The sequence below is a fragment of the Sciurus vulgaris genome, assembly GCF_902686455.1.
Source record: "Sciurus vulgaris genome assembly, chromosome: 14".
NCBI lineage: Eukaryota > Metazoa > Chordata > Mammalia > Rodentia > Sciuridae > Sciurus > Sciurus vulgaris.
In genome coordinates, this window is record NC_136475.1 from 26,642,390 (window position 1) to 26,786,568 (window position 144,179).

Genomic DNA, 144,179 nt, shown 5'->3' on the forward strand with positions numbered 1-144,179 from the left:
TAAAAAATTTTAATTGTAGATAGACACAATACCTTTTCTTAAACTTTTTCTTATGTGGTGCTGAGAATCGAACCCAGTGCTTCACACATGCAAGGCAAGTGCTCTCCCACTGAACCCCAACCCGTGATTTTACTTCTGAGTGTCAATTGACTAGGGTGTAGAAATTTTGATAGGTAATCTTTATTTGTACATAGTTTGTAATTATAGATGGATTGTTTATTTGACCCCGTTAGAACCTCCAGTACATGCTGAATAGAAGTGGTAAGAGTCGACATCCACCACTTCCCTCTCTCTTGGTCAATGTTATATACTTCCTTTTGTTATTGTTGTAGCTAGTTAAATACAGATAATCCACTTATAATTTGTCATACCATTTTTAAAGGATGTAAATTGTATATTGGGGGGGATCATCTTTAAGGTTTTTTGTTTCAAAGCCGATGGTTTTATGAAAAAAGTTGTATACATATTTTGAAATATGCCTTTTATCCTATGTAAATATTTTAAATAGCCATTCAAGGAAATACCCTAATTATAGACCAAAAGCTTTTGAGGGTGTTTATGACCTTGTGAAGTTCAACTCAGCAACCATAGCACTGGATTTGGATGCTTAATATGCTAGTTTGTGCCAGAGTTAAGCCATTTGCAATTTCTTTCCAGGATGGAAATAACCCAGGATACACCTGAATATATATTGAGGGAGTAAGGCTTGGATGTGACCATAATTAAACCCTGTATAGTGCTGCCAATCATATTCAGTTGAAAGGTGTTTACATCCACAGATCTTTAAGTGAGTGGAAGAAGGTCACAGAATATTGGGGATGTATTTCTGATTCAGTTTAGATAACAGTACGTCAAAATGTAGAGGATCGGGAGAGGAAAATAAAAATCTGTTTTCATTGTCGGGAAGTATCACACATCAGGTCCCCAAGATCAGAGTGTGTTTGCTTGTGTGTGTGTATGTAGTTGACCCCATGGAAACTTCCAGGTTTTGGGTGATGGATGTTGATTGTTAATGTGTTCTGATCATCAGAGGTTCAATTTGCTCAATTTGCAAATAGTTTTCTAAATATTTCCTCTGTGGGAACCTAGAGGGATTGAGCTCTCATTTTACAGTGATCATCAGTTCAGTAAGATGCTGAGCATTGGCTTTCTTTATTCTTTGTCTCGCTCTTCTTGGACCTCACTTCTGCTTCCTGTGATTGCCTCCAAAATAAATCATCTGTCCCCAAATTCTCAGACCCTGCCTTTGGGGAAACTCAAATTTAAAAGTAGGCAAATTTTTAAGTTTTTCATTATGGAAATGACATAATGACATGATGCTGGGTCACTTGTATACTTGTTGTACTGCTTATTTTCAATCGTAAATAGATGCCCTGTTTCAACTGCTATATTGTAATTCACATCATTGCCTGTGGCCTCTCGAGATTAGAATTCATAGAAACCAAACACAAGAAGGGAATCATGAAGACTAAAGGCTTAGGAGAAAACCCTTTCATCTTTTCCCTCTTCTCTCTGTGTACAAATGTCTCGTCTCATAAGTAACTCACAGGGCTCGGGCCCCGAACATGTCCAGAAGGAAGGTTTCTGGGGTGTGGACTCTATTTCATAGAGATATGAAAACAGTCAACTTTCTCCAATGAGTCGCTCCCCCACCCTTTTCTTGTTTGTTTTAATGAAAAGTAGAATGGGTAAAGGGTTTAACAATTCCTGATGCATACACCTAGGTCATCGTAGAATTCTTGGGAAGTCATTCACTAGTCAGAATTTAGCATGTATTTTTGCTTAGAAGCAGAGTTTCTCTTAGGAACCAGGGAGGTTTGAAAAGATCTATGTGACCTTTGAGGTGTCCAACTTTTGCAGCCAACACCAAGTCCCAATAATGTGACCCCCACAAAACCCAGTGATTGCTTTCACATGGCCTCCCCTGCCTCTAGAGACCTGTGTTGACCCAAAGCCCAATATATCCCCTTTTGTCTTCTGACAAAATGTTATTGCTTTACCTGCCATGCCTCAGGCTTAGGAATCGATACTTGGGCTACAGAGATGCTCAGGACAGAGTCTTGACCTTGAGGAGCTCATTACTTGGGCATAGGATGGCTGGGAGGAACTACTCAGGGAGGAAGAGCAGTCCAGCCCAGGAGATGAGTATTCTAATGGAAGTGTGTGTGAAGTGCTCTGGGCGCCTTGGGGAAGAGGGGTTATCTCCTCAGGAAGTCTGTGGGAAGGCTTCAGGAAGTGAGGCACGAGCTGTGGAGGAACAGAAGTTCGCTTGGGCAAAGAAGTAGGAAAAAACCATTCCTGGAAAGAGAACTGGAGGCACAGAGACCCAAGAGGGCCTGGCAGAGCCTGGGGGCCAACAGCTCAGAAGTGGAGGTTGTTAGTGGATGGCGACCTGCGGACAGATTTTTCTGGGGCTACAGAGCAGTTTGTTAATTTGAGTCACATTTATAAATGAAGATATTTTATGAAAAAGTTCAGACTTCCAACTTCTTTTGGGGGAAATTTTTTTTTTTTTTGCAAATTTGGCCCTTATACTGAATATCCAGCATAAAGGGAAGTGACCTTCCCCTTTAGAAGGATCTGTGCCCTGCTGCTGATTGCCACGTCCACTCCCAACCTGAGATTCAGACCCACACATGAGGTTTGTTAAACAGATGGCTCACTTTACTCCTAGAGGCGACCTCTGGTGAAACATCACTGGAAATCAAAGAGCAGGGAGGGGAAGATTGGTAGCGTCAGACTGGCAACTGTGGGAAGTCATTACCACTCCAAGGACTGGAGCAGAGGTGGAGGGAGTGGGCACTGGGGAGCATGGGCCATTGTGAGGTCATAGTTACTTCCAGAAACACAGCATTGGAGCAGGGAAGGAATGAGGATCTTATACACCATACCACATGTCTCTGTTCCTACTGGTTGAACTGGAAGCCAGAGGGCAAGAGAGCCCTAGGGAGGCAGTCCACAGGGGCCGGCCTCCTGCACAGAGAATGGGGAGAATGAATCTGAGAGGAGCAAATAATTAGCACATCTTAGCACCTGGGGAGTGGGGAAAGCCAGAAAAAGCCCTCTCCTGCTAGTCCTTTAAGCTATATGGGGACCCTCCTCAGGATGGTTAAGCCACAGACTCAAGTATTAACAGAAGGCAAGAAAGAAGGTTGGATAGGGCCTGATATCTCTCCACCACTGCAAATCCTGTGATCTCCTTCCATTTGGAGGCTACAGGATGCACATGACAGGAGGTGGATAGAGGTTCAAATGTGGGTTCAAGAGACTATTCCAGAAGGGCATTGTGGGAGGTAGAGGCTTGGAGTTGGTGGAGCCCCTATGGGTCTAGTACACCAGGGGACTCCTCTCCTGGCAGTCACCTGCCTTTGCTTGATTACTTCAGTGTTCAGGAATAAACCAGCCCAGAGGGTTGCTAAGGCCAGGAGAGGGATCTGACAATGAAAAGTAACTTCTACTGAACAGAAATCAACCTCTATCTCCTAACCCTGCACCTTGAAGTCGGACTGGACACTTCTTTAGTCTGGGGACAGTTTTCCTCACTCTTCTGGGTCATTAAACACTTTTATAGGTGGTAGTCTAGGTTCATCATCCTCTGGGTGTGGCCCCACTTGCCACTGGCTCATGGAAACACTTCTGACATCCCTCCCCATGCCTTGTCCTTTGAACTGAAGGTCTTTGGAGGACAGGGGACCTAGGCCTCCCTTGGGTTGGACAATATATTAATGGCATTTAGGATCACACTGAATCTTTTTATCCCTAGAATCAGGCTGTGCATGTTTGTTTTATCTTGAGTCCCTGAGCTAATAGGCTGGAAATAAGTAGGCACTAGAGGCTCAGAAAGAACAGTAACACCCCAGGGTAACAGCTGGCAAGAAGTAGGGCTGCATCCATACCCTAGGCTTGGCCTCCAGGCCTCCTCCTCCAACAGGCACCCAGGAGCCCTGCACTCTGGCTAGTCTTTTAAAAAGTCTGGCAGGAGAGTCATGCTGCAGGGGAGGGGCACGGCTGCTCTCTCTGTCCTGGTAGGACAGAGCTTCTGTGCTTCTGGATCCTCACTGCACCATTCTCCCAGGATGTCGCATGCCCAGATCCCTGCCTTGTGCAGGACAGACTAACAGCTGCAGCCCAGGCCCGAGGTGGTGGAGCAGTCTCTTGAGCAATTCCATTTCCCTTCCTCCTAAGGGGCTCCCCTGCAGGATTCAAGATGGAGGTTCTCGTGGTGGCAGGAGTGCCTTTGGTCCCAGGGCACCCATGCAGCTGTGCACCAGGTCTGCTGCTTCCTTTGGAACCAATGTTCCTGCAAAGAACCACCCCCTCCCTGCATTTCTCTTTCGGCATAAACACTCATTCTTATTCCCAAGTGCAAAATCTGGCTCCTGGAAAGCCATGTGTGGTTCACTTGTGCATGGCATGGCCTCGAGAACCAGCTGTGTGGCACTCCTTACAGGACCCTGTTTTAATTAATTATTTTCTTTTCTTTTCACTTCTCTGCCTTAGATGAGTCTACCTGAAAGGAGGCTCCAGCCTCCTTTAACCAGGGCTAACATCTGCTGGTTTTAAATATTCTGCTGGGCTTGGTGACACACACCCATAATCCCATGACTCGGAAGGCTGAGGCAGGAGGATTGCAAGTTCAAAGCCAGCCTCAGTGCCTTAGGGAGATCCTATCTCAAAATTTTAAAAAAGGGCTGGGGTGGATGTGATTCAGCACCCCTGGGTTCAATCCCTGGTACAAAAAGTTTTTTAAAAATATAATATCCTTAAGATTAGACTAAGATGGGTACCAGGCACTCTTAAGTATTAGGCATAATGCCTCTTCCATGCCACCTGCTCTCTGGGGTTTGGTGCATCCTAGAGGGCAGCAGGGATTAGATTAGAATCACCTGGAGAGGTTTTTAAACAATGCAGAGTCCACCCCATATATTCACATTTCTTACTGATCTGGGAAAAGATATATCATTGTAGCAGAACAGACATCACTAAACCCATCTTCTATGACAATGGGAAAGTTACTCCCTATTTCTTGGGGTAAAGACTATGGCAGAGACCTTGGAGCTTGTTCCAAATAGCAAGTCCTACAGGCAGCAAGTGTAGAGGGGGCGGTGCTTTTCAGGAGACAGGAGAAAGAGCACTGGTGTTGGAATTCCAGGTGGCTGCAGGGCAGAGAGCTCTGAGCTACAGTGGAGACCAGGCTACAGTCAGACACAAATGCCCCAACACTGGTCAGGCAGGAGTTAGGGCACAGAGACCAGGAAAAACAGGAGTCTAAACGTTGAGCTGGCTGGATCCCAAATAGTCCAGAACATGGATATTTTAGTCAGCTTTTTCATTTCTGACCAAAAGACCCGACAAGAACAATTTTAGAGTAGGAAAAGCTTATTTGGGGCTCTGGTTTCAGAGGACTTAGTCTATAGATGACTGGCTCCATTGCTTTGGGCCTGAGATGGGGCAGAACATCATGGTGGAAGTGTGGGGAGGAGGAAAGCAGCTCAGGACATGACACCCGGAAAGCAGAGGGAGAGAGCTCTGCTTGCCAGGGATGAAACATACACCCCCAAAGCACACGCCCAGTGATCTTCCTCATTCAGTCACCCTACCTGCCTGCAGTTACCACCCAGTGAATCCATTCAAATGGATCAATGGACTGATTAGGTTAAGGCTATTATAACCAAATCATTTCACCTCTAAACTTTCTTGCCTGGTCTTATACATAAGCTTTTTGGAGAGATCTCATATCTAACCATAATCGTGGATTTTTTCAGATTGTCTAATGCAAGTCACCTGAATAAATGAGGAAAGGTCTGGCTTTCCTCAAGTCAAACGTGCTCAAAGTTCATAGGTACTTTGATGGGTCTTCCTTACCCCAGGCAGATCGGTGTACCTGCGTAGGACAGGTGCCAGACATGGACACAGGGTTCAGCAGGCAGGCAGCCTCAGCAGGAGGAATATTTAGAAACTGAGCAGAAGCAAATGTGGGGACTAGCGGAGAATTCCTCAGGTTAGAAACAAAGTCTTCAGGTGTCCTTGAAGGCTGGGATCATGAGAGGAAGATCAAGTAAAGGTAGCTGGTCTCTCTTCTCTTAGGAGGTGGTAAAGGCTTCATTGAGGGACAGAGGCAGACCAAGGAACTTGAGTTGAAGAGTTAGGCTGATACTTAATCCTCTGGGTCTGTAAAATGGACTTCACATGTTCATCCCTCACTACAAAGAGCCTGAAACTTCTTTTGGGACCAAGACTTCATGCCATTCATCAACTACTTCACCCTCAGCTGCTTCTCCCTGAGTAGCCCATCTATTGGACATACGAGGCCCACGTGTGGGTGAGGAGTGCACAGTATTCATCATGGGCTTCCAGGAACTGGGCTAACAGCTTTAGAATATTTCCTCAGTCAGATACTGGGCAGTGGGAATATGATGGGAGACAGGCAGGCCTGTCGGGTCCCTCTTCTAGGTAGAGCAGAGATCCCAATAAATACAGTTGTCACTTTATAATGGTTATTACACTTGAACCATGAGTGATAAACTGTTTCACTGTCTCTGCAAAGTTTTTTTTTTTTTTTTTTTCCTAAAAACATAGCCCTACTCTAAACTTCGTTCTTTCACTGAGTCCTCCAGCTTAGGTACTCAAATTTGGGCATGTATAAGAATCACCTGGAGGACAGACGGATTGGGACACCCCTAGAGTTTAGTAGGTCTGCTCTGTGACCTGAAGATTTGCTTTCCTAACAAGCTCCTGGGCAACCCTGCTGATCTGGGATCATACTTTGAGAATCATAGCTGTTAACACATACACTCTACCTTGAAATTTCATGATTTATTTGAATTTTGTCAAATATTCCAGAATTATTTCCTTCATGTTAGTCAGTCTTCCCACTCAGAACTCAAATCCTTTGTGACATGGGTTGTATGTCATCTATTTTCCTACACATCAATTAGCACTGTTGGCTACACTTTAAATTATTTCTATATTAGGAAGAACTTCAGAAAATTTTCTTTAGGCAGACAGGGTTCAACTATAGTGAATTTCAGAATTCCTACATTTTAAAAAACATATTTACTTTTTTTTTTCCTCCTCAATATCCTAATCGTGTTAAAGAAAAACTCCAGTCTTGATTTAGGAAAAAAAAGTGTTCATTCCTTCATCCTTCCAAACAAGGTACAGTACAACTGAACAACAATGCATATTCCTGAAAAAACACAACTGTATCTTCTATTGCTCACTACTCTTTATAATTCAGATATTAAGGAAAAGAGCTGCTAATCACATTAACACATTACAGGAATCAAAATTAACTTACCACACAAAATAAATTAAAACATTAAATATTAACCTTTTCAGTGCAACATATACAGAAGTCAGAGTAATAAGTTCTAAAAAAAAAAAAAGCATCAGTTTTGTTGTAATGAAAAGTTGAACATTTCAGTAAATTATTACACTGGGAAGAGGGGTTGCTTTTCAGTACTCTGTGTGTGTGTGTGTGTGTGTGTGTGTGTGTGTGTGTGTATACATACACAATACTAAGTCTTTTCAGTAAGCCTGGTAAGATCAATGGCTAGAGAGAACAGGTCTTAAGTTAGAACATTTAAAACAAACGTGTGTGTGTATTTGCTTCTGTGATGTTCCCCTTGGTTCTGAGCTTGTTGATCATTCTCCCTCCTTGGCATGTGGGGGGAGAGAAAATCCCAGAACCTATTAAGAGGGTGGGCCTCCTGAGCAGTGTTGGAGCATCATTAGCCCTGCCAATTTACCTGGAAAAAGCAACCAGTGGTTCACAAGCCCTGGAAAATCTGGCTGGGAGACACCAGACAGTTTTCTATACTTGCTAACAACATCCTGCCCTCCCAAGAAGCTCCAGAACCACAAATTCTCCTCCCTCACCAACATAGGTAGATGAATGTCAATCCCTCCTCTTTTTCCTTGCTCAGGAAAAAAACACCTTAGGGTCATTGTGCCCACCTCTTCTGCTGGGACACATGGCCAACATCCCTTGCTTAGTTCCACATGTGTCTAGCTGGAGCCCTGTCTTCCAGATATGAACTGGCTGCTGTGTATCTTTCCAAGTAGAAAATGTTTCCTGCCAGTATAGTTAATGTCACAGTCTGTAAAACAAAGGGAAAGTCCAGGTTTTGTAAAAGGTTTGCAGGTCTTTAAAAAACATTTAATGGGGGCTTTTCATGGTCTCCTGAGTCACTGGAAACAGCTATGTTCCCCGCTGTTAGATGTGAGACTGCTTACCAGGTCAGGTCTCTGGGATGGTCACCTATCTGAACATTTGGCCTTCTGAAGGGCAAGGAAACAGAGATGCAGAGATGGCATGTGAGACACATTTTTACGCTAAGAGGAGAGCCTTTTTATAGCTAATCAAGGGACTACCATTGCCCTGAAATGGCACAGGAATCCAATATTTGTCATTGTTTGACTTCTAAAAGAGAACTTGGCAAAGAAGCGAGGCCATGCATATCCTGGGGAGTGGACAATGGTCCACCAGGCCTGCCTCAACCCAACTGCAGCTTCTCACCCTTTTCAGACCTGCTGGTTTATGAAGGACTGATACAGAAGGCACTTCTGAGGGGCACATGCATTTGAACCCCATTACTGCATGAGTGGACAGGCACAAGGAAGGGGGTGCTGGTGGCTGTGACTGGCGGGACCTGAGAACTGGAACGTTCACAGATCAATCCGAGGTCTTTGTGGGGAACCTCTGCCTCTGCCAGCTATCCACCCTCATTGTCTCATACCTTTGCAAAGTCTCTCGGATGCCAATCACGGATCATGTCTTTAGGCTTGATATTGGTCCTTCTATCCATTAGGTGAAAAAAGCCCAAGAAAACATTTTCATGTGAATTCATACTCTTTAAGAGCAGTCAGACTTCCAAGAGTCTCTATTAGACCAGAAAAGATTGTCTTAAAGTAAAAGTGAGACTCTTTACTTTTATTAGCCTCTCTAAGCCAGGATCTCAGAATTTCAGGAGGGTCTGATGAGAAAGTTGAGTGCCAATGGTACCTTAAAACAAAATAAAAACAGTGTCAGTTGATTGGTCTCTGAGCAGGAGGCTACAGTCAGGCCTTGGCCCACGTGTCTGCAGCTGTAGGGACTGACCCAATGAAAGCACTTTGAACCTATCATCTTTAACAGTGAAAAAAAGTGGAGTTGTGTCAATGACACTGTTGGGGCATGCTCTGAACAGACCCAATTTCAGCATTCAGGGCTCGTGGGTGACCATTAAATAACCAAAGTTAAGACATAGGTCAGGTCTTTGCCTTACTTATTAAAAAAAAAAAAATCAGACTAAGGAAGAAGAATGGGGGGAGGACAAAGTTTTCTAATAGAAACCTCAAGCCAACTTGACATGTTAAAAGTCCCTTTGATGATGTGACAAGATGGTGCACTGAAGAGTTAATAGTGGGAGTCTTTTACTTTTCAAATATTGAGTTTCCTTGCACCGGAGTTTATTATTTCATGGTTATTCTGTTTCCAATTTTGTCAGTTTGAAGAGACCCACTGCTTCCCACAGGCAGGACCAGTGGGTCAGAATGTCATCAAGTCTCGGGAGAACAATTTTGCCTCCTCTTGAGTGGAAAATGAGAGACTTGTTAGTATTTTGCTTAATAAAACTGGCATCCTGAATGGAAGGGAAAGGAAAAACCCGTGGGATACTTCTCTGAATGCTTGAAAATAAATAGGAAAGTTAAATTTCTTCTTTTAAACATAAAGCAACAAACCAACCAAGCACAACATGGAAAATAAAGGACTGGTCCCCTTTCATGGATTCAGCCTGAAATGCCCATGGCGTGTTAATGCCCAAGCTGGGCTCATGAGGAAGTTGATCCATTATCACCAAACAGTATGTATGGTGTTTACTCTGTGTGCACACACAGAACCTCTTATCCTCTCTCCACAACAGAGGACACAGGTCCTTGTTGCTAGGTTTGCTAACTTTTCTACCAGAATGTATCTGGGGGCATTTACCTGTTTTGTGTCTTTAGATATCATGACCTCTGAGCCCCAATTTTTGCTCCTGTCAGAACCCTATTCTCTGGTTCCATCTCCACAGCTCCTGAGAGGCTTTCCCCAAGACTTAGCTGTCTCAAAGAGGCCAGACATTTCTAGTAAGTCTAACTTATCAGTCAGCAACACATACATCATTAATTCCTCTGGGAGTTCCTCTGAAGGGGTTTATGCTCTTTACATTGACTTAAGAAATTAAAAATAAAACAAGTATCCATCTAATAAATATGAAATTATCTTCAAGGGTGGCAACAGTATAGGAAGGTCTTCAGCATCATGTGTCCATGGCAGGTGTCGGGCTAATTGAGGGCTTCGTGGGCAGAGGACATGACTTCTCTTAAATTCGTCTTCATGTAACAATAAGCCATTTCCCCTTCACCACCTTCAATGCCAATAAGCAGATGTGAGAAAATAGTAACAACTATAGAATCTCCAGTATTGGGCAGGATTCTGTTGAGGGGAGGTAGCCCATTAAGAAGAAATACAGCCTGGAATCCATGACTGGTGGGAGACCACACCTGGAGTCAGTGACTGATGTCCACGTCTGATGGAGGTAAACAGGAAGGCCACCCCTTTGCAGTGATCACTTAACCAGTCTTTAATTGTGGTCCACTGATTTCTTCTCTAGAGCATACCAAATCCAAGCAGACAGAGTTCTCAATAGAGTTTTGAAGGCCCACAGAAGATGAAAGTCTGCGTAGGTGATCACAGGCAAAGTTGGAAAGGTCCTCCTGCAAGTCCCAGGAATCCCTGGAGCTGCTGACCTAAAGGAGGCCTCTCTCCATCAGGCTGCCACAGTCCACCTGGCCAAATGCCTCTTCCAGGCTCTTCAGACCACTGGCAGGAGAGAAAAACAGGTTAACAGTGTAGGCCAGAGCCAAGCCAAGCTGGGATGGAGACTTGGAGATGGCATTAGCTAATGTCACCAGGTTCTCTTGAGAAGTTAGGCAGAATCCCAATCCTGCTGTCTCAGCCTCAGGGGAGCAACTTCTGAAATTGTGCTTTCAATGCCAAAGGAAGTCAGAAGGGTGACAAACTGAAATGAGTTGTAGCAGAAGAGAAGGGAGGTACCCTGTCACTCAATTCAACCCAGCTTGTAGCTAGTTTCTCTGTGAATGGTGGTTTGATGGGCAGTCCATAGGGCTTAGGGGTAGAATGACTTCTCCCTAAGGTCACACGAAAATGGACCCATCATTTTTCAGTAGATGCTCCCTAAGGGTCTCCTCTGTGGTTGACATAGTCCTCAGCTCCTGAATCCAGCTCAGCTTGGTTATCTACCTGCCCGGGTTTGTCTGGTGGAACCTCTAGATGTGTGGAGGGAAGTGCCCTGGCTCGGGGTGAATCACTTCTCCAACAGGGCTCATGTGTAAGTACCCCTCCCCACCCACCATTCATCCACCCCTCAGGCCCAGCAGGCCTGATGGTGCATGAGGTCATGGGGACATGCGCCATTTCAGAGAGAGGGCTTCACCCTCAGTGGTCATCTCTGAAAGGCTAGACCTACTCGTGGCTCAAAGCTAACATTTCAAATGTGGGTAGAAAAGTGACATGAAGAAGGAACTTATTCTATACCATATGACTACTGAGAATTAGACAAATGCTATAAAATCATGTTTTATTAAAATAGTTAAACATTTTTGTAACGGTGTTACAAGAAAAGAATATCCACCTTCATTAGCTCCATGGATGGATGGTCCCTCCAGGTAGTGGAAGAGAGTTATGAGTGGGGACTCCAGAGGCCCTGGCCCTCACCCTCAATTTTTCACTGACTCAGGAGGCCCAATTTAGCCATTGCACTCAGGAATCATTATCCTCTTAAGGACATTCTAAGGATTAATGGATGTATGTCCTCAACAGCTGTAGTCCTCCTAAATCTTAACTACTTCTCTTCCAGTTACTAAGGTTGCTGAAATAAAAACTAGGCAAACAATGCCACTGGTCCTCCAGCCCCCTCCATGCCAGATTACCATGCAGTTTAATGAACACATGAGTGTCTGCCTTTTAGTCACCTTTCCCCCACCCTGTCTGTGCAACCTGGAGCGTCTGAAATGCCAACTGCTTCCTAGACATCCCTGGTGGATTGGCCTCCACTGATTGTCTCCTGGCCCCCTAATTCTTCAAAAGGAATTTTAATATGATGGACTTGGACAAAAGAGCATCTCAAGATAACTTGTTGATGTCGGTGAGACTTTTCAGAGTGTCTGGATAAACTTTTGACTCCAGGAGACCAGAGCCAGTAATGCTCAGATTCGAGTTCCTGAGCTACCCTTTGGCCCCACGTCCAGACATCCAATCTTCATGGATGTCGATGAAAACATAAAACAAGGTTAAACTTAAGAGCATTAGATCTAAGAGTGTGAAGGTCCTTAGAGAACTTCCACTGGCCAATGGGAAAGGGGAAGAGAGTGAATATTGGAGTGTCTACAATTTGGAATATACTAATTATGTGTTTTGTGTCAGTACTCATCTGATTTATACGACATCTTTTTAAGACACGAACAGGTTCTGTGATATTGACCTGTCAAAGGTCACAGAGTCACCAGTAAGGATAAGAGCTCCATGCTAAGTCAGACACCTTGGAATAAACCAAACGTGACAGTAGAATTAAATAGCCTCCTGCTTTCTCCCCTCTTCCTGCTTGAACTTCTGCCCCAACTTGGAGAAGATGGTCATTTTTTCCACCTGGGCGTGCCTCTCGAGGTCCCCCAAACAGCCCTTTACCTGTTTCTGAGTGGCAGCAAGCAGTCCTTCCCTTCAGGAGGGCGCTGGGCTTTTCATGCTGGCAGACGAGGGTGCGGCACCACTCACAGTGTTTTCGGACCTGGCAACAGCTGTGGAGGAGGAGAGGAGACGGTCTGAACTGGAGCTCAGCAGGAGGCCTGGCTGGGCGGCTCTGGGTCTCAACTAGCCTCCACTAGGGTCCTCTAGAGGTTCGGGCAGCAGAAGGAGCAAAGAGCCCTCGAAGTTGGTGGCCTTTATGGCACAGGCTGGCCAACAACCAAAGTACCTGTTGGCTGCCCCCAAGTACCAGTACCCTTTCTTAAGCTCTGCTCTGGACTTACTGGGCTATATGACTTCAGCTTCCCTGGGGGTCAGAGGAGACTGACCAGCCACCCAGCAACTTTGTCCATAAAGAACCAGCGGAGAAATCCCATCAATGTAGTAGAATGAACATTAGAATTGGGACCGGTCACCACCCTCAGGCTGGCAGGGCTGTGAGATTCAGGGGCGGTCATTCATCAGGCATCGCCAGGAGTGAAGCAGGAAACTTGGATGGGCTGAGTTGACCCACGGAAAGAAAGAGTGAGTCATGGATCCCAATGGCTTTGAATCCTTCTCTGAGGACCAAAATTCTCTCGTTTTGGAAAATCCAAGTTTTCTGTAAACCTATGTTATCTGGGGTCTGGAAGCATAAGGGTTAAGAAAGCTCCTGTCTCCCTCTATGGGCAGGAATGAGCAGTTTTCAGAGTTAGTGTGCCAAAAGAACTGGGGAGCCCCAAACAGGAGCCGGGAGGAAAGCACCAAGGCACACCTTGCAGCCCTGGGTTCTATCCCCAGCACCATGGGTCTGAGTCTGTGACTCAGACTTCAGGTTCCTTCCAGGTAATAATAAAAATAATGACCTGAGATGTTGAGAGCTGTTTACCTTGGGCTAATACTAGGAAGGGCTCCATTGCCACTCATTCTAACCTTAATGTATATATAATCTATGCACACGAGCTGCGGGAAGTTTCCATGCTGACATGAGCCCAAAAGCAGTGGTGAAACAAGCCAGTGGCTGTGCCTCTCTTACTGCCAGGTGGCATTTCATGAACCCCACTCCAGCCTCCCTCTCTCTGCCCTGCCCTGGAATACGAAGCTGGGAAAATTACTAAGCCCTTGAATCTTTGGGCAGTAGTGCTGAGAAGGGCCCCTGAGACCTTTCTGCCTAAGCTGCCTCGGTCACAGATGGAAAATGAGAGATGAGTGCAGTCTGGGGCACGAGGCCCTCCCGAGTTGCAGAGTCTGGGCTGCAACCAGCTCCTTCCATCCTGGAAGGTGCTAAAGGCCTTGATTCTAGGCCCCTCAGGGATACTTTCTTGCAGACTTGCCCTGGTCATTTATTTCCTAGCTAGGGTGTCCCAGGACAATGGGATCGAAGCATTTAGAGCCCTCTAGCATGGGAGGAGCTGGTCCCGACCTGAACTGACTCAGCAGTGCCCTGACTGTGTTCCTGGCAACCAGCAGCTTGAGGAAGGGGAAAGTTTAATCTCCAGTAGGGGTAGGGACAGCAAATAGGTGGGACTAGTCACTTCCCTGGGAATAGATGTTATCCAGGTATCCAGATTGTTCCTTTTCACAGAGAATCTGGAAAAAATCAGCTTTTAAGTCCCTCTGGGGTGTTCCACATGGGTTCTTAGTCTTGTTCATAAGGGTAAGAATCCTCTTGGTTCTGGAAACAGGGTTATGGAAGCTCACTGGCCATGAGAAGTGAGGCCAGCAGCACAGCAGGTGACTCCTCTTTCCCTGGAAGGGTCCCTGAGTGTCAGAGGCTGCGCTGTGCCCCACCTAAGTCAATGCTTGTCCACTCCCACAAATGTGCTTTCCCAGGATGCCAGTGAGGGGAATGGATTTTGCCTAGGGAGGAAGGAAAGGCCACCCCAGTGCAGACGCCATCCCTCCTCACTTAGGGCTGACTTGGTCCAGGGTAAAGGCCACAAGCTGGGGCTCTAAGAGGCACCTCATTTGTTGTCAGAACCAGGGGCATGAGCTTCAGATGCCCAGATAGCATCGGACCAACAAATCAACAGGGCAAAGTCTTTTTGTCTGTGTGAAACCTAGGCAACCTCAGAGGGCTGAAGTCTGGCTTCCTGCATTAACATGTGGCTGTACACTCCAGCCTTGCCACAGAGGCCCGTCCACTGGCTGTCTCCATTATGAGTCAACTGGCACTACGCTGCCTGGCAGCCTGTGACTGACCTGAGAACTCTTTCTGCATAGCCTCTGAGTTCTTGCTCCTTAACTCAGACTTCAGATACTTCCAGGTAATAAATCTGGCCTAGTGCTGGGAACACAGCAGAGAGTATCCTCAGGGTCTCTGACTCCAGAGAGCAGTTTACTTGGTGGAGCCAGCAAATGAGGCTAAGATACTTGTCAAAAGAGTTTCTCCGGGTCTAGGGCTCAGAATAGCAGGCACAGAAACTGGATTTTGGAGGATGAAGGAGGAGTGGCGGGACAAGGGGGAGGCTGTGCTGGTCATTGGCACGTAGGAATGGCAATAGCGGCCTTTGATGTGACTTTGGAATTGGCAAAGTGCCTTCTGCAGAGAGAAAGTGCTTCTTCTACTGCCCAAAGGAGTCTGGAAGTTGTTTCTGGTTCTCTCTGGAGCACCTGTCCATTCCATCACTGTCCTGAAGGCTCGGCCCTCAGTGGAGAGGGAGTGTGCCTCTGGTTTGACATTGGCTTTGGGTAACAGACCCACCACAGGAGACCTGCCCAGGATGCTCCAGGCCCTTACTCAGCTTGGCTGTCACTCTGTGCCAAGAGTCATAGTTCCTCTTATCTTTGCTTATGTCACTCACAGTTCACAACAATCAGCTGTGCTGAGGTGGCCCTGTTAAGTGGCCAGGCAGCAGAGGTCCCTGGTAGGGCACGGGACCTGACTTGGGGACAGCAAATACTCACTGTATCAGCACACATGCAATGATGAGGACAGCCAGGGCCACGATGGAGACCACTACCAAGGCGGTGATGGCCTGCTTCTTCTGGCTGGCGGCCACCACGGCCAGGAGGTCTGCATGCTCACAGCGCGCACCCACGTACCCAGAATGGCAGCTGTGGAAGAAAGGAATATCAGCGAACTCCTAACGGAAGGTCTTGTTCCCTGGTGTTCAGGGAGGGCTGGTCTGAAGCCACCTAAAACCCATAGGAAAAGCAGAGAGGGGCTTCCAGCCTTTGCTCCAGGACAATGGTGTCCCTGCCACAGGCTGTGTGTGCTAGGAGGAGGGGAAACTAATTCCCCTTCTTCCTGAGCAGAAGAGGTGCTTGAGCAAGAGCACTTCATAATTGTTACTATGCTAAATCTTGGAATAAACGCAGCAAATGTGTTTATGACAAGAACTTCATTTTGGCAGTTCATAAAAATCCAGGTTATTTTTAAACCAAATGTTTATTCAGAATTTCGGATGAGAGAAAGAAAATACGTTCAACGAGTTGGAGACACAGGCTGTGCTTAGCCTTTTTAAGTTTAATCAGTCCTGCAAGTACTTGCTGGGTGGCCCAGTGCACAGGGACTATCCTGAAGGAATGAGCAGGGGGATCCTAGCACCACCCCCTGGTCACTGTGGAACTGAAGTCACCAGTCTCGTGGGAGCCCTGGTGTCCTCATGTCCAACAATACCCGACCTACCTCCACTATAGGATTAGGGCACAAGGGAGGTCATGTGTGAGCATGCTGGTGAGCTCATCACCAACACGTGTGTGGGGTTGCTACTCCTGAGTCTCTCTGGCTTTGATCCTGACAATAGCCTCCTGCCCTGCACAAGTGGTTCTCATCTCACCAATGGTTCTCTAGAATGTGCTCTAGCCACAAGGAAATCTTGGTCATCTTCCTTTACAGGCATCCTGCCCTCCCCCAGCATGTGATTCTTCTTAATAGAAGACTTAGCTCACACACGCTAGTCCCTTTTTATTGTCAATGAAAATATCTGAACCACCTTCTTAGCGGGTGGAAGCTTCCTTTCCATAGGGACTTTTTTGAGGGGCAGTCCCACATCACATGTTGGATATAAAGTTTGTTTTGTTCCCCACCCAGACACGGCAATAATAGCTAAACCTTCTTTTAAAGTCTGCTTTTTTTGATTAGCCTGTAACCTTTCCTTGTTCCTTTGAAGAACAAGGAAAACTAAAAGGGGATTAACAGTCTTGGGGCACCTGCCATTGTGCCAGGCTGGCCCCAGGGCCATTACTCTTGTGATCCCCTTACTTTCATGTCAGAAAGCTTGGAGTCAAAGGATAAACATGATGCGTTTCCCTGGAACACAGATTTTGGTCCAATGTTAACAAAAACTGAAGTATCTTAATGTTGAAAGAACGGGTAGAATATGAGGTATGTTATATGGGAAACAGAGGATGTTGAAAAAGTTGCTACCTGGGATGCCAGGGCATAATAAAGCTTTCTGTAACTTATTTAAAGGTAGTTGTTGATTTAGATTTAGGTATTTGTTCACTTTTGTTTGCATATTTAATTCTGTATTTGCCTTTTTTGCGCCTGTACCCAGGTTCATGGACTGGAGTTGGGTGCTTTCCTGCACTGTGCAGCTTTGCCGATAAAAGATTGGGGTGGCAATGTCAGAGTAAGCTCTTTAACAGAGTTGGCTTTTGGTCTAGCCTTTAATCTTGAAAAGGTAAAAGGTTTTAATTTAGCAAGGAGCAAAGGGTCTGCAGTTTTGGGTGAAGAAGGATGCTGAGGAGGGCCCCCTAGGATGGGAAATGGCCGGTAGGGTTCCCTAAAGACTAGCGGGGAGAGAGCAGACCTGGATGGTGAAGAATCTCTGTCAAGCTTCTCTTGGAAAAGGGTTGGGGTCACTGAAATCTAATTAAGAATACGCTTAGGGCTTGAGGTAGTGCATCAGGGGTGAGTTTTGTTTGGTTTGATTTTAACAAAACCATGCGAAGGCAGAAGTGGAAAAATGGGGTACTGGCCCTTTTCCACAAGGGGGAAAGTGAAAGCGAGCTAGCCTCGAGGCTGGGAGGTGACTGGCTCAGGCAGTGCCAACATCTAAGATGTGTCTAAAGAAAACTGGGCAAAGGTTCCCTCCTGTGCCCACCTGTCTGCCAACCTTCCAGAGAGGCCATCTGAGTTGTGGGCTTCCTCTATGTGATGTTTGGTGCCCCATCCCTGCAGGGTCCTAATCCACCCCACACCATCCAGGTTCCAGTCAATCCACGTTGTCTCCCAGCAGCCCCACTGGCCCCTGTTAAATACACGCCTGCACCCAGCAAAGTGATTGGCACCTGGGCACTCAGGATGCAGCTGCAGAATGAATGAAGGGCTGCTATTTGCTGGTGCTAACTCCTGTCTTCCTGGCCTGGAATATTCTTCCTCAGACTCCAATTCAAAGTTCACATTCTCCAAAAACATTTAATTTACATACATTCATTTCCCCAGTCACTCATCTGTCCATTTTCCCACCCCTCCTTCAATGGCGCGCCCTCTTCTCCTTTGAACCCCTGCAGGACCACGCCCACTTCTCTTCTCCCAACCTCCTTGCTCCTGCGGGGCAGGCCTGGCACTACGAAGTACCCTCTTCTCAGTTTCTCTCTGGGGTGGGGGGAGTAAGAAAAAAGGCTTGGTGACATTTTTTAAAAATAATTTTTTTCAAGCTGCTTCTAATATTAGACTTAATTATGCTGATGATTTTAGGCACAGGTCACACTAGGAAGGAGAGTCACTTCACCTGGCTGTAAATGACTCATGCTTGACTCAGCTGCTGTCCTCTCCTTTACCCCAGGCAGGCACTGGTTCCCACCTGGCTGCCCATGAGAATCATCTGGGAAGCTCTGGAAAGCCAGGGCCAAGGCCACACCCCCGGAGACACTCATCCAATTGGTGTGGGCACCAAGGGGATTCTAGAGTGCAGCCAGGCCTGAGAACCATTGAGGTTGAACTACCATTTAAAAGCATGGAATCAAGACCAACAAGTTCATCTGCCATTTCTCTCTTCCTCTGAGCATTTTCCTAGGGTGGTAGCCCCCTCCTATCAGATGCTGGAGAAACAGGAGCTGTTGCACCCCCATTTAAGAAAAGAATCTGATCAAAACAGGAGTTATTTGATGAGCAAGGTGAATGGGAGATGTGTGATCGACCATTTTCTTACACCATCTTTCCTGTCTCAAGTAGGCTGGTCATTTGTCAAACACAAAGTTCTGGAATGCTAGTTTGTCTTCATAATTCTGAAAAAGAGGCTCCAGAACCACATTCAGGATGCTTCCCCATAATAAGAGGAAAAATGAAATGAGATGCTAGAGAAAGAAAGAACACAACTGAGGGGGGTTGAGGAGCACGTCTGAGCAGCAAGAGGATCCAACAGGACTGGGACAACAGGGTTCTGGGACAGCAGGCGGGTGCCTGAGGCTTTCTGTTTCTGATCCAGTTCGAAGGTTGCTTTGGTGCTTTTTGTAAGGAGCACACATTGTGGCTGTAGGCCTATTTGAATATGAACAATTAAAGCAATATATTTTTTCCCCTCTGCTAAGCTCTTTTAAAACATTGAGATTTGAAAATGCACGTAGAACTGTGTTCTTAAAAGATTTAAATTTTCTCCAACTAGAAAAGGAATATTTCCAAGCAAATCAGAAAACCCATAAACTATAACAAAGCAGAAAGAAGAGCCCACACTGATGCAGCCCTCACCCCACATGGCTGCCCAATTGACAAGTTTCCTTTTATCTTATTTATATATTGTTTTAAGCATAAATTTCTCATTTAACAATCCCTGTACCATTTTACTGTCATTACCAAACTCTGCAAAAATTATTTAAAAATGGCAGTTTGGTAATCTATACACTGTAGTTTGCTTCTCCAAACTCTAATCATTGAGACAATAACCAACTGTGCTACCATAACTAATGCCAAGTAATTATCTTTGTGCACACATCTTGTTTGCATTTGAGATTATGTCCTCAGGACAGAATCCCAAAGGTAGGTACAACATGGCACAGACTCTGCAGCTAAATTGTATGGGTTCAAAGCCCTTTTCCCACTTCTTGCTTGTGTGACCTTGAACAAGTTACTTAACTTCTCTGGGTCAGATTCTGCATCTTTAAATTGCAAAAGTAATAAGACCTAGTTCAAAGAGCTATGAAAATTAAATGAGTTAGTATCTTGTAAAGTGCAATAAACAGTGCCCAATAAAAAGGAAGGGCTATATAAGTGCTAAAAAGGTAAATAAAAGGATGGGAACATTTTTAGGGCTCTTGAGATATGTTATCTTCCTAAGCAGTGATGTAGTCTTTGGTGAGAGGCTAGTACCCTGATTACTAGCCAACTCTTTTGGCATAGGTCCCAAGATAAAGTCTTGGATGAGATGGTCCAAAACCAAGCTGAAATGGTTTAGAAATAGGTTTTACACTAATTTGCCTTTAATAGAGAAATCCCACAGGGCAGGGGGAGGAGCAGGTATGCTAGGTCCAGTGGCACCTGTACTAGGATTGCCAAGTCCTGTCTCTCCATTCCAGGGCTGGGAGGATGGTGGATCAGCCTTTGCAGCTCTGATCCAAGGGTCCTGTGGGATGCCTACCTATCTCCCACTCCTTTGAGCATGACCTTACAATGTCTCTGATACGTGATGATCCCTACAGCACCTGATAGCTAACACTTGAGCTCTTATGCTGTGCTAGGAAGGGCTTGTCTGGTCCCCTGTACTGTCCTCTAGATCTGTTGTGATGATGACAGAAATGTGTCTATCCAGGGAGTCTAATGCAGTAAGCCACTGAGTGCTTCAAATGTGGCTAGTGTGACTGAGAAACTAAATTCTAATTAAGCCAATTAGTTTAAATAGCTCCACATGTCTAGTGGCTCTTGTCTTGGACAGCAGTTGCTTTCTATAATTATTGTCACTGAGTCCTCATTACAAACCTGTGAAGTATTAGCAACCCATTTTGTACACAAAGAAATTCAGGCTTAATAGGGCTAAATCACTTGTGGGAGAACTGATTACTAGCCTGCTGGATTTTAACTCGGGAGTGTCTGATCTCTGAATCCATTCCCTTGATGTCATTATTGTGCCTGGTGTGACCCTACCTGGTGCGGGTGGAGGTGGGGAAAGAAGGGGAAAAGTGCTTTCTCCAGATCTGTGGATGAGAGGGGCACCACACTGAAAAGATGGGAGACCTACATCAAGCAGCTCATGATGGACTGACAGGCAGACTGTCCCCATCTCCTGGGAGGTGGGCTGTTGGTCATGGGCAGCCTTCTGTGTGCATCAAGGGCCATCGTGTCTCTGGATGCTCGACTATTCAGATTCCACTGGGATGTGCTGTGGCCAGGGCGATGTGGAATGTTTTCCTTGGCTGGCAGCGATTTGTTTTCACACTTTGCTGTGGGAAAGTTGTCAGGGAGTTCGGTCACTGGAGCATTTTGTACAGGTGAGAAACTTCCAACGAGGTGCCTCTGGTTGCCGAAACTAGAGCCCTTCAAGCTTGCCACTGGGGTGACTTCCGTCAACTGTTTTCTTTTGTTTGAAGGCTTTTGCAGGCAGCAGCCCAACAGTTTGAGGAATCCGCCTTAGGGAGAAGTGGTGCCTAACCGCCCATTTCTATAGCTTCCCTGTCTTTGCACATTCTCTGGAGTCATAAATGTACAGACGAACAATCCAGGGCTCCCGTGGAGCATAAATGTTTGAGGATGATTTTTCACTACCTTTGGCCATGTCTGACTAGTTACCTAACATTTTTTGTTGTTGTTGTTTCCTCATCTTACAGTACAAGTTGTCATTTTTAGGTTTTCTGGAAACTTAAGACTTATTCTTATTGGAAGATGAAACTGTATTTCAGAATGAGCTCTCTCTTTTGAACCATCCTCTTGGCTTGCTGTGGGTTCTTTATAACACCATGACAGATGGGGCCATACCTCAGGGTATGTCAGTTTTATTGACCAGAATGTCGTGTGTGTCAGCTTCCCAAAGCTGGGGCGGTTCTTAGAAGCAGAGACAGAATGTTCTGGCTTTCTCTGCATGGACATGGAGTTTCTGGTCTAGTGGGAATTAAGTAGTTAGAACATTCTTCTGGGGACTGTAAATATAAAAAGGTATAAGGTGTGGTCCTGTCCTCCAGAGCTTACGAGACAGCAGGGCAGGAAGGAGGCAAAGGGAGCCCCATGCCACAGCTAAGGGTGTGGTTTCCTGGGTTGGGTGCCCTCAGCATGCTGTGCAGGTGGGAGGGCACATCCCTCTTCTCCTGCTGTGCTCTGCTGGGTCAGAGCCAGAGGGGCCTGATTTCATGTCCTGCCTAGGGGCTGAAGGGTGACCGAGGGTAGTGCAGTAGGCTCATGGAAGCAAAAGCTAAGGACTGCCATTGTGCTTTGGTGTTGGGGTTTATCAGAGAGAGGTGGGGATGGGAACTGCAGAGGGCAGGCCCTATCTGGGGTGGTGGGTACATCCAGTCCCAGCCCAGCACTGCCTGCCTTCTTCAAGAGAAACTGGGCATCTGCAGGGAAATGTGGAACCTAACTTCTAAATCACTGCCAATCAATTACCACCAAAAAACAGAGTGGAGCATCACCTACTGCCACATCGTCCTTGAGGGCTGAATACTGCCCCCGGGCTGCCAAGATCCAGAAGGAAACTGAGGCAAAGCAGTGGTAACAGTTGGCACAGCCATGCTTCACCAGATGGCCAGAGTTTCTAAAATGCCAGGTGTCTTGGCTATTTCTCGTTCTTAGGAAGAATTTGTTAAAAGTCTGGTCAGCAGACAGCTTGGGAATGACCCTGACCTCTCTCTGGAGGAAGCTTTATCTGTAAGGGAAGAAGTCAACACATTCCTTGGAAACAAAAATAGTGTAGTGATTTGGGGTGGATTTTGTGAGCTGAGGTAGGGTGTCCTGTGGGCAGTAGCTGGGAGTGTGGGTTTTGGAGCTGGAATAATCGAACTGAATTCCATCTCCGCCCTACCAGCTCTGGGCAAGCTGCTTACCTTCTCTGAGCTTCAGCTTCCCCCTTCTGCAGTAACATCTGGGGACAAGGATGCTGTGAGGAATCTATGAGAGACTGTGTGGAGGGCTGGGTAACTTCTCTGACCTAAGCTCCAGCTTTTATTGAGAGCTTACTACTATTAGTAGAAATACTTATCACATGATTGTTTAGCAAAATGTCATGGTATGTGAGTGGGATGGACGGTCACCTTCCTTGAGCCAAAAACTGGACTTGAGACCCAGACTAGGGAGAGCAGCCCCACAACCCCTGCTCTCAGAAACGTTAGCCACAGATAAGTTACTGCTTGGCTGGTTGGTGGCCAAGGCTCCACGTTGCCGCTCTTTGGAAGTTTGCTCTAGCCTCTGATCTGGTGGGAAGGGCACCTGAGGAGCAAACCTGAGCTTCTGACCCACTTCTGATCTGAACTTGGTGGAGACTGGCCCTTTGTCTCCAAAGAGGATCCTCCCAACTCAGCCTGGGGCACAGGGAGGCCCCATGCTGGGCTCTGGGCTTCTGCCTGTTGTAGAGACAGGCTTCCAGAGATGTGGCCAAACTCCCTTCAGGGCCAGTGTTTTTCCAGTGACCTGATTACTGATGAAAACAATCCCACAGTCCCCCAGGGGCCCCTAATGTGCATTTTAATAAGAATAATAATCACGAGTAATGACAGTGCCTACCATCTACCTCATCATGCTTCATGTTTGCCGTGTTTGCCGGTGGGGAGAGCTCTCCTCTGGGGGAGTTTCTTAGAGCTAAAAACATTCCCAGCAGAAAGGCGGCCAGCTACCTTTCTTCCTCTCCAGGTGAGGCTCAGAAGGGCCTGTCCGGGTGGACAGGGTTGAGCCTCAGGATGAGGCTCTCCTGGCCCTGGCCCTCCCTCCCAGGCTAGTGCAGCTCAGACCCTTAAGCATCATGCCAAAGAACTCAGTTTTAGGAACCTAAAGTCTAAGCTCTGCTGTGTGGCTGGGGCACTGTGCCTCCCTCATGGAGACCTCATGAGGATTCCATGAGTTAACCATGGATCGTGCTTCAAACAGTGCCTGGTCTAAAGCAATCACTTAATCAATGCTAGTTTTTAATTAAATTTTTGCATCATTTATGGTACCATATGAAACTGCTGGCTCTTGGCCATTTTTGACCTATAAATACATCCATTTCATATGGAGAACTACTCATTAGCTGGGGAGTGATTTTTGTCCCCCCAGGGACATTTGGCAATGTCTGGAGGGATACCACTGAGGTGGGTAGTGCTGCCAGCATCCAGTGAGAAGCTGCAAACGTCCTTCAAGGTACAGTTCAGCCCCCAAACAACGAATTATCTGGCTCCAAATGTCAACAGAGCCAAGGTTAAGTATAGGTTCACCTGCTAGTATTTAACTGCGGAGTCTTAAAACATCTCTTTTCAAAACTGACATGGCTCCCCCTGCCTGGAGGACCAAGGCTCACTTCCAACAGGCTCTGGCCTCCAGCCTTGCCTCCTCACATCTCGTCTGTGGATTGTAGTATTGGACCTGTAATAGCAGGGGCCACTCCCCTGACAGTCCAGGCCCGGAGCAGCCTCTGCTTGTCCCACCCGTCCAACCTGACCCTTGCCCAGGGAAGCTTTCCTCCAGTCCCTTTCTTCCCCCACCTGGCTGACCACAGCCATCACTGGTGGCTCCTAACGAAGGTGCTTCCTGGGTTTCACTCCTGGGGATTCTGATGCAGGAAGTTGGGATGGGACTCAGCCATCTTTAGGAAGCCCCAGGAGGTGGAGGGTGGCAAGGTGTGGAAGCCGCGATGAGTCTTTATTCTGTGAGCCCTTTGCGTGCACTTCCGGCTTGTTTCATTAGCGGGACTGAAAAGACACTGCAGTGCAGAGTCCTCTTCGTCACACCTCTGGCTAATCAAAGGTACCCATCCCAGGGTCTTGCCCTCCAGGAAGGAATGTGAGTGGACTCAACTCTAATTCAGGAATTTTCTCAACATCGCTGAATCAAAAAGTCATCTGAGATGCTCATTAAACATGCAGATCCCGGGCTCAAACCTCCTTTCTGCCTCAGTGGCTCTGAAACCTGGGTCTTAGCCACCTGGTTTAGAAGCAGGTGTCCTTGGGCCCATGGCTCTGATTCTCCAATGAGCCCAAGGTTAGAGTGCAGGACCACCTGAGGGCCTAGGGATACTTACACACATGCTGGTTTATCCTCCTGCACCAAAAACCTGCAGGTTCCATGAAAGCAGAACTGAGTGTGGGAATCTGGGCATTCATTAAAATGCGACACCACTGCTGCGGCCACAGGCGGATCTGCTGGGGAGAGAAGACACACGGGGCTCAGATCTGGGCACCGAGGGCACTTGCAACCCTGTGGCCCCACCCCACCAGTCAAGGAAAGTGGAGACCCTGAATGCTGTTCCACCCCTGGGGAGCCCCCTCCAAAATTCACATTTTAAAATGTGCACTCTATAACTAGTACCCAGTGCAGGACCACAGTGCCTCCACTTGGTGCCTTCTGCCTTTCCTTTTCAACAATAAAACAGTCTCCCCAAAAGATCTGGTATAATTCAAAGACACCAGAACAATTCTATTATTTCAACCTAAGAGCTACTCATTTCCCTTCTGCAAAGTGAGTGATCAATTTTTTTTTTTTTTAATGATAGATTTTGCTGTGTGTGGTGGTTCATACTCGTAATCCCAACAACTCGGGAGCCCGAGACAGGATTGCCAAGTTTGAGGCCAGCCTCCGCAACTCAGCAAGGCCCTAAGCAACTCTCAAAAAATAAAAAGGGCTGGGGATGTGGCTCAATAGAAAAGTGTCCCTGGGTTCAATCCCCCATATGTAAATAAGTGTTAGCTTTTCTAAAAAAAGAAAATCTGTTTTCAAAGCAAAACACCAGAAGAAAGATACAAAGGAGCCTGTGACCATTAGAATAGTTAATGATACAAAAAGATGTTCACGATCTATTATAAATGAAGTCAGTGTGTTGGAATATGGTCTGTATGGTGTGATTTGACTGAAAGAACACAAAAGAAATTGAGACCTGCAGGAGTCTGGGGAGGATACGCTAAGCTGGTAGCAGGTCTTCTCTTGGTGCTGAGGTGAGGAGAGAGGCAACTGGGTGATTAAAGCAAAGGGGTGCCAGGAGAGCAGCCACCCCCTTTGGGAAGGCAGGATCAGGCCTTCCCCACAGTCCTGGCCCCACCCTGCTCAGGAGCTGGGCTGCCTTCCCTGGCTTTCAGGCAGGGAGAAGACTAGCTAGCCAGGTCAGACCTCTGTCAGGCATGACACACCAACAGGCCTGCTTGCTGACCAGCACCTGAGGTTGATTTTGCTTTGGTTGACTTTACTCCACAGTGGCCTCATTCTGTCCAGGTGGCACTTAGGGCACCATTGGTAGATCCTTCACTATGGCAGGTGGGTTTCCACCGTGTCTGGGGGGAGAGACTTTTCCACTTATTTTTTTTCCACAAAACACATGATTTTGGAGCTCTTGCTCTCTGAGAAAGGCCAGAATCTTTCACACTGTGAGGCTTAAGACCATTACAAGTGTCAAACTCATGTTCTCTATTTGTGAATTGCCTCTAGAAGTGTCACAATTTAAAAAAATCCCATAACTCCACTGGAAAAAAAGCACAGGTTGAAGACATGATGGAATCCTTGACGTGGATGGCAAGAGCGTGTGTGGTGGCTAAAAGCAAGCACTTTGGAACCAGGGGGCCGGGGTTTGATTGTGCGTCTGCCACCTGGAGGGCATGCTTAGCCTCTCCTAGCTGGCTTCTGCATCCAAAGATGGGGGTTGGCATACCTCCTAGGTGGCTCTGAGGTCTAACCAGGTAACGCTTAGGTCTTGTGCCTGATGAACTGTCTGCTACAGACCACTGAGCTGTCAGTCCGATTATCCTCACTCACAGTCCCAAGATAATGAATCCCTGCATGGGGTACGGCCCCCTCTTCACTGCCCTAGATGTGGAGACACGTAACTAGCAGACCAAATATTCCCTCTAGCCCTAGAAACGGTTACGGTCATAGGTGGAGATGTCAGCGCCAGGCCCCTGGCTGCAGGATTCTGTGGTCCAGCAGCCTCAGCTGTCTGCAGTCAGCCGCCTGGGGGCTGAGGAACAGCGCAAGTCACTCCTAACAGTGGACTCGGGGATGCTGAGTCGAGCAGGGAGGGTGGCTACGGTCTACATCACTAGCTTCTCTGTGCAAACATGGAGAGAAAGGAGCTAGAGACCAGAGGATCTAATTTGATTAAGATATTGAAAAGGCTTTTGATAAGCTCCACAAAAGGCCATTTAAACGTTCAACCACCTCCTATTGGCTAGAGGAAGTCCCTTGTCAGCGCTTTGAGCCCAGCTCCTCCAAGCATAGTCTGTGGACTGGCCAAGGGCTTCATTCACATCCTGGAAGCTTGTTAGAAAATCAAGGTCACAAGCCCCACCCCAGACCTACTGAATCAGGATCTTTGAGGTGGGACCCAGGAATTTGTGTGATAAGCTTTCCCTGTGAATTTTTTAGAAGTCGGGTTTGAGTTAGGACTGTTATGTAGTAACATTTGCCCTGCAGAAGGTTCTGATGCTGCGCTAATGTCTGAGACAAACAGGCTCTCAGAAAAGTGATGGGGATCCTTTTTGGATCTGGCCATCTTCCAGGTTTTCAAACTCCTCTGTGTCACTAGTGCCTTAAATCTGCTCAACTGTGGTTGAGTGTATTTTCATCAAGTTGACACTCTAAGAAATCCCTGGTTCTGTCTTTTGGGAACACTACTCTCCAAAACTGCCTGGTGAGCAGTGGACTCTGCCAAGGTGTCCTTTACCCTCTACTGATGGGTACTTTGCCTCTTATCATAAATGACTTGAGAGGTCTTATAAAACAGGTACTGCAGAGCATACCTATAATCTCAGAGACTTGAGAGGCTGAAGCAGGAGGATCCCAAGTTTGAGGCCGGCCTCAGCATCTTAGCAAGATTATCTCAAAATAAAAAGGGCTGGGGATGCAGCTCAGGAGTTAAGTATTCCTGGGTTCATTCCCCTACCCCACCAGCAAAAAACAGGCACCACAAGTAGGGGATGCAACTGAGAAGGAGGTGTGTGGGCGAGAAGAGAGGGAGGGAAGAGACAGAGCCAGTGTGAGGGAAGGAGAGCTCATGGTAAAAGGAAAATAAAGGTAGGGGGAGCAAAAAGCAAATTCATCAGGCATCAGGTTACTCTACACAGCACACAACAGAAGGTCATGTGCACGTGCTATAACTGAGTGACGAATATAGCTCTTTGCCACCTAGCAGTCTAAGTGACGATGCACATGGTTCATTAGATGGAAAAACACCAGTCATGGGCTCGCAGGACAGGCCCAGCTTTCTCTAATTCTGTGGTCATTGAACAACTTCTTTCTCCATAGGTGTTTACAAAGGCAATGTCATGGGTGATGGAGGACTACGTTAACAATATCCCAAAACACACGTGGAAGGATCTGCCAATGGACACTGTCTCCTTCACTCAATCGAGAAGCCCAGAGTCCAAGCTACGAAGAAACTCTATGCAAAACTCAGTGACAGCCAGTAACACGTGGTGGTCTTGCTCCGTGCATTCAGAGACCAGCATGAAAGCAAGGAGTCTGATGTTTACTGTGCAGGCTCCCAGTGCCCTGTGATTCTACCTGTCTGCCTCAAACCCAAGGCCAGAGAGGACAAGGGCAGCTCCATGCTAGTTGATCATCACGGTCATTAGGAAAAATAGTTTTAATTACAAGAGTAATATTTTTGAAATGCTCCAAAAATACCAATGCATAATAAAGCCCACCTCTAATCCACTGCTGAGCAAGAAGCATATTAAGTCCACACTGTGTACGAACACACACACGAGCTTATGGTTTCTACTTTGTTGCATGTGGGTAGGGTTGTAGTGTGTCCTAGGTTTTTAAATAGGGGAGGAGAAGCAAGTGGACGGAGAGGAGCAGGCCACACCCCAGTGCCAGGGCAAGCTGCTCTGGGGCCACTCTGCTCTCACTGCAGCCTCAGGGTGAGAGAGTAATCTGGGGATACGGAAAAGGAAAGATGGTCTCAGAAGTGCCCACGAATCACGGCAACTCCCGAGCAAGCTGGCCTGTGCCCTTGACATGCTGGTGGAACTTGGGTGCCATGGCCAAGTGCAGGGAAAGCCAGAGTAAAATTATGAAGCCCCACCCATCAGGCCCCTAGCAACCACCCCGCTATAAATGACAGCCCACGTCAAGGGGTTGCTGTCCCTGCCTCTGGAGATGGCCTGCACTCTCCCTTGCCTGTGCCTCTGCTTCCCTAAATAAACCTCTATGTTTCTTACTTGTGTGCTGAAATTCTTTCCCATCACACGTGCTAAGAACCCTGCTGGTCCTGAATTGAGGTCCCCTCTCTGGGAACTCCCTGGACCTCCTGTGCCAAGGGTGTGTCAACAGAGGGGTACAGTGGGCTCGGGGTTGCTGTGCAAGTTTGTGAGCTAATGTACTTATGCCCCTTTGCTATGGTTTGGATGTGGCTCGTGTGTCCCCCAAAGGTATGTGTGCAGGAGTCTTGGGCCCCAGTGGGGAGGTGGTGGGACCTTTAAGAGGTGGGGCCTGGTGGAAGGTGATTAGGTCATCAGGAAGGGATTAATGTAGTTCTGGTCCCACAGGAGCGGTTGCAATAAAAGGAGCAATCCTGGCCCCTGGATCTCTTTGGCTTCCTGTCCTGCCATGCAATCTTTCTCTCTTGTATGTTCCCACCATGATGCCATGTAACCATATTTTAATGTAACCAGAAAGCCCTCACCAGAGCTGAGCAGAGTTTGAGTGCAGGGTCAGCACCATGCACTCAAACTGCCAGATATGTGAGCTAAGTAAAAACCTCTTTTCTTTACAAAACACCCAGCCTCAGGAATTTTGTTATAGCAACAAAAATGGACTAATATACCTGTGCAAAGAGTGAGGCATGCTGTGAGGGGGAGAAATTGTTAATCAGGGCCCTGTAAAGATATTTTAGATACCACAGTACAATCTGATGTCCAGAAGAAAAGCAGCTTTGGGGAAGGTGGGGAGGGTAGGGGTGGGCTGCCCTCACTGAGCATTCACAGTATGCCAGGTGTCTGCCTTACCTCATCTCAGGCACCGAGGTTGGGCAGGTGACCCACCAGAGGGAGGAGTTGCCATCATTTTCTCATTGTGGGGTACAACTGCCTCTGGTTACTTTATAAAAAAAAAGTCTTACAAGGAAACACCCAAATTCCAACATCTTCCACAGAAGGAGTCAAAGTTGCTTTTTCCTTCTTTCCCTACTTTCTTTCCCTCTTTTTTTCTTCTGAAAACTCAACAAAATATCAAGCAATGGAAGGAAAGGCCTAGGGACAGAAAATGATAACACAATCAGGTAGAAAGGCCACCAGGGAATGTGCAAAGAAGGCCTCCCCTTCAGGTACCAGTGGAGGGTGGGGCATGGCCGCCAGAGCCCGGGGCCATCTCCTGCAGGCACTGCGTCTGATTAGCGTGCTGCTGATAGGAAAAGCAAATGTTCCGGTTTTTGGAACTGCCCTCCTCTGCAAGCTCCCAGCAGCTGGACTTTCAAAGTCGCTCAGTTCCTGATGTCATGAAATTTACGAGAGACCCCTCCGACACGGGAACCAAATGCACATCTTGCAGACACCACTGTTCTCTGGGGACCTGTGAAAACTTTGCCCGGAGACCAGAGACCCACTAATAGGGCCTGGAGCGCAGCTCCACTCACAAGAAGAGGGTCTGGAAGAGCAATCAAGGGGCAAGGAAATCCCAGATTCAATTCACGGAGGGGTTTCTCCAGTTCAGAAGAGCCAGGGAGACACCGTCTGGACAACCCCTTCCGACAGCCCTGCTCCTGGGGGAGGAGCAGCCACACCACGGGGTGCGATCCCTGCCCCCCGACTCCCACCCCAACCAAGCCTAATTGCACTTTGTGCTGAGCTGGTGGGTGAGCTGGCTGAGGCAGGGGCTCTTCACTCGCTCCCCCAGATGTCAAAAGCCATGAACGCATCTGCCGGTTGCAAAGCTTACATCATTTACAGCCATTTCATTACTTCCTCAAATATCACGGTCAACTTTCTGTTTCATAATGATGTCTGGCTTTTCGGTGGGAATATGAGCCAAGGGTTGTGACCTGAGACCAAATATTTTCAGACACTGCAATAGCAGAACCGGCAAAACCGAGGGATGCCTCTTGACTATCTGGGAGAAAAGGCAGGAGGTTCACGCAATGAGGAGGGAGCCAGCCAGCAGCACCAGTGATGTGAGGGAGGGCACCACTTGGCTGCACACGTGGGTGCCTGCAGTGCCCATGCCCGTATTTCCCCCTAAGGCCAGGCTGGAGCCACCTGCAGGGGCGGGCTCCCTTCTGGGAAGGTGAGGCTCACTTTGAGGCCGCAGCAGGCCCAGTGTATGCGGAGGATCTCCGAGCTCTGGAGGCAGTGCAGGACCTGAAGGAGAATCTGGGTCAGAGGTTCCTGCCTGGGTGGCAGAAATGCTGCATCAGGTCATAGAGAGGGAAACAGTCTAGAACCAAAATCTGTTCACTAGACCTTGGTGAGCAACAGCCCTGTTGCTCCTCGGCATTTGGAAATGGTAGAAACCATCTTTAGAATTTTCTAAATGGTCCTAAAGAGGAAGGGCTCTATCAGTCTGTAGTGTGGCAATGCTACTGACTTTTACCAGAGATGGGAATGTCCCTTCCAGAAAGATAATCACTAAGGGCAACTACAGGGTGGTTTTCACATGAGCAGTGAAGTCAGCAGAGTACAGTGACCCAAGGAGGAGACATCCGCAAGGGCTACTGACTGACAGGGAACTCAATTTTGCTGTTCGGAGAAGCAGACACGGTGGTGGAGAGGGGACAAATAAAATCACACAGCTCGTTCACTACTAAAGCCAGTAACAGTGAGCATCTTTTAAGTCACTGCTAAAACAGTGAAGACATTAGCTTCGTGGCCCCATCATGTGAGAGAGAAGGGGCATTCACATTAGTTCAGCAACAAAAGAGAAAAATCACTTTATACTTAAAATTAACTGACACCGACTACTGCAATTCTTCTTGTAGTTCCATTTGGTGAGTGGGGTGGGGAAGGAGAGTCATTTCTGTCCCTGCCATCCCCCAACCTCAAGATTCTCAATTTAAGAGAGAACTCCTAGACTTTAAAAAAACAGATGTTTTCCCCCTGAAACACAATCTCTAAACACAGATTTACCAAGTCTTCAGCAACCCTTTCCAATACCAATTAATTTTGACCCAGTTTGATTTTGACCTATCCCTGATCCTAAATGGCTTTACGCCCTGCCCACCTCTCTCACTTAAGGACAGGGGCCAACCTCAAGACCACCCTAAAGGTTAACATTAGACTCCAGCTTTTAAGATGGGGAATTTAAGCTTACATAACCTTGCCAACAGCACTTGGCTAGAAAGTACTAGAACTGGAATCTTATCAGTTTTCTCTGATTTCGTGAAAATGAAGAACTGTAGAAAGTTAGGAGGTTACTGACATCTGGAAAGATGTGCTGAGAAGGCACATGACTGACATACACAAATCATGCTGGCAGGAAGGGGACACTTGTTAAGTAGTTTCTAGTAATCAGACAGGGACATTTTCAGGAGCAACAAGAGGAAGTATTGCTTTATTTGGGGAGGAATGGGGAACCATACATATGGAACTTATTAATCCCACAAGGGAGCAGTGGCTGGAAAATATAAACAGATGCAAAAGACATTTCTATATGTCCATGAAATGCTGCTTAGTTAACTGAGGGGGTTGGCGGCTGGTGCATGTCTTTTTCTCTAAGCACACTCCCATCACAGCCTGAACCTCAGGGCTGTATGACACTCATGACCAAGAGACCAGGGGCTTCTGGCTCAGGGAAGGGCCAAGATGGACTCCTGAATTGCTTTTGCAGCTTTAAACAACATGCTTAGGGGGAAACCTGAGGAAACATCTGAGCCAATTGAATTCCCTGTCATCAATTCCCACTTGGGACAAAAGCCAAGGAATGTGATGGAACCAGATTCAAAGAAGGTAGTAGTAGAGAAGCAGACACCCTATTTTCTACTTTCCTGTAAAGACACTGGTTAATAACAGCACCTGTGCGCGCGCGTGCGCGCGTGTGTGTATGTGTATGTGTTGGGAAAACAAATACATGGAAATTCACCAGCGGTACTGGACTGCAGTTGAGTTCATCCTGCTGTGCATATGTTGAAGACAAAGGCAGAGTTTACATCATTTTTGTGTGTTTTCTACTCCAATGGGAAGAAAATCAGAAAACATGAACACAGAAATACTTTGCCAGGATCTATTCCTCCTCGGTACTGTCTAGAATTTTAACCTAACGTGGATCTTCTGGGGTCAGATTATGATGATGACTATTATTAATAGTAGCTACTATTAATAGATCGTCTGCTAATGCAGGCACCGTGCTTAGCATTTACAGAGAGAATACCGCTTAATCTTGTGAGGAGGTTATTACCATCCCAGCCCTGTGGATGAGGAAAGTGAGGTGCAGGGTAATCGAGTGTGTCCCATGTAATTTTGGCAATAAATGGCAGAGCTGGGATCCGATCTGCTCTAACTCATCATGCTGTCGCTTCAGAGTGTGTATGAGTAAAGGGGTAAGAAATCCTTAACGTACTTCCACAGTCCAGACATCTCTTCGATTTGGAGAATAAACAAATCAAGGATTACCATGAAATCCTCAGGGGTATTTTAGAATTAAAAGGGCTAAGAGTCCCAAGGCAAATGACTGTAATTAGCAAAAAGGCTTTAGGAGCCGAAAGTAAAACCTCAGTGCAATCATGTGACACAGAGACTGAAACCGGTCTGTATGGATCCATCTAGAGATGCACCTATTTCAACTTGGCCTCTTACCTACACCCCAGCTTCTGCCAGGAACACCATCTCCCCCTCCAAAAGGCGTGCAGAGTGGACAGGTTGGGGGAAGGTTCCTCAAGTTGCTGTCGACTTGCATTCCAGATTATGGATTAAAGCGAGACTGACACAGAGGGGTGTGCATTGGACAGATTGCTCCGTCCCTGCTGATCTCTTATTCCTCGTGACCCTGATCTCCAGTTCCTAGGCTGCTGTTTCTATCCCTACCTTGGCTTTGGTAATTTTAAGTCAAAAAGATAAAGAAAATTGCAGGTCACGGTTTTGCTTTGAAGACTGAAGCTAAACCTTGCCCCTCTTTTAATCATTCGATTTCAAAGAGACAGGTCATTTTCACATCTTCAAGCCAGAAAGCCCCTTATTCTAATCATATCCTCTTGGGTGTCGACCAGCATTGTGAAAATATTTCACTTCCAAGTTCCATTCACAAAGTCAATGTGGATTTACCTAGTGTGGCTCTCACTGGCTGGCTTTGAATCAGACCATGAAGGGCTCTGGGAGCAACAGCGAGTCCTGCTGGATGTGGGATTCTGTCTTGGCTTTGTTGGAGGAACGGCTGTGTTGGAGCCCAGGGCTATCTGCCTTTGCTGTCTGTGTGTCTCTGTTCTCTTTATAAATATGAAAATTGTTAGGAAACATAGTTGGCAGGAAACCCTCAATCTACCCTAAGGAAAAATGCTTCCTCTTGAGTCTTTGAACCATAATCCCTTCAAACCCTCCTCAGTGAGTACCATAAACACTACAGGATGACTGTTTTTCTAGAAGGTTTCATATCTTCAGAACTTGTGACAGGCACATTTTTCACTGGTGGTGTACAGATGCTGTCTTGGTGGATGGAGGATTTCCCTCATTCTAAGGGAGGAGACAGAGTGCAGAGGAAAATTTAGGGCAAAATTCAGCAACCTTAAAAATGTAGGTGAGTCAGACTTTGTCCTGTGACAAAAATGTAGCCTGTTCTTGTCTCATTTGAGTTTTATACTGATTATTTTTGGTTGCCTTTAGATAAAGGTCCTTCTATCAAGATGATAGTTCAGTATTATGGATAATTATTTTTTTCTGACTTCCCAAGCTTCACAAAAAAGAATTTGAGAGTTTGTAAATACAATATTTAAATTTCAAATTCCATGTGATCATAAATACTATTAAAGTTTAATTTCTATTTTTAATATTTGACTTACAGAATTGTAGTGTCTTAGTACATTGGATTTTAGGAGTCTGGATTTGAGTCTACACAAGGAAAATCATGTTACTGTCTCTTATTCTATCATTAAAAGGGAATAAGGAGGAGGAAGACTCAAAATGCAGTCATCTCTTAATATTCCTTAGGGATTGGTTTTAGAAGCCACAGATACCAAAATCCTCAGATGCCCAAGTCCCTTACATAAAATGGTAAGAGTATTTGTGTATAACCTACGCACATCCTCCCACATACTTTAGATCATCTCTACTTATAATACCCAATACAATATAAATGCTGTATAAATAATTGTTACATTGTATCATTTAGGGAACAATGACAAAAAAATCTGTATATGTTCAGTACAGGTATAATTTTTTTTCAATTCTCTTCAACCTAAGGTGGGTTGAATCTGAGGATGTGGAACCCACAGATGGGGCAGACAGATTGTAATTACTTAGAGAAGACAGAAGATGCTGATGAAAGATGTCTGAGAGTTGACCTCAGGCTTGACCTCTAGGGGTAGAAACCTTACATACTCCCACTAGAAATAACAAACCCCTAAAAGAAGGCAGCCTATTTGATCCAGTCCCTGTCCAACCACTACACTTAATGATATTTTTTAATTGAAAGAGCTCAGCCCAGAAATTGCCATCTGGAAGAAACAAGTGACAGGAAAAGGATAAAGTCTGGGCCAGAGAGTTCACGAGTTTGGCTAAACCTGGTTCATCCTCCTCCTGAGCCCACAGACTACATTTCCCAGCTTCCCTTGTGGTTAGGTGTGATCATGTGATCAGGTTATGGCTGATGGATTTGAGCACAAGTGATGGCTCCCTTGTCTCCTAAAGGACTGGTTGCTGGAACAGGGTAAGATAATTCCGATTGGCACATTTATTGGCAGAAATTTTGTATAGCTTCTCTTACCAATGAGTTTAGAAATAGTTTCATATTCCACTGATATTGTATTAAGTGTCCAAGAGCAGATTTGGGCAGTTAATGTGGAAAGTTCTAGTCTTCATTTTCTTCTAGATATTTTCTATATTAGTTTGGCCAACCTAACAGTGCCACATCAGCCCCAGAGACCATGACAAGGTTTCTCCAGGAGGCTATTTGAAAGTGAGTGCGCACTCAGTTCTGATGGGAATCCCCAGTCCAGTGTCAGCACATCCTCTCACAAGAGGGTTCTGGTTTCCACGATGGCTGCCTGAGCTTTGTGGGCCAGTATCCCCCAGAGCTGCAACCTCATTCCTTCTTCACCGTCTGCCAGGATTCCTAGTGAGAAAAACTCAGAGCCAACACACCCCTTCCGTGACCTAAAGCCTCTGCCTCATAAAAAATGTTGGGAATTCCTGATTTAACAGACTTCCTCTCTCTCCCCCAGGCTAAGTGTAAACCAACCACCTTGGAACTTTGTTCTTAAAAGGAAAAATGTTAGGGGAACCCAGAAACACCAGCATCATTTTACCTCTTAATAGTTTCTCCAAGTCAGACTAGTTCCGAAACAAAAGACCTCATGTTCTGATAAAAAAAAAAAAGTTTCTTTTCCATTCAAGGTAGAAGAAATGAAGCCCTTAAGTGTCTTCTTCCCTAAACCGGAAATGAACTGTCTATAAGAGATGGAGGTGCTTACCTCAGATCTTCCTGGTCAGCCCAGAGTCCTGCTCATGGTGTCCTGGGGGACTCTTCAAGGACGCAGGAGCTGACCACCTCCGAGGGAGCACTTTCTACTTGGGCCAGCTTATTTTTAGGAGATCCTGCTTTAGACCATGATGACATCTGCCTTCCTGAAGCCTCTTCCTATTGGCTTGAATTCTGTCCTTGGAAGTCACATAGAACCACATAACAGTCAGCCCCTACGTCTGAGTTTGTGTGGTCCTAAACTTCCTGTGAGACCCAGCACCCAAGACAGCATCCAGTGATCCCCCAAGAACCCAGAGCCTTGTCAAGTCCACTTCCTCCCTGTCTCAAGGTTGATCTGTGGACCAAAAGAATGTGGAGATTCTTCACATTGCGACTTCAGAGATGGGGTCATAAGAGGCACTGTAGCACTCACTCTGGGGATGGCCAGTTGCAGGCTCATGGGGACACTCAATGAGCACCCTTGTAGCTGTGTGAGGGGGCCGTGCTCCAGCCTCAGTCAGGCCTTCGAGGATGCAGCCTCCCTCCATACCTCAGTGAGAGACCTCAAGCCAGAACCTCCTAGCTAAGCTGCTTCTGAATTCTTCTTAGAACCCATGTGAGATAATAAAGGTTTAATTTAAGCTGCTAAGTTTGAGGGTATTTTGTTACATAGCAATAGGTAAGTAATATACATTGAGTTCCTATAAATGTTTTTTAAATGAGAAGGTCTGTAAGCTTTTTATCTCAGGACAGAGTGCCTTTTTTCTTAAGTGCCCTTCTTAAAATAGTCCAGCCCAGAGTAACAATGACAACAGCAGCAACAGCAACCAAGACATTTACCAAATGCCTGGGGTGTTGTCCTCTGGGTTGAGTTTTACACCTACCATTGAACTTAACTCTTATAAAAGCTTTGTGACATAGGTTCTGTTATTCTACCCATTTTACAGATGAGTAATACAAGTTGAGAGAGGTTTAGGGCCTTGCCTGAAGGTACACAGCTAGAAGAGTTAGGGAGGAAATCTAGAAATAGACCTCATGACCCTAGAGCTCTTGCTCTAAAGATCTGGGATGTAGGAACAGAGTCCAGTAGGAAGATCATTTCCCATGGTCTGATTTCTATGCTAATGTTAACTTAAGTCTCCATCATCTTTGCTAGCAGTTCTAGAATGCTATTGGATTATATGAACTTGGGATCAACTAAAGCCTCTAGCTCTTTCTCTACTTAAACAGCCATTAAACTTGGACTTATTCATCCTTCCTAATTAAATTGTTATTCTTAACCTAAATACTGTTAAATTTGTCGCTGTTCAAATTAACCTAGTTGGCTGGCTTTGATTCATTAATCAAGCTCAATCCCCTCTCTCCTCTCTCTCTCTCTCTCTCTCTCTCTCTCTCTCACACACACACACACACACACACACACACACACACATACATACACATCTTTGTTCTATCATAGAATCCAAAACTAGCTATCATTCTGGGCATTATGTCACCTCTGAATTTGATAAATTTGCCGTATGTGTCTTCCTTTAATTCGTTCTTAAAATTCTCAACAGGAAAGGAGGATAGATCTCACTATCATACTTTGGAGGCCACCTTTCAGGTCAAAATCATACATCAGTGAATGTTTTCTGAGAATGCCCTGTTTAAAAATTTCCTACCTTTCCCCAGAGCCCAAGGGTGACCCCATGTGCGGTGCGCCCTGGGATCCACTCATTTAAGTTCACTGGCACTGATCTGCCTCACCTCATACCTCCCCTGTGAATTCTTTTAACTCCTATTTCTCCTCTTGGTTCAATTGGATAATTTTATTTTGTCAAGTGCCTTGCTGAAATCGCACTGCATTATCTTGACAGCATGTTCCTGGTGGTATTTCTCTCACCAGTCCTACTCCACTAAAAAAGGAACTTAAGTTAGTCCTGCTGACTCTCTAGAAGGATTCATTCACGGACTCAGGTTTTTCTATCTTCTAAAATATTTTGGACTAGAATTTCCCTAGGTGCATCAAGTTTTATCCTCTCTAAAGAATCTTGAGGCATTTTTACATATTTAAAATCAGAAACATATTTGTCTTTTTCTACCCTCTGAGCCATTTTTACATTTGCCACTGTTTCTCATGAATCACTAACAAGGATGGATCTGTTGGAGCTTCAAGTTTTCTCATACACTGAGGTAAGGTTCATCTGTACTTGTCCAGTAAATTCACTCATGGCATTAGATGGTCTTTCACTAAATCACTACTGCTCAGCTTTCTATTTCTTATTTACTATATTTGTTTTATCTTTGTCTTGAAAGAAAATATGAAAGTCAAATTATAATCACTAGTAGTCTTTTCCTGGTCCTGCACTAATCTTATTCTACCTACTCCAAAGAATGAACTTCTTTCCTTTTTTACCTATCAGTTTCCAACTACTGCTTTAGAAAGTTCTCCGTGTGGCCAACAGGACGCGTGGACAGGCCTTAGTTCCTTCTGTCCTCAAGCTCCCTGGCATCCTCACGGACACCTGTCAGCACCCAGAGGAACACCTGCTACCTAGGAGGCACAGCATTCCCTCAACAAAGTGCCCTTCCCTACCTCTCTGCGTCACCTCTTGGGACACGTCCTTCTCTTGATCTCTGCAAAACTTTAATTACCAGAGAATTCCTTCTGCAGATGCTCTGGGGTTCTTTGTGTCTCTCCCCCTACACTTTCTCACATACCCTCAAACTATCAACTCAGAGCCCTCAGGCACCACCCAAGCTCCCCAGGTCACGTTCCCTTTTCAAATCCTATATATGGGATCACATCTGATTCTTCTCTGAATTTTTGGAGGCTCTGCTTTCTTGACCTATGCCCGGTGCTTCCTTCTTTCACAGCTACAAACTCCAATTAGCATATTCAGACACCAACTCGTTCATCTTCTTAGTTGAGACTGTGTTCAAAGAAGCAGGTGTCCCTGCTGCCTCTTCCACCTTCTGGGTAACACCACAACCAACAGGTATGTGAAGAATTTTTCAGGTGCTTAATCTGTGGCATGCTGAGATTTCCAGAAAACGTACCAATCTGAAGTTTGCTGTCAAACCACATTCTATCCTTATGACTACTTTGTAATCAGGATCCAAATAGTATTCATTACTTGGCAAAACCATCAGTCCATACACTTGATCTATGATGATATTAGTTTTTGAAATTCATTTTTTTAATGCTACAGTCCACATCTCCATTGAGGACATTTGTTGACTTGGGGCTGCCCAGCAAATATTCCTCCACTTTCTAATAGCGCCCACCTTTCTTTCAGGCCATTACCTCTTCCCCCACAGGTTTGCAATGGCTGAGCATCATGGTCAGTTGCCCTGTGTCCCTTATATTCTTTCTCTCTAGTATATGAATGTTGAGAAGAAAGACAAAGATAATGCCGTTGGCGTCCCATGCATTACAATGGTGGCAGGTTTCTGTGATGGAATTCCTGGCTCCATGGAACCACCTGGGTTACCATTTATTTCCAAATGCAATTCTCCAGCTTTCCTGCTGCTTGTGCAGGCTCCCCAAAGCCAACAAGGTTGCTTTTGCTGAGTGACCCAACCAAAGAACCCTCACTGATGGGTCTACAGTACAGGGTCTATTCTTCCCAGGATATATTACAATGCTGTTTCTTCTCAATAAATCCCTAGGGCCGAGAGGACCCAGAAGATTGTGGAATCACTCATTCAAGTCACTGAACCATTCATTTACTGTAGCTTCTCCAACACATTTCCTTAACAAGCCTATGATGCAGAAGCTGGAGTAAAATTTCAAGTTTAAACTCTTCACTGTGCCCTAAGTCTAGAGTTACCCAAGGCCTCAAGTATAGTTCATCATGAGCTGGTGTTCTGTGTTATTACTGCTCTTCATTCTTAAATTAAGCTCACCCTTCCACGATTGATAAAGCATACCCTCATGGCCTCCTTTAATGTTTTGCAAAATTAAAAAATAAACCCAAAATGAGGACTGAGAATCCAAAGGGACTGAATGTTGCTTAAATTTCAAACTATACCTGCCATTCTCTCCATTATATCTGTTGTTACAGTTTTGAGTTCATCTTCTCTCCCTCAAATTGCTGTTTAAGGACACATTGATCAGCTTGGTAGCTCTTTAGCCAACATGTACTTACTTCCTTATCTTTGAATGCTACAGTCCATCTCTTGCTGGAATCCTTATGGGTTATGGTCATATTTATATATTAGGTTTATATAGGAAACAAGTCCATTTTGGTGGCTCTGTGATGACCATTCTGCATTGTGCCTCAGAAGAGCCATCAAGAAAGACTGGGTACCTACCAGTGACATCACTGCCAACACTGAACCCTTCAACAGAAGTCACAATTCACAACCATATTGCCAAGTTATGGAATTGAAGACTTGGGATTGTCTATCCTCCCAGGTGTCAAGGTCATGGTATTTGAAAGGCAAAAGCTTACATAGTAATTATCTTAATTGATGTGTCCTAAATGTGTTTTTCCTAGCCTGCCAAGTCACAAAGTCATTGCTCTCTGCTGCTCACTGGAGTGAATCTTTCCTATGTGTACCCACTCATGTGAGAGGCCCTGTTTATGGAGAAGTCTAGATTTTGCTTCCAGCCAATGCAGCAAAAATACCCTTTGTAGACCTAGATGGTGAAACAGTGAACATTCTGATGGATTCTACAGTGGTCCTTAAGGAAAGGAAGGCTCAGGGAACAAAGGCAGAGTATTTTGCCTCCTTGGATCCTTGTCTGGGCACCTTTAGGTGACACTCCTCTTAGGGGTACTAGACCCCAACCCAACATCCAAGAAAATTCTACCTGCATTCTTAACAACCATATTTCCCTGCCTTTATTTAATTCTTGTTTATGATAAATTTTGAAATTGCAAAAGCAACATATGTTCAAGGCAGAAAGTTGAGAGAAAAGCACAAAGGAAAACAAAACAAAACAAAAAAATCACCTGAAAGGTCATCATTCACAGATAACCACTTCAGAATATAACTTTGGTCTTGATTCTGTGCCTATGTGTCCCTAACAGGGAAGAAAATACTATTGTGAGCATTTTTCCCACTCTGTAAATACTATACCTCAAGGTAATTGTTGAGGTTTACTACCAATGTATTTATTACTCTCTTCTTCTTAGTCTTTGCAGAAGCTTCCAGGATCTCGTTGGACACTATATGGAACATCTATAAAGATTTTTGTTCATGCACATTTATGATTATCTTCGTAGGAGCAGAATTAGTGTGATAAAGGGATACTCATTTCTAAGATTTCTCAGACCTACTGTCAGGCTGCAATCCAGGATGTGTGCAAGAAGACACACTTCCCTAAGTGTTTCCTCATATCCCTTCCAACACTGGGTCTCACCTTTCATTCCTCTTTGCCAATTTTATGGAGGTATATGTGAATCCCTTATATTAACACACTTTCTTGATGTGTGATGCAGAATGTTGTTTATATGATTATTAGTATTTTCATTTCAACTTTGGTTAATTAGCTATGCCTATCTTTTGTCTTATTTTATTTTTTGGTACTGGGGATTGAACCCAGGGGCACTTTGCCACTGAGCCATATACCCAGTCCATTTTTATATTTTATTTAAAGACAGGGTCTTTCTGAGTTGCTCAGGGCCTCACTATATTGATGATGCTGGCCTTGAACTTGTAAACCTTCTGCCTCAGCCTCCCAAGTTGCTGGGATACAGGTGTATATCACTGTACTCAATTCTTTTATCTATTATCTACAGATGTTATTTCTTGTTTATTTGTAAGCACTCTTTAAAATATAATAACAACTCTTTATCCTGTTATATATATTACAAGTAATATGTGGTTTATGTCTTCTTTATGTTTATGCAGAAGTCATACTGACCTTATAATTAGAGGCCTTAAGAGTATATAAATATTTACCTGTTTCCTTCTACCTTTTGTTTATATTTAATTCTAAACCATCTAAAATTTTAGCATGTCAATTATTTTCTAGAACAAAACAACACCTTTTCTTGAATAGTTCATAATTTTCTTATTATTTGAAATAATAAGATATTATTTGAAACAATAAGATATAATCAGCATACATTAAGTACTTGCTTTCTGGTTTTCCTATTTAGTTCCACTGAGATTCTATCTGCACCAGTATCAAGCCACTTACTTATAACTTTGTAATATGATTCAATCACAGTTAAAATTCGTCCTCCTCCCTGGCCACTGCCACTCATTTTTTGAGAACAGGTTGAATGTTCTCACCTGGTTTTTTTCCAGATGAATTTCAGAATCATTTCTAAGTTCCCTCCCTCCCCCATTTCCAAATCTTTTGGGAACTGACATAAAGTAGAGATAACTAGTCTACTTATAATATGGAGTTGTCCTAGTCACAAAAATGTGCTCTGCTTCTCCCTTTATGTGTATTTCTGCTGTGGGCCTGCAATAAAGTTCCACCAAAGTTCTGCACACAGCCATTACCGGATTTATTATTTTTGTGCTTGGACAGACTCTGAAGAGGCCTCCAGATAGCATCTGCCAGGCTGCGATACTGTGAGCCAGAGGCTGCAAGGGTGTACCAGGGAGAGAGGAATGGGGAGCTGGCCCTTAGCTCCAGGTCCCAGAGTGGGTTTGGACTGGCTGCCATGCAGAGCTCTGCAGGGCAGCGAGATGTGTCTGACGCTCAGAGACGGCTGCTCCCTGGGCAGAGGTTCCTCAGCAGGTGAGTGCCTTCTCCCACCAGCTGTTGGGAGAGGTGGGCGTTGGAATGCTGCTCCTGGGCACCTTGGCCTCACTCAACCTGCCATTTCACACACCCATTCCTTAACCTCATTCTCTGCCCATTTCATTCCTCTTCCCACGCAGTGTTTACTAAAATCTCCCCTCCCCGCTGGACGAAGCACGAGACCTGGGTTTCCTGGGCTGTCTGGGGAATGTTCCCACAACCAGTGAGCCACTGGGCAGAGAACCACTGGGCAGCCACCCTGCACCACCTACTCCAGGCAGAAGGATCCCATCCTCCACTTTGGGGGTCACAGATGTTCTTAGGAACAAGAAAACCAGGCAATCTCTGAGTAAGAATGACTTTTCCTCTGGGGCTTACAAGTGAAAAAACAAAAACATCTTACAGGAAAGGAAGATAAAGGATCCTGTAGCTTCACTGTTTGTTTATAAAGCAGGGGACAGCAGTCAAGGGACAAGCCAGAACCTGTGTGGCATTTTTATAATCACTGTGTCTAGAAGCCAGTGTCTAGTTACACGTTTTCTTCTGTAGACTAAGAGCTTGCTGTTCATGGTGTGGTCCATGAATGAGCAGACTTGGTGTAGCCCAGGGGCCGGCTAGAAATGCAGAATGCCAGACTCCACCCCTGGAGCCCTGAACCCAAATCTGCACTTTAACCAGCCCCAGGAGAATGCTACGCATGCTGCAATTTGAGATGTGCTGCTTTGGCACACTGCTTCTCAATCCTGGTTGCACACTGGAGTCACCTTGGAAAAGTACCAGTGCCTGGGCCCACCCCCACCCCACAGGTAATCAGATAATGATTTAATTGTTCTGGGGTGCATCCAAGACAATGGGTTAAAAAAAAACAAACTCCATGGGTGAGTCTCACATGCAGCAAAGTTTGAGAACCACTGTCTAGTACGCACATCATGGAATTAAAAGAAAACAAGAGAGAAATTCCTTCCTGCACATAAATGGAATTATAGAAAGCTTTGCAAACAATTACAGCAAAATTCATGGAGAATAAATGGAATAGATCACTGATGTGATATGTCTTTACCATACAGTGTAAATAAACAATGTGCTTAAGAAAAATAAAAACATTCAGTTGTACTCTTCAGTGGAATTAAAAGATAACACTTCCATTCTTCTATCCTCTTCTCACTTTGTGATTCAAACCCAAACCCAAACCAAAAAGCCTCTTCATCTGACGCTTTTCAGACCGTGGCAAATGGGAACATTTCTGTATTCTGGTTTTCTTAGCATGATTTCATTTTTGCATTGCAAATTTTGGTCTGATAATGTGCTGTGCAGTAGGGTGTCATAAGTATAGTGGAAGCTCTTGTGTTCCCTTGTAGAATACAGAGTTTCCTTTTACTCACACACTTCTTTAATGTAGTTGGACATCAATCTTTCTAGCTTAGAAAGGAGGTTTTATTTCATTGCCAGGGGATAGAACTTCCAAAAAACACAAATGTCTTTCAGCATCATGTTGAGTAAATAATCAAGGGTCTATGAATTGGTCTCTCTCTAACTTCCTGCTTTATTTTGCTTTCAACTCATAGGTGAGTTATGAAAGGACATCTGCGCTAACGTTCCTGCCACCTAGGCAGGATATCAGCCCTGATGACAAGTCTCAGCCTCCAGAGCTTCCTAGGCTTTGCCCATTTATCTACTGGAGTTTGCCAACAAAAAGCAATGTGGGCATATGTCTGTGGGCCAGTTAGTGCCCTTCCTTTGAATTCAAGCCATCAGAAAATCAACTCAGGAGAATATACAGTGACTCCTGGTTCAAGTCTCCGAAGCCATATCAGATTTTATATATGATATGACCACATGCAATGGAAACTGTCAGCAGAAAAACTGTTGATGTCCTGTCCAGGTTCAGGGACAGCACAGAGCTCGCATCCCCACTTAACCCATCTTTGACCCCTAAAAAGGCATTGTGAGCTGCCATGGCTGCCAGAGGAACCCAGCAAGTTCACTGAGAATCGGACGGGGCTGAGGACAGTGACCTAAGACTCTGGGTGGTACTTCTTCCAGGTCTGTCAACAGCCAGGAATGCAATGTCAGGGATGGGTCAGAATGGAATCCTCAGCACAGACTCATGCTGAGGTGAGGAAGGACTGGTGAGGTCTTGGGAGCTTGGCCAGGACTGGTAGCTTTCAGTTCAGTAGAGGGAGGAGGCCCCAAAACTGTCCCAATCCAAACCAAACTTTCCAGTGTGGTCCAGTGCAGGAGACAGGAGATAGTACCCACACCATGCCTGTGCAAAGGAAACCCACTCCATTCAAGATGGCTCTGCCTAGGTCTACCAAGTCTCCTTGGATTAGATTGTGAACTGACCTATATAAAGCTTAGTATTTTAAAATACTATTTTTAAAAATGTTCATTCCTTTATCTTCCTGAAAATTCACAAAGGATAAACATATACTGCTACAAGTCTCCCTCTCACTCTGTCCCCAGCTAGCCTGGCCCCCCTCCCTGGGGACAGTGGCACAAAGGGTCTCATGCACGTGACTTCCTGGCACTTCCCTTCTTGTAAGAAAGTTTCTCTAATGGATGAAGGGCACCTCTTTGCTCTCCTCTGGCTCACGTACATCCATGTAGAAAATTCCAGTCTCTGTCAGTGTCCTACTTTTATTCCTTGGGAAGCCCCAGGACGCCATTCCACATGGCACAGAGAAAAGAGAGTGAAAAGCTGCGCATCTCCAGCACCTGGCAGGTGGCACACTTCTACACTGTTTTCTCCCACCAAAGACTGACTGAGTTCTTTTTCTGTGCAGACTTGCTAGATGCTGCAGAAGAGGAAGCCACGAAGGAGCACGTCAGCTCTCCTCTCACAGGGTCTTAGACCAGGGTGAGGTTGGGATCCACCCTCCAGTGGATGGTGATACAAGTAAGAGCAAACACAGGGATCAAGAGGATCCCTGTGAAGATGAGGAGGAGACAAGACTATAGATGACATCTTGAGACCTGATGCAGCAAGGGACTGGGAAGGGAAGGAGAGCGTGAGCTTGTTCCATATGGATTTGAGCCACTTTACGGTTCTACCATTACACCCTCACAGGTACTTGAAGGTGGCATTTCCTTCTCCACACCTGGCCAAGGTGGGGCCGAGGGAAGAGGATTCAAGAGGAGGATTTAATGGGCCCTGTCTTGGATCACGGTCAGTTGAGGATGGCCCTGGAATCTTCTCTGCTGGACTGTGCATCCCTTGAGGTCAGGTGTGGACAAGTGGCTGCATGTTTCAGTCGTCACCCTGTTTCTCACCATCACCAGACAAACAGGTATTATTTTCCCATTTCTGAGACAAGGAAACAGAATCAGAGAGGTTAAGTAACTTGTCCAAGGTTGCTCTGCGGGCTGGAGTCAGAGCTAGCTGGATCAGGAACCCAGGGCCGTCTGGTTATTCCAGCTCAGACCTCTATTCCCCCGCTAGGCTTTGTTCACCTCAATACTCCTTGATATCCCTTTTGATTACTGAATTGAATTTGTGTAAATTAGGGGTTTTCCATAGCCCCAACTTTAACTTCAAAACCCAGGCCCATTTCACAGCCTTTTACATGTTAGGACAGCAAGTCATAACTGTGCCCCCTTGCATGTTTCTTCATCACTGATGGTGCTTCAAGTGCACTCAGAAAAAACAAAGGTGTCTTTCATGTTATTTCCTGCTGAAACTCTGCATCTGGCGTTGCTAAACTCTAGAGCAATTTGTCCCAGTGGTGATAAGATCGATTTTATTCTCATTTTAAAATTGAGTTTTTATAGGCATACCAATGGGAAAACGACATGTACGTGTTTATCTTTAATACATTCAAACTCATATTATAATGACTATTGATTATGCTTCTTGTGCTTCTATGGAGAGGAGAGCACATACATGACCGTTTACTAAGTTCTTAAACATGCCATACATGCTGGCATCCAGTGATAACTCTTAGTGTTAGAATTTCCATTTCCTTCAGCAACATTTACTGTGGTTTTCTGTGAGCCAGAGAGAAAAATGGAATAAGGCCCACATTTCCTTCTGGGCAAGTGGCTTGTAAAGACCTGGGCCATTCCACTGTATGACCTTGGTGTGTTATTAGAGCCCCAAACTTCTCTTTCTGTATGTGTAAACTTTGTAATGATTTGGAGTGGAAGTCTGAGTAGGAAAAGTCTTCTAGGAAATACTTGTAGAAAGATCTACAACCAGTATGGGAAACTGAGACCTACAGGTACACTTTGGCAACTATCTGTGTGGTTCTGAGGCTTCTAACCTCTGCAGGTGCCTTCGCTTGCCTCCAGAGCACTCAATGAAACATTTCAGGATCTTCCACAGAAGAACACACCACTCACTTAAGCACACCCCCGCCAAAGGAAAATGCTAACAATAGTGCAGCCAGCTTCCAAGACAAACTAAAATCTACTCACAGCCTCACCTATACTTATCAGTGTCAAAGCAATGATGCATCTAGTGATGGTAAACACAGGTTTAAGGAAGAACAGATCTTCAGAGCAAGGAGGGAAACTCAGGGATGATGAAAAGCAGGTAGAGAGGTGATTTCTTAAGACAGTGACTAGAATCCAGGTCTCTGAGCTTCTCACCAGGACCAACTAATGTGTGACTATAGCTTAAGTTCAAATTTGATTCTTCTCCTTTTTCTAATGTATTAGTTTCCTATTGCTGCTGAAACAAATTCTGTGACTTAAAACCACAGCAATGAGCCATCTTACTGTTCTGGAGGTCAGAAGTATGAAATGAGTCTCAAGGGGCTAGAACCAGGTGGCATTACTATCAGGGATGGTTCTTTCTGGAGACTGTAGGGGAGAATATGCTTCTTGACTTTTCTGGCTTCTAGGCTACCTGAATTCTTTAGCCTGAATTCTTAAACTTCTGCTTCCCTCACACAGCTCCTATTCTGATTTTGAGTCTCTTGTCTTCCTCTTAATAAGGGTCCTCGTGATTAAAATGGGCTGACCCATTCAGGGTGATCTCATTTCCAAAGTCCTTAACTTAATCATACCTGCCAAGTCCCTTTTGATGTGTAAGGTAAAACATTCACAATTTCTGGGGATCAGGAGGTGTACATCTCTGGGGGATAATTATTCAGCCTACTACTCCCCTCCCCCCACCCCCACCCCCCCAAAAAAAAATCCCTTTGTGTTAAGTCGACAAAAAACATTCTCCCCCTTTGATGGCTCTCCTAAAATGCAAAGCTGGGCGGAGAAGAAGGAAGAGGAAAGTTAATGCTTTCTGTTTGAATGATCATGATCCACAGTCTGACAGAAGTCAGGAACTGAAGCACATGACTATGTCCACTAGTATCACGCTAGTTCTACACTACCCTAGTATTACACACAGGTGTGCGATGGCAAATTTGACCTCAAATTCAAAAGTAACTAGAAAGATAAAAGCCTGAAGAACTTCCAGAACAATGGAAAGGACAAAATACCCAAACAAGAAACCACCTACCACGTCACTGCCCTTTATATGTAGGCCTCATTCAACCCTCAGCCAGGGACTTGAGCCTGAAATTTTCCATGTGGTCCTGGGACATGGACTCAGGCCCTGCCCGTCCACTCCAAGGCAGTTTGAAACCTTTCTTAGGATCTCTTATTATCTCAGCACATGGAGTTTTCTTGATAAATATCTTGTTGCAATGAACATTATCACAAGTACATCTTGACACAAATACACGCATGCTTATTTCCCTAGGATAAATTCTTAGAAGTGGTATTTCGGGATCAACTGGCAAACAGGGCTTTATTTTATAGCCTTATGATGAGGATTAGCAACTGGCTCTCATAAAAGTTGCAACAGTTTACACACCCAACAAGTCTCTGGTCTTATCTGCTTTATACATGGACACTTATTTTTATCTTGGTTAATTTTATCAGTAGAAGTGATCTCTCATTAATTTGCATTACTTTGAAGACTAGACCGGGGAGACCTCTTTTCTGTATTCATTGGCCATGTGCAGTTGTTCTTTTATGACTTGCCTATTAATTTGCTCATTCTCTCACTGGAAGTTAAAATTTTGTGGTTCATTTGTATGAAGGATCTGCATCCTCTTTAGGATTCAAATATGGACAAATATTGCCTCTAGATTTTTTTCTATAGTGGTTTTTGGTGTTTCTCATAAATTTATCATTTATATGTATCATTTTCCTTTATGATTTTTGCCTTCAATGTTCTGATTAGTTTTCCTTTTCCTAATTATATAATCATTTACGTCATCTTAGAGAACTTTTGTTAAATAGTTCAATCAGCTTGAACTTATTTTAGAATGTCATTGTCTTCTCCAATAAAATATGTTTCTCTTTAAGTGTCTAGCTTGCCCTCTCAGAATCATCTATGACATGATCCTCTTTTTCCCCAGGGATGTGAACTGCCCTTTTACTACATGTTCACTTGTTATGTGCAGTTGGGTCTCTCTTGGATTTTTCCATGCTGGTCCGTGAATATATCTTTTCTTTTTTTGAAAATTATTTTTTTATTTTTAAATTGTTTACAGACTGCATTTTGATTCATTGTACACATCCCCCAAAAATAAAGGCCGAATGTTTTCCCTGATAAGTGGATGATAATATGTAGTGGGTGTGTTGAGGGTGGGGAGTGAGAGAAGACTGGAGGAACTTTAAATTATGTAGAAGGAAATGAGGAGGGGGGTATGAAAAATGGAGGAATGAGACAGACACCATAACCCTATGTACATGTATGATTACACGAATGGTATGAATATATCTTTTCTTATGCCCGTGTCAATGTTTTAATCATTTTAGCTCTATTACATTATTAATATTTGATGGCAAAAATGCCACCACACTTTGAATCAACATTTTCTTGTGCCTTATTCTTAAAGGAGAACTTAGAATCATTTAGTAAAATTCTCCCTTACTCATCCTGAGCCACTGACAGAATCAATAGAACTGTTTTAGATATATATATATATATTTTTTTGGTACTGGGGATTGAACTCAGGGGCACTCAATCATTGAGCTACATCCCCAGCCCTGTTTTATATCTTATTTAGAGACAGGGTCTCACTGAGTTGCTTAGTGCCTTGCTTTTGCGAAGGCCAGCTTTGAACTTGTGATCCTCCTGCCTCAGCCTCCCAGCCTCTGGGATTACAGGTGTGCGCCATTGTGCCTGACTGCTTTAGATTTTGAAAGTAACCATAGGGAGAACAATTTTATCCCAAGTGCTTTCCCACTGAGGAACAGGTTTCTATCAAATAAATTACCTTAAATGGAAAGAAAAATCTATGGTATTCTTCAAATAGATTCTGAATGCATCTTTTACAGATTATTCCTATGCAGTCTATGTCTTAAAACTATTTGAAACTGATCTTCTTTGTATATTTACTGTTACTATGATTGTTTTATTTGGGGAATTTTTTTCCCTCTTAAATTTTTAAGTATACAGTGTGGTATTATTTACAGCAGACGGCGAGAACTTTTTCATCTCACATCACTGGAATTTTACAGCCATGGAAGAGTAATTCCCCACTCCTCACATGCACCTAACATATTTTTAGTTGGTTATAGATGATTTATAGGAAAACTATGGTGCATTTTCTTACTTGCTCCCTACTGGATACTCTTAATATTCCTAACGGGCATTTGGTGGGGTGCCTGTATTTTGCTGGTATATAATTTGTAAAAACAGTGAGTCATCTCCTTTCCAACCAGAGTTTACTGAGGGCTGAGCAGGCTGCCCAGATCTCAGCAATGCTGCAGAGTTGCCGCTGCACCCCACGTGTGGACCTTGAAGTTCTTGCACCTAGAGGAAGGCGGTGTTGGGACCAGACCATCACGGTTGCCCCCGCTTTCCAACTGCTACCATACTTATTTTTATTGTTCTCTAGTAAATCCATAATCCTCATGTTCAAATAGCTCTCTGTAGCTCCTTCCAAAATATGCTTCTACTGGAACCCTTCCTTGTTACCACCAAGTTCTTTTGCAAAAAACAATGAGAAAACACCTATTTCAAAGGTCACAGATAAAAACATTTTGAGCCGTAGGAAAACAAAACAAAATACTTCCTATCAATATACCTATGAAGATATAGAAAAAAGGCAAAAACTTAAGAGTGAACCATAACCTCAGACTTGATTCTGGCACAAACTTTTGCCTATCTGAGATCAAATCTTGGCTCTCTGTCACTTTAATTCTGTCCCTCGGCAAATCACTGAAACCCTTTGGGCTGTGGTTTCCCCATGCAACAGAGAACTTATAAAGTTGCAGTGGACTTGGTATGAAGCTTAGCATTTCTTCCTTCCTTCACTTATTCAACAAAATATTGTATGTCTTCTGTGTGTCCTACACTGTGCTAAGCATTGGGGATGAAAGACAAGGTTGCTGTGGTCAAGGAACTTAAATCTAACGGGAAGGGTGGCAAATGGTAAGCAGATGAATGAAATCATTACAGCACTAAGGGCTAGGAAGTAAAGGCACAGAGGTGTGATGGACAGTTACTGCAGGAGGCCACTGGCACGAGGGCTTCTTTGAGATGGAGAAGCACAATGGAGACCCAAAAGACACAAGTGAGTCAGTTGTGGGGAAAACTGGGGAAAGAGCAGAGAGCAAGCACTAAAGCCTAGAGGTTAGGAAAAGGTCTGACACATCTGGGAACAGGTAGGCCGGCCAGGGAGCTGGAGCACAGAAAGAGGAGAGAGGCGTGCAGGCTGTAGCTGGAGAGGGAGGCGGCTGCCCGCGGAGGGGCTCTCAGAGCAAGAGCGCCTGGGCTCTACCAAGAGCATGCTCCTATGGCAGTTGTTTTGGTTTCTGATACCAGGGATTAAAGCCAGGGGCTCTTTACCGCCGAGCCACATCCCCAGCCCCTTTTAAAATTTTTTATTTAGAGACAAATCTCACTAAGTTGCTTAGGGCCTTGCTATGTTGCTGAGGCTGGCTTTGAACTCGTGGTCCTCCTGCCTCAGACTCCTGAGCTGCTGGGATTACAGGTGGGCTCGTAGTTGTTGTTTTAGTTGACACTGACATGAGAGATACTGCCGTGGGTTTGCCATTTAAGCCCGAAGTTTGCATACACATTCAACTATCTCAGGCTCATTTTAAGACTATGGAGCATTTCTCTTCAAGTTCAATGTCATTGTGTATACCAGACCTAACACAGTGCACAGAGCAATGGAAAGTATCTACTGCACTTATTATGTGGGATGCACAGAGATTAGGAAAAGCTGCTCCTATGGACCCTTGCCCACAGAAGCTGAGCTCCTTGGGTATATTTCCTTTGGGCACATTATGTTCCAGCCCTGCCAACTTCTGATTAAGAGTTAACTATGGAAGGGAGGCTCAGGTGGTGGGCAGGAGGAGAGAAAGTGGTCACTCATTAGCTTTTGGAAAGGCTGTAGTGACCTGTAATCTGATACCTGAGATAAAACCTCCACTGCCAAGAACCTTGGCTCTATCAGCCCAGCCAGTAAGAATCATTTTGAAGGCTCTATGTTACAGCTGTCCAGGTGAAGGGATGGGAAGCATCATTTTTTAAAGTCCTTCGTATCAACTATGCTAATATGTATTTTCACAAATGATGTTGCGTTTATTTACTGTAAGGTACGCTTGTACTGTTCTGCCTTGAACATTATTAGACATGAAAAGAAGTATAATTAAAAACGGCTTAGTCTAGCATTAATTTTTAACTTTGCCAGTGGAAGAAAGCCAATGTGGCATTTTTATAACCGGAGAAAACTGATATTGGGGACAATTTCTAGCTTACAGAGCAGCAGTGTCCCAAGAGCCTATCTGCAAATTAGTTGATTACATCTCATGACCCACAGAAAACTGAAGATCATCAAGAACGGGTGAGAGGGCTGCGAGCTTCTGTGAGCTGATCTCGCCTTCTGCCCACCTGACCTCACTGCTGCAGAACTTGACCTTCCTCATCACAGGACTATGGTCATCGTGCTGGCAACACGGATTTCCTATGTAGGTTGACGCACTGTCAAATCGGCACAGGGCTCCTCCCAGGCCAGGGCATTTGCTGCCTTTCCTGCTATAGTCCTGGGGTGTCAGTTGAGTAGGCTGTAGGGGAGCAGAGGTTTTTAGGCACAAGTTCAAGTTGAACAGGGTTTGGGAAAGAGGATGACAGAATAAAAGCCTCAGGTTAGTTTGGGAACAGACTGGGGAGAGGAAAATCAAGAGGATCTCCCCACTAATCTTTCTCTTTTTTATCACCAAGATCAGTGGAGAGAAGGAGAGGGAGAAGGGGCCACCCACTTCCCGGTGATAAAGAGAGGCAGGTGAAGGAATTGGAGGACTGCCCCACCTCCCCTGGCTTGGTTGGGGGAAGAAGTCCTGTACGTGAGCCTGCACAGATCTAGCCTGGATGCAAGTCCACAGCTGCCAGGACATAATGGCTGGCATTTGTTCAATAATGTAGCTGACAGGTCCTTTGACATTCATTGGATCTTCAATGCCATGGACAGTTATGCAAATTAAGACTCAAGTCCTTATCAGAGGATTCCAGGGTCCATGCACTTCCCCCCACACACCTGTGGTTTTCCACTCTGACTGCATATGAGAATCCCCTGTGGAGATTTAAAACATACTGTCGCCTGGACCCCATCCCTAGAGCCTGTGAATCAGAATCTCTGCGGGGAAACCAATTTAGTAACATCTTAACCCAATATAGTCAAAATAGTGTCATTTCAATAAATGACCAATATGAACATTTATTCATCAGACACTCATTTTTAAAAGACTGCAAATCTTTGAAATCCAGTGTATATTACATATTGTCAACATGTCTCAGTTTGGATTAGCCAGATGTCTAGTGCTCCATAGCCACATGTGGCTGCTGTATCGAACAGCGCACTTCTACGACAAGCTGCTGGAGGCTTCTAGAGGCTTCCTCTTCTCAAGGAGGATATGAATGCAAGTAACCTGAGCAATCAGGAACTCTTTCACTTAAAACATTCACTGAACATCCCTCCTGGGCGAGATTCTTAATTATGTCAGCCTTTGAAAACGCACACATACACACACACACACCAGTATTTTCAAATATTTGCTCAAATAATATCCTGGTTCAGGGGATATAGTCACTCAAAATTTTGCTACTTAAGCCAAGTTTTAAAAAGTAACTCAATGTGCAGGTAATGTAAGGGCAAAAATGAGCTTTGGAAAATTCCTTTGGCTTAATCAGTCAGTACTAGTCTTTACAAGAGTGACTCTTTGAATATCCCTGTAATACCAACACTCTTAACCAAGGTTGATCAGTTTAATTTGAAATGTGACCGGTAGGGAAGAAATCTGCTCAGCTTACCTCCTCCCTCTCACAGGCTGCCTGGTGCTGCCTTGGCTGTCTCCTGAGTCTGAGTCCTAAGTCTCTGCCAGAGAGCTGTGGGCATTTCTGCTACTCAGTTATGTGAGCTCCCTATCTAGGGACTCACTTCATAGATTTCCATGTAACAACTTAGCAAGGATATGGTTTGCAAATACTTTTTCCAATTCTGTAGGTTGTCTCTTCGCTCTGTGGGTTGTTTCCTTGACTATACAGAAGCTTTTTAGTTTGATGTAACCCTGTTTGTCTACTTTTGCTTTTGTGCTTTTGGGGTCATATCTAAATAATAATCATCGCCTAGGCCAATGTCCCACAGATTTTCACCTAATAGTTTTATAGTTTCAGATCTTACATTTAAAATTTTTTCATTCATTTGTAGTTGATTTTTGTATAGAATGTGAGCTGAGGGTCTTAAGTATGTGAGATAATGCATATGTCATTTAGCTTGATTTAGCCATTCCACAATGTATGCACACGTTACAATTTCATGCTCTACATCATAAACAATTTTTATACATCAATTTTAAAATATTCAAAAGTACGATTTTTTTTTAAAAAATTGCTCCTCTGGGGAGCCTTCTGTCCCCTCAGGCAGAGGACAATCTGCACCCAGCCCCTCCTAACACAGATTTGTTCACAACTCCTGCATTTAATTCAGGAAATGTTTTGCAGTTCCAGTCCTCATGTCTGCCACTTAAAAGATCCTGAGGGCGAGAGCTGTCCCTTGTCTATCTCTGAAACCCAGCACAACCTTCTGTAATAAGCCCTCGCATTTAGTCACAAAAATATTTAAAGAGAGAAAAAAGGTCTACTTAAATTGGGCCAAAAAGCTCTTCAGTATAATAATCTCCTCTTTCCCTAGGATATCAAAGAGTTTTTTTCTGTTTTGAAAAAAACATTTTGTCCCCCGAATGGTTAAGAATTTAATCCCCATAATTCTAGTTCCTCAATTAGACACACTCTCCATTTAGCAATCTAATTATTTTCCCATCTTCCTACCTTTCTATCTTGTACTCCCACTTCATGTTTTATAGCCTTAGCATCAAAAGGGAAATGAAGATGAGCTTTTCTCACATAAATTGCTATAAATAGTCCCCACTGTGATCTTCAACATCTCCCTCACACAAGTGAGAGTGACCTGCATGTCTTTCAAACACCCAGGGAGAGGGCTTGAGAGTGCGACCTGCTCGACCAGGTGGTCCTGCAGCCTTTACCTCCCTGCATGGGTGACATATGCTCAGCACCTGCGGGAGGCTGAGCCCTGCCTGTCTTGTCTTCTGCCCCCTGTGCCTTGCCTCTCTGGACCTCCAGCCTCTCCACATGGCTTCCCTGGGGCTTCTTTCCGATCTTTCTTTTTCCTCATGATCTTGTTGCTCAGAGTAGGACGCAGCATTCCACAGCCTTCATGATTGCCACCAATGGAGCAGACCACATTTCCTCTGCCTGGGGTACTACAGTTCTAAAACTAAAGTTCAGTTTTTGGCATCTACTGGAATAGCAGGCTCCATACACCACTTGCCAAGAGGCACAGTGGGCTACTCTGTTCTAGTCTTCAGGCATCAAGGGGTCGCTCTTTAGCATGGACTATGTGATTTACCCCACTCTAATCTCGTCTCTGCCACCAAGGGGTTCCAGCCATTTTGCTCTATCTGGTGTCACCTCTGATATACATGTTATTGCTTTTCCACTTTTTACTTCTATATAAATGAAAAGATTTACATAACAAGTACATGGGATTTACTAAACACTTGACATACATCTCATTTAATTCTCAGAACAACCTGATGAGATGGGTTCTGAATTTTCCACTTCACAGAGGGGGAAACCAAGGCACAGAGTGGTTAAGTAAGTAACCCAGGGCCATGGTCACCAAGGGGCACAGTTAAGACTTGGACCCAGGCTGCCTAGCTCCAGTCTCTACCACTGTGCCGTCAAATACTTGTGGCTTTTATGTATGAACCCCTTTCCATCAAACCAAAGTTAAATGATGAAGGTGTAATTTGCCACCTGCTAATGAGAAGTGGGAATGAGGTGAAGTAAGCTCTGACCTAGAGACCACCTCCACTGCCTGTCCACAAGGCACCTACCAAATGGGGACACTGTGCACAGGCAAGCTCAAGACGGGGAGGACTGTGTCTTTGTCCCCACTGACTTTGTGATTTCTATACATTCTGTAAGTTCTACAGGTTCCATGAGTTCTCTGTATTCACCCTCGTGTTTCTAAGTCCCAACACGGCTGTCTTAGATCAATAAGGAGATTCAGGTAGGAAGCACCTATTTGTGACCAGACTTGTGCAAAAAAACACAGGAAGAATCCTGACACCTCAGGGTCAAAGTCCACTGTACAGTGTCCACTGAATGAAAGAATAAGCACATAAAGGAACACTGCATAGTTTTGTGATAAAATAAAATTAAATAAAGATTTCGACATACACACATGCACTCAAGAATTATCCACAAGTGCACATGCATATCCACACACATGTGCATGGACACACTTCATTATATACACACATACACATTGCTTGAAGATGAACTTCCTCATTTTTAGTGAAATGAAAGATTAAAAATCCAAGAAAATAGTTCCTGATCTATCTTAGAGAAGGGAAAAAAAAAGGGAGTCATACAGTTATTTAAAGGAAAATGTTTGCAAATCTTCCCTTAAATACTATATGTGATCTGAATGAGATATGCATCTCTGTGTGTATTTTTAAAGCATATGGTGACGTGCTTAGAACTTTGCAGCCAGTTACCTAGGCTTGAATCCCACTTCTGTCACTTTCTAGCTATATGACCTTGGGCACATGTGCCTCAGTTTTGTCAATGGCAAAATGGGGTTAATAACTACCTTCTCCGAGTTGCTGTAGAAACAATATATATATATAGACCAGTGCCCAGCACATAGTGAAGGTTCTAAGTTAAGTCATATTATTATGTAAATTATATTGTAATTGATGAAATACAAAAAATTTTTTTTTTGTATTGAGGATTGAACCCAGGGGCATTTAACTCCTGACCACATCCCCCATCCTTTTTTGTATTTTATTTAGAGATAGGGCCTTGCTGAGTTGCTTAGGGTCTCACTAAGTTCTGAGACTGTCTTTGAATTTGAGATCCTCCTGCCTTAGCCTCCCAAGCTACGGGATTACAGGCAGGTGCTATGGTGCCTGGCAGAAATACAGATGGATTTTAAAGTGTCCCTAAGTTCTCAGAGCAGGTTTGGCCATTAATGTATATTAATTAATATAACAACACTAAAGGCACAACTACTATTTGTGGGGCCTCAGATACTTTTGGTGTTAAAAGTGGGTCTTTATTCTGAAAAAGGTGAGAATCACTGACCAGGGTTAAACTGGAAAACTTCCCACAATGCCAAGCACAACCTGGTTACCATTTGGTCAGGTGTGCATTTGGGATCCCAGAGCCCTCCACTGTTTATTTAATAGGCTTTTATTTAATAGGCTATGAGTTGGAAATAGTGCTAGAAATGGGATTTTACAGAAAATGACAAAGTTTTATAGAGGCATGCCATTGCTGTCATAGAGCATCTGGAAGACGCATTTGTGGCAGATTTATGGAAAACCTGATATCTTCCACTTTTGAGCTCTCAGAAATACCATCCTAGATCTACTCTGCAAGGTGGGGATGTTCATCATGTTCTAAGCCCCTGCAAATTCAGGATGAGAAAAGGCCCACTAAAAGTGATTCCTTACAAACTGCTACGTGACAACTGGGAAGGAAAAGATGCTGCTTCTGAGGCCCAGGCTGCATGGGACTCATGTGTGGGGAGAACATTTTGGTCAACGCAGCCTGGTGATAAAATGACCAGATGTGCAAAATCACCTTCCGTTACACATTCTGATAAGGGAATTGGGCCATGACTTCTAAGACAGGAGGCTAAAGCCAGCAGTTGCAGAACCTGCCAAGGGGACCTCTGAGCCCCTTCACTAGCACATAGCCAGATGCTCTAGGCAGATCCCAAGCTCAGAAGCTGGGGGTTGGGTTTAGGCTCCCAGGACACAAAACTGATGTCTTTTTCCAGACTGTGTTCTTGGTGCCATCCCAGTGAGGGCAAAGAGAAGGGATGCTTTGAGGTGAGGGCCCGAGTCCTGAACCTTTTGACTTCTCTCTCCCAAGCTCCTGGATGGGTGCTAAAAAGCTAGTTGTGAAACATCGCTGAATCTGGCTGAAGAGGAACAAGAGCCCCAGGGATGGGGAAATGTCACCTGAAGGTAACAGGACATGTACCACTCAGCCTCATCTTCCCCCTGAGCTCTAGCAAAATGTGGTTGAGGACTACCAATACAGATTTCTAGGCTGAATGCTGATGGGCCCAGGAATCCTCATTTTAACACAGCGTTTTAGTGCACTGAGGGGTGAGAACCACCACCCTAGGGCTCTGCTCTGAGAGACAAGGAGCGCCAGAAAGCTACAGTCTTGCCTCAGAGCATAAGCATCACTGGCAATGAGGAGAGGCGCAGAGACAGAGCAGAAGCAGCCAATGCTTGGAGTAGCTGCTGCGTTCAGGTGTTTCATACCTAATAAGCCCTAATCCTCACAACAACCCTACAAGTAGGAACTATTATCATTCTCATTTTACAGACAAGGAAGCTGAGGCTCAGAGAGGTTAAATAGCCTGGCCAAGATTTTACAGTCAGTTAGTGGCAGAGGTAGAATTTAATTTCAACATGCCTAGTTCCACAGTCTTCACATTTGAGACACTGATCTTTGGGCTGAGAGCCCAGGAAGGCCCAACACCCCTGTTAAAACCTAGGGATACAAAGTACAGATGCTCCTGGCACTTACCATGGGGTTACCTCCTGACAAATCATTAATTGATAATATCATAAGTTGAAATGCATGTAATGCACCAAACTATTGCACTTCATGCTTTGGCCGGTCTACCCTAAATGCGCTCAGAGTGCTGACAATAGCCTACGGTTGGGCAAAATCATCGAACATAAAGCCTGTCTTAGAACAAAGGACCAAATATCTCATGCAATGTATTAAATACAGTACTGAAAGCAAAAACCAGGATGGCCTAAGAGTGCTTCCGCACCATCATAAAGTTGAAAACTCGTAGCTTGAACCACCATAAGTTGAGGCTTATATGTATTTAAAATTTCTGCAAAGTGCATCAAGATTTAGGAGGCACAGGACTGCTGAAGAATTTAAATGAGCCTCCTGAAAGGTAAGTTGACAACAGTTGGGGCCAACCTTGCATGACAGTGAGGCCCTGGGACAGCTGCTGGGTTGAGGAGCAAGGCCTAGGTACAAAGCCACAGGAAATAGGGTGGCCTTCATGCAAGGTCAGTGTAGCAAGTCCCTGTGCCCAGAAACAGCAGTATGGGTGTAAGCTTCCCTGACAGCTTCTGCTGCTGGGCAGCAAGGCCCAGGCAGCCTGTACTCAACACGAGCTGGATGACAGACCTCTGCTTTCTTTTTAAAGACACTGTGGAAAAATAGGAAAGTCTAAGGAAATAAAAGCCACCTTTTTTTTTTTTTTTTGGTACCAGGGATTGAACTCAGGGGAACTCGACCACTGAGCCACATCCCCAGCCCTATTTTTATTTTATTTTAGTGATGGGTCTCACTGAGTTGCTTTGTGCCTTGCTTTTGCTGAGGTTTCTTTGAACTGGCAATCCTCCTGCCTCAGCTGCAAAAACCACTACATTCTGATTAACTAGAGATAATTAATGTTAACACTATCTTGTTTGGTCTTTATTTTTGCACCTCTGTATTTGAGTTATTATATCAATCTTATGTACTTTTTCTATATGTTTATCATGTTCATTTTCCTATATCATTAAACATTCTTTATCTGCACTTTAAAGGGGTATCAAGTAGCCCATCTACCAATTCCATAATTATTTGCCTCTTGCTGACATTTAAATTTTCTGCTTTCTACTATAATGGATAATAACCTTATATCTCTTACTATTGTTTTAAAATAGGTCCCTAAAAATGCAATCATTGGGTCATATGACATGTACAACGTTAAAGCTCTTGCTTAATAATACTAAGTGACTAAGTTCACCATTAATGATAAGTTTTGTCAATAACCATACCTGTTAGCAACATATGTAGCCATCTCATATCACACACACTAGTGTTAAATATTGCCATTCTCAAAAAATGTGCCCATTTGACAGACTAAAACATAATATCCATCTTTCCCAGGGGAGTATTAAAGTCTTTGAGAACAGGGTCTCCCTTCTGATTAGGGTCTGGCACACAGTAAATGCTCACGAATATTTTTTGACTGAATGATGTAAAGGATCAATCTGGCTGACGGATGCAGCTCTTCAGAAGCAGCCCCCTTCACCCAGGCCATCTGGCCATAGTCTGTTCTTACAACATGGGTGAGCTTCACAGATAACAGCCACACCCCAGAAGAATGACAATCAGATGAAAAAGCAGCCCAGCAAAGGGAGAGGCAATTTAATATAGAGAATAAGTGTGCAGCATTGAACTTTTATTTTAAAATGGTAAGTCTGAATGTAAACAAGTGCTGCTTTTTTGTTTGTTTGTTTTGTTTTTTAAATCCATCATGGAGCTGGGTGCAGTGGCACATGCCTTCTAAACCCAGCAGCTAGGGAGGAGGAGGCAGGAGGATCATGAGTTCAAAGCCAGCTTTGGCAAAAACGAGGTGCTACGCAACTCAGTGAGACTGTTTCTCTAAATAAAATGCAAAATAGGGCTGGGGATGTGGCTCAGTGGTCAAGTGTCCCTGAGTTCAATCCCTGGTACAAAAAAAAAAAAAAAAAAAAAACAAAGAAAAATCCATCATGGTAAATCATGGCTTTGTGTTTATAATTTGTCTTTCAGATGTCAAAGTCGATAACATTAACTGCCTGCCCTGGAAACCCTGGTGGCAGAGCTCAAGTTGAATTCTTATGTGAGACAGTACGTTTTTTCCCCCCTGTAGCACTGGGGATTGAATCCAGGGGTGCTCTCTCATTGAGTTACATCCCTTGTTCTTCTTATTTTGTTTTGAGATAGGGTCTCCCTAAGTTGTCCAGTCTGACCTTGAATTTGTAATCCTGCCTCAGCCTCAGGTAGCTGGGATTACAGGCATGTACCACTGTACCTGGGTCTGGGGCAGTACTTAATAAATGCATGCTAATTAAATGTTGAAGACTAAAAGGTAGAAGAACAGTATATCTTCAATAGGCCTGGACTTAAAAAAAATCCACCAGTTTTGTCACTTGCATTGCTTCTTTCAAAGATGGTAGATGCTTTCTTAACTAAACTCTACTTAAACCAAGCCCTTGATTTACCTAATCCCATACTCTCCATTCTTTTGTTAAACCATCTAGATCAATGCCCTTGGCATATGAAAACTCATTAGTTGGCTACTCTGGTTGATCAGTCTATTTCTGTTCCTACGAGATAGGTTATGTTTACCAAGGGGTCATTTGTGTTTGTTCTCAAACCTGTTTGTGTCAGTTGTACTCATTATTATATTTGCATAATTATATATTGCATAAATTAATGAAGTATCTGTGCATAAGGAAAGAGCTGTTGTTTCTATAAGTGGAGTGTTTTGGAAAGACTTGATGAAGAGGAATACATTAAAAGAACTTCTGTCAAATTAGGGTGGATGAGACAACTATAAAAGACCATGGGGGAGGAGAAATGTACAGGGCTAGAAAGATTTACGCACTTACTCTGCAAGCGTGTAAGTTCTTAGATATCAAATCTGGAAATCATAGAGGATGGAATACAGGTGCAATTCATGCAAGTCAAGTGATGCCAAAGGCTGGATGTGATATGGGAATCTATTAATAATTAGAGCAAAGGTATCGTGAAACAGTTCCCACCCCATCTTCCATACTCATTCCGCTCTGCATATTATCTCTGCTCTAAGCAATTCAATTGATTTTTTAAATATGTTGGTTGTGCCCCAGTGATTTTGTAACTCGCAGTTTGGAAAGACACTGACCTAATGCTATTCCTTCATTTTAAGGATGAGGAATCAAGTTTCAGGAAGATTTAAGGGCGCTATTAGGACTCTCAGCCAGTGAGTCAGAATTATGACCTTCTTTCTGTATTCTGTGTTCTGTGTTCTTCCACCTTTGCTCAAAAAAGCAACTAACCCAGTCCAATTTCTTTTGCAAAACATCGTGGATGACCAGGAGACATGCTGGACAGGCAAGGAAGCCTCTCATGTCATCCTGCCGCTCTGCCGAGCAGTAGCTAAATCAAGTGCACAGGTATGTGTGGCTTATCCCCAAACTAAGACATGCTGCGTCTCTTGTGTTACAGACACATATTTGGAACAGGTGAACCATGTACCTGGGTTGGACACGTGAGCCTTCTAATTTTAGAATGACTTCAGTTCCACGTGAGAAAACTCTAGACAATGAAACGGGGAAGCAGTTTGCAGTTCTGAAAAGCTTTTGTTAGATGAGATGAGCAATAGCAGATCCTTCGCTTGCTGGCTGACCCACGTTCTACCTGTTTTCCAAACAGGTAGAGCCTTTAACAACTCTTCCCTTTAAGTTGATTTGCCCTCGCTCTATGCACCCCCAGCCCAAACTCACCATTTCGACATTTAAGCCCTGGATCCCCAGCAAGATCGAACCACCGTCTCCCCGCATGAGCTAACGGTGGTGACATCCCCCAAGAATAACCCCACTGAATTTTCCATGTTCTTTCATCACTTCTGAAAAGCCTCCCTAAATTAGGCAAGCCTTCAAACATGTCCCGATTAGACTCAGGCAAGAGGAAGGTGTGCAAGTCTAGAGAGCTGTCGCAAGTATGCAGATCTTGCCAGACAGATGGCAGTGGGCAGCTGGAAGCCTGGCTCCTGGGCGCCTTAGCAAGGCCCTCACCACACCTCCTCCGTCATCGGAGTGAGTCTCATGAAAATATGAGAACCAGATGGGCAGCTTGGGAACGGTACAACATTTCTGAGGGTTAAGCAAGCAAGCAGCCACCCAGCAACTTCTTAAACGGGGTGCATTCTGTCCCTTTTAAGGGGCATTAAAAAGCACCTTTTGAAGATAGGCCGTAACTCCTTCCTTGGGAAGGCGTGACAGATGTTCTAAGCCGTGGGTGCTGCCCCCCTTGCCTGCCTCCAGCAAATGTTTCTCTCTCTGCTCTGCAAGCTGACAACCAACTAGATAAAAATGTTCTGTCCCAAACTCCAGACTATTGATTTAACTCCCACAGCAAGTATTTTCTAAATCACACACTAAGTGGTCAGCAAGATTGCCCGTGCCATAAAGATGCTCTTGTTATGAGTTCCCTTGCACTCCATTCACTAGTTGGGTGGGCTCCTGGAGAGAAGGCCTGCTTCTTTGCACATGGTTCTAGCCACTACAGTGCTAAAATTTGAATGTACAGCAGCTTCCAGTTCCAAAAGAATCAAATAGTCACTAGTTGATATCCCCAGGGAACTGATTCCAGCACACTCCCTGACCCTGTGGACACCAAAATCCACAGATGCTCAAGTCTCTTATATAAAATGGCATAGTATTTGCATACAACCTATGCACATCTCCTGTAGACTTTAAGAATCATCTCTAGATTGCTGATCATGGTTCACATGATGTTAATGCTAGGTAAATAGTTGTTTAATAGTTTTGGGAATAGTGACATTAAAAAGCCTGGACATGTTCAGTAGAGATGCAGTTTTTTTCCCCCAGATATTTTTGACCTGTGGTTGGTTGATGATGTGGAACCTGTGGACACGGGGCCAACTGTACATGGCAGTCACATTACCACTTCTCTACTCTGCGTCCAGGGCAGACATCTCCAATTGATCCCTGGAGGACTTCCTGAAAACCTAAAGGCAGCCTTATAGTCCCTCCCAACCCCGCTCTCCAAGTCCTCTCCACCAATCCATCAGTGTCCTGTGAACAATCTTAAAGGCCAATCCTGAGTCAAATCCAACAGTTGAGGAAACAAATCCAAACAGCAGCCTGATGAATAATGACTTGCCTAGGGACCTAAAAAGACTGGAACCATGTGAACCCACACCAAGTTCAGGGCCTCCAAGCTCAGGCCCCATTGCCTTCCACTGTCCTAGCAAAAGTACACGTCTGAGAAGAATTTGCTGATGATGACCCAGTTTCTTATGCCTCTGGTATCATTTCCCCTCTATATTTGGGAACCTCAAAGGCAAGAAAAATGGAAATCTCAAAGAGAAAGACCCAGGGCAACTGTCAAGTAAAAACATCATCGATTTTTTTCCCCCTAAAATGCACAAGAAAGGTATATGAGCCCAGTCCCCTGTTTTCTTTGAGCCCCATGACCACCCTCGATTGGCACACAAAGCTTGCAGTTTTCTCTTCACATGGCTCCTCTAATGGCTGGGCGTCCCCCTGAGTACTCCTATGGTCCTCTGGCTCCAGAGCTAGGGGTCAAGAATGTATCAAAAGCTAGCTTATATCCATTATGGCTTCTCATTCCAGTCCACTAATCCCATCTTTGTACCTAATGGATGGTACTGGGATTCATAAATGAACCCACCAATATCCAGGGCACAGGGTTAGGGGGACACAGATGGGAAACTCACTCAGTATGTAAATGAATACATTTTACATAAATTGTGCTCACCAGAAAAGAAAGTCACCTAGGAAAACGTTAAAGTAAATGCAAATTAAAATCAAGAAGTACAAAATTAAATACAGTCGCATCTATCCTCCATATTAAGGATCTGATAAAAAGGAATTAGTGTTGCTTCTGTGGGCATGGGAATGAAACTATAGTTTTATGCTTCAAAGTTCTTATCTGGCAGGATCCACATGGAAGTGTTCACAAGTGAAATGGGCTTTGCTTTAAAATATCCAAATTTCCAAAGGGAAAAATAAACGAAGGTAGGTAGGTAGAGGAATGCTTGACGTTGAAGCCAGGTGACAATACTTATCTTCCTCTGTGAATGAAGCTGTGTATAATACAATGCTAATAGTTTCACTTCTTAAATTAGCCAAGAGTGAAACACACATGCACGTACACACACAGGTACACTCCAGTGCCAGGTAGCTTTAAGTGCAGCTGGTGGATGTTGGTCCCCAAAGTTTGAGCTTCACCCACACAGGACTTCAGCCTCGTCCAGTGAGGTCAGAGCGGGGTGGGATGGGGGGAGTAAGATCCACCAGGCCTAACATAAGAGACAGTAAAGCAAACAAGTCCAATTTAGTCACCAAACCCTGCCTTTGGAGGGGTGAGGATGACGTAGTCATCATCCATTTGGATTTGTCTCTTGATCCAGCCCCCTCTGGACTCATGGCTGGGTCCCACAGTGCAAGGCAGAAAGCAGAACTGGAGAGAGCCATTTCATTGATCTCTCAGACCCGGGGATGCCAGTCCTGTAGATAGGTGCCCATCCAACAGAGAGTGGCCCAGAAGCCGGACAGGCAGCTCCTCCTCTGTGCACAGACAAGGAGCCAGCTCTGGGGGCTCAAGGGTCTGTGGACTTGGATGCACCTGCTTCTGGCTTCATCTGCCACTCCAGGCCTGAGGGGCACTCTGCCCATTACTGGGTCACATGCAGCCTTGCAGGGGCTCGACTGCTGTTTTCTGGCTGACATCACAATGGGAAGAAAAAACCTCAGACTTGCTGATGTCAGACACATTCTCAGGAGGAAGTCCAGAGAGGAAAGGTGGAGCAGGGGTCGGTCACCCCTGCAGCGAGGATGGTCGTCTTCTGGATAAATGTATCAGGTGTCCCCAGAAGGGCCTCGGAAACCCAAAAGAGCCTAGGCAGAAGCAATGCCAGGCCCTGAAGGAACAGGCTCAAATCTGACATTGCTCAGGCCCTTCTTGTCTGGATGAATGGGTGGAGAATTGGAGGAAGGGGTAACGACCAAGAGCTACCCTTCCCCATGGACGGCAGCACTGGCATTTGCCATCATTCTTCTGTCACCTGAAAGTAACTCAGTAGAGAACCTGGCTCTTGGCCTACCAGGTCCCACAGTGAGGACCAGAAGGGGTTGCAGAGAGAGCTGGGGAACCAGGGATGGAGGCACAGGCTCTATCCAACCCATCTGGCCCAAACTCAAGGCCTTTATGCCTCACTTCAACCCTTTAAGGCAAATAAGTGTTTAGGAAGAACATAGAAAACACAGGAAGCATCTCAGCCCATCCAGAAACCTTGAGATAAGTGTCAAGTATCAGAATTGGTGCTAACCTCTACTTGGCTCCACGTCCAAGTTCTCTCAAGTGATATCCAGAATGTAAGTGGTGCTGCCATATCAGCACCAGTGTTTGGGCAGGTGACCAGAGGTCTATCTGTAGGAGGGGCTGATGCCCTTGGAGTAAATGCATCCCAGGATGGAGTATGTGCATCCCAGGATGAGGGTTGAGGCAATTCTGAGCAGTGGAGTCACTAAGTTATCATCCCTTTCCCTCATATGTTCACATTGGGGCACTTCCTGGAGTGGGAGGTAATTTGAAAGTCAAAGAAATAGCCAGGCACGGTGGCACGTCCCTGTAATCCCAGCGGCTGGGGAGGCTGAGGCACGAGGATTGTGAGTTCAAAGCCAGCCTCAGAAAAAGTGAAGCGCTAAGCAACTCAGTGAGACCCTGTCTCTAAATAAAAATACAAAATGTGCCTCAGTGGTTGAGTATCCCCGAGTTCAATCCCTGGTACCCCCTACCAAAAAACAAAAACAAATAAACAAAAGTCAAAGAATGCTTCATGGAAATTCTGATAGACCCTGGAGTCCATAAGCAAGGCTTTGGAATGGACACACTCAGGCTCTTCCACCATCTCCAGCTTGAACAAAGCACGACATAGAAGAAGAGAGGCATTTCCTTCTGCGTCAGCATGGGTCACTGAGGGGCTCAAGTACCCTAAGGGTTCAAATGCATCAAGGATAACAGTGCCAGAGGGACTGCGGGGCCACAGAAGCAGTGGTCCCCCTGGGGCTGGCTGCATCACCTCCAGTGGGTTTGGATGGAAAGGTCTGGAAGAAGTGCAAAGCAAATTACCAGAGATGCTGTGTAGTTGGTGAGAGAATTTATGAATATGTAAGAGGCATCACCTCCCACTGGGGGCCCCTGAAATTACCAGGGAGACACAGCAGGGCCTACTGCAGAGCACGGGGAAGACGTAGTCGGGGAAACGTACCACGCTAACACGGGAACGGGGCAGCTGACATGCTCACGTACTGCTGGTGAAAACCAGCACAGGTCACTTGGAAGGCCTTTTGGCACTTAATACCAAGAGTCATAAATGCATGTATTCTTATTCTTGGCGCTAAAGCCTCAAAAAAAACCCAAAAGAAGAAAAAGCTGCTAGGTGTGGCATCATAATTTAAGACATGGGAAGCCCCATGAACACCCAATGGGGAGGCGTCATTAAGCCCCAGTGCCCACTTTAGTGGAACATTGGGGCAGCTTAAAAGGACTGATCTCAGGACTTTCCCACAACATGGAGAAATGTGTAACCCCAACCCGAGTTTCAAAGACAGGAATCAAAATCACCGGGACTAATCATATCAACCCATGAACACATGCGCATGAAGGCCATCAGCAAGGTACAAATGTGGCCTGGAATGCCGTCACAGTGAGCGATTGGCCTCCGACACTCCCCACACTTTCCAAAATGCTGATCTAAGATTTTTTAAAATGAAACTATTACTACACACATCAAAACATAAATCAGAAAACAACTAAGCACAGATCAGCAAGAAGTGCACGGGGCTTGGGAATCTGACTGTGCACGGCCGGGAGCGGGTGGACTGTCCTGAGCGCCGGGCCCAGGCCTCTTTCCAGCGCGCCTGCCTGAAGGGGTTGGCTGCACAGCTAAAGGGATATAGGAGATGACAGCCCCTCAGGCCAGCAGGGATGACTTTCCTGTGAGCTCCCCTCTGCCTGAGGAGTGGACGAGAGAGGACATGGGGAGGGCTCAGGGACGGCAGGCACATGTAGGCAGGAGCCCAGGAAGGGCGTCCTCTGGTGAGGACACAGGCCCACGGTGGCCAGGCTCCACCCGCCACACCCCATCTGCTTCCCGGAGAGGCTGTACTCACCGCTCAGGGGGGACGTGCTGTTCTCCAGGGCTTGGCACACAGCCAACACGATACCTGTGGGGGGAAGCGGAGAAAGGTAAGTGTCTGCTCAGCACAGGCTTCCTCGGAGGATGGGGGCGGCCCCTTAAAGGCCGAGACTTGGTAGCTTTCCAAAAGGGGTCAGCAGACAGGCCTGGCTACCTCATTTGTGCAAAATGAAAACATGGAACCCCTTGCTCCAAAAGGAGGGGCAAGCACCCAGGAAAGGCTCTATAAATATCGATGCTTTCCTTCCTGCTATAGTGTCTTTCCTCCACCTGTCGAGGTGGATTTTTTCTTTTTTTGAAAAACACCTTATAAGCATATTTTATAGTGGGAAAATATGCATATTTGCCATTTTAACCCTTTCTCAGTGTACACTGCAGTGACATTAAGTATATTCACTCCATTGTGTGTGTTGTGACTCACTTTTGTTTGCTGTGTGCATCACTGCTCTTGTTTGGGCATCATGAGGGCACCTGCAGGGTGACCACAGCCCATCACAGGTACACACGGACCCTGGTAGTAAGGTGTGCACGTGGGCCAGGGACTACAAGTTGTTGGGTTTTCTCTCCAGGCAGCCACTGGACCAATGTGGTGCAACCCAAGCAGGGGTAGGGAAGTTTAGTCAGGTGTCTATTCTTCCCAGGGACAAGGTGGATGGGTGACCCCCAAGGGTAGCAGACCCTCCATGCCAGGATGCACCAGGTGCCTGGATCAGGAAAGGGGAGAAGTTTGCACCTCTCCATTGCCCACTGAACATGCTGTGGAGCTGCCAGTCTGGGGTGGTGACAGCGGCCACCATGTTCTGCCCTGAAATACCATGGGGTACACATACCTAACATTTTCTGGGTCCAGACCCCACTGGAGGCAGAGCATAGCTGGAGCAATGACCCACCCAGTGGAGATGGGAGATGCTGGTAGACGGGACCACAGCAACCACTGCTCCAGGCCTGAGGCGCAGTTCATCTCCCACTGGACTTCCCTTACAAGACCCAGATCCTGAGATAAAGCCATGAGAATTTCAAGACTGCAACTGCAGAGCATTAAACCTCTAGCTCAGGGACACTATGAGTATGGGGCTCTGTGTGACCTGCAAAGTCACCTCTGGCTCCAGATGACCTTATGTGCTCTCAAGTTATACATCAGAGGTTTCTGGAAACAGAGCAGCAAAATTCCAATGAAGAAGGAAACTTCTCTGAGTTCTGCAATCAGAGTGAATTAGCTTCCTCAAACTGGAATGCAGAAAGTTACCCCCAGGGCCACGCAGAGGGGCTGCACCTCACAGGTTAGCTCAAGGCAGATGCCACAAGTCAGCACAAAAACACAAGAAATGTCCTGTCTGCTATTTTGCCACAGCACAGGGCCCACACGATCCCCACCAGGCAGGCTTCGAGAGCTCCTTGTCCCTCTTCACTTAGGGTATGGACACAAGAGTCCTGAATCTCAGAGGAAAACATGCCTGGAACAGAGAGCACCTACGCTCAGGTAAGTGCTGGGGCCTGGCCGCACTTCCCAAATACTGCTTCAGAGTTTTGCACCAGATACCAGGGCCAAAATTAGGCGGAGCAAGGGCATTAGGAGGCAAAATGAGTGAAAGTACACACTTTCCCCTGTATCTTCCCCCTGTAGTTCTTAACTGTGGCCCCATAGACGCTTGTGTTGGAAGCAAAGCTCTTAGGATTCCCCTGAACCTGTAAATCTGGACTACACACACCTAGTGCTCAAGCCAGGTACATTGGCAGCAGCCAGGAAGTCTCAGTGGTTGCACGCTGGAAGCTGGGGAACAGTCCCCTTCTGACAATCAGCATTGCTAGAAACAGTTCTGGGCTCAAGTTGGCCAGGGACCCCTAATCACACCAAGGGACGGCTCAGGAGATGCCTTGCATACCTCTCCAGGGGGAGCGTGACTGGCCTGTCATGAACTGTCCCTGAACTAATGAGTGATCCTCACACCTCCTTCCTGCCCCGTACCCTGTCAGTCAAGGTAAACACAGACTCTGGAACACAAATACCAGCTCTCCAGGAAGAAGAGGGTGTGCGCTGGGGCCCTTCTCCCAGCCTTGGGGCAAGTGGCTTCCCCTGTCTGTTCTTCACCTGTAAGTGATCAGCTGCCAGACTCACAAAGGTGTTTTGGGAATTAATTAAAGTTTGCAAAACCACCATGTTCCACAGATGAAAGGCACCGAGGTTTCTGAGCAATCTGAGAAGAACAGTTCCTTTCTGTACCTCAGATTCCCGTGGAAAACATCTTCCTGAGGCCCTGGCCGAGTTCAGCAATCCTGATTCGGGCACAACTTCAGGAGAGGCCCGGGAAGGGAGGTGAGGTGAGGCCTCTGCTTTCTTTTGACTACACGGTAAGCTCACTAAGAGAGTCTTGGACTAGGAAGGCAGGGGTCAGGCCTCTCTGCTCAGGTCAGGCAGGGCCACTAATTGGGCACATACAAGCTCCAGGCCCAGCACTAGAGTTTTGCATTATCTTACTTTGTTCTCATGATAGCCCATGACACTGGCACCTCTCAGCCTCCCTGCCTTCCAGTCCAGCTGGTGGGAACACCCGACTGTGCAGATGAGAAACTGAGGCTTGGAGAAGCTAAGACATTTGCACAAGTCCCAGCAGCCAAGTTCAGACCCAAGCTTGTCCAACTGCTGTGCCCAGGCCTGTCGTGAGACACCAGCGGTGTGTATTCATCGGTTACAGACCCCTTGTCTCAAAGGACAGCCTCAGAGGGCCCAGGGTTTGAACATTCTCTTCTGGGGGACACAATCATTACCTCTTGGGATTTCCCACTCCCTCCAACTTTCCCCCACAGGCAGGGACGACAGAAGGACTATCTAACCTGCTGAAGCCCAGGTGTCCAGAACTCTGGTTACAAGACTGTGCTTGGAAAACCAGACTGTGTGAGGGCCTTCTAGAAAACCATGGCCTTGGCAGGCTCCAAGGCTCATGAGATACAAAAAGAGCAGGGAGAGCCCAGACGCTGACCGCAGTGGCTCAGGGACACGCAGTCTAGATGCAGGCTCCGTGGCCAAGTCCCAGATTCCTCCTTCCTGAATTTCAATGCTGTTAGCCACCAGCCCTCAGGATAGCAAGGCAGGCTTGAGGGCCACCCAGCCAGCTTCCCTCTAGGACAGGAATCCTTTATCGGCTGCTCCTGCCAGCTTCCTATTTCTGTCTAAATAGCTCCAAAGTGGGAAATCCCAAGACTGTGGACTTCAAAAAAGAAAAAGAAAAGAAGCGGGTGGTGTTGAGGGGAAAACCACACATTAACGGAAGAAAAAAAAATCTTATGAAAGCTGGATCCTCACCCCCTGAGGCAGAGTCAGAAGCCAGGCTGGCTCTCGAGGCAGGACAAGGGTGGCAGTACCGTAATCCAGCTGTCTGGAACTCAGGCAAGAGTTCCCAACAGAAACCATGCAATGAGAGAGGCCTTCCTATTGATCTTGGAGTTCACAGAAGCGGAGCCACCCTGAAACCCACAGAGGTGCCAGTGGGAAGTGCTGTTGAGAGACGGTGGACACCCATGTTCCCTGGGCAGGACACCCATGCTCCAGCTCCTCGCTCCTGCATGGAACTGGCAATTCTGGACAGGGACCCAGATGGTGTCTTCAGCATGCAGCACTCTCTCCATTAACCACCACCTGGTGACCACCTCTTCTATGGGCACTCAGACCTGGAAGGAATATCCTCTGGCCTCTGGCCACCCAAACAGAGGTGACCATGTCCACTGCAGCCAATATTTACTTCCTGGCTCCTGCCTACTCCATAGGATGGGTCAGTGGTTTCCCACTAAAACCTCAAGAGCCCCATGTCTCATCTGTGTTTGGGTCCCTAAGCCAGGCTGCCCTGGTGAAGGGCAAGTTCAGGGGTCAGGCAATTTTATCAATATTTTTAAATTCAAAGGGTGACATCCAAGTGAAGATGCTGGCTTCAGAGCAAGAATTGATTAGGAAGAAGGAAAAATGAAATACACTGCAAGAGAGCAGGTGGGACCAGGGTCTCAGGAGCCGGCCCCTCTGGAGACCATCTGTACCATGGTTAGGAAATTAGTGCCGGAAGCAGCCAGGAGACATTCCCAGTGGAGAACAGCTGTGCTCTCTCCTGGGAAGAGGTGACAATTCTCTTTTGGCCCTGTTCCCAGTGATGCCAGTACACTGTTCCCAGAGAACATCAGGCAAAGCTGCAGAGGAATTTGTGGAGGAACTGGCCAGACGGGATTAGGAATGCTCTGAGGATGGCAAGAAGAAGACTTCAGAAATATGTGACATGGGAATGAGTCACCTTGGGCAGATGGGCCCATGGGACAGAGGGCTCTTTCTGTCATAATCCCAGCCTCTGGAGCACTACTTCCAAAACACAGATTTGACCTTGTGACCCAGGGAGAGAGTCTGATGGAGAAATCACCTGAAAAGACTAGGGATTCAGGTGGCAGAGCAAAGAAATCAACGATGCAGGGCAGTGGGCAGCCTTTAGATAAACCTCCATCGACCAGTGAGGTCCTGACCTGCTCCCAAGCAGAGCCAGGTCAGCAGACACAATAACTCAGAAGACATTTCTATGCTGGGTAGGGTGGTGGCACTGCCATCTCATATGGTTCAGTTGTGGGATTGTTCTTGTGGCTGCTATCATGATTAGTAATAGCAACTGCAACATTTGTTTGAGCACTTACTGTATACCTGGCATCCTCTCCTTCAACTAAGTTCAAGACAGGAACTATAGGTTCAGCCTCCCCTATCCAAAATGCTCAGGTCCAAAAGTGTTTTGGATTTCAGATCTTTTCAGATTTGGGCATATTTGCATCTATGGAAAATGAGATATCTTGAGAAGGGAACCCAAGTCTAAACATGGAATTCATTTGCTTCATATACACCTGATATGTATAGACAGAAGGTAATTTCACACAATATTTTTAGCATAAAAGAAAGAAAGAAAGATCGATCTATGACTTGCCCTCAAAAATGACCAAGCTACCTGGAACAGCAAGAGAATCCACACTATCAGAGAAAAATGGAGTCTTCCACTCTACCAGGAAGGCAGACAAGCAAGGGCTGAAGTCACTGCTACCACCCACCAGAGGCCCTGGGCTGATCCTACAGTCCCACAGATGCTTCCACACCCTGAGCCCATGTCCACCCCGCCAAGACCTGCCTATCAAGCCACAAGTTCAAAATTAACTCCGCCTCCTTCTGGTTTCTGGATGGGACTGAACACCCAGCAGCCATCAGCCCCTCCCTCCTTTACCCATCCAAGCCACGCGCTCCTATGCGCCCAGCCTCGAGGCGTCCATCCTCCATAGTGGCATCCATCCCCTGCATCCCTACCTCCCTGCCCCAACACAGGCTTTGTCTCTCCCTGGGCTAGCCCAATAGCTGCCAAACGGGTTCTCCTGCCAACAGCCTTTTTACCTTTGCCCCTGCTGCCAGAGTGAGGTTGCGGGACCATATCAGTCCTCCACACGCTCCTTGGGCTCCACACCACTCAGGACCCAGTCTGGAGTTTGAAGCGTAGGTTTAAAGTGCAGCCGGCTCCCAGACCTTTTCTCCAGCTACACTCCGCACCCCCCGCCACTCCCACCCCCGTTCCTGCTAGGCATGCACTCTCCCTCTCCCCAGTTCACCCTTGGAAGGTGGCACCCAGCTCAGTGCCTTGGGCTCCTGCCATTCAGATCCTCACCCAAGTTCCTTGCAGCTACTGACTTTTGTTTACCTGCCTAAGCTTCAGTTTCCTTTGCTGTAAAAGGACATAAAGAGGTATCCATCTTCTGTACAAGTTTATTATAAAGAAGAAACTTGGGGCGGGGCAGGGAAAGATGGCACATGAGAAATGCGCAGTATATTAATTGGCACATAATAAACATGAAGCCAATGGCAGTTGCCATCGATAGGAACTAATATTATGCTGATCTTAAGTGTTTAATATGATGCATATACTCCTTATCTTGATCTGATCATTACACAACAGACATATCAAAACATCACATTGTATGCCACAAATATGTACAGTTATTTTGCACCAATAAAATTTTCTAACATGTTGATCTCTGGAGTTGTCACACCCCCTCCTGTACCCATGGAAACTAAATTTGCTCCTCAAAGCCTTGCTTGAATGTCATGTCAGAAGGGCTCATTCCTTTCTCAGAGCAGTCCTTATTGTATTCTGACTTGTGTTGGAAGTTTTCACATCTTATCTGTCTTCCCCTCCTAGTGTGGCCAGGAACTATCCCTTAAACCGCTCTCTCCTAACACCGGGCATCTCATTAGGCTTTTAGGTAGGTGGAACTGAATTTCTGAGAGGTCACCAGCTTGAGAAGGGAGCTGGAGGGGGCTGAGGAGTGAGAGTGTGCAGATGGAGAAGGGGAAAAGCAGCCAAACCTCCTCGCATTGCTTTCTTCCTAAAGCTTAGGTCATGGTCATTACTTTGATGTTAGTGGAGATGGAACACATTTGAATCTGACATTCGTGGGCTCATTCATTCACTGGAGTGCTGACTGAACACCTCGCTCACGGCAGACACTGTTCTAGGTGCTGTAGAGGGAGGGAGGAACTAAAACTCCCTTCTCTTATAACCTCTACCGTGTACTCTTCCTATGAGAAATGCTCTATTTTTTTTTTTTTTTTTTGCGGTACTGGGGATTGAACCCAGGGCTTCATGCTTGTGCTCTCTCTATTCTTGAAAACCATTACCTTCAACTCCACTATAAATGTCTGGCTACATCATCATTCGGTTTGGTGTTGAAATGTGTCTATTTAATAGTGATGTTAAATACTGTCACTGGAATAGAAAATCCACGGAGGAGTGAAGGAAGTGCGGTCCTTATCCGAGGCCTGGAGTGAAGTCAGCTGAACTGGCCTGCCAGGTGACCTTGAGTCATTTGGTCACCCCAAGAGATGACCCCAGAAACATTGCTTTTCTGCTCTTAGTTTTGCTGGCTTTTCCTAAAACTTGAATGAGAAAACGGAAAGCCCTATATTCAGTGACCCCAAAGAGGTCTGGACATGTCCCAAAGAGGAGACCGAGGGAGTGGGCGGGGTGTCTGAGCTCATTTAACGGCAGTGTACCAGCCCAGGGAGCACTCCTTGTCCACTCTGCCCAAGGTTCTTCAAGCAAGGGAGGCACACGCTACCAGGTGTGGAAACTCTAGATAGGAGACGACAGTGTCGCAGATACACTTGAGGGTGTTCCTCCAAGGAGCTCTGGTGCTCCCTGTTCAAGCCTCTTCCTCCTCAAGTGGCTCTACCTCGGCCAGGTCTTCTAAACCCACCAACTCATTCTCTCCCAACTGTCTGACCTCATTTCTGCCCAGCTTCCCAGGCCCTGCGCAACCCCCACACCCTCCATGACACCACCACCACTCCAGCGCACCCCTGACACTCATCAGTGATGGAGCCAGGAGTAGTTCCTACTTGGGTCACCCACATGGATCACTCAGAGTTCCCTGTCCCTCCTCTCTTAGCCCAGATGTCAGTTCCCCCATCTCTGATTTAGGACAGCTGATTACTGTCTTCCCTTCCCTACTTCAAGGGACAGGTGAGAATATTTGCAAAACACTTTGAGCTATTTAAACTAACAAATATCCAGAGTGACACCCCATGCACCAAGTTGGTGGGGAAATGACATAACTGCAAAGAAGTGACGTGTGCTCTTCCTGACATCCAGAGAAACGTGCAAAAAAATAAACAACCAATAAAAAGCCACAAAAACTCACACAGGAGACTGGCACTGCCTGTTGAGATACCTTTGTCCCTGGCAGATGTGACACCTTACAGTGCTACAGACCTCTCTCTACTAGCCCCAAAGACCTCAGCCACTTCAAAGTCTGGCAGAACAATGCCACGCACTGGCCGGCTGTTCTGAGAGGACTGCTCCCATAAAGCAGAGCAAAGGCATGCAGGGGCAAAACATCCTGACTGGCAATCAATGGGTGAATCAGGATTCAAGGCGCCGAGCATCTGCTGGGGATGAGGAGGGCCCTGTGCTCCTGCCTATCTGCACAGAGCTAGGCCATGCCCTGTTTTTGCCAGGAGGGAGCAGACCTCTTTCCAGAGTTAAGGTTTATCAAAGACCTGGGTCAAGGCTGGGTGCCAGGTCAAACTTCCTCTTCCTCATAGCCTGTTCCTGCACAGGCTCCCCATCCAAGGTCCTGGGACTGTAAGGCAATGGGGCGGCATCAGCGAGCCTCTCAGGCTGGCTGGACATTCCCAGCAGTGAATCATGCGCAGGCTCCACAGGGCCAAGCTCTGATACCACAAAGATGCCTGATCCAGCTGAGGAGTCTCCAAAGGATTAAACTTGACTTTCCTAGAGTCCTGGAGGGAGGGAGGAAGGAAGAAGGGCTGGGGGAGTGGGCCAGAGACAAGGCTGGGGATCCACCAGTGGATACCTTAGCTCCGCTGGCAGGGCCCAGGCCCTTTAGGGACATGATGTCTAAAGAAGTACAGGAACCAAATGAGCCTCTGCATGAGTCCCAGGTATGTGACAAGCCCATAACCACTGACCCCATCCCAGCTTCCCTGGCCTCATGGTGCCCCAGAATTACCATTCTCAGGGCCCAGGTCAGCGGTGGTTCTGCTTGTTTAGACCTCAAACAAGCAGAGTTGGCCTCTTGGGAGCCCCAACCAAGCCAGGCACATCCCCTCAGTTGTGAAAAGGTCACATGTAGACACCCCTCCCTGGCAGTGGTTTAGAAGTAGGGTTTGAACAGGGAGGAGATAAAAATAAGCAGTCTTTGAACTCTGCCCCATTTCCTGCATGTGAATGACAAACTCGTCCCTCCCCGCTATTCCAACACTCAGGATACCCTGGAACCAACCTGCAGAAGGCATGGCAAGGCTTGGGGTTTGTGCCAACATAAAGACCAGGGTGACTTGGCAGAATCTCCAATCAATGCAGCATCAGCCTGGGTGTGCGGGGGCCACCTGGGGGCGGGGACAGCACTGCTTATCACCACCTCCACCGTTGCCCTCGGAGAGCTCATTTGACCAGATAAGGTGGCTGATTGAGAAGCAAGGTCAGACAGAGGAGGCAGCGAGTCCCCAGAACTACAGATCTTCATGGGAGAAACACCAAGTTTCCCCACCACATTTCTTAACCCACAATACACTGCAAGCTGGGAAAATGTCTCAGTTCTTTTCCCAGAAGTGAAGGCCGGAGCTGGGAGTGAGGAGAGAGCAGAGGAGGGAACAGATGACAAAGGCCTGGGTGACAAGTGCAGGCACCAGCTGCCAGGGTCCAAGGGAAGAGTGGGTAGAGGGTGCCAGACTTCTTTCACTGGAAGACCCCACTAGACCATCCGCTGGCCCGGGGCTTCTCACTGCTGGGAACATACCTACCCTGGAGCACCCAGAGACCTCTGGGGGCAGTTTCTGATTGCCACAATGACTAGGGGAGCACCTCTTGAATTTAACCGGTGGGTCCAGGGATGCTAAGTTTCTGTAATGCACAGGCCTCCGTCCTGCTTAAGATGCTAACAAAGTTCCCCTGTTGAGATGCTGTGGACCCCAGTAGGGAAAGTCCCTTCAACCACAGGCCAGTCAGTTTCCAAATGTACCTGGGCAGAAGTGCCCAAAACTCAGGGGAAATGAAACTGGCTGGCTGGCAGGCACAGGAGGTGACAGGGTCACTAATCAGAGCCTTGTATGTGGCCTCCAAGAAGCTTCCAGTGTACTGTAGTGACCTACTCCACCCTCATTTAACTGGGATGCTCTACCTGGTCAGTTTTTCTCTCCATCCTATGGTGCATCTCTGTCTTTCTCTATGAACCCAACAGGAAGCCTATCCATAAAGCAATAAGACTGACAGGCCACGAACAAAATGATCCCCACGTTTTATAGTTGGGGGTCTAAGGAGACTCAAGAGTCCAAGGGAGGGAACACAGGGTGAGTCCCTGGACTCTTTCTGCGTCCGCTGCTGGGCTTTAGAGCTCTGATGTACTTCCCCTGCGCCACCAGAGGCGCTCATGGCCACGTGGAGCAAAGCTGCTCAGTGGAGGGTCCAAATGCACTCAGTCATGAGGAAGAGTCTCATTTGCTGACTGTGAAGACAAACTGGTAAGGAAGGAGACCTGCCATCCACATGGGGCTTGTGGGCAGAGAGCATCACATGTCTTTTGGTGGCGTCAGTTTAAAGCATTTCAAAGGAAAACAAAAATCTAGTTGAAACCATACAGCACTTATGGGAAGACAGCACAGCTCTTCTCCAGGAAGATGGTGGCAGGGGCTCCCCACCAACCCTGCTCTTGCCCTTTCCCTATTGATCACTTTGGATTGGGGGGAAGGGCAGAGATGAGGAGCCAAAGTGAAGAAGGAACAGGGAAAGAGGATTTTTTTTTTCTTTCTAGAATGACTCCATTCTAGTGAGAACAGGAGGACCACAAAAAAAAAAAAAAAAAAAAAAAAAAGAGAATAAGGAGGGGAGCACTTCACATGGGAGTCCCAGACAAGTCCAGGGAGAAAAGATCTTGGATTATTCATTTTCAGAGAATGAGGTATCACCTACAGAAACCAGACCTGTCTCAATGCAAGTGGTTTAGGCAGCAAAACCAACTAATGGAGTGAAAGAGCCACTAAGAAGAGAGTAAGGCAGTTTCTCACAAAACTGAACATACTCATATAATCTAACAGTCGTACTCCTTGGTACTTACCCCAAAGAGCTGAAAACTAATATCCACAGAAAAACCTGTGCATGAATGTTAATAGCAGCTTCGTTCATAATGGCCAAAACCTGGAAGGAGGCAACCACAGTGTCCCTAAAGAGATGAGTAGATAAATAAATGATGGTACAATCATATAATGGGATATTATACAGAATAAAAAGACAGGGAGGACCCTTCAATGCATAAGGTTCAAGAAGGCAAAGAAGCCAGTTTGAAAAAGCTACCTACTGTCTGATTCTAACTATGTGACATTCTGGAAAAGGCAAGACTATAGAGATGGTCAAAGGATCAGTGGTTGCCGGGAGCTCAAGTTGGGGAAGAGGGAGGGATGAATAGGTGGAGCACGGGGATTTTCAGGGCAGCGACTCTACTCTGCATGACACCATAATGGTGGATTATAATGGTCATCACAAATCTGTCCAAGCCCATACAATGTATAACACCAGGACTGAACTCTAATGTAAACTAGGACCTCAGTTTACAGTTTATACCTTATTTTAGTCAAATAATTGTAACTTCAGTTAAGAATAATGTGCCCATGTTGGCTCATCAACTGTAACATCCTGCACCAATGCAAGGTGTTCATAACAGGACAGTGTGTGCAGTGGGGTATGGAAGTATATGGGAACTCTGTGTGCTCTTTGCTCAGTTTTTCTTGGAACTTGAAATTGTTCTAAAAATATTAATTTAAAAACCAAATGGGACTGTATAGAGGGATAAGAGGAGTGGGAAGGGTCAGGAGAAAGAAAAAAAAAATAACAGAATGAATCCAAAATTATTACCCTAGGTAAACGTATGATTACAAAAATGGTATGACTCTACTTCACGTACAGAGAAACAAGATGTATCCTATTTGTTTACAATAAAAATGAATTAAAAAATAAATAAAAACCAAATGAAACAAACAACAACAAAAGCAGCTGACGACAACTGCAACATGATGAAGTGAATTGATTTTCTCCACTTATAAATTGTCCAGTCACACTGATTCCCTCATTCTAGTAAGAGGTTCTTCTCCTAGGAAGGCTGTGGCTTGCGTGACTTGGGTTGGGTTTTTCTGGAAAAAGCAGAGACACTGCTCAGCTACAGACCACAAGGCTTCCATGGAGCATGGTGGCTCTCAGCACATCTACTACCCACTGCTCCCCAGAGTGAAGACAGAAAACAAGTTAACTTTGCCATCACTATGAATTCTACCTGGCTGCAAACTTAGGGCAAGAGCACAGAGACTTTTCATCTGTCATGGGGCCATGTTGGAAGGCTGTGCTCAACAAGCCTCTACCGATGGTAGCTTCGAAGGGGAAGCAATGGCCAGTGTTGGTCAATGGCCAAGCTCCCTGGGCTGGGCCACCCTGTACCCCAAGACTCACTCTCAAATGGACAGCACATCAGATGAGAGGAAGCAGGGCATAAACACCACCCCTACAGAAATGGGCCAAGGAAAAGGCAAAGGAAGGGAAGGGAGGAGGAGGGGGCAGAGCCCTGTTTTCAGGGCAAGTAGCCTCGCTTCTGTGGTTTCTCACATATAACAATGTGTCCGAGGTCTGCTCCCTCCAGGGCGAAGTTATCAACAAAATTTTTCTACCTGCTGTCAGCATGCTCTGTGTCTGAGGCAGAACACCAGTTACCAGCAGGCAATTAATCCACCCTCCAGCTTCCTTTATGACAGGGCCCCGAGGGAACAGCAGACACAGCCTTCCTCATCAAAGGGGGCTGCAGTTATTGAGACCTCTCCCACCCTCCCCTTCCTGCCCCTACTTACATTTCAGGTAGGAAAGGAAAAAGAGAGACTGGGAGCTTTTAAATTGTCCAGCATCATTCTTCTGTAAAACCCAGTACAAGGTCATGAGCAAGTGGTTCATCCCTACTCTGTTGTCCCCCCCCCACCCCCACAACTCAACATTTTATTTTACATTTATTTGTTTTCTGCTTCCTTGGGATCAAGTGAGGGGCATGTCGGGGAGGGGTATGTATTTGGGTTCACTGTATTCTTAGTGCCTGGGACAGCACCTGACATATGGATAGCTCTCATATGGATAGTAAGTGCTTGCTGAATGAATTCACCTCTTTTTCATGCCAAACCTGCCGGACAGTTCCAGAGAGAAGGCCAGGGGTCATGAATCTATGAAGATAATGCTTGAGTGTCTAATCAAGCAGGAGAACTTTCTAAGGATCCTGAATAATCCAGATGGTTTCAGTCCAGAATAAGATACCATTAGAACTTTTCTATCATAGAAGTTCTCTAAGAAAAAATGTGGATACTTGAGTATTTTCTTTATCATAGGTGTATGTGTGTAGAAAGAGTCATCATGGATGTCCTTTCTGAATAAGTGACATCTGTCAGACATCTAAATAAAACCAGGGAGCATATCCTTGAAAACATCTGATGGAAGAGCATCCAAAGCTGAAGGAATGTCAAATGCAAAGGTCCTGGGGTGGCAGTGAACTGAGATGGTCCAAAATAGCAGGAAGGCTGGTGTGGCTGGGGCAGGAGGGTGGCAGAAATGAGCTTGGAGAGATGTCAGGGCAGATGTGTCCCGGGGGGAACACTAGAGTCTGGATTTTATTTCTCTCTGGGCAGTTCCTGGAAGGTGTAGAGCAGAGGAGTCCCTCAGGGGGCTGGGGACAGAAGAGGTCTTTAGGGGGCAACAACAGAACCTGGAAGAATGGGGTAGGGCCACTGCAGAAGTCAGGCAAAGGAAGAAGATGGCAGCCATGGCGGACAAGAGATATGGTCAGAAGATGAGAACAGAGCAGAAATGGAGGAGGGCTTGCTGGTGGCCTGAGCGTGGGAGGGGTGCCTGACCTCCTCCTCCTCCTCCTCCTGCCTCTGCCTGTACCATCATTCAGACAAGTTCTAGAAGCTTGCCTGGTATCTCATCCTGCTCAGCATATACCCCTGTACAACCACCTATGGGCTGGGCTGGCCTGGTAGCATCACAGGCCCAGAGGCCCAGGGCCCAACAGGAACAAAGCTAAAAAATACAATGGTGACCTGTGAGCAGAGCATAAGCAAGCTGCAGATGCAGCACGCCAGAGATGACACTAGGCTCTAGGGATCCATGCCTGGTGCCCGGCCTCTGCAGCAGCCTCCCAGCTCAGGTCAGCTGTCCTTCATGTCCTCCCCGGTGCCTGTGGGAGAGCGTTTCACAGAGCGGTGCCCCCGCGGACCAGGTATGATGCTGCTGAGGCGGCCTCTGCGGCTGGAGCACTCCGACATGCCACATGTCCTCCAGGGAAAGGAGTCCTTCCGTCTAAAGAGGCACAGGCCAGTTGTCCTTCTGGCTTCAGAAGGAACACCCCCCACTACTAACAAGATCCTAAGATCAGCAGACTTGAACACTGGTGCAGAGTTTTGTATCTAGTTTAAGTTGTGCTTTTCTGCTGATTTTGAGGGGAAGCAAACACCCTAAAGTGTCCTGAAAGATGACAGGGCATAACAGTCCACACCTGCACAGGCTCCTCGACTTGCTAGGATACTAAACTTATCTAATAGGGCTTAGTAGTACATCTACATGGCTATGGGATTAGGTTTATGGACCACTTTTTTAAAGCCCAAGTACTGCTTTAAAAAAATTAATATGGCATGAAATATAAGCAACATAAGTAGCAAATACATTCAATTCTTGGAAACTCATCTTTTTCTCATTCTTAAGAGCAATGAGGAGGAATGCAAATATATGACACATGGATCAATGTCTCCCTACTGAACCCACAGCAGACATTACTAGTTGATCACGGCACTGTTTCCCACTAACTTCACATCCACCCATCAATTCCTTCTCAACGCCCACTTCCAAGTGATCAAAATTGGCCTAGAAGATGGAATTATTTTCCACTTCTCAAGAAAATATCTGCTGCTAGGTCAATGATGTTCAGGGGGTAAGAGGTGAAGAGGGGAAGGAAGGGGGAAGTAAAGAGAGATTCTGGGAGTAAATTATTTATAATAATAAAAACATATTAGCCAACCACTGAATATCACTGCAGAAGCTGAAGACAAGCATAAAAGTAAAAGTGAAATAAAAGGCCTATCAAGTAGGAAATAAAAACTGTAGATGAAACACCCCCCTCCCCGCAACACACACACAGTCTCATGAACTCACACAGAAATGTTACCGCCACTAATGCAAGAGGTCACCCAAAGACACCTATGGGTATAAGTACAAAATTAAAGTGGCTGCTCCCCACCCCCACCCCAGGACCTGGGAGATAACATGTAAGAATAGCAATAGCTTTTCATATCAACTTACTCATCTTCTCAAAGCAAACAGGTTTTATACAAACCCCCAGATTTTCAGAAAACTCCTGCCTACGAAACCTCTGAAAATAGCTCATCAGAGATAAGCAGCCCAGGTGAAAACAAGGCCTGAGCCATTTATACAAGAAGCGAAACTGGAGAAAACCAAGAACGCCATAGAGCTAGGCAGTGGAGCACAACCCAGATTTCTTCAGGGGTTTCTATTTATCTCACTGGTTGAGGGAGGGGGGGCGGCTAAACATGCTTTTTCACAAAAATTAATGACTTTATCTTCAAGGCTAAGCAAGGAGGCCATTTGTGCCCTTCTGCTGTGTTCCCAGTGAAGTCAGAAGTCAGCATGGCCCCAGAGTACCCTTGGCTGAGCCAGAAACAGGCCCTGGGGCCTTGGCCAGCTCAGGGAAGCAGACCGTGCACACCAGGATGGGGGCTGACCCTCAAGCCTGCTCTGGTCCCTGCTCACCAGGACAGGTGGTGCCCTCTTTGTTCAAGGAAGTATATTCAAGGGAAGATGCTTATCATTTCATATAAAAACAAAAACAAAAACAAACCCCTCCTCTATGCCTGCAGTTCATTTCTCAAGGCTGGGAGCTCAGATAAACTGTGTCCTCTCAGACGGCTCCATCCTTGCCTGTGAAGGGTCCCCTGCTGGAGCAGAGTCCTCTCCTTTCTTCAGGCAGTTCCTCCCTCAAAGCCACCAGAAACAGCCAGAAAATATTGTTCCCTGGTGATAGAAGTGCATCTCTGAACAGGAGGCAAGGTGATTTCCCATCCCCTTAGAAAGCCAGCTTTTTCCTTGTTATCATTCACCAGCTCTGTGTCATTTGACATCCTTGGGATTCCAGCTGAAAAGATGAACATTTTTAACCCAAAGTGACAGCCCTGTTCCCAAAACTTAAAAACTTTTCCCCACTCTCACCCCCGCTGAATGTCACAACTCAAATGCACCAATCAGACAAGGAGCAAGTGTTAGGCAGCAGGTCACCAAGAGATGAGGACACTCAAAGGAAGACCAAGGGAGGCCACAGATGACGTAGAGATAACCTCTGAGAAGTGCAGAGAGGAGGTGCTCCGCTCTGGAAGCAATAGCATTTTCACAGGAAGCTGCTCTCCTTCTGTCTTGGGAGATGGTCAAGTTTCTGGCATCTGATATCACCTCTTCCTCCCTGGGGACCAGCAGAATGAGCTTCATACATAGCCACCAGTGGGTCCACTTTTTATTTTTATTTTTTTGGACTCTGTAGTGGATGAAACCTATTTTAAGCAAACCAGACATGTGAATGATTTGGATTCACAAATTAAGGGGAGATTCATTCTAGAAAAGGATCGTCCAATAAGGTCCTTTAAGATACAGAGGTTTAAAACCCACCCTCTTCCCCAGCAGCTCACCCACTGTGAGGAAGTCTGGCACACTTGCTGATTTGTGTGCAACACGTGGTGTGCCAGTGTATACGACTCACCTTTCCTCAAAGAAAAAAACTGCCTGAACAAACATTTGTAGAATGCCCGAACGGTGGCCCTTCTCAAACGCATTGGGACCCAGACTCTAACCAGACACTGAAGTGACTTCACAGGAGTGTGAAGGCCATCAAACACCACTGCCAGCTGAGTGATGCTCCTACGTGCAAGCCAAAGGCAAGTGCTCTTTCCCTTCTTGTCTGCTATTCTATACAGTCACTAGAAATGCCTGTGCTTTTTGTGGGTATGTGTCATTGCTAAAGTCGGGGGAGAAGCGTTTGGAAGGAAGGCAGCTATTAGCAAAACGTGCTAATGCAGGTTCTATCTTTAGTTGGACTGTGAAGAACTAAAAGTGTTAACTCACAAGTGTTAAAGACTCCTCTGTCTTCTGCTGTTATGTGGGGGGAATGTTGGCTGGGAGGTGAAGTGGGCAGAGGAGGAGCTGGGGACAGCACCCCAGGAGAGGGTGTTAGAGGCTGCAAGTCACATGCTTTGTGATTTTCAGGCATGTCACCCACTGGGGGACAGACTGCATCAATGGAAGAGATCATCCTTTAAAACAAACACCTTTTTAAAAAATGTATGATTAAAAATGAAAATAGGCTCCTATTAGCAAAATCATTATAAATTCCCTGATCACATAAAAAGTATGTCACATAGTATGTCTTGTGTGACTGTCATGTGAACACCTGGGCACCACTGAGGAGGGAAAAGACCCTCTACCATACTTATTTCTTTATGATATTTCACAGTATTGAGAAGTAGTAGTCTTCCTTCTCAGTTTTTTGTGCCTCAGTTTTCTCATCTATGAAATGGGAATACTCAACATAACTCACAGAACTGTTTCATGTGTTAAAGGAATTTGTGTAGCATGTAAGGCACTTAAAGAACTTTCCATGAGCCAGCACCTTCTAAGTGTGGGGCAGTCTCCACACAAAGTACCCTTGTCTTGTTATACAAGACCACTTCTTTTGAGCCTAAGATGTCCACTCTGCTTCTCATGCCCTTTTATAAAAAAATGATGTCTGCTTGTACCACTATCCACAAGAAATCAGGGGCTGGGGGGCGAGGGACAGGTCATGGTTCTCTATGTATTAATACCTCCAAACCCAGCAGAATATCTGTACATGCTTATATGTCTATTCAAGTGAAAAATCCATAAAATAAATAACCTAAGTAAATTCATAGCACCCCTCACTTTGTGCTGATTGATCTTAATTTTGCTGTTCACCCCATTGGCCATTTGATAACAGCATGAAGTGAATACAGTAGCCACATTGGGTAAATTAAGAACCAGATGTTACATTAGACTTGGTTCACAAAAATCACAACTACTGTTTGATCGCTTACACACATCCTACGTGAGATGATAGCTGTGATATTCCACACGATCCATTCTTCCTGTTAAGAATGCCTTGCCTTGTATCTGAAATCCAAATTACCAATTTAGTGGAAAGGACTGTTCTGTTTATTTTCTGCCTGCACAGTATGGGAAAGAAGCCCTTCACCAGAAAATAAGCTCATATTACATAGTGAGTTGTTGTCTTCCTAAGCATAAGTCTCTTCACTTTCAAGTGGTTCACTGGTGCGTAACCAGCCCGTTAGCCAAAATCTTCATAGAGGTTCAAAAAAGAACTTACTTGAAATCATGGCCTCAATAGAAGAAGGTCTGCCATCTTGACGCTAAGATAGCATTAGTCCAGGAAATTGAAATAATGGTTTAATTCTCATTCTTTTTTCCCTCCACAAAGAAAATTAAAATAGAGCAGAGTTCTGTTTAATTAAGGCAGGAAGAAAACTTGATTCACTGGAACTTCCCATTCACAGGTTATAGTGCAACTATAACCTATGGGTACCACATGGGGATAAAGGGCTTACCTTCAGGCACTGAGAGACTCTGAAATAGCTTTCGAATCATTAAAGGATGATGAAATCACACAATCCTTAATGTGTACATGTGCCTAACAACAGTGCCAAAATCCATGAGGCAAAAATTAATATAACCGCAAAGGTAAAAAGATGAATTTACTATCACAGGTAGAGATTTCAACACCCCTATATCAGAAATGATTGGATCCAGGGGGCATAAAGCAGTAAAGACATAGATGAATTCAACAACAGTATCAATCAACTGGATATAATGGACATCTATAGACCATGTCATCTAACAACAGAATACACATTCTTCTTAAGCTTATGTGGAACGTTCACCAAGACAAGACACATTCGGAACCACAGAACACACTTTGCCTTAACAGATTTAAAGGAATAGCACTCATACAGTGTATGCTCATGGACCACAATGGAATTGAACTAGAAATCATGAATGGAAAAATAGCTGGAAAAATTCCCAAAGACTAGAGATTAAGTAACATTTTTCTAGGAAAAAAAATGCATAAATCAGAAAAAGGAATTTCAAAAGAAATAAACATTTTGAATTAAATGAAAACATAACAGTGAAATATGTGGGGTACAGAAAAAAGCAGTAAAAAGAAATTTATAACATTGAATGACATTATCACAAAAGAGGGTCTAAAGTCAATAATTTAAACTTCTACTTTAGAAACCTAGAAAGAACATTAACCGGAAAATGATAAAGTTATTTAAGTCACTGTTGTACTCTAAGCATCTGAAAATTAGTCATCCATATGGGACAGAACTTCTCAAACTTTTTCAGCAAAACCCCCAAAGTGACAAAGAGAGGGAATTTGTACTTATTTCTCTAGATTCTGGGAGCACAGTCTTCAATAAGCCAATGAGGGGGGGAAAAATCACAATTTATCTTGTCTTATATTTTTATCCTAAAAATTACTTTTGATATTTCAATCTTGAATTCTATTCACTAACACATCTGAGTTTGTTTTAATACAGAAAACAATGTTATGACTAGCCAGTGGAGTTCCTTTTTCAGTCTCTGATGAATCCAAGTTCTAGAGAGCGATGTACCAGGTTTGGTCTGTGGTTCCAAGAATGTCATGTCATATTCCACAGCACTCCCATATGAGAAGGTGACATTAAAAAAGTCTGGAAGACTATAGGCCTACTTTGTGATCTCTAATTCCTATCCATCACTGAAATATACTATCTAAAGGGACTGGGGTTATGGCTCAGTGGTAGAGAAGGGAACATAATCTGGCTCACCAAGCTCTTTAGTATAGTGAGACCCAGTGCCCACCAGCCCGAGCCAGCCTAGGGAATGAGGTAAGTCAACCTTTCTCTCCAGGGATAGAATCATGGTAAGTGATCCCTCCCTCCCATGCTGTCTAGGTGGTAGGGAAGGAGGAGTCTCATGGCAACGAGTAGTGATGAGTATCCACTGTAACACACCGTCGACCTTCCTGGTTCTCAGTATTTCCTGCCCCAAATTCCTGGTGCAATGATACCTCCTAACCCACAAGAGTGGTTCTTACAACTGTGATCCTCAGATCTGTGGACCCACCACAAATAGACCCAAATACTTCTAAGAACCTATCAAGTGACAAAAAAGGGGGAGGAAATCTGTGAGTGCAGGAAAAGAAAAAGTATTCAACAGATGATATTAGAGGTACTGGATCATTTTTTGACAAAGACAGATTAGGTTTTTGTCTCAAATCGGACACCAAATATATTCCTATAGAATTAAAATTTAGACCTAAAAGTACAAGAAAAAGTTAGGAATCAGCAGGCCATAGAAAATCCCTTCCTTGTCCCCAAATTATGTATTACATAAAAGGAGAAACCATCAAGAAATTATGAACAGATTTTAAGACTTTAAAAGTTAAAACCAAAATCAAAACCGTACTTCTGTAAACCTAAAACATAACACATAAGAATTTAAAAGACAAAATATTTTTAAGGAATATTTTAAAAACTGCTTACAAATCCATGAGAACCTATCTAAGGGACTGGGGTTGTGGCTTGGTGGTAGAGCACCTGCCTAGCATGTGTGAGAAACTGGATTTGATTCTCAGCACCGCATAGAAATAAAGGAATAAAATAAAGGTCTATACAGCCACAACAATGTTCATAGCCACTCAATTCACAATAACCAGATTGTGGAACCAACCTAGATGCCCTTCAATTGACAAATGGATAAAAAAACTGTGGTGTATATATATACAATGGAATATTACTCAGCCATAAAGAATAATAAAATTATGGCATTTGCAGGCAAATGGATGAAACTGGAGAATATCATGCTAAGTGAGATAAGCCAATCTCAAAAAACCAAAGGACAAATGATCTCTCTGATAAGCAGATGATGACACATAATGGGGGGTGGGAGGGGGGCAAGAATGGAGGAAGGAGGGACTGTATAGAAGGATAAGAGGGGTGGGAGGGTGCGGGGGGAAGAAAAAAATAACAGAATGAATCAGAAACTATTACCCTAGGTAAATGTATGATCACACAAATGGTATGCCTCTACTTCATGTACAAACAGAGAAACAAGATGTATCCCATTTGTTTACAATAAAAATGAATTTAAAAAAATAAAGGTCTATCAACATTTAAAAAAATCTTTAAAAAAGAACCTATCTAAAACATGGCCTAAGGACACAAATATGTCGCTCACAAGAAAATAAACCAAAATACTTAAATGTTAAAAAGCATTCAATCTTACTAAAAACCAATGAAATACAAATTAAGATAATTTGATACTATTTTATGTAGTCTAGAAAATGATAATATTCACCACAGGCAAGTTTGCTGATAAGTATGCATTCACACATAGGTGATAAAAATTACAAATTTATAAGCTTTTCTGGGAAGTATGTTGTCAAAACATATTAAGAGGAAAAATGTGGACCTAGTAAACCATTTCTGGGGACTTATCCATAGAAAATGATTAAAATATGTTGCAAGAATTTTCATTTTCATTTCAGGTTTGAATATTTACAAGTTTAAAACAATCTACATCCCCATCAGTAAGAGAGGGATAATTGAGTGCTGCATAATGGAATTCATTATACACATTAAAATACATTTATAGATATATTTATATGTTTGCCATAGAAATATTGTCCCTATATACTGTAAGTGAAAAGCAGATTTTAAAACAGAATCCACCAAATGCTGTTTTTGGAGGGGAAGAGTGAATATACAAATATCTGTATCTATGCCCAGAAAGAGGGCTGGTAGTGTAGCCAGGAGTTAAACCTGGTAAGATGTCTGGCGAGCAGGATTTGGGGATGTTTTTAGATTCTCTTGTCTGTAGATTCTGGTTTCTGTTTCATTTTGGAAAAAGAATGAGCAGCCAGGCATGGTGGTGCACTCCTGAAATCCCAGCAGATCCCGAGGCTGAGGCAGGAGGATCCCAAGTTCAAAGGCCAGCTTAGCAAGAGCCTAAGCAATTTAGTGAGATCCTGTCTTAAATGATAAAAAGGACTGGGGATGTGGCTCAGTGGTTAAAGGCCCCCGGGTTCAATCCCTGGTACTAAAAAAAAAAAAAATAAGAGGATTTAACCAAGGCTGGTAGAGAAGGAGCAGATCCTGAACACTACCTGGGGAGGACGCAACCAAAAGGTACACAAGTTTTATGGACATGAAGTGGTCTACACTGTGGCTAGCACAAGGGGTATGTGTGCCTTGGGGATTTTCTTTAGAGGGCAGGTGGGTGGTTGATGAGGTTCAGGGATATTCCAAATCCAGAAGGATTCCCCAACTGTGTGATCCATGAGTTGACCTCACAACCCTAAAAAAATGCTCGGGCCCCAGGCTTGCTTTCATTCCAGTTCAGGGACCTGTGAGTCATCCCTGAAACCCTAATTATAACACCCAAGTCTGCTATGTGCAAAATACATCTGTCATTGTTTCAGTCTGCATGTGTGTACGGCATGCAAACCAGCCTGGTGATGGAAAACTCATAACCCAGAAACCACTGCAAGGTGAGACGGGCTCAAGCCTGGGGTTCCAACTGAGGTCAGTCACCAATAAGGTGAACAGGTCATGTTCAGCCGTAATTCATAGGCCAGTTCCTCAGGGCCACTGCCATGGTAAAAGTTACAGGTTTGAAGCTCTTTTATCAACCCAGCAAAATCTGCTAGATGTGTTTCCCTTGTTGGTCGCCAAGGCCTGGCAGAGAGAAGGGAGAAGAGTGTGTAATTGCAAACCTCTCATTTATCAGCTTTGGCTGCTTTTGAGTCACCACATTACGTGCATCATTTAGCCAGTTAATCTCCTGTGCCTCTCTGAGTTACAGTAATTACCCTAAGAATGCCTCAGACCTGGCAAGAGATGACAAAAGAATAGCAAAGACACGTCCATCCTCCGTGCACCCAGTACAATTGTTGACTGACCTCATTCAAACTCAGATTAGAAGCCCTAAAGGACTCAAGCTGCAGAGATGGCTCCTCTTTAAGAATCTAATATTTTTACCTAGAGGTACAGATCTTAAAAACAAAAGAAATAGATAAAAACTAAGCAAATGAACAATAAAAAAAACTTCTCCTACACAAGCATTGGCTGTGCCTTAGTAGCACCTAATGGACACACTAGTGTTTGGGAGGGTTTTAAACTTTTTAAAGCTTAAGGAAGCAGAAGGATGCTACTTAGCAGTAACGTCCCCACTGAATCAGAGGTGGCATTACTATGACAACTTTGGTACATGTGTTATGCAAACAAACTGAAGTTATTTAGCTGGTCTTATGGGAACTGTATTAATTATAAAACTTTCCCTTGCATTTTAATGATTTTAAATAATTTTCAGCCTAAATGTAATCAAGAAGAACTTTCAAATCATTTTATTTGGGAGGCGCTGGTGCTGAGTTTGTTTCGCTTTGTTAAAGTCACCAAGGATGCAAAGAGAAAAAAATTTCAAAGGTAAAGATTTATAAATCTATGTTAAATTTTGGAAATCTGAATTAAGCAGATTGTGAGGAAGACATGTAATTATCAGAACTGACTTGAGAAATAGGAAAGTTGAACTAATCATTCGCGATGGTTTGGAGCTGACATGTCCCCAGGAAGTTCACATGTTGAAGGCTTGGTCCCCGGTGCAGGGTGCTGAGGTGGGGCTCTTGGGAGGTGATTACATCTTGAGGGCTCTGACTTCATAAATGGATTAATCCACTTGTGAATTCACAGCTGAATGGGTTTGGGGAGAGGAACTCTGTTATAAAAGCAAGCTCTCTTTCTGCTTTCCCAGCTGCCGTGAGGTGAGCAGCTCTGCCCTACCACATGATCCCCCAATGCCATTTTGCCTCACACAGGCCCAAAAGCAACGGAGTCAACCGACCATGGACTGAAGCCTCTGAAACTGTGAACCAAGATAAGACTTTCCTCCTCTTAAGTTCCGTATTTCAGGTATTTTGTCACAGCATAAGAAGCTGACTAAGACACCATTAAAAAGGGTGGGACCGGGCTCAGAAGTTTCATAAGCTGTTTCTTTGAAGCCTCCACAAGAACCATGGGTTTTCATATTTCAACTACCAGAGCACAAATGAGATGTTTCAAAATTTATTTTAGAAAGTTGGCATAAGAATAATATCAAAACCTAAAAAGGAAAACAAGTTCTCAAACAATTCACAATGGGTCAAATCTAGCAGTATACAGAGAGAATAATACCACATCGCCAAGAAGGGTTTGTGTCAAGAATTTAAAGATGGCACCAACATAATTGAGTCAATAAATGTCCTTAAAATATTTTGGGACAAAAAAACCCCGTTATATCCTCCTGCTTTGAAAAATTAAATATAACAAAATGCCATAGCACTTATTAAGTTATAAACAGAAGTATTTTATGAACACAAAATTGTGTATATATACATATATACGCACACACATAAAACCAAAAAGTCAGCTTCATATCTAACTGTTAAATGCACAAACATTATCAGCAAATCTATGAAGAGAAACAAGAATATCTACTGCTTTTTAAAAAATACTGTTCTTAAAGTTCTAGTCAGCACTATAAGAAAAATAATAGACAAGAATATTAAAAGGAAAGGGGCAAAGTTATCATTATTGAAGATTACATGCCATCTGACTAGAAAATTAAAGAGAGTCACCTGAAGTTTGGAATCTTAGAATTTTTAAAACACCAGTATGAAGAGCAAAGAGCTTTTATAGACCGACAATAACCAATCAGAATAGACAGCAGGGGTTTGTCTCACCCACTAGTACACAGACACATGAGTACCAGGACTCTGTCTTGCTCTTGGTTGATTCCCTAGCACCTCGAAGTATTTCTAACACAGAACAGGTGCTCAGTAAATAAGATAAACAGATGAACAAATTCAAAACAAGGGCCAGAATACCAAGCAATGGCACCATACTGAAATTCCACAATTAGATTCAAGGGCTTATAAAAATTGAGCATATGATAAAGATGATACTTCAAACCATAATACCATATAACATACCCTAGAATAAATTATAGATAGAATATTTCAATATATAACCACTATGATTAGACCACTAAAGATTAGAAAGAAAAAGGTAAAAAAACATTTGCCTTATCTTAGGATAAAGGAAAGCTTTTCTCAATATATAAGCAAAGTAGAAACTTACAGAGAAGAATTATAATTTCTCCTTAATAAGAATAAACACCTTAGGTGTATCAAAATGCCATGAACAAAAAGTAAAAGATAAACAATAGATGGGGAGGAGGAATACTTATATGACTGGTAAATGGTTAAAATCCTTTCTACATAAAATGTTGTCATTATAAAGTCCTTTAAAAAGAATGATCAACCAACAAGATAATTTGAAAAGGTTAAAGTACAAAATAACAAGATGACAAATGATAAAAAGTTTACCCTCCCTAACAAATACCTCATATGAAAATATGGCCAATCAACTTGGCAAATGTTAAGTCTAACTTATGGTATTATGGAAAATTCAAGAAAGCAGACATTTGTAAATTGCTAGAGAGAGAAAAATCCAATTTTTGGGAATTTATCCTAAATAATCAAAGATGTGCCAAACATTTATAGACAAGACTGTCTGTTGTATCATTGATTTTCCTTGACTTCAGGCATTATAAACTTAGTATATGCTTGTTATAAAAAATTAACTCTTTCAAATCAAGAGACTGTACTATTCACATAGTCCTGGAAACTGTCTTTTTGAATTTGTTATGAAAAAACTTTATTCTCTTAAACAGCTACATAGTAAACCACTGTGTTGATATGTAAAAATTATTTAAAGAATCTCCTTAAACAATTACAGTTGTGTGGTACTGGTAACAAGACAACAATTATCACCTTTCACATTTTTCTTTGCAAATGCCAATGAGGGTTTACATAGGATATATCAAATGCGGAACTGATGACTCAGTTATTAATAGCTATTACCACACTCACTTCCAGAATGTTGTATCAGTTCATATTCTCAACAATGGTGAATTAAGTAAAACAGTGAAATATAGGAAAGATCTATGTGGCCAAAGTCTTTCGAAATTGGTTAAATTATAGTATTTATAGTCAGGGAATATAGAAATGATATATATAAATGCCACTATCAATGATGTTATATATAAATGACAAAATGGTGTTTAATTACAAAAACAGTGTGAGCCCCCTGAATTCATGTACACTTTTTGGGGGGAGGTGGGTACTGGCAATAGAACCTAGGAACCCTTTATCACTGAGCTGCATTCCCAGCCCTTTTTATTTTGAGACAGGTCTCACTAAGTTGGCCCTGAACTTATGATCCCCCTGCTTTAGCCTCCCGGGGGGATTATGGGTGTGCAGCACCATATCTGGCTTCCTACACACCTTTGAAGAATATCTACCTATACATTCTTCCATCAGATTCCAACAAAATGTTAAACACGGTTATCTTGTGGTGGCAGAATTACAGGTCATTAAAATAGTTCTTGTGCTTTCCTTCATTTTCCAAATGTTCTAGAGGAAAAAAATATATGTTTATGTTTAAGAGCATTAAGTCATATTTTTTTGACACAACAAAAACATTCTGGAGACTAGTGCATTGGTGATGCAAGACTGTCTGCATAACCACCCTAGGTGATCATACTAGTCGTTCAGGGTTGATGCTAACAGCCTGGTGATTGTCAGAGACCGGACCTGAGGTATCCTGCACTAGGCGCTCCATGAGGTGTGGTCAGAGGTGCCCAGGAGCTCTCAAGCCAGTAGAGTTGAGTCAAGCGCCCACCAGCCTTACCTAAGGAAGGAGGTGGATAGCCAGGGCTCTGCTGCCAGGCTTCCTGGCCAGGAATACGAACACAAAGACTAAAACCAAACAAGGCTAACCAACAGCAGACGGGCTGTTCCATAAAAGGGTTTCAGGTCTGAGCCCTTAAGGAAACCCTAACCATCTTCAAGTACTCAAACAGGTGAGGAAGATAAAGTCTTTCGAGGTAAGAGGACAACAAAAAATTAAATGCAGAAAAGCACAGAATACATCAAGTAGGGGAAGGATTCTGTGCACACACACTTCTGTCTCCTCTGACTTAAGACAAACCATTTATAAAAGGTATAAAATTCCATTTCAATAAACTTCCAACTTTTTCTAAGCGTAGGTAATAACTATTTATTTTTAAGTTATATTCAATACAATAAACTCCTAAGGCTTGAAAAGAACTGACCCAGATTTTTAGAGTTGGCCTGAAGGGAATGTGTCTTGCAATTGACGAACTCCTAAGAGATGGTTCTAATAGCCTAGATTTTTGGCTTTCCTGATTCTGAGAAAGATTTTTGTATTTCCCATTTAATAGGGGACATAAAAAAGTTAACCAAAGCCACCATAAAAAACCCCATTCTCCTTCATCTAGAAACAATCCTAAATATACAAGTTCCTTAGCATAGAATTAAAATTAGGTGATCAAAAATATCTGAAATGGCAGCAGAACAATCGTCAACTCTGGGCAATCAAAAAATAATCTGGAGGCCGAGGCAGGAGGATCACAGTTCAAAGCCAGCCTCAGCAACTTAGCAAGGCCCTAAGCAATTTGACGAGATCCTATCTCAAAATGAAAAATAAAATAAAATAAAAAAGGAACTATGGATGTGGCTCAGTGGTTAAGCACCTCTGGGTTCAATCCCTGGTCTCTAATAATAATAATTAATAATAATAATAAACATGATTAATGCTGGTAACTTTAATAGGACCGGTGGGTGCATCTTACTTGGATAAAGTACAAGGACACTTATAACAATTAAGAGATCTCAGCAAGACAGTCCTTCGAAGCACATTTAATAACGGTTTGTAAACTCACAGCAGCATTTATGAACGTCAGAACGTACTTTAGATACACAGCAATCGGATAAGCCAGAAGGTCTCCCCACTGCAGCTGAGGAGCAGGGTTCTTCAAGTGTCCCGCCCGCCTCCTCCCCACCAGCCGCATCAGCCACACCTGGGAACTTGTTGGGCATGCAAACTCTCCCACCTACAGAATCAGAAACACTGGATTGGGACCCAGCAACCTGTGTTTACCAGCCCTCCAGGTGGTTCTGACTTAAGGGCACTGCCATAGAAGATCCTATAGAGGGTTTGAGTGTCGAACCAAGCACAAGATGCCTGATTGCATGTGTCCAAGTCATTCTCACGTTGGCTGAGCCAATGCCTGTTCGTGGCAGTGCAGAGACTAGGACCTTGTTCAAAACATACTTTGAAAAGGTCCTTGGCGATAGGTCCAATGAAAAAGTCATCTATTTTTCATATGTTACCACAGTAACAGTAACATGAAGCATCATTTGCTCCTGTGAGAAAAGTCCCCTATGCAGGGGACATTATTTACAGAAAGGTCACTTGATCCGGAGGAAACCGAAGGGTGGAAAAGCAAATAGGGGAAATTCAGCCTTGAAGGCTTCCATGTACACCTTTACAGCCCACATTCTAAGTGAACACTCCCTCATTATGACTGCCCAGTATGGAAAACATGTATCCTAGGCAAACCTTCACTGTCTACTCTGAAAGATGACATTTCCATGTAATGGAGAAAAGAAACATCTTACTTCAGTCCCTCTACTGAGGGCAGCCCTAAATTCCAAAAGGAAGGTGACCTATTCCACCTCCACCCATCCTTGGCATCCTCTGACAGCCTTCCTCTGACAGTCTACATCCAGTCCTCGCTGATGGGAGCTGCTATAAAAATGTTTATCTTGGGCTATAACCTCATTTCTGTATCATAAGATCAGTTTCATTTTGTGTCTAGCCTTTATTTTTATAATTTATAAATAGCTTCCATATTTATCATCTCATTTGATTCTCATAACAACCTATGAGGTGGGTACAGTTTTACTATTCCCACTTTACAGATGAGAAAACTGGACTTAGTGCTGACCTCAATAAACAAGTGATCACTGAATAGTAATGGGGAGATACAAGTGCTTCACATCAAAACTTAAAGAACTCAAGACATCTGTCCAAAAGAACTCCCAGACTTGCTTGAGTTTGTCTTCTACCAAATGATAGTCACCAGAAATCACCTAGGTAGGTTTTTAGGTTGGGCGGTATTTTTCCAGCCTAGTAAGGGGTGAGAAGCAGGGAGATGAGGTAGTTAAAATGGACAAACTCTTCTAGTCACAGAACCCACATAACTTGCAACCGTGTCTGGAATTCTACAGGGTTCCAAGTAACAACAACAATACAGTAGTAACAGCATTAAGATTGAGTAAGCTCCTATTACATGCTGAGTACCATTCTAAATATATAAAATATATTCAATAATCCTCAACATCCCCATTTTACAGAGGAGGAAAACAAGGCACAAATAAGACCAGTGTCTTGTCCAAGACTACATTGTGTTCCCTGGACACCGAGGATGACGCGCAGGCGCCAAGCCCCTATGAGGTGTGCCTGCCAGCAATGGAAACCCAACATGGGATGACAGCCCCTGAGGAAACTGGGTTGTTTCCAAAGTTGCCATTCAGGCAACAGTCTCCACACTCTGTCACTCAAAGCATTAATCAGCAGCATTCAGGTTCCAAGTAATCAAGCATCAGCTCAGACGCCTAACAGCCCTTCTCAGACTGTCCCCAGGAAGGTTTTCTAGATCTCGCTTAGCAATGGAACATGGACTGATTTGCCTGGAACTGCCTTTAACTAATTTAAGAAAAATTAGAGAGGAAAGCAGCTTTGGAGGAAACATGGCAAATTAAAGATGCATGTGGGAGGCAGCAGTTCTAGTAAATGCAAAGAACTGACAGCTCTGATTTTTCTTTTAAAGAAATATAAATAAAAAGGAGTCTTTAGTGGTGTAAATTACTCCTGTTTTTTTTTTTTTTTTTTTCCTACTATTTTCCAACTGCTCACATTTTGGAAGTGTATGAGCCAGCTTTTACATATTGATCAATCTTTTTATGTTTATACATCTTTTTCTTAAGGCAGGAAACAAAGACCAAGTTGACGAGAACACTCTTAAGCAAAAGAGAAAAATTACATACAGGAGTGTGCTATGATGGAGATTGTGGGTAGGGGCAGGACACTTTCAAAAACTTTCTCAAATTTGTTTGCCTTCACCATTTTCTGTCTCTTCATTTTCTCTGAATAACCACCTTGAGGTCCTAGGAGTTCAATGGAAACCTGATTTAGCAGCAAAGCAGGTTCCAGGGTATTCTACACCATCTCTCCTTAAAGCAAAAGTCCCCAGCTTGAGAGATGGTACCATTCTGACTGTAAGTAAAGTGACATTTCCTTATCCACATTCTTATAATCCTGTTCCAACCACTTACTGTGGGCCCTGTATGCTTTGATTCCCTCCTCTATAAAATGGGAATGATAATCGGTGGGTGTGAAAACTCAATGAGTTAATAAACTAGAACTGTAGAACTGTGCCTAACACAGAGTAAGCACTCACTTAATGTTAGCTATTATTATTGCTATTATTTGGAAAAAAAACAACAACACTTCAGAACAGGGAATCTATCCAGGAGGCTTCCAAGTATCTGTAATATTTCATTGCTTTAAAAATTTAAAACTGAAAACAAGTCAATACACAATACAAAATGCAAAAAAGGGAGTTCTTGAGAAAAGGGGATGAAAAGCCGCCTATAATCATATCACCTGTTGGTGAGTTTTGGATGAGGATGTCACTCGGAGCACCTCCTTCCACGACTGCCCCATATTTTCCCCTAGAGGATGCCTTCCCTCCTGCTGTGATTCTTCATCAGCCTTAATCAGAGTATCAAGGGCAGTATTGCAGGCTGTTCCATAAAAACCCCTGCAATCATACACGAACTGGATGAGGTCGCAGTTCTGGGCATTGCGGGGGTCGTGGGGAGGTGTTCTAAAGCTTTCATCAGACTTTTATGACCCTGTAGCGAGCTACTCGCTTTGCAAGGTGAGACTCAGGATAAAATCTACAATTCACTTCACTGAAGGCTGCAGCCGTAAGCGGGACACCTGGGCTGTTCATCAGCTAACTGCCAAGAGACCCCACACCACTAGGGGCAAGAGTTCCAGGCAGCGTGCGCCCCTGCGCTCCTGACCACTTAAAGACATACCTATGAACTTCACGGTTGAAAAGCGCAAGGGGTTTCTAGACCCACACCGGTGAGCGGGTTTAACTCCCCCACCCGTCCCCTTCCCCAACCCTCATTCATTTCCAACAACAAACACCAAAGGAAACTGGCAACGCTTGGCCTAAGGTTTCACTCCTGCCCTCGGCTGACACTGAAACCACTTTTCCCAAGGAAGTTAATTAAAAGAAAAACTAATCCGCACAAAAATCCAAAACCTACCCCAAAGCTCAAGAGCTCTTAAAGTTAGAAGATTGAGGGCGCCCAAGGGGATCCTGAACTTCGGTCCGTCTGGGGTTCCAAAAGCGGCTCCGAGTCTACCCGCCACCAACGCCAGCGAAGACCGGTTTGGAGGCAGCCAGGTACGCAGGTAGGTGTGGGCATGTGTCTGAGCAGACACAGCCGCGGCCGATTAAAGTTCAAACCCGTTCACACACCGCTTCCCCTTCCCAGGCGTTCTCACGCACCGCCCAGGCGGCCACTACCCAGGGAAAGCCCGGCTGCTTGACAGTCCCTCTCTTTGTAAGTCTCAGTGTCTCCCTTTGCCTCCCAGGCTCCAACCCATTAAGCAGTAGCCACCCCCAACTCTCCTGCCTGCGCAGAAATTCCCCAGAAAAGAGAAAAGGAAGGGACGGGGGAGCGGCTGTCGCGGAGGGCAGAGGGCGCAGGAGGCGCAGCAGGCAGCGTACTTACCCAGCGCGAACAGGGCGAGCTGTCCAGCCGAGGTGACCATCTTACGGGCGGGCGGGCAGCAGGCACTCCAGCCTCCTGCCCTCCCTGCGGTGCCCGAGTGGCGGAGCGGCGCCGCGGTGCGGGGGAAAAAGGCGCTGGCGAGGCAGGGCCGGCCCCCGTCGCGGGCGGGCGGAGGGAGGACCGAGCGCCTCTCGGCTGGCACTACCCCGCAGCGCTGCCGGCCCGGCGGAAATGGGAAGGAGCTTACCGTCACCTCTCGCCACTCGGCGACCAGGGCACGACGGACCACCCTCCCGCCCCAACGGGGGTGCCCCCTAAGGCTACTGGGGGTGGGGATTGGGGGCGGGGACGCTGCACGCACCGAGCAGGGCGCGGGCGGCTGGGCGGGGCAAGCCGGTACTCCCTGAGCCCGGCCGCGCGAGTCTGTCACCCAGGCCAAGGAAAAGACAGGAAGCGTCTGACTTCGGACACCACCCTCAGATGCTAGTGTGGTGCGCCCGCCGGCCCCTGCGTGCAGGGTCGCCTCCTGCTGCTCAGCTCGAGGGTCCTTGGGCGCAGTGACAGTTTCCAGGCTCTAGGCGGCGGAGCGGAGCCGCCGGGCTCCTGTCACCTGCGCGGAGGGCGGCTCCTGCGGCCTCTCTCGGGCGGGGAACTGGAGACGCGGTCAGGAACGCGACCTGTGAACTTAGCCGTATGCCTGCTAAGACTTGGCCCAAGGAAATGCTCCTCCTAATCAAGCCAAAAATTTGTTAAACTAGATTTCCCCCTGCTTCCTCAGTCTCATCAGTTTTGGGGACGTCTGCCTCCTGGGCAAAGCCCCGGCACGTGGTGAAGATCAGGAAGGAGTTTTAGTACTTCTAACCTGACACTGATAAGGAAGATGAAGGGGGACCCTGAATGTGCACCACTGCACTACCCACACCCTGACTCAGGTAGTTGAGGCGAGGAACCAACTGGCAGCACTCCGTCAAGTGTGATGCAAGACAGGGATGTTTGGTGGGAGTCACCCAGGCGGCCCTTTCAGAATTTGTGACTTTGAGCTGACCCCTGATGCTGGAATTTGGGAGGTGGATGGAACTAAGGAAAGATATTCTGAGCGGTGAATGAACGACCCATATATGCCTTGGGTACCGTCCATAAGGAACAGTACACCTCAGAGAGTCAGTGACCAGTCATTGAGCTTACAGACTAACCCTTTCCTCCTGCCTCCTCCAGCCTAGCTGCTCCTGGGGACAACCCCACTCTCCTTGCGGATGGAAGCTGTTGGGGTAGGGAATCTCGGTGCTGTTGCCTTGGTGAAGGCTGTGAGTCTCAGGATTGACTTTTGCCAGTTTTTTTCATAGAGGGACCTATATTTAAAAAGGAAGCACCTGGCCATTTATCTCAACATTTGGGTAGGAAATACCAGTGTCAAAGGGGACATTGAAAAGAGTGTAAATTTACATTGGTCAATCTTTCCCTTCATTACATTTGTCAGAAGATATTCTGTTGTTCTTCAGGCTTAATGATTTGCACTGATGGGTGTTATGGTTTAGATAGCAGTTGTCCCCCAAAATCTCATGTGTGAGACAATGCAAGAACATTCAAATGATTGGGTTGTGAGAACCTTAACCCAATCAGTGAATTAATCCCCTCATGGAGATTAACTGTGTGGTATCTGAAGGCAGGTAGGGTGTGCTTGGAAGAGGTGGGCATTTCGGGTGTGCCTCTGGGGTATTTATTTTCTCTCTGTCAAGTGGAGTCTCTCTGCTTCCCTCCACCACACTCTTCCACCATGATGCTCAGCCTCCCCTCGGGTCAGGAGGAATGGAGTTGGACGTCCATGTGCTGAGATCTTTGAAACTGTGAGCCCCCAAATAAACTTTTCCTTCTCTAATTGTTCTTGTCGAGTCTTTTGGTCACAGAGACAAAACAACAACAATAACAACAAAACCTGACTAAAACAGTGGGTGAGAGCTTCATGATAAATTCTGGGGTACATCTTTTCCTCAGTTCACTGCATTGGTGCTTCCTGACTTCTTTCAGTGTCTGGGGTCCACCTCCTTCAGCTGGGTCTTTACCTGTCTAGTGGCTTCCCAGTTTCCTCCCTTGTCTATCTGCCTTGGCTTCCGGAGGTAAGGAATCAGAAGTTCTCCCACTCTCTGCTCTCAGGACTAGAGACAGACCTGGCCACCTTGCTTCTTCCTGGAACATGCACACCAAGCTCAACGTGACTGCCAGTCAGCTGCTGCGCTGAGGGTGTCCACCCCTCTGCCCCTTACCCACACACAGTTCAGAGTCCAGGAAGTAGCACCAGAATCAAACCAGTGGACTTGTCCCCTGAAGGAGTGGAAAATCTTTTTAATCAAGAGATAATTTGTAATCTTTGTGGACTAAAAAGTACCCAAATCAAAGGACATTCTAATGCTTGAAAATCATGAATTCTCCCCCAAGATTTTCTAGAACTGGTTCATACCTGTGGTTTTATAACCTTCTAATTCATTCTTGGACAAAAGAAAATCAGGGGTTGGGTTTTGTTTTTAACGTAAGCACTTTTTTTTTTTTTTTTATAAACTGAACTGAAGTTATTTTGAACATTTATTCATAAGACTATTTACTCATATCCTCATATCCTAAACTATTGATCTGGCTTTGGCACTTTATGTACCTCATTTGATCTTCACAACAACCATAAGTGATAGATCCTATCCCCTTTCCATGTGACTACCACCGAGCTGAGTTTAGTAACACAGCCAACAATCACCAGAGTCTGATTTTGAGAATAAAATGAGCTAGTTCCTAAGGCTCAAGTATTTGCTTCTCTGCTGTGATGCCTCAGTTTCCACATCTTTAATAAGGCTAATACTTAACTCATTGGGTTGGATTAAGTGCAAGAATTTCTCTTATGCTTGCACAGTATCTGATATCAACAAAACTATTTAAAAAATCTTCCTCAGTGGACACATCTCTCAGTTCCCTACCATTATCCTTATTTTACCCTTTCTACATCAGTTTCTTTTCTCAGGCACATTCATATGCCTGAAAGCACGTACACGTACACACACACACACACACACACACACACACACACACACACACACATCTCTTCCTATTGGAAAGAGTTTTATAGTAAATCAAGAGCTATGAATTAGTGTCTCAGCTCTCAGTGTAAGGAAGAGGAAAAGAAAATTACAGAAAGCAATTTAGGACAAGAAAAGAGTTATCCTAAAGGGTAGTGTGGTATCTTTGTATTTTAGCAATCCCAAATACACGACTTTCTGAGCTGAGGGAAATTCCAGCATAGCCTCATTGAACGTGCATGGAGATTCAGCTGTGTTCCTTTACCTCCAGACTCTTGCACCTGGCTTAAGTGGCCACCAAGCCTCCTTTTTCTATGTGAACACAGAGCCTTCCTTCTAGAAACACACCTCAACTATCTTTGCATATGTGAACTTCAGCCGCCCTTGAGCTCTGTGTAATCCCCCCTGTAACATGCTGATCACAGCTTGTCCTTCCTGTGCAAACAAGAGAACTGTTATGTCCTAGGCAGAGCTTGGTAAAACCCCGCTGTCAGTTTTCCCTCTCCTTTCTTCTACATACTTATTATGGAGGGTATATTTACAGGGCCCCTTCTTCACTGTAAATAACCGCCCCCTCCTTCCTGATTCATTCATGCAAGGGATTGTGGAGCCACAAGTTCAGGGTAGCTGAGCTTGCTGTTTAGCTCGCAGTTACGGGAGACATCTGTGAGTAAACAGCCCAAGCATTCTTAGAGAGGAAGCACAGCCATGGGCCACAGCATTGGAGGAATTGCAATTCCTGCAGACAAACCTCAAAGTCAGTGACCCGAGTGGCTTCAGGTGGTTGCAGGACCTTCCCTTGGGGGCAGCAATAGATGGGGGGGAGGGGTCAGCGGGAAAACAGAAGCACCTGGCACAGTAGGAGGGCGAAGGTCAGATGTCATCTGTGTAGAGAGAGAGCAAGAACTTTATAAAGGACGCTGGAGAAATTTGTTTAGGCAGAGTGAGGGGATTTTAAATATGATAAGGGATTTAGGAAAAGAAATTTAATCCAAAGTGAGGTATTGTCCAGTTGTCAGCCCCCACCCCTCGTGGCCTCAGCTATTCCTGTATTCCTACATGGGGGGAAACTAGGAAACTTTCTGCTGAGCTCATTTTTATATGGTTTTCATCAGCAGCATAACAGGCAGGGTAAGAAGTGACAATAGTCATTTGCTTTATCCTCAGTTACCAGGGTGATTTTCATTGCCAGTGTTTTCCTGTAGACCTCAAACCTCTGCTTCACGTCCTCTATCCCCCAACTCTCTGGTCTGTCTCAGGAGTGCACTGGAGCGTGTGCTAAGCTTGACTTCTTCCTTCACAGAGAATATTCCAGAATGATTCCCCAAGTCCAGTATTGAAGCTGGGAGGTCAGTGGCTCCATGAGTTGTTCAAGCATCCCCACATCCTAGTGAAGGCATTAGGCCAGCGTCTCTAGGACTCTGGGGTCCCTAAGTGGCTGCTGCAACGAAAGACATGATTTTCTCATGTAGCTCACCCATTTCCCAGTGGCCACAATGTAGCATACCTGCCCAGGGGATTCAGCACAGCTGATGTCACCCACTTCACTGAACGTGCTTAGAAGAAGTAGGGCTACACGTTCAGTTCTGTTTCTCTATCTTTGCTACTGTCCGTAACAGCCTCAGCAACACTGCCAACGCCTTCTGAGGACTGGAAAGATAGCCCCCAGAATTTTCAGGATTTCCCCTGGGAAAGTCCAAAATCAAATGCCTAGAAATCCTTTGGCAAGTAAAACTGATGATGTGATGGAAATAGGGTCGTGACAGTCAACAGAATCAAAAGGAAGATCGGAAACAGAAAATATAAAGAATCAAGGAGAAATCTAGGAACCATAGTCACAAAGGGACTTCATATTTTATTTTTCAGTGAAGGGTCAGCCGAGCTGATAAACTCAAGAAATTCTCTCCAAACTCAGAGGAAAGAGGGGGAAATATGGCAGATAAGATAGGAGACAGAGAAAGACAAACCACGTTGTCCAAAGTGTTTTTCACTAGGGAGCTCAGGAAGCGAGCACAGAGCCGATGGAGGAGAAGCTGTCCTTACATCCTCTGACACAAGCGGTTATGGACAAGAGCAGGTAGATGTGCATCCCAAGGTGGAGTCTCTAAGGAGACTATGCAAGTGCAAGGACAGGCTTCCATTTTGTGACAGATGTCCAAAGTCTTCCCATGCTGCTTCCTTTCCAAACTCCCATTGAAGAGCCAAAGGAAAATAATGATGGGGGAAATCTATGCCATTGTTCAAAACTAAGGAACGATCCCACCCACATGTCAGGCATTTCAAGGACTTAATGCAGATGAAGCCAGTTTGAGAGAAAGTTTTGACAACCTTCAGTCCACCTCAGAGATGTGAAAAACCTCTGGGGGAGAGACTCCACAAGAACCCAGTGATGCTCTGGCATTTGTGATAAAGCCTGAAGGTGGAATGCACCCCAGGAAAGTGAGCTGGGGTAACTTCTTTCTGTTTTGCAGTACTGGAGTTAGCTCTACTGCTGAGCTCCATCCCCAGCCCTTTTTATTTTAAATTTTGAGGCAGAGCCTTGCTACATTGCTCAGGCTGGCCTTGAACTTGCAGTCCTCCTGCCTCAGCCTCCTGTGTGGCTGAGATCAGAGGCATGCACCACCACACCCTGTGAAGGTGTTGCACTGTGGAGGTGAAACTCTCTCGAGTCTCCCACAACCAGCTCTTCATGGTTTGCTTTCATCTATTTATTCCTCACATGCCCCCCCAAGCCTGTTCTGTTTCAGACACTGGGTTAGGTGCTGGGGATTCAACAATGAGCAAGTAAAGCATTCTCACTTTGTAGAGCCACTGAGGCAGAAGAATCAGGGCACCGCTCAGGAAAAAAAATCACTTTGACATTTGCCACATAAATGCCAAAGACAATAAATCATTATCCATGGAATTTTGAGAGAAATGATTATGACACAAAATTCTGTTTTTATCAAGGTATTTCATATAAAAAACTTAAAAACAGGAACCAATCTAGGTTCTGTTACCTGAACTAAAAACTATTCCACAGCAAATACTCCAGCCTCCTCCCAAAAATAAACTCAATAATGTAAAAGAAATAGTGTAAAAGAAATATCCACAAATAATGAAAACAGTAAAAATCGATGTTAAGCTTAATTACAGATTTAAATGTTGTAGCACTTACTGGTTTTGCCAGTAGGATAGACATTTTCCTCTTCTTCCTGCTAACAGAATCCCAACTTTTATTATCAGCATGCCTTTGTCCACAGGATGAGGCAAGGCAGTCCCTTGGCCATGGCTGATGATTGGTCTGGAAGTAGGTGCATGACTGTCAGGCTAATGACACAACAGGGAGGTTCTCTTGTTAGGTTTTTAAGGGAGGAATTTGCTTGATGATAGAAGCAGTGAAGTAGCCTGCTTTTCTTTATGCCTTGAAGTCAGTTGTCTATGGATGAAACGTGTGGAATTGTGGCATCCATCTTGTGACCATGAGGAGAAGGCCAAGAGAATCTGAGAGATGCTCACCATCATCCTGAGACTGAATTGCTGCTGAACCAACCCTGGTCCTGCTTCCCTTTACCCATTTTTCTATGTGGTATAATTAAATATCCTTAATGTCTGAGATATTGAAGATAATTGTATGTAATACATACACATATGTATCTAAGAATTATCTTCAATATCTCAGGAATAGATATATGGATATAACACACACACACACACACACACACACACACACACACACACACACACACATATATATATATCAGGAATTGGAATTAACTAATAATAATAATAATCTAAATGTCCAGATTACTGTCATAGAAAAGGGAACTAAAAATGGGTTTATTTTATCATCTTTCATTGAGGAGAATAACTATTGTGAAATTTTTTTCTTTGATAGTAAATTCATTTAAACTGGGTGTGGTGGTGCACGTCTGTAATCCCAGTGACTCCGGAGGCTGAGGCAGGAGGATCGTAAGTTCAAAGTGAGCCTCAGCAAAAGCAAGGTGCTAAACAACTCAGCAAGACCCTGTCTCTGAATAAAATACAAAACAGGGCTGGGAATGTAGCTTAGTGGTTGAGTGCCCCTAGTTCAACCCCCAGTATCCTCCAAAAATTTCATTTGAAATTTTCAAGGTAACTAGTAATAGAATAAAAAATTTAACATTCAAATTTATAAAAGAAAAAGTGGGGTTTGGAGGGGATGAGACAGCAGGAAGAGAAAACAAGGAAAACTCCAAGATATAAAAGCCAAGAAGCATATATATGATTAGATGCAGAAGTTTGGCTTTGTGACTCGCTTTGTCCAATGGGATATCAGTAGGCAGAATGACACATGCAGAGATTTAATAAACTTTGCATTAAGCCTCACTTTCTTGGGTTGCTTCTGCCCTGGAGGGTGGCAACACAACCTAGCCTAGTGAAGGACGAGAGCTAGCCAGGAGGAGCAGAGAACCCCTGCTCCCGATTCTTGAACCCAGCCTCCATCCCACCTACCCTTTGAATTTGGCTGTAAGAGTGAACCCTGCCATCCCACAGAACTGTGAGAAAGAAAATGTCCTTGTTTTAAACTAGTTGGTCTTAGTGTGGTTTATTATGCAGCAATAGGTAATGGGCACGCTTTCTGAAACCAGAACCTATCTTTCTGTCTTTGGCACCTTGAAAGGACGAAAATTAAGCAAAGACATGATGAGTTTGAATAATTTAACCACCATAGTTTATATTCTATAAATATAAATATACTCCTTTGATGGATCTTTAAAAAATATTGGAGAAATGATCATATGCCATCCTCACATAAAAACCTAATAAATTCCAAGGGGAAATTTTCTTGGAATATTATAGTTACTGACTATAATACAATTAAATCAGAACTTAACAAAAGGACAACTTAAATGTCCAATTGCTTAGAAATAAATGTTTTTCTGAAATCACTCTTGGATCAAAGAGAAAATCAAACCTATGCTACAAAATAATGATGAGACAAAAAAAATCAAAACATATTGCATTCAGTTGAAGCCATATGCAAAGAAAATTTTGTAGACACAATTTTCTAAATGAAGTAAAAATGCACTGGAAATAGAAAAAAGGAATAAGGTAAACCTAAGGAAGGCAGAAATATAATGTCACAAAGGAAAAATGAATGAGTTAGAATAGGCAAATATTAAGAAGTAAGTGCAAGAGCACCTTTGAAATGAACAGTAAAACCAAGGCAAGATTATTTATGATACGTGGAGAGAAAATAAAAAATGTCCAGCATTGGGATTGAGAAGGGGTTTAGAAAAGGTTTTGTAATTATAAGCAAATGTATGTATAACTCAACGAACTGGGAAATCATTTTAAATGGACAAATCTTCTAGGAAAATGTAATTGACCCAAGAAGAAATAGAAAATTTGACAAGACTAATAATCAGAGAAGAAATGGAAAATTGTTAAATAATTACTCTGTAAAAGATGACTTTTCCACACAGGTATTCGAGGAATTTAATGTTCTTGCTGTTTCCACAACAAAGAAGATGGAAGTGGTCCCAATTCAGTTTTTTTAAAATTAAAATAACCCTGACATCCCAAACTAACAAAATTAGCACAAAAACAAAAACAAAAAAAAAGGGGAAAACAAAAGATCCATCTGACTTAAGAGCGTAGATGAAAAATGCTAGCAAATCCAGACCATAAGAGATATTAAAAATAATATACCGTGACTAAGTAGACTTTTTTCCAGCAATTTGGGTCATGCTTTAAGAATACAAATAATTTACATTTTGAATCAAAGATGAGACTTAAAATTATCTCTAAGGTTGCTGAAAAGTTCTTAGTTAATGAAATACAGCATCATTGACATAAGGAATACCTATGTCGAATCAGCACCGATAACATTCTTGATATTAACCCATTGGAATCGGTCCTATTAGAGGCAGGAACCAAATAAGAATGTTAATTTATTGACTACTATGTAGTATTTTTCACATAATTTGATTTGGTGAAGAATTTTTATGGTTTTGGTATTCATTACCTTTGTCTTTTCTGTCCTCACTGATTTGAAATAATGCCTTTTGTCATACTGCAAATCCTTTAAATTCGTCATCTCATGATTTGTTTGTCTATCTCAATCCCCAGCTTCACAATATTTTGCATTCTTTTAACTTCATAATGTTTTTCTTTTTAGCTATTGTTTTCTCTTTCTCTCTCTTACACACACATACACACAAACTTCCTATAGGAAAGTTTTCCTAGTTAATATCCCTACCAACCATGTAGTAGGCTGTTTCCAATATTGGTTATTTTTCCTCAAGCAAATTAATGTAAATTGTCAGTTTTGTGAGTCGTATACATCTTGGAGAATCTGATGAAAATGATGAAATGTCTTCCCATCTCTCTCTAGATATCTATATTTTATCTATCTCCATGTTTCTATGCACCAAATTGAGCCTATTAGAATAGGTGATAACGGACTCTCTGTAGTTTATGATGTACCCCAGAGTGACAATACCTGAAATAAACATTCATCTATATTTACTCCAGAACTTTTACATTTTATTCTTGAATCTAATTGAAGTTTATTGTGGTGATGATTACTTACGATACATCTCTGAAAAATGTGTAGTGTGATTCAAATGTCTCTCCTTCATAAATATGTCAGCTTGGGTGCATCGAGAAGCACCTAGGTTACCGATATACCGTAATGTTTCTCCCTTTATGTCTGGGTGGCAAGATCGAGTGATTGTCTATTTTTTCTTATTTAGATTTTCCACAGGGACTATATTTCACTTGTGCAATAAACAAGCTGACTTTTTCCAGAAAGAAAGGCAGAGAGGGTTTTTGGTGGGGTAGAGTTGCGGGGAGAGAGGGTTGAGAGAATTCTCTTCTTCCGTAGAGAGAGAGATGATTCCGAGTCTGGGGAGAGACAAAGCGTGAATGGCCATTGTTTGCGCTGCAGCCCCAGCTAGGCAGGAATGGAGGACGCCTGGGCCCATCTCACCGCCCAGACACAGGCGCCTCAGTGTGAGCCCGGCCTGTGATGGGCCAATACTGCTTGCTCCGGAACAAGGGCCCTGTGTCTGCCACTGTCCAACACAAAGGACAGAGGTCCCCTGTTTACTTTGGATTAGAAGTGTTAAAATGAGAGACAGCAAAAACATTGAGTTTTCCTTCTTTTCCGTTTTTTACAAAAAAACAAATTGTAGTAAGTTGGGGACATTTTTGGCATCTTCTGTGAATAAGAATCAATCAGACTAGATTGCTGAAGGAGTCTTAAAGAACTTCCCTTGTTTACTTTTTTTTTTTTTTTTTTAGATTTGTGGCTTAAAGGTTAGGAAGTAGCAGCAACTGAGTAGGCCTCTGAATTGTCCATTCATTTCCCAGGAAATGGGGCATTCCCGGTCCCTTGGTCAACTGGTCCAAGTGACCTTTGACCTTTTGCAATAGGCTCATCATAGGCTGAAGCACCCACATAGGCACAGACGTAACCCCCCTTCCTCCCTCCCATCTAACCTCCCACACACTGGAATTGTTCTTCCTTTTCATATAATAGTTCAAACCCCCAGGTCTTAGAAAACTAGGAATAGAAGTTTTATCAGACAAAGAAATGTATAAATCATAAAAATCAAGGTGGTCCTACATTGAAAGACTGCCTGGGAAGACATGAACCTTCAAAGATCATGGCGGCGGGTATTGTGCAAATTGTATTGACTTCTGTGATATCGGGTCTCAAGTTCTAGCTCTGGCTCTAAGGGACAGACCAAGGACAGCTTTCTGAATTCCTCCGATTATCAATTTCCTTACCTGTAAAATGGGGGATACATACTACTCAGCACACAGAGCCTTCATGAAGACGAAATGAGATGATGCAAGTTAAAGTGTGTAAGTCAGAGATGCCCCAGGGAAACGCTCTGTGCACAGTTGCTGCCATCACTGTTGCAATTTACAACTGTCGTCACTTATGGAACAGATAGATAGTAATGGTGTTGGCCCAGTTTGGGAAGATGGGGCTAGCCTGATGCAGGAATAGGACTAGAAGAGTAGTTTGTAGGGAAAAAGGTTTACCGTCTGATGCTGGCTTGTTCTCAAGGAATTGCTCTGACATCAGTAACTATCAAAGTAGGTAAAAATAGAAGACTTTGGGGAGGGCCTTTGCTGTGCACATCTGACCTTTCTCTTAGAATCCCACATGCCCTTCCAGCAATGTGAAATTGAGAATGGCTATCTGTGATGACAGATACCCTTGACAAGGATATGGTGTGCATAAGAACAGATGAATGGATAAAGAAATTGTGGTATATATACACAATGGAATATTAGTCAACCATAAAGAAGAATAATATTATGGCATTTGCAGATAAATGGATGGAATTGGAGAATATCATGCTAAGTGAAATAAGCCAATCCCAAAAAACTAAAGGTCAAATGTTTTCCCTGATAAGTGGATGATGATATATAATGGGGGTGAGAGAAGAATGGGGGAACTTTATGTAGCGGGAAATGAGAGGGAGGGGTGTGTGAAAGATGGTGGACTGAGACAGACATCATTACCCTGTGTACATGTACGATTACATGAATGGTGTGAATCTACATTGTGCACAACCATAGAAACAAAATGATGTGCCACATTTGTGTACAATGAGTCAAACTGTAGTCTGTAAAAATAAAAAAATGAAAAAGCGTGGTGTGGAAAGGGGAAAGTGGACCCTAATTCTGACCCACTGTGCCATCCTGCGCCCTGTCGACTCTGACCTGCTACTAACATCCTCAGGGCAAACACGCGCGTGTCACATTCCAGATGGTAAGGGTACCTCAGTGTGATTGTTAATTTCATGTGTCAACTTGGCTGGGCTAAGGGATGCCCACATAGCTGGTAAAACACTATTTCTGAATTTGAGTCTGGAGGGTGTTTCCAGAAGAGGTCAGCATTGGAATTGGGAGACCAAGTAAAAAGAGATTCACCAGTTCACCAACAAGGATGAACAGCATCCAAAGCATCCAGGGCCCGAAGTGAACCAAAAGGTGGAGGAAGGATGAATTTGATTCTGTTGAGCAGGGACATTTATCTTCTCCTGTCTTTGAACATAGGTGCTCCAGGTTCTTGAGTCTTCTGATTTGAGTAAGGACTTACATCATTGGCTTCCAGTTCTTGGGTGCTGGGCTCAGGCCTGATTCCCAGGCCTTTAGGCTTAGACTAGATCTGCACCACTGGCTTTCCTGGGCCTCTAGCTTGCAGATCTGTAATCTAGAGGCCCAGGCTGGGATGCGCAACTGCTCATACTACATCTCTTCCTACGGACGTCTCTATGCATCCTCTGGTCTGCTCCTTTGGAGAAGCCTGACTTGTATACTCAGTCAGCCTCCTAGAGTTGACTTTCTGAGGCCCTAACACAAAGCAGCTGAGGTCACTCTCTGCCACAGCAGGGCTTCCTACTTCTTTTTATCCTGAGCTTCTATTTGCCACCAGCAGGGACATAGAGCTCTTCCTATCATCAGATTTTTAGATAGGAAGAGCTTCTCACCCTCAAGATAGACCACACTGTACCTTGAATGTGTATCTACCTTCTATTCTTTTTATTTTTTATTTTTTTTTGCAGTGCTGAGGATCAAACCCAGGGCCTTGTGCTTGCAAGGCAAGCACTCTACTGACTGAGCTGTATCCCCAGCTCCTGTATCTACCTTCTAAATAAACCTCTGTCTATGCCTTTGTCTGACTCATGCTGAAAACAAACAAACAAAACAAAACAAAACAAAGGGTCCTGGGAGTGTAGTTAGTGAAAGATCAGTTTTCTGGCATGCATGAAGCCCTGGATCCAATCCCCAACTGAAAAAAAAAAAAAAAAAGAAAGAAAGAAAGAAGAAAAAAATATATACACACAAATCCTGGCTCAAACAAATATATATATATATATATATATATATATATTTATCTATTATATATATACATAAAATATATAAAAATGTTTTTGTGTGGCATATATGTGTGTATGTGTGTTTCAGGAATTTCTTTGTGTGAAATATATATATGTATACATATGTGTGTGTGTATATACAAATATATGTGTATATATATAAATACATATATATATGTATACACTTAAGTCATTTCTTCACACGTCACATTTTCAGCATTCCAGTGGAAACAGCATTTATTTCCCCAGCCCGCAGACTGGGGATCGAGCAGAAGCAACTACTCTGAGCCCTCGTCAGTAATAACTTGTTAGGGGCCTCGTGCTCCAAGCCGCCCGTGTGGTTTCTGTGGTCCCGTGGTGGCTGTGGCTTCTGCCTGCCCTCTGCTGCTTCCTCTCTCGTGATGCCTCCTGTGGGACCCATTCCTACCTCCATCTCCTTCCGCCTCTCCTTTCTCTCTTTTCCTTACTTTCTGTTCATTTCCCACATTCTCTCTCTGTTTACCATAAATAGGAACTAAGCACTAGATGTAATTTTAGTGAGTGGGGTTTTATATTTTGCTTAGATTTTAAGAAACCATGTTGACATTTCATCCTGTTATAATGAAAAAACAACAAAAACTAAATTGAGGTGACCAGCATTCACATGTGATTCACTTAACCTTTTTTTTTACCTTTAAAAGAGTTTGCCAATCTCAATGAACAACACCTGCAACAACCCTTTAATGTCTATGCTGGTCTGAAAGATACTCATTCTGCCATTTTATTTCATAATCTCTGATAACTGGATTTCTTTTTTTAATTTCTTTTTCTCATGAGCGTTTATATAAACTGGATGGTGACTTTCTGAAAATCGAGTAGGAAATAACTCAGCATAATCCAATTCCTGCCCATGACACAGACCTCAACTATGCACTGTGCACCCCAGGTCTAAGAAAAATGTGCCTGCCCCGGTCCTTAATTTAAATATCACTAGAGATCTGGTCAGCCAGCTATCACAGGCCTCCTGCTGATGCCAGACTGGAGTCAGCCAAGTGACCTGCTTCTCCAGTTGGGCAGGATGTTGGAATTCTGGAATTCCCCTGGATGGAACAGGTCCTCTGGTATTGATGTTGGATCACACCAAATGAGATAACCAAAAATTCCCTCTCCTGGTTTACAAAGAACTTCTGAATAATTAACTCCTGTGATCCTCGTATCAGCCCTGTGAGCTGAAGCTACTAATGTTATCCCTATTTTACAGGTGTGATAACGGAGACTCAGAGAGACTGAGTTGCCTAGGGTCACACAACTAGAAAGTGTCAGAGTAAGAATTGGAAACCTGGCCTTCTAAGCTCCAAATTCAGGGCCCAGCACAGAGTGGACTCAGTAAACCTTTGTTCTTCCCATCATGCCTGCCATAAACTAACCCAGAGTCATTGTTTCCCATAGGGCCACCTCTCCCGGGGAGGACATCGCCGCCACCAAGACAAAGAGGAATTAAAGACATGGTCCTGTTGTGATATGCATTATTCAGAGCTCAGAGCTCTTCTGGCCTCTTTGGATTCCCCCTGCCAGCTCAGCTGATGAGACTGCTATTGTGTGTACTACCTACTTGAAAAAGGAGTCTTTCCATTTCTCACAGGGGGTCGTAGTCAGGAGCCATTATCACAATCCATAGAAATATCAGCAAACAGATTCACATAAAGGACGGAGTGGTCGTCAGGAACTGGGGAAGACTATAGCTCCAACTACTCCAGTTTCTCTGTGTTATACAAATGGTGGAAGGCGGGAGCTGAGGAGTAGTTTCAAACAGCAGCTGGGAAGGCTTTTCTCTTAGCAAATCATAATGAATTGGCATAATCAGAATGAAGAAAAAGCTTGGACCAACCTAGCAAAGATGGTGTTGTACAGGAAGGCCTTTAAAAATGTGAAAGTTAAAAAAGTTATTGATGCATTATAATTACATGATGATGGAATGCATTTGTACATGCACATAGCATAAATTGGTTTATCTAATTCCCCTGTACCTCCCTTCCCTCATGCATGGCCTCCCTTTCCCAACCCCCTTTCTCTACTCTACTGGTCTCACTTCTATTTTTATGATAAAAAAAAATATTGTGAAGGCTCAAACTTGTGGAGGTTAAATATCATAAGTTTTTCTTTTGTTATGTATTTGGATTGCAGGAAAAAAAAATTGCCTTTGCCCATTTCTTAATTAAAAAAAAAAAAACTTGGAAGAGAAGCAGGAGGAAAAGAAGAAGAGGAGGAGGAAGAGGGGGAAAGAGAAGAGGAGGAGGATAAAAAGGAGGGGAAGGAAGAAGAGGAGGGAGAGGATAAAGGAGGGGGAAGAGGAAGAAAAGAGAGAAGAAGGAGGAGAAGAAAGAGGAGAGGGGGAGGAAGGAGAAATGGAGGAGGGGAGGGGAAGCAGGAAGGGACCATTATTTGAAACTGCCCAGAAACGTGACAAGCAAAAGAAGCCAGGATGGAACTGGAGAGAACCCAGTGAGTGAGAGAATGAGGGGTGAGGAGCCCGCCCTCCCGCGGGAGGGGTTCCGCCTGCGCAGATCCCCCGACACCAGGATCCTGACACCAGACATGTTTTCACACGCGAGGTGGCGGTGCGTGTCTCCAAACGAGTCACAATGAGAACAAAGGAGAGTCTGGAACGTGTTTAATGATTTACTCCTGGAGAGCATTATGAACAGCCCCAAATTTGGGTGACATCTCTGAACTCCCTAGCTCCTGAAGAATTTGCCTGGGAAGTGAAATTCAGTACTTGTTTCCTTGGGATTGTCTTCAGCAATCCCAAGACAGTACGAAATATCGAGCATGTAAGGTTCAATTGAAGTATCCCTGCTCACCAAGCTAAACTCACAAACTTCATCTTTCTAATTTTATTAACCCCTACCTTTTACCACATTCTCACTTTCTCAGAAGCACACACAAACTTCCAGGCCACCAGATTTAAATATTTCTTGGTTAACTCCTGCTAAATCTTGCCTTCCTCTGGGTAGCCTCTCTTTTTAAATTGTTTTTTAATTTTTATTTTTAGTTATATGTGACAGTAGAGCATATTTTGGCAGAATATTACATACATAAAGTAGAACTTATTCTATTAGGTTCCCACTCTTGTGGTCCGACATAATGTGGAGTTACCCTGGTGGTGTATACAAATACAAGGCTAGGAAAGTTATGATCAATCAATTCTACTGTCCTTCCTGTTCCCCTCCTCTCCCCTCCCTCCATTACCTACTGTCCAGACCCATCTATTTCTATCATTCCCCTCCCCAACCTCCACTGTTTCAGGTTAGCATGCACAAATCAGAGAGAACATTTGGCCTTTGTTTTTTTTTTTTTTTTTTTTTTGGGGGGGGGGGTTGGCTTATTTAACTTAGCATGATAATCTCCAGTTCCATTCATTTACCAGCAAATGCCATCATTTCATTCTTCTTTATGACTGAGTAATATTCCATCATGTATATATACCATATTTCTTTACTCATTCATTTGTTGAAGAACAGTTAGGTTGTTTCCATAGCTTGAATATTGTGAGTTGAGCTGCCATAAACATAGATGTGGCTGTGTCACTGTGGTGTGCTGTTTTTAAGTCCTTCAAGTAGAGACCTAGGAGTGGGATAGCTGGGTCAAATGGTGATTCTATTCCAAGTTTTCTAAGGAATTTCCATACTACTTTCCAGAGTAGTTGCACCAATTTTCAGTCCCACCAACAATATATAAGAGTACCTTTCTCCCCATATCCTCGCCAAAACTTACTGTTACTTGTCTTCTCTACATCTGCCATTCTGACTGGAGTGAGATGGAATCTCAGTGTAGTTTTACTTCATTTGCATTTCTCTAATTGCTAGAGATGTTGAACATTTTTTCATATTTTTTGACCATTTATATTTCTTCTTCTTTGAAGTATTTGTTCAGTCCCTTTGCCCATTTATTTATTAGGTTACTTATTTTTCTGGTGTTTTTTGAGTTCTTTGTATATCCTGGAAATCAATGCCTTACCTGAGGTACTGGTGGTGAAGATTTTCTCCCAATCTGTAGGATCTCTGTACACATTCCTGATTGTTCCCTTGGTCTTGAAGATTTTCAGTTTGATACCATTCCATTTATTGATTCTTGATTTTACTTCTTGCACTTTACGAGTCTCATTGAGGAACTCGGTTCCCAGGACAACATGTTGGAGAGTTGGGCCTACTTTTTCTTCAAGGGTCTCTGGTCTGATGCCTAGGTCTTTGATCCACCTAGAGTTGAGTTTTTGTAGGGTGAGATATAGGGGTTCAATTTCATTCTATTACATAGGTATTTCCAGTTTTCCCAGCACCATTTGTTGAAGAACCTATCTTTTCTCCAATGTATGTTTATGGCACATTAGTCTAAGGATGAGAAAACTGAATTTATGTGGGTTTGTCTCTGTGTCTTCTATTCTGTTCCACTGAACTTCATGTTTGGTTTGGTGCCAATACCATGCTGATTTTCTTACTGTAGTTCAGTAGTATAATTTAAGGTTTGTATTGTGATGCCTCCTCACACTAAGGATTGCTTTGACTATTCTGGGCCTCTTATTTTTTCAAATGAATTTCATGATTGCCTTTCATATTTCTATCAAGAACGTCTTTGGGATCTTTATAGGAATTGCATTAAATCTGTATAGCACTTTTGGTAGTATGGTCATTTTGATAATATTGATTCTGCCTATCCAGGAACATGGGAAATCTTTCCATCTTCTGAGGTCTTCTTCAATTTCTTTAGTGTTCTATTGTTTTCATTATAGAGATCTTTCACCGTTTTTGTTGGGATGATTCCCAAAATTTTTTTGAGGCTATTGTAAAGGGAATAGTTTTCCTAATTTCTCTTTCAGCTGATATATCTTTGGTGTATAAAAATACCATTGATTTATTGGTATTGATTTAAACCCTCCTACTTTGCTGAATTCATTTATGAGTTCTAAGAGCTTTCTAGTAGAGTTTTGTGGGTCTTCTAAATATAGAATCATATTGTTGGCAAATAGGGATAGTTCAAAATCTTCTTTTCCTATATGTATTCCTTTAATTTCTTTCATCTAATTGCTCTGGCTAGGATTTTGAGGACTATGTTGAATAGGAATGGTGAAAGAGGGCATCCTTGTCTTGTTCCAGTTTTTAGAGGGAATGCTTTGAGTTTTTCTCCATTTGGAATGATGTTGACCTTGGGTTTAGCATATATAGCTTTTACAATGTTGAGGTGTGTTCCTACTATCCCTAGTTTTTCTAGTGATTTGAGCATGAATTGATGCTGAATTTTGTCAAATGCCTTTTCTGTGTCTATTGAGATAATCATGTGATTCTTGCCTCTAAGTTTATTGATGTGATGATTACATTTACTGATTTCTGTACGTTGAACCACCCTGCATCCCTAGGATGAACCCCACTTGATCATGCTATACTATCTTTTTAATATGTTTTTGTATGCAGTTTACCAGTATTTTATTGATAATTTTTACATCAATGTTCATCAGGGATGTGGGTCTGAAGTTTTCTTTCCTTGATGAGTCTTTGGTTTTGGCATCAGTGTGATACCAGCTTCATAGCATGAGTTTGGAAGTTTCCCTCCTTTTCTCTTTCATGGTATAATTTGAGAAGTATTGGTGTAAGTTCTTCTTTGAAGGTCTTGTAGAACTCAGCTGTGAATCCATCAGGTCCTGGGCTTTTCTTTGTTGATAGGTGAGTAGCCTTTCTAGATTCCTCAAGCTTAATCAGAGCCACCCGTCAATTCTGATGGTGTCCTGAGGCTTCCCAGAGGCACTTGTAGCATTTCCTTTGTCCCCATCTTGAGGTGTTTGGTCTGGTTTTAAAATGCAGATCTGGATGTCCTTGCACTTCACATCGTCTCTCATGAATTTCTTGTAAGTGTCCTGGAATGTTAAATGGAAGGATCCCCAGAAGATTGTAGAGGCTGTGGGCCTCCTGGGTAGAAGTGGAGCCATGGAGATCAGGCGTAGAGGGGAAAAGTTGCTCATTCTGTGAGCTCAACCAGATGGCCTCATCTTCCTCTTAGTGGCAAGACCTACACTGGATAGGGGTGAAGGTGCTGTGGAGTTCAGACACTGAACCTGCAAATGGGTCCTTCAGTAGGGGCTCATCGTGGTCACACTTGGAAGAACGGGCTGCCAGGATAAGGCAACGTGGGTCAGGAAAAGGGCCAGCCAAAGCAGGGGCTGTGCAAGCTGAGCAATAGGGCCCTAGACAACCTCAGTCCAAGGATGGCAGTGACCACCTGGGAGAACACCATCATCCTGGAAATGTGGCTTCTCAGGCCAAATTGAATTAGACTTTGAAAAAGAAAGAGACCTTTCTTTCAACTAAATTGTTAACTATTATTTCCATACCACCATTACAATTACATAAGGATTTCCAAATTATTGGTTTTTATGTTTATCTTCCTCTGGCAAAAGCTTATATGCCTAGAATAAAGTTAATTCTCAATAAATATTCATTTATCAAATGGTGAATTAATCATCGAAAAAATCCTTAAGTCTCCTAATAATCTCAAATCTTTTCATTGAAAGCTTTTACCAAAACAAAATCTTAAAATCACCACCCCCCACATGCTTTTGAGAAATCTGTCAGCCCAACAAGTTTGAAATCACAATTTTTGAAAATCAGATTGTTAAAAAAAAGGATAAGAAGAAAGGCACTTTTTTGGTTTTAACCAGGAGTGGGCCCCAAATCCTATGGTTTAGGTAACTTAATCAAGTGCTGACCCTTTATCTCGGGTGGTCCTACCAGATCACTCCTTTCTTCTGTGTTTCCAGATTCATCTGCCCAATCAGATGGTTTTATAAGAATATACCCAAGAAGAAGACTTGAGAAACAAGCAGCTGATGCTGGGATTTTCACTTTGCAGAGAAAGCACTACATGGAGATCTGCCTAGTAGGGGGAAGCTGATGGAAGAAGACACTAGCAAAGTGTCCAGTGCTTAGTAAAGGTGACCCACCCCCAAAAAAAGAGACAGGAGAGGGGGGCTCTTCACACTGAAATCAATGCAATGACATCTAATATATAGAGATAAACAAGTCCTGTGTCAATGTCTCATTATAAGTGACAAGATAATAGCATTCTATAATGATTGGACTCTTTCTTTATGCCATTCTGCTTAACCAAAAACAAGCCTATTTCAGATTTCTGGCACTTTACCTCTCTCCCTAATGACAGAGCTAATTACATTTCTAAAAATAGGTGGTCATAAATAAATGACTTCTGGCTTTAAATGTCACTTAGCTAGAAGAATCTCGGGTAGCCTCTTTCCATTTCCTTAAGATATTTATGAAAATGAAGAAAAAGAACTCAAAATACCACCAGAAACTTGGATCCTATCAATGGCTTAACCAGATGCTTAAAGACATTTTTATTAATTATAAGGTGGAACACATCTGGTTGGTATAAACATATTCAGGTGATTCCTCATGTAACAGAGGTTGATGGGAAGCCAGCTGCCCCTGCTTGCTGTTACAGACACAGAGGTCCAAGGTCTGTACCAGCTAGAACACTAGGTAGGCACCAGTATGCCTTGAAAGTGCTGCTTTTTGAGGATGTTGAAAAAATACCTGTTTGGAAGTAGCACCTCCCAGGAAATAACTGGTCAGGAAATGTGTGTACAAGTGGGGGAGGGGCAGGAGGTAGGAGAACCAGCAATTTTATACTGTATCCTAGGAGTTGCAATCTTTCCAAGCTAAACACTGCAGGCAAGGGTGGGGACAGGAAGATCCCTAATAACAGCACACATTATCAATTACAGTTTTGCAGGTGAGTTCATGGGTCAGAGGAATAGAGAATCAGGTAGGGGAATGTGCTACCTCAGTAAAATAGAGCTATGTCTGCTGCAGCCTGCTAGAGATAGAAAATTGGTCTGGACCCAAGTATGTCAACTTTTACTCCAGTTCTGAAAAGGGGATGTGTATGTAGAAAATTCAATAGAATATATAAGCAATTAGGAGCAATAAGTGATTTTAGCAAGGATGTAGAATACACAAGGTTAACTGCTTTCAATGTACGAACAGTAAATAATTTAAAAGGAAGTCAAAGTACTATATCCAACAACATGAAATTATCCAATACTTAGGAATCATGATAATAAAAGGTGTTCAAGATGGTTACACTTAAAACTACAAAGTGTTGATGAGAAAAAAAAATGAACAACCAAAATAATGGAGAAATATGTCATATTCATGGATCAAAACACCTAATATTGTTAAGATGTCGATTCTCTCCAAACTGAATGGCAACTGCAATCCAAATCCCACACGTTCTTCTACAGTGTGACTTTGCCATTACCCACTGATAGAAGTGTAGTTTTCCTCTTTTTGCATCTAGATGGGTTTGTGTACTATCAAATTCAAAATTTGAGGTAGAGTTTCTCCTGAGTGCACTTTGCTTCTGCACCACTGTAAAGTCAAACTACTGAAGTCAGAGACCATCTGTATTCCTGTAATGGAATATGACTCAGCCCTAAAAATGAGCAAACTGTGGATTCCATGCAAAAACATGGATGAAGATCCCAGACAGCATGTTCAGCAAAAGAAATTGGGCACAAAGGAACACAAACTATGTTTCTATTTATGTAAGTTCAAGAGCAGCTTCATTCAATATGATTCCATTCACATAAAATACAAAAATTAGGCAAAAATAAGCAATATGTACTTATCTCTTGCTTAAAGACTTTAATCCATTCTTAAAATCCCTTCCACCAAGTAAAAACATCATTAACTGAAAATGTGTTTTCAAAAAAGAAAATAGATTTATTAATCACCTGTATATCTTCTTCTGTAAAGTGTCCAGTTTCTTGGCCCATTTATTGATTGGGTTCTTTGTATTTTTGGTGTAAAACATACTACAGTAACACAGCCACATCAATGTTTATAGCAGCTCAATTCACAACAGCTAATTGTAGAACCAACCTAAATGCCCTTCAACAGATGAATTGATAGAGCAATTGTAGTATATATACACAATGGAATATTATTCAGCCACAAAGAAGAATACTATTATGGAATTTGCAGATAAATGGATGGAATTGGAGAGTATCATACTAAATGAAATAAGCCAATCCCAAAAAAACAAAGGCCAAATGTTTTCCCTGATAAATGAATGATGATATATGATGGGGGTGGGGTGGGGGTGAGAGAAGAATGGAGGAACTTTACATAGAGGGAAATGAGAGAGAGCAGGGTGTGAAAAATGGTGGAATGAGACAGACATCATTACCCTGTGTACCTGTATGATTACACGAATGGTGTGAATCTACATTGTGTACAACCATAGAAATGAAAAGATGTACCCCATTTGTGTACAATGAATCAAATTCAGTCTGTAAAAATAAAAAAAAAATTAAAAAAGGAAAATAGGAAGGAGAATGTGGAACCTGAAATAAGAAACAGTCTAACAAATGCTGGATTTTCGAATGATAAAGCAAATATATCCCAGGCATATGGTATAACTGTAAGTATTTTACAGGATAATGAGGAAGAGCAAATAAAGTCAGAAAAGGATGAAAAATGTATTTTCATTTACTTTTGCTGGAAAAATTATGATGCACTTCACTGCAACTTCAGATACCCAAATTTTATAGATAGAAAAATATATATTAAGCAATAAAAACCCAAGTTTCTAAAAGTAATAACACCAATTTGAAAGGGAATAAAAACCATTTGTACCATGACTATAATATTGATTTTACTTGCAGAAACTATAGAGAAGTCTATCACATAAAATTTGCGATATTATATAATCCATCTTAGAACAAGAAAAGGTAGGACATTAATAATGCACTTCTCAAAGCCGGTATTACCTTGAGATCCAACCTGACAAAGACTGAAGAGAGAGAGAACCTCAGATCAGTCTTATCTGTATCTATAGCCACAGATTTTTTTTAAAAATCACATATAAAATACTAATAAACTTAAATCATAATACTTTGAAAAGAAATTCCATGACCAAGTAGATCTTGTTGAAGTGATGTAAGAATGGAATCATTATGAAGCATAAAAATTTATTACATTATTCGGGTAAAGAGAAAAATAGATAAACAGATGACAAAGGTAATCTGATGGAAGTCAATGTTTAGTTTTGATGACTCTCTAGTGAGCTGGGAAAAAGCTTCTTTCTTAATATGATGCAAAGCATTTAAATAAAATCAACTGGCTACATTATTTTTAATGATGAACAATAGAGATATTCCATGCAAACCAGGAAAACAACAAGGAACATTTTCTGATAGACTTTTGTCACTTTTCTGAAAGTTCTAAATAACACAATATTTAAAAAACAAATTAGATGCGTATGTTGGAAAAGCAGAGAGGACAAGTTCATTTGTCATAAGTGATTGACTTTTTACCTGGAAAAAGCATCAAGTGGATGAGGTGGTGGGAGCAGCTCTTCCCTGGGTATTGACGATGAGAGGGTAAATTGCCCACAGATCATTTTAAAACAATAATAAATTGAAAAAAGTCAGTTTGCTTTCTATTATCACTTTTCATGAACATTTCTAAAAATGTCAGTGCTAAAATACTCTTCCTTGGAAAAAAAAACCACATTAATCTAACTTCTAAACAATGTTACAGTCACTATTGAGTTTTAACAGTGTATCAGTTTCAAATCTGCAGGTTTCTTTACTTTCCCTTAATAAGCACGCATCCCACATGGAAGTTAACTGAGAACTCCTAGGTAAACAGTGAGCTTTGGGAACATGAGTTCAGGAGAGTATGTTTATAACTACTTAGGATCATTCAAATCTGCTTCAGGAGTGTTGTGTCTTCAGTTCTGTGACTTTTTCCTAAATAAAACAAATAGGTGCCGGGGGTATAGCACTTGCCTACCTTGTCAGCAGCATCAGCAGCACTACCACAGTAGCAACAATTAGTAAATTAAAAACTGAAATAAAAATAAAGCAGAATTGCAATGAACAATAATGGTACAGCGACCATTAGGATGAAGACTCAGAACCTGAATTAGTTTCAACTTGGAAATGTGACCATTGCCAGAATTCAAAAGGGCAAGGTTTGAATGCCTTCGGTCAGTTGTCATCAAGAACTTGAAACTACTAATCACTGGCTCTTCTGTGATTTTTGCAGAAGAAGAAAAAAATTCATTTTTTTTTTTTTTTTTTTTTTTAGAAAATGTAGTTGAAATTTATGATGAATTTCCTGGAGAAGATATTTTAACAACAGCATTGTTGTTTCTAAAATTGCAATTTCAACCAAATCCACCCTTGTCTTTTAGACTTTTCCTAAGTATTTGTGTATCTGGAACTTCAGGTAGCAAAAAAATTGAAATTAGGATCAATAAAAAGTGTTTTTTGTGATTCTCAATATCACGTACACCCACAAAAGTGAGGTCCTAATTAGAATAAGATATACTCCATGTTTATACAAATATGTTAAAATAGACTCTACTGTCATATGAAACAAACAAGAACAAATAAAATAAAATTTTAAAAAGTGTTCTTTTTTTTCTAATTATGAATGAAGACAGATTGATAAATCTGGTCCTATAATCCAATGAACATGATCACGTAACAAGACAATTTTTGATAAAAGCAGTGGCAAATTTGTAAAAGTTAAGTCTGAAAACTAATTTATAATAATAATTATTATTTTATAACTCAAATCTGTGTTAAATCAACAAGTAGGTATATGTTTTCTTTTTAAAATATACTATTATAATTAAATACATTAATAATTTTTCCTTGTATGATAATATTTTATCTGAAATAAATTTTTAACTGATATGATCTTATATAAATGGCTCAATTTAAGAGAATTTTTATTATCTTATTTGGACATTATCATTTGTTTCATTTCATGATTATTACTAAAAAGACATAGTACACAGGAGAGGGCTTTCTGTGTGTTTTTGGTACTGAGAATTTAACCCAGGAATGCTTTATTACTGAGCTACATCCCTTTTTTATTTTTTGTTTCGAGACAGGGTCTCACTAAGTTGCTTAGGACCTTGCAAATTTGCTGAAACTGGACTTGAACTTGCAATCCTTCTGTTTCAGCCTCCCCAGTCTCTGGGATTACAGGCTTCTGCCACTGATTCTGAGTAGGAGAGGGGATTATTTTTTTAAAGGCTCCAGTATATCAAATATGCTAAGTACACGACTGCCAGCATTTTCAGAATTTTTCACTACAACATTACTTTCTCCGAGGATCAAGCCCATTATATTGATTCTTCATCTCACAGTCGGCATTATCTACCCAGAGCTATTATACTTGGTTCTGGATTTAGTATAATTCAGATCCTTGATTGCTCTATCTAAAGGTAGAAAATGAGAAAACCCTATAGCCAACTTTATTGGGAGTAATTTTTAAGAGTCAAGTACAGTAGATGCCTAAGGCTTAGCTCTATGTGCATCAGTTTCTGGCATGGCATCCAGCATATATATATACATATATATATATATATATGTATATGTATACATAGTCACATTCCAAAGTGACACTGCAGCACCTACCATAATACTTTGACTTATGAACAATAAAGGCAAATCTTCAAAACAACCAGGTGAATTTCCAAAGGAGCAAATATTCATTCAAGGCACCTGACACCCTGAATATCCGTGACGTTTGCCTTGGAGAGTATGTGCTGTGCAGATAATGGGGTGACCAACCTTCTCCATTTGCCTGGACCTGAGAAGTTCCAGGGAGGCAGGACTTTCAGTGCTAAAACCAAGGAAGTCCAGGCAAACTGGGACAAATCGATTACCCTAAATGAAAGATTAGCTTACCTGCTCTGTGTATATATTTGTAAAATTTAGGAATGCTTTCAGTGGCTAGCAAGAGAAAGCCTCTCAATAGTTATAAAACTATTTTATAAGTGAATGTTCAATTTCTCACATAATGAGCAGCAGGAGGTTGGCAGACCAGGCTGGTGGAGCCACCCACGCTGCCATTAGTGTTCCAGGTCCCTTCTGCATTTCTGGTTCACGACGCTTCACATTTTTTCTTTAGATCTCATGGTTGCTAGAAGGTCTGCGATGCCTGTAGATATCCTTTGGACTCCGAATAGGGCACAAAGACAGGGGATGGGGGACACTGGCAGACTTCTTCCTGCGTCTCCTGGGCTATACTGTGCCCCGTGGATACTGCTGGCTGTAAGCAGCTGGGAAATCTAGAATTTACACTACAACCTCTCAAGCAGAAGGCAGCAAGAGAGAAGGGGACTGGAAACAGGCTCCAATGCGCCAAGCTACATAATGGATTTGTCAAAATATTCAAAGTCATAAACATCTCCAGGACCTTAATCTTTGATGGACCCGCAAAAAACTGAAGAATGAATATGGTTTGGAGAATATTTAGAATAGGTTTAATGGCACAAGCCGTGTCTGAAGTTCCTCCTAGCAGCTCAGGTTTTGTGCACTATCGGGCAGAATAAAAAACACTGTAGTAGATGCAGCAGAAGGATATTGGGTCATATTTCCTTCCATTTGTGGGCGATTCAATTACGGAAAAATAAACACAGTACTTTTGAGCTTATGTCTTAAAATGAAATGATAGCAATCACTTCCATAGGACTCAAAATAGCCTTTTCACTGGGGATACTTGGTGTTTATGAATTAAAAGTATCCGGGGCATGGTGGTGCACACCTGTAATCCCAGCAATTTGGGAGGCTGAGACAGGAGGATTGTGAGTTCAAAGCCAGCCTCAGCAATGGCAAGGCACTAAGCAACTCAGTGAGACCCTGTCTCTAAATAAAATATAAAATAGGGCTGGGGATGCAGCTCAGTGGTTGAGCATCCTTGAGTTCAATCCCTGGTACTCTCCCACCCCCACAAAAAAGTTAAAAGCATAAAAACTTTTGGGACTAATGTTAACTCCCACAGCAAATTTTTTTCTACCACCTTGTTATTGTAAAACACCCTATCAATAAAAAAAAAAAAAAGACACAAATCGTTGTATTACTATTGAAAAAAATATGAAAGATCGTTTGTTAATTCATTTATCAGTGTTGAGTCCCTAGTATGTACCAGGCATTGCTCTAGATGCTCAGTGAGGGGGAAAAATTCAGACAAAAATTCTTACCCTCAATGGAGTTTGCATTCTCGGGGAGAAAGAGATGATAAACAGATAAAACATATGTGATGGTGATAAGCACTATGGAGAAAAATATAGTGGGGAAAGGGGAGAGAGAATATGGGGGTAAGAAGGTATTTTTTAAAGGTAGTAAGGAAGATGTCACTTGAGTAAAGACCAGGAGAGAGGAGGGAGTGACCTGTGCAGACAATGTGGGGAAGCATGGTCCAAGCAAAGAGAAAGCATGTGCAAAGGGACTGAGGCAAGAGCATGCCTGCCCTCTGTGGGAAGTGGCTGAGAAGCCTGTGCAGCTAGATGACTATTCTCTTTTCTTTCACAGTACTGGGATTGATCCCAGGGCCTTGTACATGTGAGGTAAAAGCTCTACTAGTCAACTATGTGCCAGGGAGCCTGTGGCTCAAGCAAAGGGAATTGGGGAAATTGTCATGAAGTAATCGGTGGTGGTAGAGCAGACGTGGAGGGCCCTGTGGGCCAGCATGACAAAGGTGCCTCTTACCTAAGTGAGAGGAATCATGTAACCTAATTTATAGTTAAAAAGGATCACTCTCCCCCATTTGTTTACAATTAAAAATATATATATATTAAAAAAAAAAAAAAAAGGATCACTCTGGTCATGGCATTGAGAACACAAGGTGCAGTAACAGGTGCAGAGAAGCCAGGGAGGAGATTGAGCAGGAGATGGTTACTTGGGGCAGGGTGCTAAGGTGGAGCTGGAGAGCCAGGGTTGAAGTTTGGATACCTAGGGTGGTAGGGATGGCAGGATTGGCTGAAGATGTGCGAGAGGAAGAGATTCTTGGCTTGAGAACTGCAGTGTGGAAATATCACTTATTGACATGGGAAGGATAGTGAAAGGATCAAGTTTAGTGAAGGGAGTTACTTGGTTTTTGGATATGGTTAAATTTAAGAACAGATGTCTAAGAAAAGATGTCAAGCAGTCGAATATAGCAGTGTGGGCTGGGGCTAGGAAGTTTGAACTTTCATGAAACAAGAGGCTCTGCTTCGTTAGCTGGCGTTTTGTCGTATTTGTGCTATAAACCAACAGGAGAGGACAAATGATCACATCCATCTACCCATGTTTTGCACCACAATTGTGTGAGCCCCAATATCCTTAGGAATTAGTTTACTGTTCTGTAACACACTTAAATGTGATCTGGAAGTACATCTGTATTTAGTTTTTAACTAATGTAGTATTGGTGAGTTGCTTTTAAGTCAAAGTGAAGTAGCTGAAGCTGCAGACAGCCAGGAGACCAACATATTCTGAGAAGTCACATATACCCGCCGTGGGTTTTTATTATAGATCTGAGTTCAACAAAGAAATAGAAGTTTTTAATATTACTCAATCACTAACCTATCCTAAAATTGTTTCTGTAACTGTCTTAGATATTTTCCTTTTCAAGGCCGGGGGCGGGGGAACCAATCATCCCATAGGGGTCAAGGTCAGGGTGAGAGGCCCTCTTGTAGTCTGTGGTGGTTATGACGGACATGCCTGTGGGTGGCTCCAGCCTCAGTCTGGCTGCCCCTGCCTTGTATAGCCTGGTTGAGTACCAAGGGCAATACTAGAGCTTCCTGAACACAACTGTAGCTTGCAATTAAGAGTGACCCAAATGACAATTTGGCAGCCTTGGAGGTCATGTGGCACTTGAAACTTAACTAATAAAAATGCTTTCCATATTCCTACCAGAACTCTATGTGGCCAACAGGAATTTGCGTTTCTTCATATACTAGCAGAGCTAATAATTTTCTCAACATGTTCATTGATTGTTCTTATTTCTTCTTTACATCCTGTTACTTTCAACCAAATTCCTTGACATGTGCAGTCTATTGGTTTTATTTCTAGGAGAGCATGGATTGGATCTGTTTGCTCTGTAAGAGTTCAACTTGTTGTGTCCTGTTCTAACTGGCCTGAAGACACCCTTAGAATCCTCCCTGAACATTCATTTCTCTTGGTGGTAGTCTTTAGGTGTATCCCATTGTTTTAAACAACCTCAATTGTCTACTCCTTCCCCATAAGTGGCCAACAGGAGTAGATGAAGATGCCTTCATTCCAGAGTCTCCTTCACTCTGGATGCAATTCCTACATTTGTGGGATTTGTGTGGACCAACAGAGATATTCACGGTCCTATCCCTTTATGTGGCCTCATGACAAAACGTTGTACAACACTGTTTGGACTTATCACCTTAGATTCTGCACAGTGTTCTGAAACCAAAACATCCAGCTCACTCCCATATACCTTCTTTCTCTGCACTTGAACTTGGTGGGCAGATGTTGGGCCCAGGGATGAGGAAGTGAGGGTTTCTGAGGTTATAAATGCTACCAAACTCATGATTTCCTAGGGGGTGTCGTAAAAAAGTATTTTAAGCAGACCAATTGCTGTCAGTTCTTTAGGTAGTTCCCAAGTGGCTGATAGCAAGATACCACAAACCCCACAAGCTCATCTGCACTGGTGGCTGTCTTCATTCAGTTGGGATAGCCGTGAAAGTGACAGAGCCTCCACCGTCACACAGAGCACACACGATGTTGTACTGTGTCATATCAGCCCCTGTATCCAGCTGGGGTTGTAGATACCGTTGCCTTTGTGATTGATAAAATAAAACTCTATCCATTAAGGGAGACTTGATGCAACAATTTAGGAAATGCTCTAAGTGAACTAACAGAAACATTCTTCACAAGCAATCCAGAATGTTGTCAAGGCTTGCTGTTAACACGAGAGAAGACAACGGAACCCAGTGAAAATTCGACCTTCCTCCTGACTTTCTGTACATCTATAGACACATCTGTGGAAAGAGCAGCTACAAGCCTGACATTGGCAACACTGGGATGTCACACATAGCTTGATTTTTTTTTTTTAGGTGGGCAATGGGAGTCCTGTGGGGATGGTAGCAAGTGCCTCAGGTCTATGAATTATAATCAGGTGCTTCGAGGATGCCTGCGGGATCTTCCCACTGCTGGCCTCCAGCAGGGTCACCTTTTCTCCTCTCTTCCTCTCTCCTGTCCCCACCCTTCCTCCTCATCACTCACATTTCCCAACACTGAGCTCTGCAGATAGTTGGTTTCCTGTGAGGCAACCCCTCTTAGAAGGCAAAGCCACATGCAATGCATCCTCTGCCTATCAGTGGCCAGCCTGGCTTGCTCATCTTCCTCAAACCCTTTTATGGTGTGTGCTTCATTTTTAGAAACCTTCATGATGAAGAAGCTACAACAGGAAAAATGTGTGGTGGAGTCTATGCATGTGTACTTCGTGTGTGTGTGTGTGTGTGTGTGTGTGTGTGTGTACATGTGCGACCAGGGACACCTACTCAGGAGGCCCAACTGGCCAAGATCTTCCAGTAAGATTCTAATGGTTTAAATATCCCCACAGGGAGTAGTAAAATTGTCTTCATTTCTACTTTTCTGAGACTTTTTGATAAATCTAAATGTGACGTTTCACCCTAAGGCCTGTGAGGTGTTTTTCTTATCTCTTTTTGAAAAAGCTCCCCACCCTGAGGTTCTGGGTGGGGAGGAACAGGGCAGAAAGGTGAGGGGGGCCTAGTCTGCAGGCTGTCATTTTGGAAACCAGCTTTCAGGCTTGGTGTTACACATTTTTCTGAGGGTTTTGGATCTAAGCATCTCCTGGTTTTCAAGACTTTTTGGAAAATGTCATCAAATAGCCAAGATATGAACAGGAAGAGGAAGAGGAGGAGGAGGAGGAGGAGGAGGAGGAGGAGGAGGAGGAGGAGGAGAAGAGGAAGAGGAGGAGGAGGAAGAGGAAGAGGAAGAGGAAGAGGAAGAGGAAGAGGAAGAAGAAGAGACAACGACAGGAGGGAAAGATGTTTTGAAGCTGATGAAGACCCAGGTTTTGTTATAGGCTCCAGGGAATTTTAAACCCTTTCCAGAGTTTTATTTCTACTTTTAGGAAACTTTCCCCACACTCCCAGTAATGGCCATTTCAGACACCTGGGAGAAGCCTTTTCTGAGACATAGGTTGGGAACAGGTAGTTTTTTGATAAAAATCTTTCAACAAGTTAGGACGCTAAGAGATCGTAAACATCTTGGAGCACTTCTTGGGTAGCTGATTGGGGATTAGCTTGATGACATTAACATGAACATTAAGGGGTGGGGGGAACCAACTGGATTAATTAAAAACACATGTCCAGGGCTGCATGCTACAGATGTGTTTTCACAGTTGAAGACTTCTGTTCCTGGTTAGAGATGCATTAGGAAGATAATTCTTCAGGATGTAGCCATTCCTTCCAAGGCTCCTTGCTTCAGTTCATGCATTCAGCAAACAGGAAATGAACCTCCTTCCCTGAGAGACCGGGGCAGGGTGAGTGGTGGCCATAGCACACATCTCAATCTCAGGACCCACTCCAGAGGCTGCATCTTCGTAGAATTCTCCCTGTTTCCACAGCATACCCAAATGCCCGGGACAGGGACTAGAAAGGCTTTCACTGGGTTCAGTGCACCAGGGTCTTTGATCTAGGACACCCAACACCCTTCCTTCCATTTAGTGAGACCTACAGCTGACAGCATTCTCAAATCATCAGCAGCATCATCAGTTACAGTGAGGTAAACAAGAAGCAGGAATTTTCCCACCCCCCGTGGTGCTAGGGACCAAACTCAGGACCTCATACATGCTAGACAAGTGCCCTACCACTGAGCTACACTCCCAGCCTCAGGACTTCATGTTTGAAAATAACGTATCAGCAGTATTTGCAGGTGATCCTGACTCCTGTGCTCCCTGAACTGAACTAAATTACACCAAATGATAATTTGGGAGCACATGGGCCACCTTATTGAAAAGATGATTAGAGTGTGTAGGGGGAGACTGGACTATCACGTGCAGAAGATGGCAAGGTAGCTGTTGGCCTTTGGCCATCTGCAGCACCTAAACCTGGGTTAGCCTGAAAACTTCAGAATTGGGCCCAAGGAAAGACTGAGCAATGGAATAAACAGTTTATTTTTAAAAAAATGTATGGGGGCAATGCTGGCCTCAAAGATGGTCAGGAAACTTACCCTAGCTATGAACCACTGCAGGAAACAGAAAACTTGGAGATGGGAAAAAGAGGGAAGATGGGGCAGTGGTTACAGTAGGTGTGGGGTTTCTATTTGGGTAATGAGAATATTCTAAAATTAGATTGTGGGAATGATTATACACTTTAGTAAATTAATTAAAAATCATTAACTACAAACTACTAAAAATCGTGATATGTGAATTACACTACAATAAAGCTATTAAATTTTAAAAAGTAAGAAGAAAGCGTGTCACAAAGCTAATAGAGATACAAGGAGTTATTGTTCCTTCTTCTGCTGGATGGCAACTCCTGGTGACCCTAGGAGATCCCAGAGCTGCTTTAAAAATGTGAGAAAATCTGTTTTCTCTGGCCAAAGTCAAGGTTGAAAATTCCAGGGATGTGGATTTTCCCTCGATATAAGGAGGGGCCTTCTGACGGGCACAAAGGCCCAACAAGAGAACATAACGCTCTGCGTGAAGAAGTGCCCTCCTTGACCCCAGGTTCAAGCTCAGTGGTCTGTCAAGGACTAGGGACCAGGGCTCTGCATGAACTGGGTGGCACGACACCACCTACGGTGATTTCCAGCTCTGAGGTTGAGGAATTCTACCACTGAGATGGGGCATGTCCCCTTTTCCCTCCGAGGCTCAGTTTGTACACCCGGAAGTCAGGGATGGTTTTGCCACAATACAGGTCATTTGGACGAGGATGTTTTTGTGATGCGCTAAGATTTGCTGATGAAAGAGGCCAGAGGAGCAGACTCCCCAAAGACTTAGACTTAGGTAATAACAGGAACTTAGCAACTGACAGACTGCAATTGTCTCCTTAATAATAGTAATTAATGCAAGAATAATAACTTCATTTTCTATTTCCTATTGGCACTTTTGTTCTGGGAAGCTCACAAGTCCTCAAATTTTTGCTATTTCTGGGGTGCAACTTTATAATAGTGTTTTAATGTTTGTTTTAGCATGTATTGTCTTTTTTCTAAATTATAGAAGTTAATTATATTATCTGTAAGAAATTTGGAAAAAGCAAAATGCAAAAGGATATGAATTAAATGAGAATTTAACATACCAGTGATAATCACTATTAACATGTATCTTGTTATATTTTTGTATTATGTTTATATTGGTGTATATTTTAAAAATCATATTGGAATATATAGTTTTACAGGAAGAAAAATATTGGTAAGCTCATTTCTAATTTAACAACATGTTTCAGTCTTTCCAAGTCACTAAATAATACTTCTTAAGGTTGACATTAATGGTTACATAGGATTGTATTATTAACATATGTTTATAATAGAATTATATTACAAATATTACATTTGTATTATCATTGTGAAATAATACATCAAAATATATTGACATTATAAAATTAATACATTAAAACATTTGTCATTTAATATATTGTCACATTAACATACATATTAACATATTTAATCCATTTCCTATGATAAATTTAGGCTGCTTCTAATTGTTTTGCTATGGGCAATAAAATCACTGAGGTCAAATTCTTGCACTTATTTCAAATATAAATGCAATGAAAATTGACGTTGAACATGGAATTGGGTTCAAAAAATATAAATATTATCCAGGGCTTTGTTATTTATTCCCAAATTGTCCTTTAAAGACTTTGTAACTATTATATTCAAATCATCAGGGGATTTGGATATCCATTTTCCCTCATCTTCTTTTATCTTAGTTATTATCATCAATGTTAAATATTCCCCCATTTTGTAGGTATACAATGGTATCTCATTTTTTCAGATTTGCATTTTTCTGATCCTCATTGCGTTTGTCCATTTATTCAGCATCAGCATTAGTTTAGATTTCTTCTTTTGTGAAGTGCATGTACTTATCTTTCATTCATTTTTCTGGTGGGCATTGCCTTTTTTCTTTTGATTTATATGATCATTGAATATGTTATAAATAGCAAACATTTGCTTTTCTCACAAGTTGCAAATATTTACTGTTTGCCTTTTAACTTCATTTGAAATATTTTTTGATACACAGATTTTATACATTGCCAAAATATAATGATCTTTTTCTTTTACAATTTCTGTTTCGGTATGATTCTTAGAAAGCATTTCACCACCCAAAACGTGTGTAACTATTTCTTTATTTTCCTTTGAAGTTTTTATAATTTCTTTTTTTTTTTTTAACCTTCACATATTCAAGCTCTCTGGTATTTAGATTGAGTTACTGCATAAAGTAGGAACAACATTTTTCCCCAATGACCAATTAATGAAAAATTAATCCATTATTGAACTAATTAGAAGGGCCATCTCTATCATATATCAAAATTCCACGCTTGCTTTGATTTGTCTTTGGTCTTTCAATTCTTTTTCATCAATCTTTCAGGCTTAACCTATGTCCCAGATTATCTCAACTAATGCCATATATGATAATATATATTATTTTGTTATTCATCATAATAGCTGGTAGGGCAAATTCCTACTCATTTCATGTGAGGTTTATGTCTTGATACTTGACAATTTCTTTAGATATGGTCACTTGGAATCTTTTCTGTTAGATATTTTAAACTAGTTATACAGTTACACCTTTATCTTTTTTTCCATAATATTGGTGCAGTATAGTTATAAAACCCCTCATCTTCAAAATATATGTTTTAGAACATCACAACTAAGCTGCCATTAGTTCAAATATTCTTCCATAAAATTCAGAGAAGTAATTCCAAAAGATGACATATAAATCCTGACAATGGGTTTGTGTAATTCCATCACATAGGGACAGATCTTTGCTCCAATACTTCCTCTTTCCTGCTGTCCCACTGGAGTCTCCTGCAGGCAGATTGACAGGAGCCATATTCATATGCACGGATTTCCTAGAAGAATTTTAATGCATTTCTCAGAAGACAGCCCCTTCTACCTCAGAAGGGAACATAATACTCAACTTCACAATGTGCTATTCAAGTGTTAAAGGCACCCGAGACCCAAGCCATATACATTGAGGAAGGAAGTCTTTGCAGATAGATGAATTCTCTCCATCGCCAAGATAACAAAGCTCTCTTCCTCAAGGCCAGGAATGCTTGAGTTTCATATTTTAGTGTGGTCCAAAGAAAAAATTCGAGCTGGACCAGAATTTCAGTCAAAGGAGATGGCCAACTGGACGTGGTGGCGCAGGCCTATAATCCCAGCACCTTGGGAGTCTGAGGCAGGAGGGTCACAAGTTCAAGTCAGCCTCAGCAACTTAGTGAGGTCCTAACTTAGAGAGACCCTGTCTATAAATAAAATATAAAAATAAAAGAAACCTTTTACATTTTGGGGTTCTGTAAATCAATTTTTACAAATCTTTCCCTAATTAAAGGCTTGAAATAACTTTCCAGTAAACCGGCTGAATCTGTCCTTTCAGAACATTCTGTCCCAAGTCACTGATGAGTGCCCCTCATCCATGCATTCTCCCTATCCATTCTGATATTCTGCATTCCCCAGTCTTAATATTTTCAAAGTCTGGTCCAAGCTGTGCTCTTTGGCTTCTGCCAGAACCTTAGTCAGGCCCTGAGATTCCTCCTGTGACAGGAACTGTATTTCTGCTCCCAGGCTGGTCCGAGACAGATTACTGTTGTCAGACTGTAGACAACCAGGGGTGATGATGATAGATATTGCAAGATACTCAAGTGTCTTTGCAGGGTCTCCAGGCAAGAGGAGATGCTTTCCCTGATAAAGGGAAGGGGCCGTTTTCCCTTGTACTGACAATTTAGGGGAATCTGGGGGTGCAGGATTATTAAGCTCACACATCCAATGTCCCCATCTCAGTTCTCACAGATTTACTTTTTTTGTATCACTCCAACATGTGAGACCTTTTGTGGGTACATGTTATCTCCTTTTCTGTTTTGCTACCATTACAATTAGATGTTGAGTCTCATTTTTGACAGAATCTGTCTCTTAGCTACTAGAAATGAGGGATCTTGTTAAAACCTTCCACAGAAGCAGATTGGTTTACACAGCATGCTTTGTGCATTAAGACTTGACTATCCTGATTCCATCACTTTCTTTCTTTGAGATTTTCCATGCAGTTAACAAAACTGGACAACTCCATAGTCCTTATAATTATCTCCAACTGTTCAAGCTCTATTATCACTAATCCAACACATCACATTCTACCTGTTCCTTATCCCAGTCAACCATAGGCAAGTTCTTAGCAATTGTGATGTCAATGCATGTTAGGGGTCTTGTCATCTCTTTTCCCTCCAACTACAGAAAGCTGATGTCCATTTGACCTGTGAGTGGCCTGTTTTTAAAGTCCACCCTGAGGACCTACTTTCTTGAGCTGACCTTGGTACCAATTCCCTTAGTCTGGGTTGTCCTAAAAGCAGAGCCTGATACTAAGGTTTATGTGTGATTGTTCACTTGGGAGTACAGATCACACCCAAGGACTGAGACAGAAGGAGGGAAGGACAGGGCAGAAAAACAGGGAGAGAGGCAGAGTCAAAGAAAGAATGTGTTATCAAGCTGACCACCTACTTCAGGGTGCTCAGTCCCAGGAGACAACCTGAGAAGCATTGGGACATGCAGCTCAAGGCCTTACTCCTGGAGAAAGAGAGGGAGGAGCATCGGTCCCGTGGCTCCCAACACCCTTGGTTGAAGGTTGCCCCAGAGGACACTGACTACTTTTTGCCCTGGTTGAGCAGTCAGGGACCTGCTGACATCCTACACTGAGGAGTGTCAGAGATGCCCTGGGGCAGGGTAAAGCTAGGTGCTGTCAGTTTGCACCTGCTAGATGCTGTTCAGAGTCAAGCAGAACAGGTAGCCATAATTGTGGGTGAATAAGAGCCCAGATGCTAACTCTCATCCAAGAAGCACCTCATAATGCATCTAAGCACCGAGACTGGGAGCTTTCTTTTACAACTTTTGCACTCTAAGGATTAGTCATGTCACGAGGTTTTCTGCCTCCCATCGAGTTCATTTTAGTAACTTACATGTTCCTTTCAAAATCATTCCATTTCATCACTCCTTCTCGTTTATAATAGACTTTTAAGGAGTTGTCCAATTTATTGTGTAATTTTGTTTTGTTTTTACATAAACCAGCTTGGATCGAATGATACTTTTCTGTTTTGCAACTAAGCAATTGCTTCTTTTATTATATTAATACCTTTTAACAGCTTTACATTTATTTTACATTTAAAATGACTTCTCTCTTGAGATGAATGCTTGACTTAATTTCATCATTTCTTTTAAAAATAATAAGAGCATCCTAGGATGTGATTTTTTTCAGAGTATAGTTTTGTTACCCACGAAGTTTTGAAATATGGTGTTATTATTATTGCTATTTTCAAACAGTATTTAATTACATGCTTCATTTCCTTTCTTACCCAACAGTTATTTAAAAGAATATTGCTTAATTTCCTGGTATTGGGATTCTACTATTTCATATTTTTGTCACTGATTCTTTGTCATTAGATTACGATGAAAGATAGTTTATATCTAGGAATTTATCGACAATTCTTTTATGGCCTATTTATTATCTTAGTTTATAATGACCCAAAGACTTTTTAAAGGGATATGAATTAGATGTTTGTGGGCTATAAATGTTAAAAAGTTTATTGATTTATTCTCTTATGTTCACTATATTCATCAAAGTCCTTGAAAGAAATGATAAATGTTGCCACTAAGATTATAGTTTCATCAATTTCTTTATTTCTAAAATCTTATTTTTAATACTTAGTTGCTATTTTGTGCAGAACATAAACATTTATGAACCTACTTTATTTGTGATTTGTATGTTGTGTTGTCATAATTTTATATGATACTTTTTCTTGACTACTTTGATATTAATATTGCTATTCCTACTTTAACTTTTGCTTTATTATCATTGATGTACTATATTCTTGTATCTCCTTTTAAAAAAGAGCTTTATGGATCACTTTATTTTAGGTCTGCCTTTTAAAAACAATATATATGATTAGGATTAGGGGGAAATAAAAGCCACCTAATAAGTCTCAAATGGAAAGGGACTTAATTCAAGCAATCAGTACTTACGGAAGCATTAGGGGAGATCCAAAGAGTCAAGTAGTTACAGGGATGGATTCCAGGTTCACAGTACCAAATTTGGAATCCATTGCTGCTGCTGCCCATATAACTACTTCTCACCTGCCAAAACTGGTCACCACACTCTGGCTGCTGTCAATGATTTGTCCAAACTTGCCTCCAGGTACAGCAGCAGGAACGTGGCTCCCATTTCATCCCCACCTGCCAAAGCCCTGGAGTGCACCTTCTTGGCCTGACCTAATTTGTAACAAGCACCTCATTTTGAACGTCTATTAAAAAGGTAATTTTTAGTTTTACAACCTCTCCAAATAGAAGGAGGATGGAATGAAAGCTAGGAGACCCAATATAAAAACATTGGGTTTTTCCTTTTGAATTCTAGGTACCCTTCTGTTTCGAATGGGTAGTGTAGCTCTGTTACATTTATTATAATAATTATATATGATATTGATCGAGCATTTTAATTCTTATGTCTACATTCATTTCTGCTTTACTATCTTTTGATATGTTGACCAATTTTTATTTGCTCTGTTGTAAGTAATTTGCAAGTTTTGTATCCTATTTTATTCTACCACCGATTATCTTTCATCATTAGATTAAATATACATACATATATTTAGACCATGTATAGCTTTAGGTTAAACATGTACTTCTATATATTTGTACATACACATATATCTTTTTCAATGTCAAGCATAAATTTGTATCTACCAACACATGTATACAGAGTAGCAGTCAGAGCTCTTGTTGACAAATAAGAGGAGCCCCTTGCTAACAGGAATTAAAAAGGATTCTAGTGGAAGAATATTTGGCAGATCATAGAATTGATGGAAGGTGGAGCCAGGTATGGTGGCAAATGCCTGAAATCCCAGCTACTTGGGAAGCTGAGGCAGGAGGATTAAAATTTCAAGGCCAGCCTTGGCAACTGAACAGGAACATGTCTCAAAACCAAGTAAAGGTCTAGGGGTGTGATTCAGTGGTAGTGCCCCTAGATTCAATACCTAGGAATGGGGAGAAAAAAAGAAGAAGAAGAATTTGTGGGAAGCCTGGAGAGTCAGGTAAGAAAGTAGGCAGGTGGCAGGAAGCTAGACCAAGGTCACACCCAGGACCAGCCTATTTAGAGTCCTGCTGCTGCCACTTCCACAGCCCCAGGCACAGGCCTCTGCTCCCTACTTCCCTCCTTCTGGGTGCAGACTCTGGGTGGGGCTTCCTATCAGCAGAACTCAGGTCATCCACCCAGACTTCAGCTGCGACAGGTCGAGAAGGACATGTGTTCAGTTTTTTAAACTTCAGTTGTGAAAGACCAGCTTCGTATCCCACCAAGACTCCCACAGTGGCTCATTCCTTGGACCTAGGAAGCTGTCACATCCTGGTATCTCTGAACAAAGGGTCTCCTGCACACATACCCTCATTGTAAAAAATGAGAAATAGAGTCTTTTATTCCTTCTTCCTTTTAGATTGATCAGCAAGCATCTGTGGACTGCCTTTTATGAGTCAAAAGCAGTCACAGACATAACTATGGAAATAAAAGGCCAGTTTCTGTCTGCAAGGAATGTCTAGTCTGATAAGGGAGAATTAGAAACCCACAGGTGCTGTTTTAATGTGGGGAGACATATGCTAGGAGCATGTATATTTGCAGGTTGGACTTGAGCAGAGGAAAGGGATCTTTAGCCCAGTCTGAGTGGGAGAGGTCTGAAGTCTGATCTCGTCTTAAAAGAGAATTTTCCAGGTACCCACTGGGGAGAAAGGTACAAGGAACTGACTGTGTGGAGCCCCACGGAAATATAAGTACCCAGGGCTGTCATCACGGCATGAAATACAAGGTGGAACTCCAGGTCTGGACTGGAGGTAGATAAGGCCACCCCAGACTACAGGTAACAAAGGGAAGATGACCTAAGACAACATGGATCACCTAGAGTCACCAAGTTGGGGCTTGGTGATTGTCTCTCTCTCTGAAATTTACTGAGTCTTTAAACCCACAGATCTTCTAACCCTGCTGGAGACTGGAGAAAGGGGAAGGAGGGACAGAAAGATGGCAGAACTCGAAGAAATCCCCACAGCATTCCCCTTTGGCTGAGCAAAAATAAGATCATTTCCCAGCGTCCAGTGGACACCAGAGGAATGGTTTTAAGTCTGAGTGGCCGTTTGGGTCGGAGGTTCCAGAGGTATTTTCTGAGAGGAAGACCACCTAAGTCAGGAAGGTTGAATGGTAGAAGCTCATGGTCCCAAGAGAGGACACACTGGAATATCTGACCTTCAGAGGCTACCAGGAACCCATTGTGTTAGACAGTGAAGTCATCGCCACCCAAAGAGTGACCACAAAAGGGACATCTTCCTTTTCTCTCCTCAAGATAGGGCTCGGAATGGACAGGGAGTGAGGTTGAGAGCTTACCCCCACCACCTCTCCAAGTTGCTGGGGCTACAGTGTTAGATGGAGCTGGAGTTTGCAATACTGGATTGATACTATTTGATAAGAAACTGGGTAAAAAGTTCTAAGGTGTTAGTAGAGGAACTCTATCCAGAGGGAAAGGGAAGTTTGACAAGTAGAAGTGGGAAAGGGTTATGGGGGGAAAAAACCACAAAAACTCTTTATGGCTGATGGAGAACAATGGGGAGGGAGTTCTACACAGCAGAGAATATGGAACTATTTCCTAAAAATTACCCTTAGAGTCTCTTTCTCCTCCTGTCAGCTGCTCAATCCCCGCCTCTGCCACCTCCCCTTATATCTTTTCCCTAGCTGCCTTTTCTTAGGCACAGCAATCTCTAGCTGCCATCAGTTCAGCCTTGCCCACTGGAACCTGTCTTGCCAGGACCTGATTCAGCAGGTTGAGTCACCCCTGCATCATCACTGTTGGGGCACAGGTCTGCATCCTGTTTCCGGCCCCAACCCTGCTGTTAGCTCCATCAGGTTCCCTGGGCTAGGGAAAGACTGTTTTCTTTCCTTCCTTCCAAATTAGATTCCCCAGCAGCAAGAAGTCAGGCTTCCTGGAGAGATCTAAGTTTGCGTATGAATTTGCTCAGTGAGGAGCAGCTTTCCCTGCCTTTCCAGACTACACTCAGTTGTGCCCTTGAATGAACTGGGGCAGAAGTCCTTAGGTCCTGACCACATGTGCTGTTCCCAACTTGCCTTCTCCCGGCCATGCAATGGTGAACTCAGATCCTCACGTCTCCACTTGGCTGTGGGGCCTCACCAGGGCTGGCAGGCGTTCTGCCACCGAGCTGGTCTTTGTGGTTTTGTGCCCACAGTAATTACTAGGGCTGGGCTGTGCACATCCTCTTTACCTCTTCGACTTCCAGTCTGTAGGACCTGCCACCCCTGCAGCAGCTGGAGAGCTGTCTAACCACAAGCTGGACGTGAGAGGTTGCAGGTGTTTGCTTGATCACTGGTCCCGCCATGGCCCTCTGCTCTCCAGGGGCCAGATAGGGATTCAAAACGTGTCCAGGCATGTCTGCCACTGATCTCCTCACCCACGAATTTCCCAATATCTGCAGAACTTGTGTCTTTCTACAGGTTGGTTGATCCTGTAGAAATACTGATTTCTAGCCTGTACCCCTGGCAGAGTTCCCTAGCCTCTCAGCATAGCTTACGTAAAGCCACATAAATGTAGTTCTGTGTGTCACACAGCTGGGCCCTAAAACGCCATACCTCATGGTTCTAATTTTGGTTTTGGAACAGACTCCATCATTCCTCTCTTTCTGAATGTGCTTTCCCAAGGAGCCCGCAGCTCTGTGGGGTTAACCTCTGGCTCCTTTGCCTGCTGGTTGTTGTGAAATCTCATTCTGAGCACAGTTCTAAGGGAGTACTTCACCTGAAGAATAGCTCAGGTCAAAACTCAGACAAACTCACCAAATAAGATCCAAATGTCCCAGGCCACTTTGCAAACCATTGCCATGGTATCACATCCAAACAAACAATCCCACCTTAAAACAAAAGGATCAATAAGCAACGCAGATCCTTACTGAAGTTTTCTTTTAGGCCCAGAAGAATCACATAGCACACCATACAAGCCTATCTCCTCGAGTCCCCTCTAAACAAGCCTCGTTATGCCCAGACTTTGATTTCGAATTAATTCTTTATGATCAGTGCTCTAAATGTGAAACTCCCAGTATTTCCTCTGTGCTTCTGTTCTTTTCTCTCTGCCTCTTTCTCTTTCCCTCCATCGAGTGTTATTAAATTCCTTCAGCATTTCATCACACCTACTTCTCTGGTCAACAACATAAAACCATCATTTTGGAGGCTCAGCCTCCTTAGAAGGACCAAAGGGACAGTTTTTTCCTGTGTTATTTTTTTTAATTTAAATTTTTGAATTTTGAGATAAATGCAGATTCACATGTAATTGTAAGAAATAATGTAGAATTGTCCCATGTATGTTTCCCTAGTTTCCTCAATGGTAGCACCTTTCGGAACTATGGTGCATTTTCATGACCTTGTTACTGTCATTAACATCGATACAGTTAAGATACAGAACATTTCCATCACCATGAAGTTGCCTCACATTGTTCTTTTACAGCTACACCCACTTCCCTCTCTACCACTCTCCTTAGCCCCACCCTGCCCGTAACTCATAATCTAAACTTCATTTTTATAACTGTGATACTTCAAGACTGCTAGATAAATGGGATCACACAGTAGGTAAACTTTTTTTTTGGGGGGGGGGCAGGTACCAGGGATTGAACTCAGGGTCACTGGACCACTAAGCCACATCCCCAGTCCTATCTTGTATTTTATTTAGATACAGGATCTCACTGAATTACTGAGGGCCTCACTTTTGCTGAGACTAGCTTTAAACTCACAATCCTCCCGCCTCAGTCTCCGGAGCCACTGGAATTACAGGCATGCGCCACCACACCCAGCATAGGTGACTTTTAAGGATTGGTTTTTCTCATTCAGCAAAATTCTCTGAATTTGTCCAGGTTTGTGCGTGTATCTGTACTAATAATTATGTTTCATTGCTGAGCAGTATTCCATGGAAAGGTCATATACACTGGTTTAATCACTTATCCTTGAAAAGTATCTGAGTTGTTTCCAGTTTGGGGCTATTATCAATAAAACTACGGCAAGTATTTGTATACCAGTTTTCATGTGAACCTAAGATGTCATTTCTCTGGGATTAATACCCGGGTATATAATTGCTGAGTCATATGATAGTTGCATGTTTAATTTTTTAAGTAAAAGTCAAATATTTTCCAGAGTGGCTATACTACTTTCCATTCCCATCAGCCATGTAGGAGTGATCCAGTTTCTAAACATTCTTGTCAGCATTTTATGATATCACCATTTCTTATTTTAGTCATATTGACAGGTATTATAGTGGGCTTTCATTTGAATTTCCTAATAACTAATGATACTAAACATTTTTTCATGTACTTGCCATCTTTGTACCCTCTTCAGTAAAATGTTTCTCCATGTCTTTTGCCCATTTTCTAATTGGATTGTTTGCTTTCTTACCTTTGAAATGTGACTGTTCTTTATATAGTCTATATACTAGTCCTTTCTCACATATATTACTTGAAAATATTTTCTAGAACCCTGTCTTTTGTCTTTTCATCCCCTTAACAGGGTCTTCCATCAAGTAAATATTTTTTAAGTTTGATGAAGTCAAATTTATCAATTTTCCTTTTATGGATTAATTGTGAGGGGCAATTTTATGGAATAATTGTGACTAGGCAAACTCTTTGCCTAGTCCTGGATATCAAGCATTTTTTCCTGTGACTTTTTACAAACAATCTTAATAGTTTTACATTTTACATTTAATCATGATCCACTATTGAATTAATTTTGGGGGGAAGATGTGACTTAGGTAGAGGTTCATGCCTATCCTGCCCCATTGTCCCAGCCCCATTTGTTGAAAAGCTCTTTTTGCCCTGTAGCATTTTTGTCAGAAATGAATTGTGCAAAATCACACGGGTCTGTTTCTGGGTTCTGGGTTCTGTTTCACTAATCTATATATGTTCATCTTTTTGCCAATACCACAATGTCTTGCATACGGTAGTTCTATAATAAATCTCAAGATGGGGTAAATGAATTTCTCTCATTTTATTCACCTTTTTCACAATTGCTGAAGCTATTCTAGTTCCTTTGCCTGACCTTATAAATTCAAAATAATTTTGTCAGTATTTTTTTTTAAGGTCCAGCTGAAATTTTGGTAGAAATAAACCTGTGCATCTGTTTGTGGAGAATTGATATCTTTATTAGGTTGAGTCTTCTAATCCTTAAACACATTATCTCTCCTACTATTTACATTTCATTTCCTTTCATCAGTATAGGTGTATAGTCATCTTTTTCAGCAATTATAAATGATACTGTATTTTAAATTTCAGTGGCCATGGGCTTATGGCTAGAACATAGAAATATAAATTTTGTCTATTTGTCTGGTATCCTGTGACCTTGTTGAAT

General features: G+C 43.6%; 1 protein-coding gene and 1 long non-coding RNA gene across 3 annotated transcripts; one reads left to right on the forward strand and one right to left on the reverse strand.

Moving 5' to 3' along the window:
* Positions 1 to 7,115: 7,115 nt before the first annotated feature.
* On the reverse strand, positions 7,116 to 100,362 carry TGFA (transforming growth factor alpha). 2 transcript variants are annotated; one of them, XM_079110884.1, is made up of 6 exons: positions 99,798 to 100,362; positions 68,323 to 68,376; positions 24,850 to 24,970; positions 15,677 to 15,826; positions 12,734 to 12,843; positions 7,116 to 10,849 (listed from the first exon to the last, which is right to left on the reverse strand). In XM_079110884.1, exons 1-6 carry the CDS (start codon positions 99,835 to 99,837, stop codon positions 10,842 to 10,844), a joined length of 483 nt encoding a protein of 160 aa, XP_078967010.1. In that variant the 5' UTR covers positions 99,838 to 100,362; the 3' UTR covers positions 7,116 to 10,841. The 2 variants fall into 2 exon arrangements, with proteins under 2 accessions (XP_078967010.1, XP_078967009.1); XM_079110883.1 differs by having other exon boundaries at positions 24,850 to 24,967; positions 99,798 to 99,965.
* On the forward strand, positions 100,241 to 114,873 carry LOC306644204. The gene is made up of 3 exons (XR_013759198.1): positions 100,241 to 101,101; positions 101,539 to 101,641; positions 114,151 to 114,873. It is a non-coding gene; the product is annotated as an uncharacterized lncRNA (long non-coding RNA).
* The last annotated feature ends 29,306 nt before the right edge of the window (positions 114,874 to 144,179 follow it).

Bases quoted from the DNA above. Each gene is read 5' to 3' on its own strand.
- TGFA (XM_079110884.1), bottom strand. From the start codon at position 99,837: ATGGTCACCTCGGCTGGACAGCTCGCCCTGTTCGCGCTGG. The intron at 68,377-99,797 runs GTAAGTACGCTG...TTCCCCCCACAG, and splicing joins GCTCGCCCTGTTCGCGCTGG to GTATCGTGTTGGCTGTGTGC. The intron at 15,827-24,849 runs GTAAGTATCCCT...TTTCTTCCACAG, and splicing joins GAGGATAAACCAGCATGTGT to CTGCCATTCTGGGTACGTGG.